This window comes from Pipra filicauda, unplaced genomic scaffold (genome assembly GCF_003945595.2).
Source record: "Pipra filicauda isolate LSUMZ 115617 unplaced genomic scaffold, ASM394559v2 scaffold352_size854550_pilon, whole genome shotgun sequence".
NCBI lineage: Eukaryota > Metazoa > Chordata > Aves > Passeriformes > Pipridae > Pipra > Pipra filicauda.
Window position 1 is genome coordinate 186772 of NW_024104479.1, and position 135755 is coordinate 322526.

The window sequence follows — 135755 nt, forward strand, 5'->3', positions numbered from 1 at the left end:
ACCCTGTTTCCCCCCACTCCTTCCGTTATCCCAGCAGCCGCCTGCCCGGTTTGCCATTCCGCCTTCACCCCAGCGCTTCCACAGGCTCCCCCACAAGCTCCGTGTCCTGGGTTAAACTGGGCTGCTGAGAAGGTACGTTTTAGGGAGAAAAATAAAACCAAGGAGTTCATTAAAAGAAAAAAAATGTTTTTTTTTCTTTGAGAAGAATTGGGCTTGTTGCTCAAATTATTGAATCCCTGATTTAACTGCACACTGCTGGAAGATGCAGGATGGTGGAGCAAGGGTAAGGATTGGGAGTGGAGAGAAGGGATGGGGTTTAGGGGAGCCGGGGTGTATGGAAAGACCCTGAAGTTGGAGGGGTGTCAGAAATGGGCGTCAGCAGGGCAACAGTTGTCACAGGCAGCCCAGTGCTCCCAGTTCCCCAGCTGAGTTCCCCCAGCTCCATCAGCCCAGCGCTTCCCAGTTCCCCAGCCCAGTTCCCCCAGCTCCATCTGGTCAGTGCTCCCAGTTCCCCAGCCCAGTTCCCCCAGTTCCATCAGCCAAGTGCTCCCAGTTCCCCAGCCCCAGTTCCCCCAGCCTGACTGCTGGCTCCCTTAAGCCCAGTTCCTTAGTCCACTTCTTCCAGCTCCAACAGCCCAGTTCCCCCAGTTCCCCAGCCCCACTCCCCAGCCCATCTCCCTGGCTCCTGCAGCCCAGTTACCCCATTCCCCCAGTCCATCCCCCCCATCCCGTCCATGCTGTGCTGGCTGGGATGTGGGTGCTCCTGCTGGCAGCTGGGAGGGGCTGCGGGGTGACAGCACCCACCTTCCCACTTCCCTGGGAACACCTCAGATTTCCACAGTGGAGCTGCCTGGAAGGACAGGGAGAGGAGGACGAGGGGAGAGAGTCCCCTTGCAGTAGCCACAGCACCCTGTCCTCTGCCCTGCCTGTCCCCAGCCTTGCCATCACCCACTGGGGTTGGCAGCAGGGTTTCCACTTCCAGTGGGACAGGATGCCAGATGCTCCCTTGGCTCCTTTCCCCAGGTGAAGGAGCAGTGGTGTGGCACGGTGAGCCCAGCGATGCCAGGTCTCTGTGTCCCCGTGGGTGCTGAGCATGGTGACACCTCTGTACCCCCCTTCTCCTCCGGTTACTGCATCCTGGGAAAGGCCTCACCCTGGGTAAAGGGCTCGGTGCCAACCACCTTCCTGCTGCCGGCACGGGCTTGGCTTTGCCAGTCTGGGCACGTGACACACTGCTTCGTCATCTTTTACACAGTTATTCATGGGAGCTGGGAGAGAATTCCTTGGTGTTCCCAAGCAGAGAGAAAGATATCCTGAGTCTGCAGCATTTTCAGAGCTGGATGGGAAGCCTGAGCTCTTCCAAAAATAACATCCTAGTCAGCACTGCCAATGGCAGCACGCCCACCTGCCACGGCACCGTGGGGATGCCACAGCAGGGCCCGGCACTGGCACAAAGGATGGACAGTGCTCATGGGCTGCATGGGACAGGGCACGGGACCACAGTGACAGCGTCACAGCAGAGCTGCCTGGAGAGGGGCTGCGGGTCTCTCTCCTGCACCCGTGTCCCCTTCTGCCCCACATGGAATCATGGCATCGTTTGGGTTGGTAAAGCCCTCTGAGAACATCGAGTCCAATCACTCCCCCAGCACTGCCAAGGCCACCACTACCCCACGTCCCCAAGGGCCACATGCCACGTTTGTTAAATCCCTCCAGGGACGGGGACTCCCTCACCGCCCTGGGCAGCTGTGCCAGGGCTGGACAACCCTTTCTGGGAAGAAATTTTCCCAAATACCCAACCTAAACCTTCCCTGGTGCACAGTACAGGTGTCCCTGTCCACATCTGTGTCCTCCAGCTGCTCCCGGTCGCCCCCTCCCCGGGCTGCCCTTCCACCCTGCTCCCGGTTCCCCCCTCCCGGTGCTCCCGGTCCCCCGCTGGCTGCCCCGGCCCGGTGCTCCCGGTCTCTTCCCCGACATTCCCGGTTTCCCCCCGGCTCCTCCTCCCTGGTTCTCCCGGTGTCCCTCCCACCATCCCCCCCGCCCCCGATCCCCCCGGCTCCTCCCTACTGGTGCTCCCGGTCCCCGCTCTGCTCCCCCAGGATCGCCGCCGGCTCCCCTCCCTGCCGGGTCCCCCCCCGGGCCCCCCGGGCCCCCTCCCGTCCCCCCGCCCCGGTGCCGCCCCGTCCCGCCCCTCCGGTCCCATCGCGCCCCGCGCACGGCGATGCCGCCGTAGGGGCGGGCGCCTCCCGCGGCACCGGCACCGGCACCGGCACCGGGGGCGTCCTCGGGCCATGTCGGGGCACGACAGCGGCATGTCGGGTCGCGACAGCGTGCAGATCCCCGACGACCGGGACTTCGGGGCGTTCCGGGCGCAGTGCGAGTCGGAGCGCGGCTGGAGCCTCACCTACAGCAAGGGCGGGGTGGCGGTCTGGGTGCAGCTGCTGGAGCCCGAGCGCGCCCTCCACAAGATCAAGGTGAGACCTCCCGCCCGGCACCCCCTGGGACACGGGGAGACACCCCCCCCCCCCGCCTCGGCACCCCCCGGGACCGCGGTACCCGGCGGCGCGGGGGGAGCGCGGGGACCCCGCGGGGCACCTGGAGGCAACGGGGACCCTGGGGTGATGCTGCACTTTGGACTTGGAAGGGGGCTAGTAGGGACCCCACAGCGAGCAGGGACCCCACAGCGACTGGAAACTCGGGGGTGAAGCACCACCCGGGGGACCCAAGGGGATAATGTACCCCCTCGAGTGATGCAGCACCCTGGGGCGAGCAGGGACTTGGCCGAGCTGGCCCCTGATGGCAAACAGGGACCTCAGGACAGGTGAGGTCCCAGGGGTAAGCTGGCACCCCGGGACAGGTAGAGACTTTGGGGGTGAGTGGGGACCCCAGAACAAGCACAGCCCCAGGGCTGAGCTGGCACTGTGGGATGAGCAGGCACAAGTAGGGACCTCTGGGAACAAGGAGGCTGCAGAGGGGTGACTGGGGACTCACACAGGGACAAACAGGGACCGTCAGGGTGTGGGACCATGGGTCCCGGGTGCTGCCTGTCCCCACTTTACCCATAGGAACCCACCCCCAGAGTTTGCTGCACCCCAGGGCTGGGCTGGGGGACTCCTTGGAGCCTGTGGCCACCAGCCCACTGTCACTGGCGTTGTCCCCATTGTCCATCCCCTCGCCCGGGGCTCCTGTGTCCCCCTATGTCCCCACTGTGTCCCCAGCAGGTCCCTTCCCCCTTGGTGCTGGTGTGCTGGCACAGGCTGGTCCGTGCTCATCCTGGCTCATCCCTCTGGCAAAGCAGGGACACCAGGAATCCAAGGGACAACTTGGGACAGGAGCAGTGTCCGAATGGTGTTGCCGGTGGCCACGGGCCACCATGTCATGCTCGAGCCTCTGGCTGGTGTCCTTGTCCCTTTGGCATCTCCGTGAGGCTGTCCTGGCGTGGTGGTTGGCACGGCCCTCCCCGCGGCGCCGAGCCCGGGTGGTGGTGGCGCTGGTGACGGTGGTGGTGCGGCCTGCTCAGACTGCTCATGCTGCTCACAGTGCTCAGACTGCTCACACTGCTCACACTGCTCAGACTGCTCACACTGCTCACACTGCTCACTCTGCTCACACTGCTCACACTGCTCACTCTGCTCACACTGCTCACACTGCTCACACTGCTCATGCTGCTCACACTGCTCACACTGCTCACGCTGCTCACACTGCTCACACTGCTCAGACTGCTCAGACAGACTGCTCACACTGCTCAGACTGCTCACTCTGCTCACACTGCTCACACTGCTCAGACTGCTCACATTGCTCACACTGCTCACTCTGCTCACTCTGCTCACACTGCTCACACTGCTCAGACTGCTCACATTGCTCACACTGCTCACACTGCTCAGACTGCTCACGCTGCTCACACTGCTCAGACTGCTCACATTGCTCACACTGCTCACACTGCTCAGACTGCTCACATTGCTCACACTGCTCACACTGCTCACACTGCTCACACTGCTCAGACTGCTCAGACTGCTCACGCTGCTCACACTGCTCAGACTGCTCACACTGCTCACACTGCTCACACTGCTCACACTGCTCACACTGCTCACGCTGCTCACGCTGCTCAGACTGCTCAGACTGCTCAGACTGCTCACGCTGCTCACGCTGCTCACACTGCTCACACTGCTCACACTGCTCACGCTGCTCACGCTGCTCACACTGCTCACTCTGCTCACACGGCGCTCTGCAGCAGCCAGGCGAGCACTCGGCGCCGGCGGTGGCGGCGGGATCTGTCCCTGGGGCACTGGCACTGGCACTGGCTGTGCCCGGTGCCGCCGCAGAGCCGCCGGGCTGCTTCCCCCGCAGCACATCGGAGGTGGTGGGGCTGCCGGTCCCTGCCGTGCCCTGATGGGAGTGGTGAGCCCCGAGGAGGGGGCTGGTCCCTGGAGTGTGGGACTCTCTGGTGCCGCTGCTGCCCTGCCCCACCCCCCCAGAGGTGGGGACCCGTGGTTGGTGGGACGTGGAGCGTCCATCGCCGTGGTGTCTGGGCATGGGCATGGCTCTGTAGGGTAGTGCATCCTGGCTCCCCACTGCTCCCCCCACCAAACCCCCCGTGTTCCCCAGCCCTGCTGCTTGCTCTTGGGGTTGCTGCATCCCAAAACATCTCCCAGTGGGATTGAGGTGACGCTCGGGTGTGTCCCCTGCCCATCCCACAATCCTGGTGTGCCACGTCGGCGCGGCAGGGACCCAGCCCACTCCAGGATGTCCTGGCACAGCTGTTCCTGCCATGGCACCAGGAGCTGTCCCTTGCCTGCAGGGGTCCCTGAGCCAGGTCCTGCCCCTTTCCACACCCTTCTGGCTGGATCCTGCTTGGAAAGATCCTGCTGGGTGTTCATGTGTTGATGCCATGTGTGTGCCACTGGGTATTGGGGACCTTGGGGGGGGTAACAGTCCTTTTCCCCACCCTGTGGCCCCCAGCAGCACCCGGACCCACCATCCTACCCAGGATGGGATGCTCCTGCTGGACTTTGATGGGATGGGCACATGTGGCATTGCTGACGTGGCATGGTGAGGTGCAGCCAAGGGGTTTGCCCCCCATGCTGGGGGTCTCTGCGTGGGTACTGGGGGTTCTCCACAGCCCCCCAGGAGCTGATTTCTCCCTGGATTCCTCCTGGATTTCTCCTGGATTGCTCCTGGATTCCTGCTGGATTCCTTACGGATTACTCGCCTAATTAAGTGGAACCTGAAGGTCTTGCCCTGCTTTGAGGCTGCAGCCCCCCCTGCCCCTCCTCCCTCTTCCATTAGGGATGCAAGTCCCGTCTAACCTGTTTCCTGGAGTCTGGGAACAAGTTGGTGCCACGGCTGATTCATCACCGGGACATTCAATGGCCTCAGGGCTGGGATTTGGTGGCCTTGAGACTGGCTACATGTTGCAGGACCCCAGCCAGGAGCCCCCATCCCACTCCTTGGGGATCTGAGTTCCCCCAGGGGAGATGGTGTCCCTATAAACCCTTGGGATGCAGTGGGAGGGTCTGGAGTGCTGGTGGAGCTGCCAGTGTGGCTGAGCCTGGGGACCCCCTTGGTGGCCGTAGCCCCCTCAGGCAGAGGGCTGGGTCTCCCCCTTGGATATTCTCCTGTTCCACAGTCTGATGCCCACTGGCTGTTGCCTCTGGCTGGCATAACCCCAGCCCTGGGGACTTCACTGCCCTTCCTCCTCCTCCTCCTCCCCCCCTCCTTCTCCCTTGCCCGTCAGTCAATATTGACTCAGGGCTGGGACGTGCGTGTGGCTCCGGGCGCTTCCCTTCCCGGGTGGCACTGTCCCCTCTCCTGCTGCGACCCCCCTGGCACCCTGGGACATGAGTCACCTGAGGCAGGTCCTGCTCTACCAGCTGGACTAGGCTCACTGCTCTGCACTGGGAATAACCGGGAGCAGTGCAGAGCCTGCTCCCACATCCACCTGGACACGGTACCGGGCTGGCCTGGGTGCACCTGGGAGCAGGGGCTCTCCAAACATGTCACCTGGGGGGCACTCCCCAAAACCACCCTGCAAGGGTGTCCCTGGCTGAGTTTTTGGGTCAGTGGAGGGGCTGGAGATGGGCTCTGTGGGGCAGGGTGGGTCTCTGGGATTGAGGATAAGCACTGTGGAGTTAGGGTTGAGTTCCATGGGGCAGGGATGGGTCTCTGGGGTTGAGGCCTGGGGACAGGCTCCATGTCCGTATCCCACTCAAGGGGCCACATGGGGATGTTCCCCATTGCTGGTTGTTGCTGTGCCCCTTCCCAGGTTGGTCAGCGAGTGCTAGGGTGGCAGCTCCACCCCTAAATCCTGAACCCCAGGGCCTGAGGGGCAGGAGGGGTTGGTGCCATCCCTGGGGATAACCAGGAGCCGGTGGCATCCCCAGGGACAGCCTCTGGCTGCTCTCCCTGCCCCATGCTCGGCTCCAGCGCCCTCGGCAGATGGCATCTCTGCTGCTCGCACCTTCTCCTTGTCTCCTCGCCTTCCCTGGATCTGGCTGCCATGGTTACAGAGCAGCTCCTGACCTCGGGTGGTGCTTCCCACTCTGCTCCCCCCACCTAGTATGACCCATGCTGCCCCACAGCACCAGGCACAGCCCCACACACGGGCTCCCCCTGGCTCCCCCCTGCAGGGATGCAGCTCTGGGAGGAGCCCAGTGAGGAAGGGGATGGGGGGCAGGTGGGAAGGTGGCCCTTCAGAAGGGACCCCCAGACCCAGGGCTCAGTGCCACGCTGCCTCGAGGTGCTGCTGGCCCTGTGTGCCTGGGCTATGGGGTGCCTCTGGGTGGCAAACTGGGCCAGACGGGGCAGAGCTGCTTGTTGGGGTCCAGGTCTTCTTGGAGGGGGGTTGCATTGGGTTTTTTTGGGAATTTAAGAGGAGACCCTGCCACCCCGGGGTCCCCACAGCCACCTTCCCACCCGGGGGTCCCCACAGCCGCCCTCCTGCCCAGGGGTCCCCATGGGCACCCTTTCCCCCCAGGGCCCCCCTGGGAGGTGTCTCACAGCCCCTGCCTTGCAGTGCAGGATGGAGTGCCGGGACGTGCCGGCGGAGACGCTCTACGACGTGCTGCACGACATCGAGTACCGCAAGAAATGGGACACCAACGTCATCGAGACCTTCGACATCGGCAGGCTGACGGCCAACTCTGACGTGGGCTACTACGCCTGTGAGGAGGGGCTGGGGGTCCCTGGGGAGGGCTGAGCCCCAGGGCTGCCACCACAGCACCCCTGGGTTTGGCACCCGGGGGATCTGTAGGGCCTGGCATGGCATGGATGAGCCCGGGTACCGGTCTGGGGGGATTTGGGGGGCAGGAGGGGACCCTGCACTAGGAGGGGGGTGTCTCACTTCTGGAGCCTGCGCTGTCCCCAGGGAGGTGTCCCAAGCCCCTGAAGAACCGGGACGTGGTCACGCTCCGCTCCTGGCTGCCCATGGGCTCCGACTACATCATCATGAACTACTCCGTCAAGCACCCCGTGAGTTTAGGGGGGCACCAGTGGTCCTGTGGGGCTGGGCTGGGGCTGGGGCTCACTCAGAGCTTGCGGGCGGGTGGGTTGGAGGGGGTTGGGGGCTGCTGTGGGGGGTCATGACAGCCCTGCCTGTGACTGGTGCCTGCTGTACCTCACCTGCCCTGCCACTGACTCGAGTGCCCCCGTTGTGCCCCACCACAGAAATACCCCCCCCGCAAGGACATGGTGCGAGCAGTCTCCATCCAGACGGGATACCTGATCGAGGGCACGGGCGCCAAGAGCTGCACCATCACCTACCTGGCACAGGTGGACCCCAAAGGTAAGGGGGGGATCCCCCTGTCTGTGCCCCAGGACTCAGTACCCCCCGGTCCTGCCCTCGTGTCCCTGGGGGGCATGTGTGCCTGGGGGGGCTCAGTGGGGTCTTGGGGAATCTCATGGGGAGCTCAGTGGGGGCTCAGGCTGGGCTCAGTGGGGGCTTAATAGAAGTTCAGTTTGGGCTCAGTGGGGGCTCAGTGTGAGCTTGGGGAGGCTTAATGGGGGTTCAGGGTGGGGCTCGGGGGGGCTCAGGGTGGGCTTGGAGGACCATCTCAGGTTGCAGTGGGAGCCAGACGCAGAGTGTGGAGCAATGCCAGGAGGAAGCGTTTTGGGCCTGTTTTTTTGAAATCTTTTATTCTGGGAGCTGAAGAGGTGCCCAAGATGCCAAAATTGCTGGTTTTGACCTCTGTGAGAGCAGAGAGCAGTTTGAGTTGGACCCTGTCCCCTGTCCCCTCTCCAGCTGTGTGTCCCCAGTGAGGGTGCCCGGGGGGTCCCGTATGTGCGAGGGTCCTGGCTCTCAGGCACCCGGGGGGTGCTGGGGGGTCCCACTCCCAGCCTTCCCTCTCCCTTCTCTCCAGGTTCTTTACCAAAGTGGGTGGTGAACAAATCCTCCCAGTTCCTGGCCCCCAAGGTGAGTTGGTTGCACTGGGGGGGGGTGGTGTCCAGTGTGGGGATAAGAGGTCCCTGTGCCCATCTCTCCCTTCCTCCCAGGCGATGAAGAAGATGTACAAGGCATGCCTCAAGTACCCCGAGTGGAAGCAGAAGCACGACCCCCACTTCAAGCCCTGGCTGTTCCCCGAGCAGAGCCGGCTCCCGGCCCTGGCGCTCTCCGAGCTCTCCCTGCAGCATGCGGATTCCCTGGAAAACATCGATGAGAGCTCCCTGGCCGAGAGCAAGGAGGACCGTGGCGAGGGCAGCGACGAGGACAGCCTGACCTGATCCCCCTGGAGGCTCCTGTCCTTGTCCCTCCACTGAGGACAGCCTGACCTGGCCCCCCGGGGCTCCTTTCCCCGTCCCCCCACTCCCAACACAGTCTGTGTCCCTGTCCCGCACGCCCGTGCACGTGCACCCCCACTCTGGGCTCGGGGGGACTCCCCACTGCTGGACCCCCGGCCGGGGATAGCGGGGACACACTGGGCCCCCCCAGGGTGGGAAGTTGGGGGTTGTCTGGTCACTTCAAAGCCCTCGAGGGACACCAGTGTTGTCCCCGTAGGTGGCAAAGCCAAAGTGCCCTTCAGCTTTTGGGGGGGGCAGAGGAAAATGGGGGCCCTGTGCCTGCTCCCCAGCCCTGGGGACCCTCCCACTGCACTTCCCCTTGGCCCCCCATCCCTGCTCCCTATCTCTTTTATGGCCCAACAGAACTGCCTTCATCCCATGGGACCCCCACCCCTAGCAGACCCCCAGGGGCAGGGGAATGGGGGGCTTTGGGATCTGCCTGCACCCCTGGGCACACAGAGGGGTTTGGGGGTGCTCCTGGCACTTCCTGGCATGCTGGGGAGGAGGGGCTTTGGGGTTTTGGGGCATCTCCAAGCATGTAGAGGGGGGCCCTCTAGGCTGCCGGCACCTCCAGCATGTTGGAGGGGACATTTGGGGTCTTACAGCACCTTCAGGAATGCGGGGGGATTGGGGAGCTCATGGCACCTCCAGATGTGCTGTGGGGAGTGCTCTGGGGGCTCCTGGGACCTCCGTGCATGTTGTGGGGCCCTGGGGGGCTCCCGGCACCTCCCTGCGTGTTGGGGGGTCTCGTGGGCTCTCAGCATCTTCAGGGTGGTTTGTTGGGGGCTTCGGGGTAAGCTGGCACCTCCAGGTGTGCTGGGTGTCTCTGGGGGCTCCCAGCATCTTCAGGCATGTTGGGAGGACTTGGGGGGGCTCCTGGCACCTCCAGATGTTCTGGGGGTCTGTGGAGGATCCTACTCCCCCCTCTTTCCAGGATGGGAACCCCAAGCTCGGTGCCTGAACTCTTCCTCCACTGGAATTCGAGGCCTTGACTGGGGGTTTGGGAGCTGGTCCTTGGCCATGCTCCTGGCCCCCCCTTTTTCCGGGGGTGCACAGGGAGGAGGGAGATTTTGTACCTTGTACTGGAGCTGATTATTTAGGAATAAAACAATTAAATCCGCCACGGGGGGAACTCGACCTCTGTCCTCTGGGAGCTGTCCCGGTCCCTGTAGTGGGCTCAGGCAGGGGGATCCCTGCTCATGGGGGATGCTGCTGGGACCCTTGGGGGTTGTGGGGACCCCTTGGGGGCTCTGGGTGGTGATGATGCCACCAGAGGGTGATGGAAAAACCCCTAAACCGAATTAGTGCCGGGCACTAATTAGGGATGAGGCTGCAGACCCCTGTAGTGGGTCATCCCACAGCCCCAGGTAAACCAGTAACAGCAGTTGCAAACTGGGGCATAATCTCCCCCCAAAAGCACCTCTGGGAGAGGAGACATGGGATGCTGAGCTTTGGGAGGCATTGGAGGTACATCCTGGCTTCTCCAGGGGGACAGAGGGGTCTGGGAGTCTGTGAGATGTTGCACCTCTGGGAGAGGAGACATGGGATGCTGAGCTTTGGGAGGCATTGGAGGTACATCCTGGCTTCTCCAGGGGGACAGAGGGGTCTGGGAGTCTGTGAGATGTTGGGGTGCCCAGAGCACCGGGGTGGTCAGAGGGCATGATCCATCCCGAGGGACAGGCTAGCACTCCTAGGGGTCTGGGAGCCTGGAAGGTGTTGGGGTGCCTGGATCCCTGGAAGCACAGGTCAGAGGGGATGATCCACCCCGGGAACACCCCAGGGAACTGTGGGCCCTGTGTGGAGCCCTGGGACCCCTGTGTCCTCCTGGGGTGCACCCGTAGGCAAAGCTACTGGTGCACCCCACTGCTTCCCCCTGGGTGTGCTGGGCGCCCCAACACCTCAGCAGACCCCAACCCCTCTCTGCACCCCGGTGGGGTCGTGCTGGGTGGTGGGTTCTGGGGTCTAGTGTGTGCCATTCCCTGTGCCTCTGTGTCTCTGTCACCCGTGGGGCCAGGGTGGGCACCGGGTTGGGCACTGGGGACTCGCTTCCCATTTCTCCTTGTAATTTCCACCTGCTGTGCCTCCTCCCCTGCTCCCCCCCCCCCCCTCCCCCCCGGCACCAATCCCAATTGAAAATAGCACCCAATTAAAAAGGGACCACCCCCCTGCCCAGCAGGGTGAGAATGGAGCCGAACTGGAGCCCGGACACAGCACGGCAGCTCCAGAGCCACGGGGACACGTGGGGGGGCAGGTGAGGGGGTAAAGTCCCTCCTGGGGGGGGGTTAGGTCTGCTGGCTCTGGGAGGTGCAGCTGCAGACCCAGAGCTGGGGGACCGGAGAGAGGAGATGGCTCCATAGGGAAGCAGAGGATGCTCTGGCACACGGCTGGTCCCGGGGGGTTCCAGCAGAGCCAGGGGCTCAGGTAGGATATGTGTGGGGTGACATGGATCTTGGGGCTGTGCTGGGGACTTCCTTGGGCTGCTGACATGGATGATCCCCCAAACTCTGCTGGGAAGGGCTGCGAGGCCTCAGCCCCTCCCGGATGAGCCTCGGGTGTTGGCACTGGCCCCTGGCATCTCAGTGTGACACCCCCTGAGCCAGGCGAGGCCATGGCACCCTCATCCTCTGCCAAAGGCTTTGGGACGGCATCCCACCAGGACGGCTCTGATGGTCGGGGAAGTGGGATAGGGAAGCAGGTGGATGTGATCTGGGAAGCAGGAAGGGAGAGGTGATGGTTCTGGGGAGCGGGATGAGAGAGGGGAGGTGTGGCGTGGATCTGAGGAGGGAGATGGGAGATCTGAGGGGGGATGCGATGGCTCGGGGGAGCAGGATGGGAGAGTGGGGGGATGCGATGGACTGGGGGAGTGGGAATTCTGTGAACAGGGACTATGCAGGCAGCGAGGCACTTTTTGGGATATCTCCCGCCGGCGCCCGGGCTGAACCCCCCAGGGCACCGTCCCCAATCGTGGGGCTGAGCCGTGGCCCCTCCTGCCTGCGGCCTCGCGTGGGCGAGGGGCCGAGGGGGGGCCTTTTCCCCCGGAGCAGGCAGCCAGCGTGTCCCGGTCCCCGAGCGCCGGGATGAAAGGACCATTGTCCGAGGCTGGGCGGCCGGGAGGGCTGGCCTTGGGCACCCCACGTCCCCCCCGTGTCATCAAACCCTCCCACTCTTCTTCTTACCCCCCGTCGCGACCTTGGGAATTGGGTGGGGAGGGACACCCCCCCCTCCCCCCGAACACACACGCACACACACAACCCATTTATTATTTTTTTTGGGAAAGTCCCAGCGGTTTTCCCCTCGAACCCTCTTTCCATGAGGCAGCCAAAGCTCCGTGCGGGAACAAGTCCGGGCTTGGCAGGGGGGGCCCTGGGTGCCCCCGCCCCGGGAAGCGCCCCGGCATCCTCCGGGAGCCGCCGCCGACACCGCGCAGAGGTACCGGGTGCTCCGGAGGGGCTGGGGGGGCAACCCCAGCTCGGGGGGGGGAACCCCACCTCCCCAGCCGTGCTTTCTCTCCTGGGGGGTTTGTGCTTCTCTCCACGTGCTGCTGTAGGTCCCGGGTAGACGGTGCTGGGCGGGGGGGGGGGGCACTGGGGGGACTGGGAGCTGCTGGGAGGTGGGGGGAGTGTGTGTTGTTCCCCTGCTCGGCTGCGACAGCGCTGTGCCCCCCCCCCCCAGCTGGGGCACTCGAGCCCCCAGCACGTCCCAGATCAACCCCAGTACAACGCAGATCAACCCCCGTATGCCCCAGCTCACAACACGACTACTCCTCAGCTCAATTCCAGTGTGCTCCAGCTGCCCCCCAGCAGACCCCAGTTCACCCCCAGCGACTCCAGCTCACGCCCAAGACACCCAGCTCGATCCCAGTGCATCTCAGCCTAACCCCAGTACACTCCAGTTTAACGCCAGTATTTTCCAGTTCCCCCTCAGCAGACCCCAGCTCCCCCAAGCAGACTCCAGCTCAACCCCAGTACATCTCAGTTTAACCCCAGTACTCTCCAGCTCCCTCCAGCACCCCGCAGCTCCTTCCCAAAATATCCCAGTTCACCCCCAGCACACCCCAGCTCAATCTCAGCACATCTCAACTTCAGCCCAGTTTAACCCCCGTCCCCCCAGTCCAGTTCCACTGTATCCCAGCTCCCCTAAGCAGAGCCCAGCTCAAGCCCGGTGTAACCCAGCTCAGTCCCAGTCTCCAGGGGGCCAGGCACTGCCGACAGCCCTCATTCCCTTGATGCCTGGCCGGGAGGAGGGATGTGTTTGGGGACACTGGGGACATGGTGGTGATGCCGATGCCAGGGGTGAAGCTGGGAAAGGGGACCCCGAGGGCCCGTCTGGCAGATTAGTTTTCCGTTGGAGACCTGGCACGTCCCAATTCCCGGCCAAACAGCGGCAGCAGCTGTGGCCGTGCCGGGGCCCCGGGACCCCCACCAGCCGTGCCCGTGCCACACTGACCGCCACCAGCGGTGCCCAGACACCAGGTGATGCTGCTGTGGGGCTTGCCTTGCCTTCCTCCTCCTCTTCCTCGCTCATTCCCAGTCTGTCTGGCGAGGCCTGGAATGTTACCAGTGCTGCGCAGCTGGAACGGGGACGGCGGCGGCTCCGTCCCGCGGTAACCTCGAGCTGGCTCCACGCGTCACCTTCGTGCTGCTGGGGCCACTGGGACGGGGTTTGGGGTGCCCAGGGGGTGCACCTGCATGGGGGGGGTCCCTCGGTCCCGGGGAGTCCAGCACGGCTGCAGGGGCAGCAATATTAATTTGAGGGTTCAGCCCAAAAAAACAGCTTTTGGAGGCACAGAGCTGAGTGCAGGGGTGGGTGGCTCTGCTGGGGTGCTGGGAAGAAGGTGCCAGGGAAAGCTCCTCTGAGAGCTGCCAGTGGTTTTCCAGGAGTGCTCCAGCAGCTACTGGGTATGAGCTGTTATGGGCCACAGCCAGGACACCAGGGATGGGGATGTTCAGAGCAATATTGAGGATGCATTTGCCGTCAGAACCTAGAAAATCCCACAACAAAGTGAGCCATTGGGATTCTGGGGGTGTCATGGGAGAGGCAGGGAGTGATGCTCCCCCATGCCAGCATGTTGTGGCTCCTGTGGCAGGACCCTGTGGCCGTGGGAGGATTGGTGCTTGGGGAGTTTTTGCAGATGGACCCCCCAAATCTACAAGGGATGGGGTGCTGGCTGTGTAGAAAGGCTTTTGCAAAGAGGGGGTGGGTGTGTGCGGTGGGGGGTCCCTGTCCCTCTGTCCCTGCTGCAGCATCTGTGTGACATGGCTTGGCTTGTCTGCAGTGCTCTGGTGCCCAGGGGTGGCCCTGGCACGGGGTGACCCTGCTGCTGGGAACAGGGCCTGAGCATGGGGTTGAGGTGCCCACTGCACCCTGAGGAGAATGAAGAGGAGGCAGGAGGACAGCAGGGCTGGAAAAGGGGCCCCCCATCCACATGAGACTTTCACTTCCCACTTATGGGAAGATGAAACAGGGACCTACACAGTGTCAGTGCTGGATGCTGGTGCCACAAAGGAGGGGTCGTGCACCCAAGGGTGACCTGTCAGGGCACCCTCCACCTTCAGCTGGGCTGTTGGCACGGGCCCCCACAACATCACCAGAGCCCGGGACACGGGGGCTGCTGGGGGAGGGCTGTGCACGTGGGGTTTGGCTTCCCAACCTAGTTTGCTTCCAGAAAGTGTGTCAGGAGCTGAGCGCATCCCAGCAGGGCTTGGTGGGCAGTGACAGCATTGCCAGATGGATTTGCCCCTTTTCTGGCCAGATTTGCCCATTTCTGGCTGGATTTGTGAGGCAGGCAGCAATGCTCTGGGAGGGAATGCTGGGAGCTCAGGTGTCCTTGTTCGTGTGTGCCACAGCCCAGGGCGTGTTTCACTTTTCCAGGTTTTACTTCCAGGGGAGAAGGGGAATGCAGGTGGGACCTCGGGGAAATGAGGAAACCCCAGTTTTCCTGCCCCCTTGTCCCTGACTCCTCACTCCCCTTCTCATCCCCCACCTTCCACCTCTTTGCACTCCCCCCCATCTCCAGGCACAGGCATCTCAGGGCGGTTCCCACGTCGGGGCGGACCCTGGTGCCCCTGGGCGCAGTTGGTGTGTGTGGGAGCACTCAGGCTGCTCCACATGAACCACCTGGAGATGGGAACACCTGACAGTGGGAGGAGGCTCTGAGAGAATCTCTTACACCCCTGGATTGTGGCTCTGCAAGCCTGAACTCGATCCCTGAACAGCTCCTTGGGAGGTTTGAGTGCAATTTGCATTTTTTGGGCTGAGAAGATCTTGAAAATTAAAAAGCTTCACCCTCCCAGGCGAAACTGTGGGCACTGCCACACAGATGGGCACCCACTGAGGTGGAGTGGGGAGGGGTTTGGGTGGGAGGGGGTCTGGGAGTGCTGAGTGCTGTCCCAGGACCCTTCTTCTGCTTTTGAGTGTTTGCTGCGTGCTGAGGATTGCGGCTGGGCAGTTTCAGGGTGAGGATGCAGTGCTTTCGATTCCCAGCCAAGCACGGCAGTGTCTGCGGTAGCGCCAGCGGGTCTGTGTCCTGGGTCCTCTGGGGACACCGGGGACAGCGGGTTCATCCACCAGATCCAGCAGGGACGTTGGGGACATTGGCCCCATCCTGGCTGGCCACGGTCCCTGGCTAAGGATCTCTCCTTAATTTTGGCAGAAGAGGGTAAAAGTCGCTGTAGTGTGAGGCTGGTTGCCCAATGCTGCTGGAGCGTGATGGCTGAGGAACCCCCTTCCCACTGGTGGCTGTCCCTGTTCCCACAGGTTCCTCCGCCACCCGGCTTTGTCCCCTTTGCCTACCGAGACACGGGTGGGTGACAGCTCAGTGCCCTCCCTGGGGATCCACAGGGGTCCTGGGGTGGTGGGGACACGGCAGCCACCATCCGCTTGTCTGTTCTGTCTGGTAGCCAGCGCTGCTGCCCGGGTAGCCCGATCCTTGGTGCCCGGTCCCTGCTGCGCTGCTGGGGAGCCCTCACTTGGCAGGGACCACCCTGCCCAGTTCTTCCTTCCTCTCCGGCCAAAGGCCCTGCCCCATCCTGCTGTCACCTGGGGCTGTAACGGCCCCGGGGTCCGGCCTCCCTGTCCCCGTGGTGGCTGTGGTCAGCAGTGGCTGTGGTTGGTGCATTGCTGGGCTGAGTCCCTGCAGTTCTGCAGGGGCCCAGGGTGGGTATTGCACCACGTCCCGGCTCAGAACCCGCTCGGCTTTCCGGAAAGTTCCCATCGCTGAGGTGGCGTTTGAGGAAGTCCTGGTGTGGGAAGAGACTCCTAAGCAAACCTCTGCTGCAGCAGCCAGACCACAGGCACAGCGGCCACCTCCTCCTGCCGAGCCCAGGGACCATGTGCGGGTAATTAGCTCTCCTTGGTTAACAAGCCCACGGGGCTGGGCAAGGGGAACGTGGGGTGCAGGCAGAGTTTGCCTTCACTGGAGGAGGAATTGCAATGGGAAGTAGATCCATCAAGAGGGTGCTGGGCGCCCGCCAGGCTCCTATGGTGGATTTTCCTGGCTCATGGCCACCATCCTGGGTGCCAGCGAAGGCACGGGCAGGGAAGAGCTGTGGACAAACCTGGTGCTCGGGTGCTGTTGCTGGAGCCGCTCGGTGCAGCTGTGCCAACGAATACTGATGGCCCTGGTCAAACTGCCTGATCCCCAGCGCCTGGGTAGAGGTAATGTGGATCACCTGGGCCTGCGCTCACCCCCGCGGTGCTCGTGGCTTCAGTGGAGCCAGGGGAGGAGCGCGCTCGCCTGCTGTACACAGCTCATTAGTCTGAGGAGCCTGGCCCTCGTTAGTGCCCCACCTGTGGGATGGGAAGCCACCACCTTGAGAGCAGCACAGCAGTGGGATGTGGTGGGCATGTCCCCCGCAGCATGGGGGGCTCCTGCCTGTGCTGGGATCCTTAGCTCTGCTGGGGCAAGAGGTGAATCCCAAGCCCTCCGAGCTGAGGGCATCTGAGGTGGGCTGGGGCGGCTGGCAGTGCCCCCGAAAAAGCAGCCAGCACCAAAGTTTGGGGGCAGAGGGGCTCAGCGAGCCCCTCAGTCCAGGGAGTGGAGACCAGCCTCAGGCACCCCCAGGTCCTTCAGCCCCAGCACTAGGAAAGTGAGGGCTCTGTGGGTTTGAGATGGGCCCCAGTGTTTTTTGGCATCCTGGTTCATTCCCTGGAGTGCTGGTTCCACAGTGCCAGGGTGGTGGCAGCTCTCACCGTCCCCTTGTCATGCCACTTGTCCAGCCTTTTAAGTCTCTTACAAAACAGCCCCTGTGGTTTTGCCTAATCCCAGGGAGGAATGTGGTGGGTCAGCACAGTTAGGATTTGGGCTCGGCAGGGGCCCTGGCCAGGGTGACTCCCTAATCCCCAGCAGCCGGCTGGGTTATGTCGTCTCCCTGGGTTGATTTTTCTTCTGGAATATCCTCGTCTCATTTAGGACAGAGATTAAATGATTAATGACTGGAGGAGGGAACCCAGTGAAGACCTGATGAATGATTTACTTGGTGAGGGCGAAGGGCGGGAGCGGGACGTCGAGCTGCCAGCCCAGCACACCGGGGACCCCGCGGGGCCCTTGCAGGAGCTTTGTCCCCATCCCTGGTGAGCAGCAAGGAGGGCCCTCGGCCACCATGGGTGGTGCTGAGACGGTGCTGGTGGTGAGCGCTGGTGCAGCCGCCCCTTCCTGATGGGTCTGTCCAAGCAGTGCGTGGATGTGCTGGCACCCGTGCCAACAGGTGACACTGGTCAGTGCGACTCCTGGGCTCTGGCCAGGAGGGCACATGTGTGGCAGTGCCATACTGCTGTCGCCGTGCTTCCCTCTGTTTCTGTGCTCCCCTGCTGTTTTGCCTCAGCAGGCAGCGCCCGGCTGGGGTTCAGCCTGCCCGTGCTGGTGTCGCTGGAATCTGGTGACAGCACAGTCACCCAGCACCATCACTCGCCCATTTTCAATAATAGATGAGGAGTTTTTAGGTGTGGAGGTGGGAGAGGGAATTTTATTCTGATTCAGGGATTTCCCCTGTTGGTGGGGATTGCTGGGAGCAGTGGGAAAGTCCTGGATGCCGCTGGTTTCTCTGGTGCTACCAGTGAGGAGCCCCACGGGTCAGCCAGCCCTGGGGTCCCTGTTGCTCCTTCCTTGGACACTTGGCCCTTGCACAGGACCTTTTGCAGCCTGAAGCAGAGCCAAACTGTGCCGGGAGGTGCCAGGGAAGTGGCACTGTGGCTGGATCCCAGTGGCACCGGGATGCCAGTGTCTGAAGGTGTGGGGGTCAGTGGCTGTGGGGACCCCACAGTGCCACAGGCTCGTCGGTGTCCGGTTAGTGTCGGGTCAAGGATGAGCTTGGCTCGGCTGCACCCTTTGCACCAAAACCACAAGTGCTGCCGGGGGCTGGGACCTGCCTGAGTCACAGAAAATGTGACTCTGACGGCAAATCAGACCGGCCTATTTATGGTTCAGGAAATCCTCAAGCTCCTTCTTAGCAGGTCTAAAAAAGCCTCCAGCCAACCCAAAATAAGACAGTGCCGGGGTCACCGGCAGCGCTGCATGTGCCAGCACGGCTGGAGTCTGCCTCCCTCCTGGAATGGGCACTGCCGGGGCTGTGATACTGGTGGGTGAGAAGGGCAGGGTATCCCACCCGCTGCTGGGTGGGATAACAGGGATTGGCCCCACTGGCAGCTACAGCATGGCATGAGGGCACTGCCAGCAGGGCAGAGACCAAGCAAGCCCCTGTCTGGCTGGGGGGGCTTCATGGCCAGTGTGGGACCTTCCCACACGCTGCTCTGTCCCCCAGCCCACATGTCACTCCCCAGGAGCATGCTGGGGCCCTGTGGTGCCATCACCTGTGAGGCTCAGTGGGGATGGCCTCTATATTTTGACACCTAAATGGGGACTGTCCAACATTCCCACAGCCCTGCAGCCCCACAGTTCAGGACTGGGTGATCCTTGGGGCATGGGGGAGTTGGAGACCCTAGGAAAACCAGGTGACTTCACTGGGAATGTTGATTTTGGGACCCCTGGCTTCAGCTGGAGCATGTTTTGGGACTGACCGTGACCCCATTGTCTCCATCCCCAGGTCCTGATGCCATCCTGAGCCTCGCCAGGCACGGGAGATGCACTGAGTGGCACAGGGTCTCTGTGGCCAGTCCCCTGCCATGGAGGAGGAGGGATCTCTGCCAGTGGCCGCCTGGCTGGCCGCCCTCCACCTTGACCAGTACGTGGAGAGCTTCCAGCAGAGCAACCTGTGGTCGGTGTGGGACTGCCGGGCGCTGACGGACGAGGGGCTCACCCGCCTCGGGGTGCTGCTGCCCGGCCACCGCCGCCGCATCCTCCTGGGGCTGCAGAAAGCCTTCGCCGAGGCTGCGCTGCCCGCCGGGACCCCCCCGACCCCCGCCGGGAAACCCGTCCCCATGAAACGCCACATCTTCCGCCTGAGCACGGCCACGGCGCCGGAGCAGCCGGAGCAGCCGGAGCAGCCGGAGCCCCGGGCCCTGCCCGTGCCCGGCGGGATGCCCGGTGGGACCCCACCACTGGAGCCAGAGCGGGCTGCGAGCTTCACCCAGCTGCCCCCACCCATCCCGCCCAGGGTGGGATGCCGCCCCCCCCTCAAATTCTCCCCATCGCTATCGGGGGGCAGCCCCGAACCCCCCCCCGTGCCCCGCAGCCACCTCCCTGCCCCGGAGGAGCCCTCACCGCCAGCCCTCGTGGAGAAGCCCGCTGCCGAAAGCAGGGCCAGACCCCCGCTGCCACCGCTGCCAGCCAAGAGACACCAACTGGAAGCCAAGGGCCAGTCCCTGAAGGGCCCCCCGCTGCCTGACCGCCCCCCCGTGCTGCCCCCCAGGGCCGTGTCCCAGAGGAGGTAAGAGGGTGGCAGGGGGGTGGGCCTGGGGGTGCCCCAAGGAGCGGGGTCCCTGTGGGGGGCTGCTGTGGTGTGGGTGGAACCCTCAGGTGGGAGCACATCATCGTGACGTGGGTGGCCTGGGGTACCCGTGCCCTCCCCACACCCCAGCACATCCCCCTGGGGGTACCCCTGCCCCAGACCCCACATTTCCTGGGGGTATCCGCATGGGGTGGGAGGGCTAAGATACTTATTTTGGCTGCAGCTGGATGTGGCCACCCTGATCACCCCAGTTACCCTGGTCACTCCAACCTGGCTTGGGCTGGGGTTCAGTGTCCCCCCCAACAATGCAGAGCCCCTGCCTTGCCCCTGCCTGCAGTGCAGGCAGTGCTGAGGCCTGAGCAACTCGTCACAGTGGTGGGTGCAAGGCAGTGAACTGCAGCACGAGGAAAGGTGGAGGGAGCAGGGGGCAGGCTGCTGCTGGCTGCTGTGGCAGGATGACATGGGAGCAGGCTGGAGTTTGGGGGCAGCAGCGCTTGCAGCCCCCCCCTTGATGTCCCACCTCCCCAGTGCACCCCTGAGTGCTGCGGGCCTGCAGGCAGGTGTGAAGTGGGGTCTGGGAGCGGAGTTTGGAGTGGGCAGAGGAGCCCCTGGGTGCCAGCACCTGCCTGGGGCAGGGTGGGGGACTGTTAGCGAGGCTGTGTGGCCCCCCTGGGAGCTCCCACCCAACCTCCCCAGGACCCCTGGACCCCTCAGCAGTCCAAGGCACGTGTTGCTGGAGCTGGGCTGTCCAGCTGGTCCCCAAGGGGAGGCAGAGCCTGCACCTGGGGGTGAGGTGGGGTTAGTCCTGAGTGATGATGCTGGATGGGACCCCCTGTGTAATCAGGGTGAGAATGGGGGGGCTGGTGGCTGGACTGCCCCTCCCAGCTTCCCGTCCCTGTGCCTCTGTGGGCTTTTTGGGATGAGGGAGATGGAGTTGACCCCCGTGCCTGTGCTTTGCCCCCTGCCTGGTGCTGATGCAGCAGGGAGCAGGCTGGGATGCTGAGCTGGGGAGAGGGCTCAGGCAGCTGATGTCAGGGGTCTGGCACCCCATGGGGTGGGCAGCACCCACCCCTGGGGCTCCATGGGCTCTGGATTAACAGCATCCATCCTGGCACGGAAGGGACTGGCCCCACCACTGCATTTCTGCACCAAGATGGTCCCCAAAATCCCCTGGAGCCACTCTCCATCCTACTCTGGCGAGGAGCCTGCCAGGGCATGGCGAGGCCAGTGGCTGCCAGTTTGATGCCAGCTGTGCCAATTTGGTGCTGGCTGTGCTAGGTCGGTGCTGGCCATGCCGGTTCGGTGCTGGCCATGCCATGGTTTTGGTGCTGGCCATGCCATGGTTTTGGTGCTGGCCATGCCGGTTTGGTGCTGGCCCTGCAGTGGGTTCAGTTCTTGCTATGATGGTTTGGTGCCAGCTGTGCCGTGGGCTTAGTGCCAGCCCTGGGGGGGTTTGGTGCCAGCCACGGCAGTGTTTTGGCACTGGCAGTGCCGTGGGCTCGTTCAGGCCGTGCCGTGGGCTCGGCGCCGGCCATGCTGCCGCTTCAGCCAGCTCAGGAAGTTTTGCTGCAGCGCAGGAAGTGCCGGGGTGACAAACTCCGCTTCCCACCGGCCTCCCCGAGCCCTGCCCGTGCTGCCGACCGGCCCTGCGGGGTCCCTGCCGCCTGCCCAGGTAGGGGGGTCACCGCTGGCACGGTGCCAGGCGTGCCGAGCGCGGGCAGGCGGCGGGGCCGGGCCCGAGGGGTCTGGGATGGGAGCCAGGGCTGCCGCTGCTCCCGGCTGCGAGTCTCGCTCTGCCGGCTCCAGTGGGTGTTTCCTGCCCTGGCCTGTGTGCCCACAGGCACTGTTGGCACCCCAGTCCCTGCTGGCCCAGAGCGGGCACAGCCCGCCCCGGCACAGCGCCCCAAAGGCTGTGCCTTAGAGTCCTGGGGCTGGCATTCCCCCCTGGAGCTGCCCCGGGGCATTTGGGACCCTTGGGAGCTACGTGCAGGACCGCGGGACTCGGGAGGGATGGGGCTGTGGCCTGGCCAGGTGCCAGTGGCTGAACAGCACCCCCAGGACAGAGGGGTGCTCCAGTGGCCTGGGGGCCTGGGGTCACCATGGGGGAGCCCTGTGGCCTGTGCCAGTGCAGGGCAGGGCGGCGGCTGTGGGGCCCTGGCACTCGCTGTGCCCTGATGCACATGTAACATACAGGTTACACGTATGTGCTGGTGCTTGGTAGTGGCAGAAGGGGATATGGATATGTATATGTGTACAGATGGGTGTATATGTGTACAGTTGTGTATATATGTATGATATCTATCTCATATATATGTGTGTGTGTGTATATATATGATATCTATCTCATATATATGTGTGTGTGTGTATATATATGATATCTATCTCATATATATGTGTGTGTGTGTATATATATATATGATATCTATTTCATATATATGTGTGTGTGTGTATATATATATATGATATCTATCTATTTCATATATATGTGTGTATATATATATATATATATATACACCTTGATGCTCTAGTGAATATACACAGGCAAATATCTATGCATCCATATATGCTTTATGTGTGTATTATATGTATATATTGAGGAGATCAAAACTAACCAGTTGAACCCCAAAATTCTTATCTCAAAGTCACTTTAATTGTACGACCAGCAATACGTTGGTTATAGGTGGGTTCTTGTTTTGGGAACATTTAAAAAATAAAGAGCTATTATCTCCTAAGAAATTCTTCCCTCTGAGGGTGGTGAGACACTGGCACAGGTTGCCCAGAGAGCCTGTGACTGTCCCATCCTTGGAAGAGTTCAAGTCCAGGCTGGACAGGGCTTGGAGCAACCTGCTCTAGTGGAAGGTACGTCTGCCCATGGCGTGAGACGAGCTTTAAGGTCCCTTCCAAACCAAACCATTCCACGATTCTGTGCCTCTTTGGCCAGTGGCAGTGCCTGGCCATGCCCGTGGCTGGAGGAGGTGCTGTGGTGCAGGACAGCCGGCAGGGACAAGGGGTGCATTCAGGAGGGTGTGGGTGTGAGTCACCCCGTGGCAGGCGTTGGGTCCTGGCCCTGCGTGCAGGGCAGCACGTGCTGGGAGCTCAGGGGACCCCCTCCCTGGGGTCCCCTGTGGTGATGGGTGCCCTGTGCTGGGGCCGAGGGAGCTCCACAGCCCCGGGGTGTCGCTGCTGGCCCCCACACCCTTCCCCTGCCCCCGTGGGGGGACCTGCCCCGGGTGCCTGTGGCTAGTGAGCACAGGGGGCGGGGGGCAGGAGGGACGGTGCTGGGCTGCCCGGGGACCAACTGCAGTGGGGATGCTTGCCCATGTCGGGGGTGATGCTTGCCCATGTAGGGCTGGTGCTTGCCCACATCAGGGTGATATTTGCCCATGTCTGGATGGTACTTGCCCGCATCAGGGTGATGCTCGCTGCATCCAGGCTGGTGCAGGGCTCTGGCTCCTTTGGACAGTGAGGCGGCTGCATGGGTCTGGCCCTGGTGGCCCTGTCTCTGGGCGGGGGTGAGTCCCCCACCATAATCCCCCGTGGAGGTGGGAGTGCCCACGGGGGAGGTACCTTGGAGCACGAGACCTGGGCATTTCTGGGGTGACGCCACCCCCCCAGCTCCCGTCGCTTCCGGCTGTGCTGCCGTGGTCCCCGGCACTTCCTCACAGCTGCTCACAGAACATGTTGTGGTTTCCTCCAGGCCACGTTCACCTCCAGGGTCTCACCGTCCTCCCAAATGCTGGGCCACCCCCGAGCACCCCTGTGCCAGGAGGTGATGGGAACATCCCAGCCCTGCTGGGTGCGGGATGTAGTGATGCCACCTCCCACGGGATGATGCCAGCAGCCGTGTTCAGCACCAGGAGCTCTCTCTCACCAGCTCTGCATTTGATGCCCCCCTCCCTGTGCCGGCAGTGGGGCTGTGAGCCCCTCAGTTTTGGCCACTGATGGCTCAGAGCTACAGACCCCGTGAGGGTCCCAGCAGCAGTGGGTGCTCATGTCTGCACCCCGATGGTGTGGTGAGGCTGTCAGTGGGAGGGCACCCCCTCTCCATGGTCAGGGAGTGGTCTGGGTGCAGAGCAGCTCCCTGAGCAGCTGGGGGATGTTGAACCCCGAGGGGGTTGTAGAAGGGCAGTGAATGATGTCCAAGGAGGTGATGACAGAAGACTCCTTCTTGGAGGGCTGGACAAGCTGGGCAGGGGTGGTGGCCTAGGCTGAGGTTTGGCTTTGAGGTGGTGTTGCCTGTGGGAGAGCAGTCCCCCTGCTGCCCTCCTTGGGGGAGAGGCCCAGATAGGGGACAGCAGATAAGGCACCGTTTGACACTTCTCTAATGGCAGATGTGGCGCTGGCCAGACCCTGCCTGGAGCAGGATGGACATCCTTTGGGCACGGCTGCATGGGGGGTCAGGGGGTGATGGGGCACCTACACTGCCCCACAGAGCCATGGGGGGACATGAAGCCCAGGGATGCTACAGCACCAGAGGATGACATGGAGAGAGGGCACACCAGTGGGGAGGCCGTTTTGGGGAACTGGGGTGTTATCTGTGCCTGGGCTCTGTGAGTGCCCATCCTGCGTGTCCCTGGGGTGGCAGGACTGGGCCTTGGCCAGAAACCCTCCTGAGGTGTCCCCAGCCAGGAGATGGAGGTTTTCCTGGCCTGGGGCTTGCTTCCCTGGTGGTCGTGAGGCTCATGCTGCAGCCTCCCAGCCCCAGAGCAGGGGCTGCACAGATGCAGACCCCAGCTGGGCTCTTGCCGGGCCCTCTGTGGCTTGTGCACTGCCACCTCCTTGTCCCTGGGTCCCCGCACTCCCGGGAGCCTCAGCAGCCACTGCCTGGCAGTGCTAGGAGCAATCCTGTTGGGCTCCCCTGCCCACGCTCCCCTGCCCACGCTCCCCTCCTTCCCTGCCAGCATTCCCTAATGTATGGATGGTTTGTGGCTGGTTCCCATGGAAATGCTGCTGAGAAATGAGGTCAGGCTGACCCAGGGACAGCCAGCACTCCCGTCCTCCTCTGCTTCCTGCTCCAGCTAGGGAGGTTTCCTTTCTGGCTCAACCCCAAGCCTGGGGAAAGCTCCTGTGCACCAGCCGTGGGGCTGGGAGGCACCAGGGTTCACCATCTCCAGTAACAGTGGGGTGCTGGTGGCTCACTGACTATGGAGAAGCTCCATTTCCAGGGGTTCTTGCTGCCCTAGCAGCCACCCCAGATCTCCAGCGTCCACCCCACTGTGAGGACCCTGGTGGCATGGAACATTCCCAGCACCCCCCATCCTGCTCAGGGGACCCTGTGGCCACCTGCAAACCAGCCAAGGAAGCGGCTCCGCCGTTGTTTAGACTGGAGGAGAGAAAACAATCTGCTCTGGGACGTGGCTTCAAGGCTGTGGGCGGCTTGGGGTGTCCCGGAGCCAGATAAGGATCCTGAGCTGCAGAGGAGACACAGGGAAGTGAGGTTGGATGCCAGGAAAATGGTTCCAGGATAGAAAAGCAGCGGTATAACCCCAACACAGGGGAGGCTTTGCCGTGGAGTCTCCTAGGAATTGGTTTGTGGGTTTGGGTCTGCTGGGGTTTGGTCCCTTTGGGGCTTCCTCTTGCACTCTGGGACCCCCCCGTTGATGGCTGCTGGGGTGTGGGGGTTTGGGAAGTGGGGCAGGGGCTGGCATAAGGCAGCACTTCCTCCTCTCTCCTGCAGCACCCCTGCCAAAGAGGAGGTCCCCATCCCTGACAGAACACCCAGTGTCCCCCTGTCCCCACTGTCCCCCCTGCCCCGCACGAAGCCGCCAGTCCTGCTGCCCCCGGAGCTGCCCCGCAAGGCCAGTGTCCCCTTCGTGCCCGAGTTCGGTGAGTACGGGGGGGGCCCTCCAGCCTTCCCCTGTCCCAGATCTTCCCTTGGGATATCTGGGTATCCATCTATCAGCGTTCAACCTGTGGGTGCTGTGCCTTCCTCCCCTACCAGTTTGTCCCTCTGTCCTTGCTGGGATCCTTCTCTCCTCTGTCCCCTTCCTTGCCTGCTGGGGGTGTTGGGGTGCAAGATCTGGGCTGAGGGTTTCAGGGGGTGCAAGATCTGGGCTGGGGCTTTGGGTGCAGCCTCTCTTAGGGGAGAGCGAATGTGGGTGCTGGAAGCCCCTGTGAGCATTCATGGAGGAAAAGTGAACCTGACAAGGGGGTGAAATGTGGGCCCCCTTGCATGTCCTTGGTTCTGGGGTCCCAGCACCATGCCTTTGCATCCCCCAGCCCCCTCCCTGGGGTGTCCCCGGAGCTCAGCCAGCTGCAGGGAGCGATGCTGACCCCCACGGAGGGTGCAACCCTGGTTGGACTCTAATTCAGCTGGAATAGCTGTGCTGCAAAGAAGAAGGGCTGAGCTCTGCGGGGCCCTGGGTGCCTGCTCAGGGCCAGCGGCCCTCCAAGAAGTGGCACTGGTTTAACTGAGAGCTGGGCTGTGTTTCAGAAGCTGGGAGAAGCCATGGACAGGAGCTTATCTGTTTGTCGTGGGGTTGCAGGGAGGAAAGTTGCTCCCACCCCGTGCCTGGCTGGGTTGGGGATGCAGAGTCTGCAGAGGGGGTCCCTGGTGCCAAGGCAAGCATCTACCTCCTGCAGCCTGGGAGCATCTTTGCCTGCTGCCAGTGCCCAAACAGCATCACCTGGGTTGCGATTTTGGGAGGAATCTGCTCCAGGTTCTCAATGGGATTTGGGAGTGAGTGTCTGCCAGGGTCAGGCTATCTGGGGCCACTTGTTCCCTGCGGGGTTACAGTCTTGGCCAGGAGTGCTGTTGCTGTGGGTGCTGGGTGAGGAGGAACCACCTCCTCGCTCCCATCCTCCTCTGGGATCTCGTTTCCGTGGGTGCACAAGCTCGTGAGCTGATAAGGAACAGGGGAGGAGGGAATCCACCTTGGAAAACAAGATGTGGGAGAAGCCCCTGGGACCCCTCAGCAGCAGGAGCTCCCCGTTAGAGACATGAGAGCCTGGACAAAGCCGTGGTGCTGGGGCTGGTGGCACCAAATTCCCCCCAGGCAAAGCCAGGAGGGTCGTGACAGTGCTGAGAGGTGCCACTAGTGGGACTTTGCCCTTTCCCAGCTCTTCCCCAAACTCCTCGATAAAAGCCTTGTTGTCACAGGAATGGTGTGGTTTGTTTGCCAAGGGTAAAGCAAGGGGGAAGCCAGCCCAGCCATGCCAGCAACCTCTCCACAGGCTCTGGGGTGGCAGGGGGGGAAGGGACCCCTTGCTCCACCCCAGCTGATTCCCAGCATCTTCCCTTTCCTTTGTCAGATGACTCGGACTACGAGGACTCAGCCTGGGAGGAGGAATTAGCCAGACCCGTGGGGGAGATGGCCAAGGTTGGTCCCACCATGGGGTGGGAGGTGGGCAGGAGCTAGTAACTGTCCCGAGGAGAGATGCTGGCCTTGGGATGCTCCAGAGATACTGGTTAGGGCTGGAGGAGCACGTCGGCAGTGCCTGGAGAGGGGGTTGTGCCTTGCTGAGCACCCACCGGGTCTCCCAAGGGTCCCCGGGGAGCACCCACTGGGTTTCCTGGGGGTGCTGGGACCCCAGGGTCACAGGGATCCTTGGGAAGCACCCACCAGGTCTTTCAGTGCTGCTGAAATGCCAGGGTCCCCAGGGAGCACCCACCAGGTCTCCCATGGGGGTTGGAACCCCAGAGTCACCAGGAAGCACCCACTGGGTCCTTCAGTGTCCCTCGGAGGTACCCACCTGCCTTTCAGCGGTGCTGGAACCCGAGGGTTCCTGGGGAGCACCCACCGGTGTCCCCAGGAATCACGCACTGGGTGCCCCGGGCTCTCCGCAGAGCACCCGCAGCCGTGCAGCGCCCCGGCACACTCCCGTGCCCAGGGTGCATGCTAGCGGACACCTCCGGCATTGCATCCTGAATTTAAGCCCTGGGTTGGGAGCTTCTGTCTGCCCCCCGCGCTCCCTGGGGCGGGAATGGGTGGATTTGAGGGATCCCAGCAGCTGCAGGTCCCCATGAGCGCCTGGAGCCCCCCACTTGCCTCTGCTTGGGAACGCTGTGGCCGAGGAGGGGGAGATGTCGGGTTTCTTGATAAGCGCCGACATTTTTAGCTGCTATAAATAACCACCCCGGTGTTCAGCTCCTCCCCTGACTGCGCTTCCCTCCCTCTGCAGGCCCCAGCGTGTCCCTTCCTGGGCACCCTGCCATTGTGGGCACCTGCCAGCCAGTGCTGGTGACACGGCATCGTGTCCCCTCTCCCTTAGTCCCCCTGCACCCTCACGGTGCAGCGAGGGCACCCAGGGGACCCCACGTGTCACCCCTGCCCATCCCTCATGGTGCAGGGGGGCACCGTGGGGACCCCGGGTGTCACCTGTGTGTGTCCCTGCAGGAGGATGCTGAGCCTGGGACGGGGCGACCGCGGTCCCTGCGCTTCAACAGCCTCTTCAGCGACGACGAGCTCGGCGAGGACCAGCCCGAGGTGTCCCCTGCAGAGTACGAGCTGGGCTGCCACGCTGCGGGCAGGGGCCGTGTGTGCGGGCAGGGGCCGTGTGTGCGGGCAGGGACACACGCACAGGGAATGTGCCTGCGTGCGTGTGGGTTCTGTGTGTGTGTGTGTGTGCCCTGCTGGGGACGTGTGTGCAGGGGCTGCACACGCGTGTGCACGGACGGGATGCGTGTGCACGCGTGTGCGCGTGGCTGGTGACACTGTGTGTGCGTGTGTGTGTGTTTAGGCAGGGGATGTGTGTGCACTGCCAGGGGGTGCTTGCGTGGGGGGTGTCTGTGAGCACAGGCACAGAGCACTTGTACATGGGAGTGCACAGGTCAGGGCCTCTCGCGTGTGCTCAGCTCCACATGTGCCCGTGCAGGACCCGTGTGGGGGAGCACACGTGTGTGCGTGTGAGCAGAGGGCAGCTCTGCACGTCGCTGGGTTGGGGCTGTGGTCCTGGGAGTGCCCCGTCCTCCCTGCCGGGGCTGGGACCCAGGCCTGGGCTGCTCCAGGAGCTGGGGGATGTGCCCGTGTCCCCGCTCACACAGAGCTGGCGCCTGCATTGCCTGTGCCTCGGGGAAGGGCACAGGGAGGCTGAGGCAGGCGGGGGGAGCCTCAGCCCCTCCCGGGACCCACCAGCTCTTAACCCCCTCCCCTGGCTCCTCGTGCCCAGTGGCAGCAGCAGCTGGAGTGACAGGGACCCCGGCCCGTGCCCGCCCGCACCCGACGCCTTCCCCGGCGGCAGCCCCGGCACGCTCGGTGACAGCATGGAGGGCACCGGTGCCACCGCCCCGCTGTCACCCACCATCAGAGCGGGGTGGCTGGACAAGAACCCACCACAGGGGTGAGTGATGTGCTGGGGGTCTCTGTGTGCCGTGGAGGGGTGATTGTCCCCCCCTTTTCCCGCCTGTAATTCCTGCTCACGGGGGCGTAATTTTGCTTTGGTGAAAATACATCACGAGGGGTTCCTTCTACTCCCTTCTAACCCATGATTTAGGTTAGAATGACCCAGTTTTGGTGAAAAAGCCTTTCTCAGAGCGGGTGCCACCAGTGGTTATACTGAGCTGGCTGAGGAGGAGGAGGAGGAAAGGCTGCAGCTTGAGCTCCCTCCTGGACCCCGTGTCATTGGGAAAAGAGCTGCCTTTGCTCTTGGGGAGCCCTGGAGTAGCGGTAACCCCAAAAGAAGCTGTCAGGGATGAGGTGAGGTGTCTGGGATGACCTGTGGGTTTGGGGATTGCTGCGTTTGCCACAGGAGGAGGCAGTGATGGCCCCCATCCCATGGGATGCCAGCCCCAAATCCCGGTGTGTGCAGCCCTGGCCCCTGAGGCTCATGGTGCAGAGCCATAGGGGTGCAGCAGAAAAACAGGGGGGGGTGTCTGTGTGCTCCAGGGCAAGCAAACCCAGGGGTCAGAGGGAGCCCAGCGAGCCCCCAGGGAGTCACAGGGAGCCCAGGGAGACCCAAGTAGTCCAGTGAGCCCAGTGAGCAGAACAAGCACAGCGTGCACAGGGAGCCTACTTGCCCCCATCTCAGCAGGGAACCCACTCAAAGAGCCCCTGCTCCATCTGGGAGGCAAAAATCAAGCAGGAGATGTGAAGGATATTTGGGGACTGCTTAATCTGGGCTGTGAGGAAGCCCCAAGGCAGCAGTTCCACTGAGGAGGAGGAAGCTCCCCTGTTTGCAGCAGAGCATCCGTGCTGCTGGGGAAGTGAGAGCAGCTGGAAGGTCCCTGGGAAGCTGCTCCGGCAGCTGCTTGGCAGGGACTCAGAGCCTGGGAAGGCAATGAAAGGAAAACCAGGAGCCCCAACCCTGCAGCACTGAACAGCAGTGTGAGGTGAGAGCAGGGTGGGGGTCTCTGCCCCCCGGGGACGGGGCTGAGCTGACAGGGAGCAGCGAGCCCACGGCAGAGCCGAGGGCCGCAGTGCCGGATGCTGGAGGTGGTTACATAAAGGCTGAGCGTGGGGTCACGTGTGGCCATGGCCAAACCCTTCCTGAGCAAACAAGCCCTTGAGCAACCACCGTGTCCCTGCCTGTGCACCGGCCCCCGGCCCCTCCGGGGGGGCTCCGGGGATGCAGTGCTGGCAGGGGCTGCATGGCAGGGCTTGCCAGAACTGTGTGAGAAAGGGCTTGGCTTTTCCTGCAGCCCTGGTGCTGCATGGAGGGGCTGAGGGGTGTCGTGCCTTTCCCCGTGCTGCCTGGCTGGTCTGTATGCTGGGCTGGGGCAGGCAAAGGGGTCCCTGGTGGGCTCTCCTCCAGCCCCGGGGGTCCTCCCTCTCTTCTGTATCCCCATCCTGTTAGAGACACCCGGCTTCTCCCTCTGCCCCTGGTGCCACTGTCCCCTTCTGGGACGTGTCCCTGGATTGAAGTCTGCCTGGCTGTTAGGTCCTGAGCAGTAAATAGGGATTTTGGGGAGCTTTTAGGGACAGCCCTTGTTCTCAGCTCCATGTTTTAATTGGTGCCTGGAGGAAAGCATGAAGCCTCCATTGCTGTCCCCAGCAGTGACACGAGGGCTGGGGACATGGCACAGGATGGAGGGCTGGGACATGGTGCAGTATGGAGGGCTGGGGACACGGCACAGGGTCAAGGGTGGGGGATACAGGGCAGAATGGAGGGCTGGGGACATTGAGAGCTGGGGATGCAGCGCAGGATGGAGGGCTGGGGATATGAGGCAGGATCAATGGTGAGGTGGCCCCAGGCTTTTGGCAACTGGGGCATGAACACAGAAGCAGAATCGTCCTGAGTTCAAGGGCATCCCCTCCAATGGGTCCCTCTGGTCCCCTCCCAGGTCCTACATCTACCAGAAGCGCTGGGTGAAGCTCGACGCTGACTACCTCCGCTATTTTGACAGTGAAAAGGTGGGTGGACAGATCTGGGGGTTCGGGGTGAGTAGGTGGTAGAGGAAATGCTCCAGCAAGACCACCTTCCTCTGGGCACCCCAGGTGGGAGGTGTGGCTGTGCCAAGGGGCAGCATCCCAGGGACCAGCCGTGGCTGGGGTGAGATGTGGGACACTCAGAGCCTCCTGGACAACCACCCCGTGTCCCCGAGGCCCAGAGATGAGCGGCGTGTCTCCCCACTCCCTGCCCCAGGACGCCTACTCCAAGCGGCTCATTCCCGTCTCCTCCATCTCCCGCGTCACCAGCGTCGGGGACCAGAAGTTCGAGGTCATCACCAACAACCGCAACTTCGTGTTCCGGGCCGAGAGTGATGGTGAGCACTGGGGGTCCCTGCTCCCTGGCTGCTCCCTGGCTGCTCCCTGGCTGCTCCCCCCCCCAGCCCATGGGATGAGTCCCGTTGGCTCGTGGCTCCGGGCTGATCCTGATGTGTCTCCCGTCTGGCCCCACAGCGGAGCGTAACGAGTGGATCCGGACCCTGCAGCAGATTGCAGAGGAGCGGAAGAGCAAAGCTCCGGAGAGGACATTGATGTCCTTGGCCACCGACGGTGCCCCTGAGCCAGCCGATAAGAGCGGCTTCCTGGAGCTGCGGGGCTTTAAGCACAAGCTCTTCGTGGTGGTGGCTGGGGACAAAGTGTTCCTCTACAAGAATGCAGAGGTGGGTGGCTGGGGGGACTGTGGCACTAAGAGGGACCCTGGTGCTGTTTCATGGGGGACCCCTTCCCTTTCTGCTCCCAGCCTGAGCAGAGCAGCAATGAACCGGGGCACCCGGGCCTGCCACCCCTCAAATGAGGACAGCACAGATCCCACAGCGTGGTGAGCTCTGAGCTGCAGCCCCTGCTTCCCACTGGCTCTGAGCCTTGGGGTCCCCCAGGAGCATCATACCCACAGTAGCTGCCCCCGAGTCTGCAGTGCCCCAAGGATGAGAACTGGGCAGGGAAGGGACATGGTTACCCCAGCTTCCAGGCACTGGATCCCATCATCCATTCCCTGCTCCAGAGGGGTCCCTGCTGCCCCCTCACCTGCCCTCACCCACCAGGACTATCGGCTGGGGATTGGCATCACCTACATTGAGATGAACGTGGGGAACGTTAAGGAGGTGGATCGCCGGGGCTTCGACCTCACCACGCCATACAGACTCTTCAGGTGAGCCCAGGGTGGGGAGGGCGTGCCGGGGGTGCTGCCCACCCCCAGCTGTGCTGTACCTCACCCCCATCCCCGCTGGCAGCTTCTCTGCTGACTCGGAGCAGGAGAAGGAGGAATGGGTGGAGGCCATGCAGCAGTCCATCGCCGAGGCACTCTCCAACTCCGAGGTGGCCGAGAGGATCTGGGCAGTGGAGTCCAACCGCTGCTGTGCTGACTGTGGCTCCCCCAAGCCTGAATGGGCCTCCATCAACCTCTGTGTTGTCATTTGCAAGAGATGTGCAGGTACCCGCATCCTGGGGGGCACAAATGGGGATCCCCGGGGACCCCTAGACCTCTCCCACCCCAAAATGAGTCCCTAACAGCTCGTCTTGGTGGCAGGGGAGCACCGGGGATTGGGCCCTGGCATTACTAAAGTTCGGAGTCTGAAGATGGACAGGAAGGTGTGGACTGAGGAGCTGATCAAGGTATTGGCACAGACCAGCCCCCAAAAGCCCTTTTGGGGGGACGACACCCTGTTCCCTTCCCATGGTGGAGCTGCTGGCTGCGGGCTGGAGGCTGGGGCAGGGACCCCCCCAGCAGCCTTTCATCCGTGTCCCTGTGGACCCCTGGCACCCACCCAAGAATTCCAGCGACGACAGGCAGCACCTGTGTGCCTACACCACAGCCAGACGGTGTCTGTGTGTCCGTGGGGACACGGCTGTGGAGCCGCTGGAGTGGCCGTGGGGAGATGGCTGTGGGATTGGCGTGGGGCCAAGGGCAGAGCAGTCCCCGGAGCCCTACGGCCGCCGGCGTGGAGGAATGTGTCGGTGCAGCCAGAGCCGGGAATGGGTGGGCGGGGAGAGCTGGGATTCGTTTCAAGACCTAACCTGGCAGCCATTTCTCGCCCGCAGAGCCTGTCTGGCTCCGTTCTTCCCATCCGTCCTGCTCAGATCCTTCATTCCTGCCTGGTGTCCCACCCGCGCAGCCCCCGCCTCCGGCACTGCCTGCTCCCCGAGCTCCCAAACGCTTCCAGCTGCTGCCTGCGGCTGCTCCCTTTCCCCTCCCCTCTCTGGGAACGCTGCCCGAAACCCCTCCAGCATCCCCAGGCTTCCCGCCCGCGCCGCCCCCCCTCGATCCCCGCATGCACCCGCCCCACCCCAAAGAGCTTAGGGATGCTGGCAGAGCCCCCCGTGTTGAGTGATGTGGGGCTCCCTGAGACAGGGCTAAGCCTCTTAATGGCACTGCTCAGTGTGGACAGTGGAATGGCCAGGGGCCACCAAACGCCCTTTAAATCTGGCCCCCTGGATGCTGAGCACCACCCCGCCTCCCACAGCTGGGCGCTGCTTTCCAGATGTCATTTCCCGGGGCAAGAAGGGGGGTCAGCGGCTGCGGGGGCTGTCGGATGCTGCATGCCTGCAGTGGGTGGGGGCTCCTGCACCCTGCCCACCCAGGCTCCCCATTCACCCTACACCACCTATAAGCTCTCCCCCCCCCCCCCCCCTCGTTCTTCCTGCGTCCCACTGTTCTCCTGGGCAGCACCCCCCTGCTTCCAGCAAAGCCACCCCCCGAGCTCCACCCCCAAACCCCCTCCAGCATGGTCACATCGGCGTCTTCTTGTCCTTGTCCCTGTAGCTCTTCCAGCAGTTTGGCAATGCGATGGCTAACGAGTTCTGGGCTGCAAATGTGCCCCCGAGCGAAGCCATCGGCCCCACCAGCGGCAGCCAGGAGAGGAGGCGCTTCCTCATCGCCAAGTACCGGGAGGGCAAGTACCGCCACTACCACCCGCTCTTCGGCAACCAGGAGGAGCTCGACAGGGTCAGTGGCCCCCGGGGCCGGGCACCTGCTTGGGGGTTCTGCCTGGGTCCTAAATGGTGCTGAGCTGGGGTGCTGGGGCTGTTTTGGGGAGTGGGGTCTGTGCCCAAGCAGACTGCCCACCATCCTTCCCTGCCTGTATCCCTGCCTGTATCCCCTAGCCCCCATTGCACACCCTAAGTCCTCACTGTGTATCCCAAGCCAAAGCCTGGGGTCTCCGGGAGGGACAAGCCAGCTGTGAGGACAGAGTGACACCTCTGCGATGGGGCACATGTCCAGCTGAAGCATGGAGCTTCATGTCCAGGCTGGAGAGCTTTGTCTGGTGTGGGATCCCCCTCCCACAGCCCAGACGGCCCCAGGGTTCGCCTCTCCCTGGCTTGGAATTGTTTTGGGGGTCCAGCCCTGGACTGGATGGGGCTCAAGGGGGCTGGTGCTGGTGGCACACACTGGTTGAGGCAACTTGAAAACCCTCCCCAGAGCACCTGACCGGCACCCCCAGCCTCCAGCCATGTGCCGGCTGCTGGCAGGGTGCCACGTCACCAGGGAATGCCATCCTGGCACTCGGGCCGCTGGCCTTCGCCTCCCGTTCCGCCGTGGCTTCGGCTCTGCCGCGGCTTTGTCGGTGTTTGCACAAGCGCTGGGGGCGCGCGGGGCACCCGGGCGGCTGCGGGAATTCGCATGTGGGCTTGTTTGTTTTCCTACTCCGGCCGTCCCGCCCCGCTGCTGCCGTATGACTTCACCCTGGCTCCTTAAGGGAGGGATTCGCTGCCTGCTCCAAACTTTTTCTTCCAGTTTGAGCCTCCTTTGTCCTGCCCAGGCGGCCGGGGGTCCGGCAGCTCACGGCGCTCACCTGGCTCCTTTCGCTGGGGGTCTCTTCCTTCTCCTCGGGAGCCTGTGGTCTCACCACCCTCCTCCTGGCGCTGCTGCAGGCTCTGTGCGTGGCCGTCACCACCAGCGACCTGAAGGAGACGCAGGCTCTGCTCTTCTGCGGGGCGTCGGTGACCTGTGACACCGGGGACTCCCAGTGCCCAACGCCCCTGGCCCTGGCTGAGAGGAGTGGGCAGCGGCTGCAGATGGAGTTCCTGCTCCACAACAAAACCTCAGGTAAGGGCCGGCCCCCCTGAAACCCCACCATGGGCTCAAACCCACCAACAACATTCCTGGAGTTGCTGCTGGGGCGTCCTGGGGGACACAGTCATGTGTTGAGCCGGTCCCAGCTCTGTGTCCTGCCCAGCAGCCCCCTGGCGGGGGGCTCTCCATCTGCTGGTGCTGCTGGGGCTCTGTACACCCTGGGAGAGGGAAGGGAAGCTTTGGGGAACCTCCTGTGCCCCTGGGGGGTCCATCCCAGCTGGGAGCTCAGGTCTTGGAGTCCTGCTGGGGATGCAGGCTGGTGCTGCGGACACCAGGAGGGACAGGAGGCAGGATTCCTTCACCGTCCCGGCACCATGCTGCAGGCATACCTGGCAGCCTCAGGGGACGTGCCAGATGGGCAGCCCCCACCTCTAGTATTGCCTCTGAGGTGGGAGGGCTGAACCTCAAACGCCCTCTCCCATTCTGCTGGTTGTTCCCCCACTCCCCCGCCCCCAAACCCCAGGTGGGCTGGTGACTCCCATGGAATCCGTGCCCTAGCGCGGGGGGAGCGTCTGGCCTTGGAAGGCTTGGGCAGGCGGGATGGAGGTATGGGGGGCAGCCAGTGCCCGCCGCAGCCGTCACCTCCCTCCCCGCCTCGGCGGCCAAGTCCGTCTGCGGAAGTTGGAATTTGCCCAGGATTGGGGCTGGCCCGGCTCTTCCCTGACATGTCAGCACTAAAGGGGTCTGGGAGAGCTGCGGGGCCTCCCAGCCGCCCCGGTGAGCCAGAGGAATCCAACGCTGGGCTCGTCCTGCTGGGGCCAGCAATCTCCGGAGGAGCAGCGCTGGGAGGGGGGAGTAGGGACCTGCCTCCTCCTGGGTTCCCCCTCTCTAGAGCTCCAGGCCCTCCATGCTCTGACCTGGGCATGCTTTAGGGGTGTCCCTGCACCTTATCTCTGCCTCATCCTGGAGAAAATGGGGGATGCCTCTTGCTGGCAGGCAAGGTGGGAAAACTGAGGTAGGGGGACGTGACTGTGGTCAGATGGGGAGGCAGTGGCAGAGCCCCAGCCTGTTATTTCAGCTGCAGGACAATGACGCTCTGCCCTGCTCCTCCCACAGAGCAGCAGGAACCTGGGACAGCCTAGGAGGGATCTCAGTGGTAGGGGAGCCTAGTCCCAACCTCTCCATATTGTCCCCATCCTGTCCCAGCTCAGTGCTTAGGGAGGGTGCAGGGGGGATGCAGAATGTGGGATGCAGGATGGTCTCCCAGTGGATAGGCCTGACCCTGCTGGCTCCCAGGCAGCCCTGGATTTGGGGACTGGTGCTGTTCCTTGTACCCCAGCTGTGGTGGGAGCTCGGGGTGCAGCCTGGGGGATGTGTCTTGTGCCAAGATGGGGGACACCCAGCTGCCTCAGGGGGCTGGGGAGGGGGCTGCTGCCCCCCATAACAGACTGGTCTCCCTGCTTGCAGAGCTGCCACGCCTGGAGATGGTGGGCAGTGAGGAGAAGCCCTACTCTGTGCCCCTGCCCTCCGTCACCCACAGTGGCTTCCTCTACAAGACCCCCTCCATGGCCAAGCCTGTCAGCGAGCGGAAGGGCCTGGAAGGTACGTGGGGGTCTGTGAGGCAGGGAGATGGGGATACAGGGGACTGGGGGACTTGAAGCCAGCCCTGAGAGGGGGAATCACACCCTCCCCTGCTTCCTCAGGCAATGAGAAGGCAGCGGGGAAGCGCAGTGCCACCTGGTTCGAGGGGGGTCGCGTCAGGTGGGCACCCAGCGGGTGCTGCTGGACCACTCAGGCTGGTTTGGTGGTTGTGTGGGCTGGGCAGAGCTCGGGGGGGGGGTGCCCAGCGCTCTCGTGTGCCGCGCAGAGTTCAGCCGGCGGTGGTGCACGCTGCAGGACGGGGTGCTCAGCTACTACGAGAACGACCGCAACGCCGTCCCCAACGGCGAGATCCGGGTGGAGGAGATCGTCTGCCTGGTGAACAACCCACCCCACGCCCATGGGTAAGGCCCTGCCCCCCTGGAGCACCCAACAGCCCCTCTGCTCCTGCAGAGCCCGCACCACTGGAGCCGCACCTACGGGGGGGTGGCACGAGGAGACCACAGTCCCCAGCCCCACCAGTGGCCCCTGAACCAAGTGGCTTTGCAAGATGACTGTGTATATCACTTGCAGCCCCCTTGGAGCCTCTTTGCAATCCATTTGTACAACTTTGCAACCTCTTCGTGGCTGCTTTGTAATCCCTTTGCAACCCCGTCCCAACTCCTTTGCATCCATCCCCTCTGTAACCCCTGTGCAGCCTCTGTGCCTGATGGCAGCACAGCTGGAGGGCCCGGGGCTGTGGTGGGGGATCCCACACCCCATCAGCCATCGGCTCCCACCCCTGGGACACACCTGTTGCTTCATCCCACCTGCATGGGCACCCAGGCTCCCCTTCTCCTCCCTCACAGGATCGAGAGCACGTTCGAGGTGTACACCGAGGCAGAGCGACTCTACCTCTTCGGGCTGGAGAGCTCTGATTCCGCTCGGGAATGGCTCAAGTCCATTGCCAAGGTGGGACAGGGAGGGCTGGGGCGGCCGTGGGTGCTGGTGGCAGCCGGGTGCGGTGGCACTGATAGATCCCTCTCCTCCCTGGCTCAGTCCTTTGTCCATCCCTGTGCTGAGGAGCTGCTGGCGCTGGACTTCGAGCGGCTGGGCCGGCTGCACTACAAGGGGGGTCTCACCCTGGAGCGCACCCAGGAGGGCTGGTTCGCCCTGGCTGGCTCCACGCTCCACGTCTGCTCCGAGGACGGCCAGCGGCAGGAGCCTCTCCAGCTGCGCAAGCTGCAGGAGCTCTGTGAGTGCCCCTGCCCTGCCAGCGGGACCCCCTGCCTGGGAGGGAGGGCGTGTCCCCCAAATCCTCCCCCGGGGTCCACTCAGCTTTTGGTGGGAGGCTGGTGGGTGCTGCTCCCGTGGAGCTCAGTGGCTCTTGGATGAGAGGGGATGCGGTCACTCTTCCTCCTCTCCATCCTCTTCCTCATCCCCATCCTCTTGTCTCCATCCTCTTCTTCCTTTCCATCCTCTTCCCCATCCCTGCTTGTCCCATTTGGACTGGAGCCGGACCTGTTGGCACAGCCCCTCCCCCAGCATGTGGGTCTAGGGGGGCTGGGTGCCCCATGTTCCCGTAGGTGATGGGCTCCTTCCCTTCCCTTCCAGCCATCCAGGGGGAACACGAGGTGCTGGTGCTGGTGGAGAGGCGGAGGTAAGAGGGGAGGGTAGGGGAAATGAGATGCCCCTCAGCAACATACTACACCCTGCCCAAGCCCCTGCCTGTTCTGGGGTGTCTTTACTCTCCCTGCCACGACTGGGGACCCACAAAATTGAGTTGGGACCACCTGCAGGCCCCCAGGGCCAGCCTTCCTGGGGGTTGTGGACACGCAGTGGGGTCTGGGGGCGCCCGGCCCCCTGCTGAGGCCAGTCGTGCCGGCAGGACGTTGTACATCCAAGGGGAGCGGAAGCTGGATTTCCTGGGCTGGGTCCATGCCATCCAGAAGGCCGCGGGCAGCTCGGGAGACACCTTGTCGGAGCAGCAGCTGACGGAGTCGGACGTGCCGCTGCTGGTGGATCGCTGCATCGACTACATCACACAGTGCGGTACGGCCAGCGCCGCGCTGCTGGGGGCAACCGGAGCGCTCGGTCACCCCCTCAGTGGGGCACGGCAGGCTGAGAACCCAGCGCTCGGGACACGTGCTCCCCTCCCTCCCTGAGCACCCGTGCCAGCTCTGTGGGAGGGCTCCACTTACACAGGGCTTTGGCTCCGGTCAGGAGCACCTGCGGGATGAGACGCTCCACGGCATCTGGTGGTGTTTGGTGGGGAGCTGGTGGGCTGGGACTGGAGCCTGTCCCTCGCAGAGGGGGTCTCATCCCCGCTGGCTCTGTTGCAGGGCTGACGTCCGAGGGCATCTACCGCAAAAGCGGGCAGAACTCCAAGACCACCAGCCTGCTGGAGGTGCTGCAGCGGGACGCGCGCCGCGTTCGCCTGAAGGAGGGCGAGCACCACGTGGATGACGTGGCCAACACCCTCAAACGCTTCTTCCGCGACCTCGGGGATGGGCTCTTCACCCGGCAGTGGGCCCCGGACTGGCTGTGGGCCACCGGTGAGCCCTGGGGGCTGCTGGGGGGTGGCAGGAGGAGTGGGATGGGCTGCCTGGTTCTGTGCAGCCCCTTTGTCCCTTCCGTGGGTTGGGGGAACACGTCTGGGCTCCACGTGTTCCCCTGTGCCAGGGTCTTGACTAGCAGGTGGGGAATGGAGTGTGACTGGTGCTCTGGCATGGCTGGGGCTGAACCAGGGCAGAGCCAGATCCCCTCGCCCTTCCCTTCTGGATCTGGTCATTGGACACTGGGGACTGATGCACCTAGCAGAAAAACTATGGCTAGGTTATGGCCCTGTGGAGCTGGGATGCTCCGGCTTCAGAGAGCTGGGATGCTCCAGCCCCATGGAGCTGAGATGCTTCAGCTCTGGGATGCTTCAGTCCTATGGAGCTGGGATGCTCTGGCCCCATGAATCTGTGGCAATCCAGCCCTGCAGAGCTGGGATGCTCCAGCCTTGTGGAGCTGGGATGCTCCAGCCCTGGTATACTCCAGCCCTGGAGAGCTGGGATGCTCTGGCCCCATGAATCTGGGATACTCCATCCCCATGGTAGGACAGGAGGGTTTGAGGTGGGGTGTGCAGGGGAGGATCTGAGTCTTAATCTCCCCTTTGTGCTTCTCCATGTTCATCCTCTTCCTCACGTCCTTCTGGCAGCGCTGGAGGATGAGGAGGCGAAGGTCAGCGAGTACAGGCAGCTCCTGGGTGCCCTCCCCCCAGTGAACCGGGCCACGCTCAAGGCTCTCATCAACCACCTCTTCCGGTATGGAGGGGCTGAGCCCAGGCTCCCCAAGCCCCTGTGGGGCATCAACCCACCCCCTGCGGGGTCCTGGGGGACTCTGGGGCATGGGAGAGCCCTCATCCCGTGGCTCACGTCCCTTGGGGTCAAGCTGTGCCCAGCGCCAAGCGTCATGTCCTGGCATGGGGGGCTGAAGGAGGGGGTCCCGGGGGGGCTCTGGGGCAGGAATCTTAACGGCGTTCTCCGCAGGGTCCAGTGCTTCTCTGGGGAGAACCAGATGAACACGCACAACCTGGCCATTGTCTTCGGGCCCACGCTCTTCCAGACGGATGGGAAGGACTACAAGGCAGGGCGTGTGGTGGAGGACCTCATCAACCACTATGTGAAGATCTTTAACGTAGGTTCACCCCTGGGTCAGACCAATGTGTGGACATTCCTGGGGGATGTGGAGGTGGAAGGAGGAGGAAGCTGGGTCTGCTCTGCCTGCAGACATCTCCCTGCTTTGGAGATGAGGGGACGGGGTGCCGTGTCTTTTCAAACCCTGGAAACCCCAAGCCTGGAGCCACGGTGGTTTGGTCAGCCCTGATGGCTCCTCTGGCAGGTGAATGACCAAGAGATGAAGAAGCAGCAGGACGAAATCATGGCCATCATGAAGATGCGAGAGGCGTCATCCAGCGGAATGCAGGTGGGTCCTGGACATGGGGACCTCTTCATCTGGGGCCCCCAGTGCCTACTGTAGCATCTCCTGGAGATGCCCCATGCAGGGGGTGTCCATGTTGGCTGGGGGGATTTCACCCATGCATGGGAAGCTGTAGCTTGAAGCATTTTCCTGTTGCCCTCCAGCAAGCTGGGGACTTCATCTGCACCGTCTACCTGGAGGAGAAGAAGACAGAGACAGAGCAACATGTCAAAGTGAGCCCTGGGATGGAGGGCACAGAGGGTGAAGAGGGGACAGGGACACCCTTGTTGTGTGCCCAAGCCTCTGTGGTGGCATGGGGACACACGCTGAGCTGGCACCTCTGCGGTGTGAGGATGGAAGGGCCCGGGGCACTGGCTGATGGAGACATGCCCCCTTCCCCCAGATCCCGGCCACGATGACAGCTGAGGAGCTGACCTTTGAGATCCTGGACCGGAGGAAAATTGTCATGAAGGAGAAGGACTACTGGAGCTGCTTCGAAGTGAATGAGAGGGAGGAGGCAGGTTGGTGCAGGGGTGTGAGGGTGGTGAGGAGGACAAGGGTGGAGATGGAGATGGGGATGGAGATGCAGATGGAGATGAGGATGGATATAGGGATGGGTATGAAAAAGCTCCTGTGGGGATCACTGCACAGAGCAATGCTGGGATGGACTGCAGGCACTCAGGGGAGGGCAGCTGCTCACTGCATCCAGCTGGCACGTGGCCAAGTGCTGCTGGTGGGCTGAGTTTGGGCCAGCACTTATCTGCATCCTTAGGGGTTCAAATGCCTCTGAAGCTTGATGGAGGGAGGTGTCTGGGCTCTTCAGCCACCAAAGGGAGCAGCCTCGGCTTGCCCATAGGCAGCAGCAAGTGAGAGCTCAGCTTGAGCAGGATGAGATTCTGGTCCTGCCTGCTGTTGCCCTGACCTCCTGCTGACAGTGCCTGGGAGTTGATCTCTTCTCCCAGCTAAGAAGTGATAAGAGGAAATGGCCTCAAGTTGTGCCAGGGGAGATTTAGGTTGGATATTAGGGAAAATTCCATTGCCAAAAGGGCTGCCAGCCCTGGCACAGGCTGCCCAGGGCAGTGGTGGAGTCACCATCCCTGGAGGGATTGAAAAGACACATAGATGTGGCACCTGGGGACATGGTTTAGTGGCAGGACCGTGGCAGACCCTCAGGCCACAGGTGTGACCCCCAGGATGGGAGCTGGCCCTGGGGGTACTGCCTGAGACCTGCCTGTCCCCTGCCTGACAGAACGGCCCTTGCATTACTCTGAGAAAGTCCTGCCCATCCTGCACTGCCTGGGGACAGAGAGTTACCTGGTGGTGAAGAAGCAGATGTCCATGGAGAACATGCTCATCTACCTCGGTGAGAGCCAGGGGCCACAGTCTGGGCAGGGGGAGGAGAGAGAGGATGGGGTGGGGATGGGCAGGGATGGGGGTACGGAGGGGAGGGGAGGGGATGGGGGAGTGGATGGGAATGGGGAAGGGGATGGGATAGGGTGGGACGGGATCCATGCAAGTGGAGTAGGCTCCAGCCCAGTTAGCACGTGGCTGGGAGCCCCCTGATACAGGGTCACCCATGGATGCTGTGCCCAGTGGGTGGGGGAGCTGGTCCTGCCTGCGCTGCCTGGGCTGGGCACAGAGGGGCAGTGCCGGGGCCCTGCAGCAGCCAGAGCTGCCACGGCGTGGGCAAGGGTCTGGCTGCAGCCTGCGCCCTTCCTGGGGGGCCTGACCCCCCCGGGGGGCCGGAGCCGCTCAGGCACGTGCCCCCAGCCAGCAGAGTGGGTGACTGCAAGCACGGCATGATGAAATTCCGGGAGGAGAGGAACCTGCTGGGGCTTGGGCTGAGCACCGGCTTCCACGACCGCTACTTCATCCTCAACCACTCCTGCCTGCGCCTCTACAAGGAAGTGAGGGTGAGCCCTGCCTGCTGCCTGCCCTGCCCCTGCCTTCCCTTCCCTTCCCCTCCCAGCCCTGCCACGCTGTGACTCTGTGCGGGGTGTCCCTGGGGACAGGAGACCCGTGTGGGCTGGCATCGCTCAGGCAGTGCAGGCAGCGGTGGGGCTGGCGTGGCATGGGCAGTGCAGGCAGTGACAGGCAGTGTGGGCAGTGCCAGGGCTGACCCCAGAAGCGCTCTTGCCAAACCCAGAGTTTCCCAGAGCAGATTCCAGAGCTCCTGGTCAGTGCCAGGACTGAGGGGGGCACACGGGCACCCCGGCTGGGCTGGGACAGCCACTCCCCACCCCCGGTTCCTGCTCCCCCTGATCTGACACTGCACCCTGGCACGTCGCTGCTCCATTGCCATGCCCTGCCCCTGGGCACAGAGGGGGCTGCAGGGAGGGGTCCCCCACCTCTGCTTTAACTCCTCCCCTCTGTTGAACAGAGCCTGAGGCAGCGGAGCCCCCCCTTGGAGAGCGTGAGTAGGGAGGGGAGTGGGGGGCTCAGCTGGGGTGCAGGGGCTCCCGTGCCCTCTGCCCTTACAAGCCTGCCCAGGGTTGATCCCAGATCCAGTCTGGGGTCAGTCCCAAATCCAATGCCTCAGCATGTGTGTGCCAGTCACCGAAGCTGTGCCCGGTGCTACCATCCCTCCCCGTTAGCTCCTGGAGTTCTCTGCTCCCTCCGGTTCGGGGGTCCCGCTGCCCTTCACTCCAGGCAGCCAGAGCTGGGTCTGGGAAGGGGCTGGAGAGGATGGGGATGGGCTGAGCTGCTTCCCCATCCCGCGGGCATTGGATCGGGCTCTTGTAAGCCAACGCTGCTTGCACGTGAACACGGATGGGGGATCCCCGGCAGGGTCTCCAGCAGGGTCTCTGGGGTCCCAGGGCATGGCAAGGCACAGCCAGCACTACCATGATGGTGGTGGGACATTTAGGAATGTGCTCCAGGCAGAGTGGGTCTGGGGTCACCACTGCCGTTGCAGTGGCCATGGTGCTGAGGAGGGCTCTGACGTGGGACCCCCACAGGAGATGTCTGGTGCCCTCGAGACCCTGTCACAATGTGCCGGTGCTGGTCCCAGCTCTGAAGGCAACTGGCACTGTCTCTGGGGGACTGTGCCCCAGGGACAGGCCTTCTGTGTCCCTTTCCTGCTACCTGTGGCCCTTGCCATGGGTGATGGAGACCTGCTCTGCTCCATCCTGGGCTTCACCCCCGTCCCTGTCACTCGTCACCCTGGGTTTTCCTCCCTGCCAGGGGGATGGACCCCATCCCAGCATCGGTGGGGACTGTGGTGGGTGGGGACAGGTTTGGCAGCCACCAACCCAGTGCTGGTTCCCTGTCCCCTCAGAGCCACAAGCCAGAGAAGGAGTGGCCTGTCCGAAACCTGAAGGTCTACCTGGGCGTTAAGAAGAAGCTTCGACCCCCGACATGGTGAGCAGCCTGTGGGGCTGGGGACAGAGCTGGGAACGGGCCTGGTGATGAGGACGGGATGGGAATGGGGATGAGGATAGGAGTGGAGATGGGGACGAGGACAAGGACAGGGACAGTTTTGCTGCTGGACCCGTCCCCTGCCGGCCAGGCCTCCTGCCACCAGGTGTCAGAGCAGCCCCGCAGGACGCGGCTGAGCCCGGTGCCACCAGCGAGGACTGCGCGCCCAGCCCTGTCCCCAGCCCCTGTCCCCTGCCCTGTTCCCGGTGCTGTCCCCTGCCTTGTCCTTGTCACTGGGGGGAAGTTGTGGGGCTGGGGTGTTGTGGGGCTGGAGGGAGTTTGCAGGACTGGGGTAGGGTGTGTGGGGCTGGAGGGGGTGGTTGCAGAGACAGGGAGTTTGCAGGGATGAGGGGTCAGGGATGGGAGGGTTGCAGGCACAGGGGGTCGCAGAGATGAGGGGTGACAGGGATGAAGGGGGTTTGTTGGGGTACTTGACCAGCAGAGGATGGCAGTGTGGGATGTTGGGGTTCATGTTTTTACTCCTCTCTTCCAGCTGGGGCTTTACAGTCTTCTATGAAAATGAGAAGCATGAGAAGCAGCAATGGTGAGGGAAGGCGACACAGGGACACTGAACTCATTCAAACATGCAGCAGCTCTCTGGAGCTGTGGCAGGGGGAGGTGGGGAATCACAGGGTCATGACATGGTTTGGATGGGAAGGGACTTTGAAGACCATCCAGTCCCACCCCCCTAACATGGGCAGGGACATCATATGTGTGGGCACAGCCTGGCTGAGCACCCACAGCCCCGCTCAGGTTCCCCCTGGGGCCCTTGTCTGTCCCCTTCAGTCCCCTGGGCTCTCATGCAGAGCAGTGGCTGAGGCCCCTGGAGCAGGCAGGGGCCCCTGGAGCAGTCAGAGGGGACACCCACTGCCTCCTCCATCTCCTCTGATGCTGACACTGTGTCCCCACAGGTACCTGTGCTGTGACACCCAGGCCGATCTGCGGGAGTGGTTTGCCACCTTTCTCCAGGTGCAGGTAGGGAGTGGACAGACCATCACTCCCTGCAAAAGCGGGACACCCCATGGGGGTCAGCCCTGGAGGGGCGCTTGGCCAGCAAGGAAACCCTTTGGGGTATCCAAGTATCCCTAAACACCAGTGTGCCAGGGTGAAAGGGAGGTCCTGGGGCGGCCGAGGCTCTGGCCCCCATGGCTGTCCCCTCTGTCTGCAGAACGGGGGGGCCCTGTGGCCCTCGGAGCGCCCCAGGACGCGGGCGGCGCGGCCGCAGCAGGACGCCAGGTTGGGTAACATCTCCCTCATCCCGCTGCGGGGCAATGAGAGCGAGATGAGGAACAGTGTGGCTGCTTTCGCTACTGACCCCCTAACCGTGAGTGACCTGGGGGCACCGGGGGGCCCTCCTCGTGGGGCTGCATCCCCCCTGCATCACATGCTGGGGGGCCCTGCTCCCCAAACCTGGGGGGATATCCCCGCTCCCATACCTGCTCCCGTTCCTTGTGTACCACATCACCTCCAGTCACCCCAGAAGGATCTGGGAGGTCTGGCTGATCCTTCGGGGGCCCATGGGGGGTCTCCTGGGTCCAGGGGTGTCCCAAACCATGTGATGCAAGAAGAGGGGATGCTGCCATGCTCCTGATTTTTCCTCTAACAGGGGTGGGATTTCTGTCCTGGTCACAAATCAGCTCCCGGTCCCGCTGTCTGTCTGTCCGTCTGCGCCAGCTGTCCTGCCCAGGGGCTGTCACGCGTTGGGTGTCCCCCCACCACACGGGTGCTGATGCTGGAGTCTTGCCCAGCCACGGGGCCGGCGGTAGGACAGCGATGATCCCACCGCCCCCGAGCCAATCCCTCGGGCCCTCGTTGCTGTTATAAACCTGGGACACGGCCATGCCAGCGGGATCCCATTGCTGGCATCGGTCGGGCATCACCCAGTGGGCACCCAAGGGTGCCCCAAGGACAGAAAGCAGCGTCCTTGCTGCCCTGGGACTTCCCCCAGGCTCAGGTTTATAACGGGGCAGCAGTGAAGCCCCCCCGGGCTTTGCTGTGGGCTGTGCTTCGCGGTGTGCGTGTGCTGGTGTGCTCTGGGACAGGGAACCAGCACACCGGGGCTCCCAGGGACAGTGGGAGAGTGTGCCCGGCCATGGAGCCGGCATGGGGAGGGGTACTGGCACCCCAGCGACCCTGGGGGACCATGATTTCCCTTGGTGGGGGTTTTCCCTGTGTCCCCCTGGGCACCACGCTGCCAGTGATGCCCAGACATGGAGGAGAGGAGGCTGAGGATGAAGGGTGACCTGTCTGCCCTCTGTTCCCAGCTCCTGCGGAACGTCTGAGCTGGAGAACTGACATGCCAGTGAGTGTCCTCCCCTGCCCACACCCCCTACCCAGACCTGGTGGCAGTGGGAGCCAATGGCCCTGCCTGTCCTATTGCCACCCCGGCTTGAGGACATGGCACAGCTCCCACAAGGTGGGAGAGGGATGGAAGTGGCTTCCCCCTCCCCTTCACGGACCCTTTGCTCTCCACTTGTGCCGCAGGTTCATGCCCAGGTGGGGCAGCCCTCGAGGTCCTGTGCCAGCCCCGCACCCCGGCCCCTGCTGGGGTCCTGCTGCCTCTGGAGCCTCCCGTGGCCTCTCACCTTCCACCGCGGTGACCCACGGGCAGCCAGGAGTGGAGATGGCAGTGAAGCCACCCACCCCCCGTGGAGCTGGGCTCAGGAGCCATGGCCAGGCAGCCCACGGGATGCCAGCCCCCTGACCCCGCTGCCTTTGGCCACCACTTCTTCTCCCAGCTCTGGGCAAAGAGGCAGAACCTGGCTGGGGGCTGCAGTTGGGGGTTTTTACTTTTCCTCCTCCATCCCCTATTTTTAATTCCTTCTCTCAAACGACAAGGCAGGTGGGAGCTGCCCTTATGGTGGGATGTGGGACCAGCCCTTCCCATGGGACGCAAAGCTGGCCATAGGCACCAGTGTCCTCATGCTCCCGTCACTCCTGGGGAAGGGTCCCCTCCGTGCTGGACAGGGCAGGGTGACAAAAGCCTCAGCATCCCCCCCAAACTGGGGAGGGGGTGCACCTGGCCTCTGTCTCCCATCCACCAGGGTGCAGGTGGCAGGAGCAGCCCCTGCTTCCTGCTGCTGCCTCTGGACAATATTAAAGGTCTTGAGAAACAGAGTGGAGGTGTCTGTGTCTGTCAGTGGGGTGGGGGCACCAGGAGCTGGTGACCCTGTGGGCGCAGAGGGACAGCCCTGGATGCATCCATTGGGTGCTTGCCAGAGGATGGGTGATGGGGCCCTGCAGCGTGAGGCACAATGGGCACTTCAAAGCCAGAGGCTGGAGCGGCTTCCTTGGATTGTGGCAGCCCTGGGAGTTCCTCCCCACAGCCCGTGGCTGGTGCCACGCACTGCCGCTGCCTGCCAGCGCCTGTCACCTTGGAACCTGCCGTGGAAACCTCTCGAGCTCCACCCGGGGATGTGGAGATACAGGTCCCCAGGGACGCAGAGATGTGGGGATGGATGGATGCAGGGGGCTGGGAGCTTCTCTCCCCGCTGAGTTGCCTGCGACAGCCCTGGGTGGGGGTGTCCCCCCGCCCCCTGCTCACGCTGAGCCCCCCCGGGGCTGTCGGTGAGTCACGCGTGGGAGTGGGAGGGTTGTCAATCACCCGCAGGCACTGCCAGGTGCAGGATTGGGGATTGTGGCAGTGGCTCTGGTGGCACCTGCAGTGCTGGGAGGGGTGGACGAGCCACCCAGAGCAACACAGAGGGGAGGCACCTGTGTCCCCACCGCCCCCGGAGACCAGCACCCCTCAAGCCTCACCCACACCAGTGGGTGGTTTGGGTTCCTCCTTGCTGCGCCAGGGTGAGGACCTGGGTGTTGGGGAGTGGGGAAGAGCTTCCACCAGCCCTGACTCCATGACCCCTCTCCCCTTCTGCTGTGCCAGGCAGTCCCGTGGGGCTCCTGATGCCCAGGGCTCTGCGGGCAGGGAGCGGGTGCCTGGCACCAAACCCCAGGGAAGTGCCATGAAACACGGTTAGTGCTCAGCTTTGTTCAGATACTAATCCATCAGTCTACCCATCCACCAGTCCATGCATTTATCCATCCATCCATCCATCTGTCCATCCATCAATCCGTCCCCTCATCCATCCAACCATCCGTCCATCCATCAATTCATTCCCTCATCCATCCAACCATCAGTCCATCCACTCATCCCTCCCTGCCTCTATCCCTCCCCCTATCCCACCATCCCCCTCAGCAGCCCTCCTGTCCCTCTGGCCCTGCGATTGTCCCTCTATCCTCCTCCTTCCCACTCTCTCACCCCCAGGACACCCAGCACTGCCCTGCTCAAGGAGCTGACCGAGCTCTTCCTGGCTCCCAACCAGCTGAGCTTCCATCCAGGCCTGGGTCTCCCTCCCTGCACACCCCACCAGATGGGGGGGCTGAGTGTGGGTGCAGCAGCAGGATGCTGGAAATCCCTCTGGATCCCACGAGCATGAGGTTTGGGGTTCCTTTCATTTCCATCCTGGTTTTTTGGGGGATGGATGGGCAGAGAGCTGCTGACAGCCCATTAGAGGGGATCCAGGATGCAGTGGTGATACTGGGGCACCCCTGCCCTGACACCCCCAGCCCAGCGCAGGCAGGGGGGGCCGGGGTGCTCTGCAGCCCCAGCAGCACTGCTGCACTGAGCTGGTGCAGTGCTGCCCTGCCGAGGGGTGAATCCAGCCGGGAGCCCGTCACTCCGGAGCGGGATGGATGGGGCCCCTCTCCAGCTCTCTCTATACATAGCAGTGAGGAGGCGAGCGCCATGTGACACCCCACACCGGGAGTGATTAATTGCAGAGGCATTTACAAACAACTTAATAAACCCCAGCACGGGGGGGAGGGGGTGTGGGGTGTGGGTGGGTGGGTGTTGGGCATGTGGGAGTGTTTTTTGTCCCCTTTGCAGCCACCGGCTGGGATCCCACTGGGACCTGGCTGGGACCCGCTGCCTCTTCCTGGGGTGCTGGAGCCCTTGGCACATGGCAGAGCCGGAATTGTCCTTGTCCTTGCCCACGGTCTGGTGGTGGTGGGAGCATCAATGACCTTGTGTGCCAGACACATGGATTTGGTGAATGCCAGCCTTGGGTCATGGTGATGGTGCTGCCATTCCTGGGGTGCTGCCATTCCTGAGTGCTGCCTTCCCTGGGTGTTGCCTCTTGTGGGGGGGAAACCCCTCATTCACCCTCCTCGTTTTGGGTAGTGCCAGGTAATGCCCAGACAGCCTGGTGTGATGCCACAGTCGTCCCATGGCACCAGTACGGGATGTCTCCACGGGTCTTCCCATGCATCTGCGCCTACGGCAGCTCAGCCCCCCACTCCACATCCTGCCGAGTGGCTTCTACCCCTGCACCCCCCTCCCCAGTAATGAACTCAGCAGACTCTCAGCTTCCAGGTTTAATAGAGAGCAGCCACGCTCCGGCAGACTTTAAACCAGTCATTATTCTATCAGCGACCCCATTAAACTGTCACTGGATTTTTCCAGCCTTTCTCCCGTTATTTTTTACTTTTCCTTTCCTCCTGCCTTTTCCCCATCTATGTGTGTGTCTGCCACCCCACTCGGGATGCTCCCAAGGGGTTCACCACCTTCCTCTGCTATCAGTTTATCCATACAGAAAATGGGCTCAGGCTGGGGAAAGATTTGGGGAAACCTGCTGCTCCCCAAACTGACATGGGGGACCACCCATCCACTTCCAGCCTGGCCAGAGCAATGGGAAGGGGCTCTGGTTGGTGAGGGTGGGAGAGCAGAGCCCCTGGGAGGGTTTTAAGAGCAGAAAGTGATGGGGCAGAGGAAAGGCCCGGCTGCTTGAAGTCTTTTATCCCTGGCAGTGCTCCCCCTGCTCTGCCTGCTCCCTCCTCCCTCCCTGGCAGCCGCCCACTCGCCACTCCAACTTAATAAGAAAAATAAAGGAAATTTAAATAACTAAACAAATGTCGGGCTGGTGGGGGGGAGGAAAGGGTGCAGAGGCGGGTTGTGCCCAGGAGGGTCCTGTGGGATGGGGGATCTGCCTCTCCCAGTTCCCATGGGATGCTGGCAGTGGGGGTGGTGAGTGTTTGGGGCTCGGTGTCTGGAGGGAATTGAGATGGTGTTTGGGGAAGGGTGGCTGCCCTTGGCTTGGCAGGGCCAGAGCTGGGCAAGGAGACATGACCAAAGCAAGGCGGTGATGGGCGGCAGAGGCGGGAGCCAGATCAGGATTTTCCTGGTCGGGGGGACCTCTTCAGTGGGCACAGGGACCAGTGGGCACAAGCAGCTGCCAACCCCCTGCCCAGCAGAGACCAGTGCTGTCACTGCATCCCAGAGCACTGGGGTCTGGCACCTGAGGAAGGATGCTCCGACTGGTGGCTCTTTTTCCACTTCTGTTGCATCACTGTCTCTGAGGGGGAGCTGGGTTTGTCTTTCTCCATTAAGCAGACCTTAATTTGCACTTATTTAAAAATAACGGAGCTTTCAATCTCTCTGTTAACATTGGAGCAGCGACGCTCCTGGGTTGTCAGCCCAGAGATATCCCTGCTGCATCCCTGTCTGGGGCTGGGCACGGAGCTCAGGGAGCGGGATAGGATCCCCAGGGAGGTGTGTGCAGATATATAGGATTGCTGACCTGGCACCACGCCGGCTGCTCTGTGTCCCCTGGGGGACAGCCCTGCTCCTCTCCACTCTCCAAGTCTGATTGGGATGGGGAGAAAGGGGGATGAGATTTCCAGGGATAGTGGGGATCCTGGGCTGTAGAAGGGTCAGAGAAGGGAACTGAAGCATCTCTGGAGCATCCTTGGAGCATTCTTCCCTGGGTGGAAGCCGCAGGCAAGCTGCAGACAGCCCCAGTCATTTCTCCAGGGAGAGAAGGCAGTGAAATCCCTGCAGAATCCATCTCCTGGAGCCCTGTGGGGAATGACCACAGCGCTCCAAGCAGGGACATGGATGTGCCAGGCGTCCTGCAGGCTGGGCACCCATCCCCAACCCAGCCCTACACCCAGATGCACCCGAGTTGGGGTGCAGCCTCAGAGGAGCAGGTGTGGCTCTGCCCATCCACTCGTGGAGGATGAATCTCAGGTGGCATCCGGCTGTGGGTCACCAGGACTCCAAAATCTTCATTTCCTCTTGTTCCACCCCTGGGAGGCTCCTGAGGAGCCCATGCTGGGCTGTGACTCCCGTGACACACACGTGTGCATGAGCCTGCCTGCACCGACACAGCGCGCCCGGGTCTGCAGCTCCACGCACAGCCACGCATCCAAACACACACACACGGGCACTCAGGTGCACTCACGTGTGTTCATCCCACCCAAATACGTGCCCAGGTGAGCAGCAGCTCCATGCACACGTGGCCCTGCACCCCCTGAACGATGCCACCCCGCTTGTGTGTGTGCTGCCACTGGAACAACAAGGAGCTTCGGCTCATTGACGACAAGGAAGGCTGCAGGTCCCAGTTTTGAGTGTTCACAGGGCTCAGGCCTCGAGTCGCAGGAAAAATAAGAAAATAAAGAAAAAAATAAGAAAAACAATGAAATAAGGGAAACCAATAAAACAAAGGGAAAAATAATAAAAACGTAAAGGTAAACCTAAAAAATGGCTGGGACTTTACGTATCAAAAAATACAGGGGAAAAAAAAAAAGCTCTTTGAGGAGAATCACTTCAAATTGGCTATTTATCGGCACAGCATCCTGCCGGGAGGTTTCCATGGCTACCTGGCAGCCAGCAGCCGGGGCGGCAGCGTGCCAGCCCCATGTGCCACACCGCGTGTCCCCGTGGTCCCCCCCTGGGGACGAACCTTTGTACCGCACCCGTGCCTGATGCTGCGGGTGTTAGGCGAACCCCAGCGCCCTCAGCCCCGCTGTGGGGGGCTGCCCCCAAAGGCCAGACCCCGAGGGTTGGTACCCACCTGGGGGGATGCCCGAGGGGCTGGAGGGTGGCAGTGGAGGCACGCTGGGAAGGGGGTGCCCTCGCAGAGCCCCCCCTGCGTGCTGGCACAGCTGTGATGGGATGAGCAGAGGGTGGGGTTATCCCAACCAACATCTCTGTCCTTCTGGGGAAGGACTGTATTGCTTTAGTGGGCATGGGTTCTTGGCCCACAGGACACGTGGCATATCCATGTCTCTGCTCCAAGGCCTGTGGTCACTAAACTGTGGGACTCCAGGAGATTGCTTCCACAGGGAATTCACCGCCTTATCCTGCTGGGAAGAAATATCTGAGAGCTTGTTTGCAGGTGAGAGAGCAGAGCTGACCCCACACCTGGGAGGGGGCGATGCTCCAAGTCACTTCTGCAGCCCAGAGGAGCACCGAGTCCCTCCCATCACCCCTGGAAATCCCATCCCTGCTTTACCCCACCCCAAAAAGCCCTGGAGCACGGTGGAGAGCAGGGCTGTCACCCAAGGGACGGATGCTGCCACCTGGGCAATGGCCCCACAGGGACGTTTCTGCAGACTTTGGTCTTGGGGATGTATCGGACTGGGGGAGGTGGGAAGCGTTTGAGGGGCAACGAGAACGGGGGTTGGAAGGAGAGGACAGAGGGTCCCCCCAGGCCCAGCACTGGCCATGAGCGCCCCATCCCCCTGGCTCGGCACCGGGCAAGGTCACCCGTGTGACGTCCTGGGCGCGGTGGAGCCGGCGGGTCCCTGTCCCCTCCCGCAGCCGGCTGACAGATGTGAGCAGGCAGGGGACGCCGGGAGAGGCCGGAGGGCAGGCTCGGTGACAGGCGCTGGACGGGGCTGCAGGAGCTGGCACCAGCCGCCCTCCTGCTGCCCTGTCAGTCCCGGGGGCTGCAGGGAGGGGGACCGGGGGGGCTGCTGAGACCAGCCTGCAGTGGTGTGATGGCTGATCCAGGTCTGTCACCCTTCCACCTCCCCTTCCCCATCCTTACACTTCCCATCCTTCCCTTTCTCTCCTACCATTTCCCCTTCCCCTTCTTTCCCCTTTCCTCTCCCCTTCCCCTTCTTTCCCTTTCACCATCCTTCCCTTTCCCCTTTTTTCCCTTTTCCTCTCTCTCAACCCCATTTCCAAACCCTGGGAAAGCTCTTGCCCCCTCAGGCTACCCAAGCTGTTTCCTGGGGTGTTGTTATGATACGGTTATTAAAATTATTAGATAGATGCCTCTGCCTGAATTAAGGTGCAAATGAGACCATGTGTCAAAGTCAAAATGTTAATTAACCATTTCAGTCTCTCATAGGTGTTCAGGAGCTCCATCCCAGAGCTAGATCCTGGCCCTGCCAGCATGGGCTGTCCCAGGGCCTTGACTGTGGGTGCAGAGCTCCAGCACCTTTCCAGCTAGCATCCAAACCAGGATGGCTCTGGCACAGGATGGGTGGGCACTGGTGACAGCGTCTCCCTGGCATGGGGAATGCAATGGGAAAGCTGCACCCTGACAACCCCCAAACAGCTCCCTGGGACACCCATCCCCACCCCAAAATACATGTGGGGGGGTTTCTCCCTGCTCTGCCCACACCACGGTCAAAGCTGTTGGACCTGTGGATGTGAGGAATAATTTTCCAGATCACTGTAAATTTCTTTCCTTTTTTTTTTTTTTTTTTTTTCTTTGAGAACAGCTTGTACCGACCTTGCAATAAAAACAAGGCTTCGGGTTCCTCTGTGTGTTTTTTTCTGTTCTTTATCTGTTCCCAGGATAAATGTCAATGAAAATGGAAAAGCTTTTCTCTGTTTCACCGTTTTCTTCCCTCCCTGAAAGAGTCCTCATATTTGAGAGGGAAAATGGTGGAAAAATCAGAGAGGGACACCCCCCCCCCTCGAAATTGCTGAAATTGAACTTTCTCATGGATATTTCTATGGGCGTGGCAGGACCGGGAGGGATTAAACAGATATGTAGATGTGGCCCTTGGGGACATGGTTTAGTGGTGGGCTCGGCAGTGCTGGGGGAACGGTTGGACTTGATGGTCTTGGAGGGCTTTTTCAACCTTAATTAATCTGCAGTTCCACGATTCAAAGCAGGAATCGGTGTGGCTCGGACCATCCCGGGAAGCTGGGCTGGGTGTCTCCAGAGGAAGGAAGGTATCTCCTTGCATGCACAGCATGGGAGCTCACAGCTCTGAGCGTGATGTAGAACCCATTTGCAGGGAAAGGATCCACAGAGCAAATTGCTTTGTATCAGCAAATACATCTCCATTAGCGCTGGAATTGGTATCCTGCACAATGTGCACTCGAGGACAAAGCCCGGCTATTCAGAGCTCACAGAATTCAATCCTGTGGCTGAGGAGTCTCAGCAGAAGGCAAAGCAAGGCTTGTTTCATATTCACGCCACAAATATCGGTACGAGGGCACAGAGCTGGAACGCTGCCTTCGGAACGCTGACAGCACCTCGCCTTCCTGGAAGTAAATAAAGACATGCAGCCTGTGTCAGTGCCCAGTGCAGGATCACCAGCAGCTCTAGCAAGGAGAAGCAAGAGAGATTTGTAGGAGACACTGTGTTGGACTCTCCCAGGACCCTCTCCTGCCAGCCAGGAGGTCAGGATAAGGCGTCCCCACCAGACGCACCAGGAGGAAGTTTCTTTGTGAATCTCACTGGCCACCTTTGAGCAGCAGGTCAGGCCAGGGAAGTCCATGCCCTATAGCAACCCAACTAGACAGGGGACATCGCAGGGAGGGGACGGGCCACCACAGGCAGCATCTCCACCACCAGGCACATTCCTCCTCCTCTCCGTGGGCTGGAAGGGCTACCCAGCAATGTCCACCCAGCGATGTCCACCCAGCGATGTCCACCCACCTGCCTGGGCACCCAGGCTGCATCCAGTGATGCCCACCCAGCAATGCCAGCCTGGGTGCTTCCAAGCAAGAACGAGCGGGGATTTCTCTGCCAGGCCCCAGTCAACGAAGAACCCTGGGCAGGAGATCTGCAGGTTCAAGCTGGGGGCTCACCCATGTGGTTGGGACCTGCTTGTGGGCAGGGACCCGCTCTCTGTCAGGGCCCTACCTGTGGCCAGTGCTGTCCAATATTACAGAATCACAGAATTCTGATTTGGAAAAGCCGAAACCATCAAGTTCAACCGTTCCCCCTGCACTGCCAAGCCCGCCACTAACCCTTGTCCCTGAGTACCACATCTCCACGCGTTTTAAATCCCCCCAGGGATGGTGACTGCAGCGCTTGACTGGGGAAGAAATTGTCCCTAATATCTAATCCAAACCTCCTCTGGCACAACTTGAGGCAGTTTCCTCTTATAGAAGAGGAAATATACTGCTTAATGCCGCTCAGTGCCTTTGGGAAAGCAACCTGCTGGTCGGGTGTTGCCTAGCGCTGCTCAGCGCCCCTGGGACAGGGACCTGTGGGACCGGCGCTGCTCGGTATCGCCGTGCGCTGCCGACGTCCCCGGGTAGCCAAGTAGACGAGGCTTGCGGTCCCGGCAGGGCCAGAGGCGCCGGGAGGGACGGCTGCGGCCGCGGGGAGCGCGGGGCGGGCAGGGCCGGTGCGGGTCCCCAGACAAAGGCGGGCCCCCCCCGGCGCGGAGCGGCGCTCGGGCGCGGCCGGGCGCGGGGCGCGGTGGGCGGCGGCGGGCGGCAGGTGCGGCCCCTTCGGCCCCTCCGCCGAGCGCTCGGCCCCCGCCCAGCCCCGCGGAGCCGCAGCAGCGCCGTCAATCAGCGGCGCCCCCCCCTCCGCCCTCCCCTCCCGCACGCCTCGGCGCGCTGCATCGGGCTCGGCGACAGCGCCGAGCTGAGCGCGGCGGGAGTCTCCGCTCCCAGCCGGCACCGACAGTCGGGCGCGGCGGCGGCGGGGCTGGCAGGGCTGCCGAAGCATGCGGAGCCATGGGCCAGGGCTGCGGACACTCCATCCTCTGCCGGAGCCAGCCGTACCAGGCGGCCGCGTCTGACCTGTGAGTCCCCTCCCGCCGGCACCGGGGATGGGGGGACCACGGCAGGAGGGAGGGATGCTCTGGGAGTGATGCTGGGCGAAGGAGGGAAGGAGACACCAGGGCGGCAGGAAAAAGTTCCTCCTGCCTGACAGCTGGCAGGGAGGAGGTGGCAGGGGAATGACAAGAGTCTGTGACCCCCCTTTCCCCCACCCTGTTCCCCACTTGCCACCTACGTTAGCCCAGGGCAGGTCATCGCTGGCGTCCCTGTGACAGAGGGCTGGTGTGAACAGAATCTCCCTGTTTCCCCATCTCCCTCACCCCACGGTCATTTCCTGCAGGGGTGGAAGGCTCCTGGCCCAGTGGTGGGCTGCAGGGGGGCCCTGGGTGACTTTGTGAAATGCAGGTCAGGCCTCTGAACTGTGATTTCGTTGGCTTCACGCAGGTCAAGAGAAGCCGCCCCTTGCACACCCACCCACGTACACAACAGGTCTGGGGGTCCCGGTGCCACAGAGCCTGTCTGCATCTGGCGAGGGGGGAATGGGGCTCCAGGGGTCACAGTGGTCTCGTTCTGCAGCAGAGACATCGGGGGCTTTCAATGAGAGCGTGGGGTGACCTTGCTGAGGGATGACAGTGCTCCCTGGAAGCGGGGAAGGGTGATGCTCTGAAGCGCCCACGTGGGAAGAGGGGCTGAGCTGGATAACGGGAATCTGGCGGTGCCTCAATTCCCGTGGCCCACGGGCTCGGCTGGGGCTGGCGGAGACCCCCGGCTCTGCCCGCGCATGTGCGGCGCTCACGAGGCTCCACAGCTGCCGGGGAGCAGGCTGGGCACGGGCCATTCACAGGACCTGGGTGCTCTGCCTCCTGGGTACCGGGAGATCTGGGGTGCTCCCGGTCGCTTCCCATCCTACCCCGGTGGGATCAGGCTCCACATTGCCAGAGGGCGAGCTGAACCGCGGGAAAGGGATACAGGTGTAGGGCAACGAGGAGGGAGGCTGCTCAGTGCTTGGATTCCTTTGTCTGACAGTGCCAGCTCCACATGCTTGGGCTCTGGCTGAACTGCCTGGCTCAGCAGCTCACGCAGGGAGCACCGGGACCACCGCTCCCTGGGGGCACCTTGCTGCACTGGGATGTGCCCAGGAGCAGCCCCAGGTCTCCGTGAGCAGGTGCTTTAGGTGATGACAGGAGTATTGGGGTGCAGGGAAGTTGTTGCCCAGTCCTGCCCCAGCCCAACACATTACCCTCCAGCATCACCGGTTTTTACACCTTCGTGAGGTCACCTTTGGATGAGAACTTTACCCCTCTCTGTAGAAAACACCCTCCAGCATCTCTGGGGTGTGGGGCTTGGACCCACCTTGTCAAGACCCCAAGAGCTGCCAATCCTCCTACGCTGCCACGGGTGCTGGGTCTGTCTCTGCAGGCAGCATCCTTCCCCCAGCTCTCCCGGCTCACTCCCTGGTGCTGTGTGTGCTTTGTTCCCTGCAGAGATCCTTCCCTGGTGCTGCCTGCACATGTGCACGTGTCCTTTTCTTTAAGCAAAACACACAAAGGTCTCAAAATGCCATGCAGCCCCCATGTTCCCTCCAGCTGGAATGCCTCTGCTGCTCTCTAAAGGCTTTTAAAAAAGGTAGATGATACAAAAACTTGGCGTAGCCGAGTTGGCTGTGCCCCTCAAGCTGCCCCGGGCAGGAGAGGTGGGAATGGTGAGCCCAGCTGCTTCCCCCTTTTACCCGGGATATAACCACATGTCCCTCACAGATATTTGTCCCTGTCCCTGCATACCCCGAGGGTTATACAGAAGTGGAAAAGCTTCCCAGGAGCTGTCAGAGGATGATGCCCTTGGCCCTGCAGCGCTGGCTGGAGGGGTGGCCGTGGTGAGCCCAGCGCTGCGGGGGGATGCTGCCGCCTCCCTGCTCCCGCTCCAGCCCCCTGGTGTTCGATGCTGGCCCGGGAATGCCGCGTGCGGCCGGGATCCAGCGGCGGCCCGGCTCTCCCACGTGCACGGTGCGCTTCATGCAGGGAGATGCAGGTGCAGCCAGTCAAGTGCCATTTTGCCTTATCCAGGTCACGTTTTAACCCATTTCCGCCTTTTCCCCCGGCGGGAAGCGGGTTCCCGGGTGGGCGGCCGCTGACCCGGTTAGCAGTGGGTGGGATGTCGGAGTGCCCGTAGCTGCTGCTGTCACAGCATCTGAGAGCAGCCGGGGCAGGGGGAGAAGCCGCCGAGCTCTGTGGATGGAAAACACGAAGGAGGAGACGCCGCTTTGAGCATCCCTGCGGGAAGGACCCGGCTCAGCGGAGCTTGGGAGAGGTCAGGGCTTCCTTCGGGCCGTGGGCAGGGCTGCCCGCCCCCTGCCCAGCCCTCCCTGCTGCTTGTCTGGCAGCTGCCTGGCAGGAGCAGCCGCACAAATATGTGAGCTGGGCAAGTGTCACCGTGCTCAGCGCTGGACCGGTGACAGGGTCAGTGCCAGGCACGTGACGGAGGAAGGACCGTGGCTGCAGCCACAGCTGGGATGAGGCTCCATCCTGCCCGAGGCACGGCCGGGAGCCCCTGGGCAGCGGCAGAGGGACCAACCTCGTGTCCTGCGAGGGGACAAAGATGGTTCTTATGCATCTTTGCAGGGGGGTGTTAGTCTGTGCTGGCTGTTCCAGGTCAGTGCCAGGGCCCGGATGGTGTGTGCCCACATCAATGCCAGAGCCTGGATGATGTGTCCCCATCAAGGCTCATGCAAGGGTGATGTGTAACGCTCCACCCCCATTTTACCTCCCTGATGCACCAAACTGGGAGCTGCTTTCTCTGGAGTCCCAGCCTGGAGGGTACCTGGGGGAGCAGCTGGAGGGGCTGATGGCATGAAGTGACATTTGTGATGCTGCTGATGTCCCTACCTGCCACTGCCCATGTGTCCTGGGAAGGGAAACTCTAGTCCCTCCACGTTGTGCATCCTCACACTCCTCCTGCTTGCCTCTCAGCGTGCAGCCCGGGGGCATCCATGGCCGTAGGACTAGGTGACCTTTAAAGGTCCCTTCCACCCCAAACCATTCCACAATTGTGGGGCTTGCTCCAGTGGCATTAGCCCTGCAGAACCCAGAGAGCAAGGCTGTCTGGGACACGGGGGCACAAGCTGGGCTCAGCCGCCTTTTGGAGCATCTGCAAAGGTGAGGGTGGGCTGTTGAGCCCCCTGGAGAACTCCCCAGACCCTCTGCTCTGTGGTTATTGCTGGTCCCTGGGCTGCATGTGTAAAGTGCCATGGAAAATACCGACTCCATCACCCCATCAGTGTGGCTGGGGTGGCTCCACTTGCCAGGGAAAGGGGTTCAGTGGGGTGAGGGCAACCTGACCCCCCATTGCTGGGTTCTCAGATGATCTTCTCCAGGTTTTCCAAAGCCTCAGGCTCTTCTTGCCCCTGTATCTGGGGTTCTTCAGTGTCACCCACTTGCCTGGGCACCCAGCCCTGGAGCTTGGAGGTGCCTGGTAAGGGAATGGAGGGGAAACTCCTGTCTGTGAGCATCCTGCATCCTGCACCTCACCATGGAAGATCCCCAAGGTGAGCCAGGAGCCTCCCCTCCATCACCCTGGGACATCCCCCTGAGCATCCTCAACTTCAGAACAGCCAGTGGTTTGGAAGTGTTGGGAATCAGGCCGGATTCTGGCTCTGTTAGTGAGGGATCTCACCAAGTGTGTCCTGGCCATCATCTCCAGCAGAGCCCTGCACATTCCCCACGAGCTGTGCTGCTCCGGGGGCTCCGGGAGGCTGATCATCCATCAGGGAGTGAATGCAGGATTCCCCAGGGCAAGGATGGATGCAGCAGCCCTTTCCGGGAATCCTTCCTTCCTCCTCCTCCCCTCTGACCCTGGTCCCTGCTTTGGCTTTTGTCTCCTTCCCAGCTTCCACGTGGCTCAGCAGGAGCTGTGTTGGGCTGTGGCCAGAAATGCCGGCAGGGCCCAGAGCTGCCTGGGACTTTCTGCCTGTCCAGCTTTCTCCTGTCCTCCTTAATGGATGGACCTGTCTGGAGGGGGGAGTGAGGGGGATGGAGGGTGCTGGGAGATGCTTTGCCTGCCACTGCTCCATCGGCACAGCAGCAGCAGCGGGGTCAGGGATGGAGAGGCTGCTGAGTGTGGGCAGCCTGGGGCTCGGATCACCTGGGTGATGATCCCAAGATTTGATATTTGGGGGGGGTTGGAGCCTGGACTGTGGGATGGACTGGATGGTTCAGGTTGGAAAGAATCTTAAAGCCCACCCAGTTCCAACTCCCCTGCCATGGGTAGGGACACCTTCCACCAGACCGGGTTGTTCCCTGTCCGATCTGGCCACGCAGGAAAGTGTAGGAAGGTGTTTGGGAACACCTTGTAGGAAGATGTCCCCAAGCCTTGTCACCCACATAGCACCCTGGAGGGATGGACCAGCACAGTGGTCTCTGGGACTTGCTGAATGCCATCTCAGGAATGTCCCTGAGGCTGATTATTTGGCAGCAGCAGCCCTTGGTCCTGCTCCTGTCCCAAATCCTGCTCTCAGCCCCAAATGCTGCTCCTGTCCCCAGATCCTGCTTCCCAGCCCCAAATGCTGCTTCTGGACCCAAATCCTTGTGCCCTGCCTGCAGCACCAGTGTATGGAGTCAGAGGGGAGGAATGACTTGGGAGCATCCTGGGTGGGTTCAAGCCTTCTGGGTCTTTGTCAGTTTGTGTTTTCTATGATCAATCAAAGAGAAAGAGGAGGAGGATTTGGAGGTCGGGTGGGGTGCATTTCCCACTGAAAATATTAACCCCTGATTTTTTGGCTGGGGCTGGGGAGGGGGTTAGGGCCCAGCCCGAGCGTTGCAGCCATTGAGGACAGCCTCACCACGTGTTTTGGCATTCCCAAAGCCCTCTGCTCTCCAGATGTGCTGGAGGTCTGATGCACCTGAGGATGGAAAAGCAGCCAATAGCTGCTGGGGCAGACCTGGCATGAAGTGCTGACTGAGCCAGAAACCTCCCCTGGCTCCCAGTCTCTTCCCAACCCCTTCCCAGCCCCTTCCCAGGCTGTTATTAACTTGCACGTTTCAGCTGGGTGACTCAGAAGACACCGAGGAGCTATTTATAAGGAGGATTTGAAAGGCAGAGACTGGTGGAGGGTTTTCTCCCCCCTTCTCTTCCCTTGAGCTGTTGCTGGCCAAATGTGGCTGTGCCCTGCTGGGCTGTGGAGTAGGGTCTGGAGAGGGATCTGTCTGTGTCCCCTGGGGTTCAGTGTCTGCTTGTTATGGGGTGAGGATGCTGATGCTCCTAGTGAAGCCTCCAGGCAAACCCCTCCTTGTTGATGGGCACCCCAAATCTCACCCCGTTGCAGCAGAGCCCTAATGCTTCTGCCTGCGAGGGCAGATAACAGGCAGGGCTGCTGGAATTTGAGAACAGAGGGAGCTGCAGCCTGGAACAGGAGCCCTGGCAGGTCTGATGGCCCCAGCCTGGCTCTGAGGCGTGGAGCCCTGCCAGGCGGTGGCATCGATCAGCCTGGTGAGGGTGTCACTGCTCGGTGGTGATGCTCCATCCCTCTGCTCCAGGATGTCCGTGCGGCTTCGCGGTGGTTTGAGGTTTATCCTCACACTGGAGCTGCCCCATGTCCCTTCTCCTGCAGCCAGGATGGCTCCACAGCCCTGTCCTCGAGCAGCTCCTTGCCAGAGCTCAGCTGGAAGGACACAAGTCCGTGGGTGCAGCTGTGTGCCTCCTTGCTTAGGGTTAGCATTAGGTGAGGATTCGATTTTGGGCTAGGGTTAGAGTTATGGTGGAGGTTGCTGTTACCTTTAGAGTTAGAGCTCGGGTTAAGGCTAAGTTTAGGGTTAGGTTTATAGTTAGGTCTCTGTTTAGGTTTAGGGGTAGGCTGGGTCTAAGTTTAAGGTTAGAGCAATGGCTAGGCCTTGGGTCAGGGTTGGGGTGAGGGCTGGACTAAACAAAGGGTGAGCCTCCCAGGACAAAGGCATGTGGCCCACCCTGTGCTCCCTTGGCACAGCACGCTCCATCCTCCCCATCAGCACAGCCTTGTGGCCTCCCCATCCATGGCTTTTCCCCTTTGGCCGTGCCAGAGCCTGGCTGGGACCTGCCGTGGGGTTTGGTTTTGTCTCCCACCCGTCCTGGCCTCCCCAGGGAGGGGACAGGTGCTGAGTCAGCAGCGCTGCTGGAGGGAAGCCCCAAAACTCGAGTGTTTTGCTGAAGCTCGGCCGAGGAGCGGTGGGGCCGGGTGGGGACCAGGGGGGTGTCGTTGAGGTGTGAGAAGTGTCCGTGAGCCCCAGGGTGTTGGTACCCCACGGCACTGCCCTGGGAGTGGTGTGGGAGCCGGGAATGGTGTGGGAGCCGGGAATGGTGTGGGAGCCGGGCTGTGTGGGTGGGCTGTGTGGGGAGGACACAGGGGCTCTGCGGAGGAGGGGGCTTGGCGCTGCTGGAGACCCCCCCGCCTCCCCCCGCTGCGCAGGCAGGGACAGGGACAGCAGGTCCGTGGGCTGCAGAGAAGTGCCGAGTCAGGCAGGGTGTGCGTTGCCATGCACGGAGCCGGGAGCGCGTCGGGAACGAGCTCCACGTGCCAGCCGAGCGTGTGGAGAGCCGGAGCGCAGCCAGGGGGGACCTCAGTCCCCTCCCTCCTGCGACCCCCAGATCTGCAGGCACGGCAGAGAGCCACAGTGCTCCCAGGAGGGACCACGGTGACGCCCTGGGAACCCCGTTCCCATCCTTACCTGTGCGGTTCAGTTGGATTCTGGCTCCTGAACCGGCCCTGTCGTGGGGATCCCAGCTCAGGGGAGGGGATGAGGCTGGGGACTCTTGCCAGGTGGCACCTGCTCTGTCCAGGCTCCGTGAGGCAGGGGAGCTGGAGCCAGCAGTTCAACCACAGGAAGGCCATTAATTAACGGAAAGCACAATCCAGGATTAAAAGCCTGACCTGCTCCGGCACTGGTCCCAGCACCAGTGGGATCTTGGCTGTGCCAGGGACCATCCCAGAAGGATACACCAGGGGAGGTTTGGATTGGATATTGGGGAAAATTCCTTCCCTGAAAGGGTCCAGCACAGGCTGCCCAGGGCAATCCCATCCCTGGAGGGATTTAACAGCCATGTGGATGTGGCACTTGGGGACATGGGTCAGTGGTGGCCTTGGCAGCGCTGGGGGGAATGGTTGGACTTGATGGTCTCAGTGAGCTTTTCCAACCCCAACAATTCTGTGCTTCTGTGATTCCACGTGGCATCTCTGTGGCCCATTCCAGGACTGAGCTGCATCTCTCAGCCAGCTCCATGTCTCCCCCAGTACCCACACCCGCCCCGGGGCTGTGCCCCCACTGCCACTCCCCTTCCCCAGCTGCCCCTTCCCCTCCTCTCAGGGAAAGCTGAGGCTTTGGAAATTAAAAACTCAGCTCAGCTCCAGGGAATGGGGTTGGAAGTCTCAGACAAAGCTGTTCTCACCCTGATGAGCCTCCAAGGCACGAGTGGCTTCGAGCTGTGTCCTCTCCTGTCCCTCTGCAGATGGTCCCTGCTCTCTGCACTCTGGCTCACAGGGATATTTGGATCATCTGGGAGGGGATCCCAGGCCACTGAGTGGCTCTTGCTCGTGCCATGTTCACAAATGGAGGATCCAGGGAGAAACCTGTGGTGGTGGTGCCTTGGAGAGGATTCCTGCTCCGAGGGGGCTGCTGTTCCAGAGACGGATGGGGCATGGAGAGCAGAGGCAGGATCCTGGGTACTGCTCCATTGCTGCTATTTTCAAGAGAAAAAAAGGCAGAAAAGGGGAAAACCAGCAAAGGGCAGATGATGAGCACGTGCTGAACCGCTACCACCAGAGGCCTTTTCCCCCCCTCTAGTTACCAACTAAACTGACTAATTTAAAGATGAGTTGGCAGCGTCTGTAGTACTGTGTCTATCCAAGGACAATTCCCCAAGGATTCAGGATAACTGTGTGTTGTCTCTCTTTCCTTGCCATTCTCCTACCTGGTTTGGCTCCCTCGGGGTGCTGGTGGCCTCTCTTGGAGGTCCCTGTGGTGTGGCACTGCTGCTCGTGTCACCAGCATTCCTGGTGACCCACCTTGGGGACAGCTTGGTGGGGAGTTCCCTCCTGCATCCAATGGGCTGGGTCCTGGAGTCATGGCATCCTGCAAAATCAGAATGGGGATTTGCAGGGCTGCCATGCAATGGGGACAGGGATTTGCAGCCTTGCAGCACTGCCAGGCTTTCCAGCCCCATCACCAGGGCCAGCTGCGTTCCTGTGGCTCCTGGCAGCCCCAGGAATTTGCAGGGATGCTGTGGAGTGGGGACGGAGATTTGCAGGGGTGCTGTGCAACAGGAATGGGATTTACAGAGATGCCACACAATGGGGATTTGCAGGGATGCTGTGCAATGGGGACAGGGATTTGCAAGGGTGCCACGCAATGGGGATGGGGATTTGCAGCCTTGCAGCATTGCCAGGCTTTCCAGCCCCGTCACCAGGGCCAGCTGCATTCCTGTGGCTCCTGGCAGCCCCCAGAACTGGTCTCCCAGCCTGGCCATGAGGCAGCTGCCTGCACGGGATCCGGTGCTCCAAGGCCAGGAGCACCTGGAGCAGCGTGTTTGATGAGCAAACAGGGCTCAGCCTCCTGCAGCCGGATCAGCAGCCTGCACGGGTTTGCTCAGCAAACAAATCCCACCTGGCAAAGCTCCGGTGCCGTGAGTCCCCTTCCCGCCGCGCTCCCGCAGCTGCCGTGTCACTGCCCAGCACCCCTCAGGACCTGCCCAGTGTTGTGCGGGTCTGGAATTACCCAGGGCTGATGATGGCTCCAAAATAAGCGTGGGAGCTTGGCAGCCATCCGTGCCTGTCCTGCCCACAGGTGCCAGGGTGGTGCTTAACCAGGAGCACCCACGCCGGGATCCGTCCTGTGGATGTGCAGGGTGAAATCCTTCGGCTCCAGAGAAGTCTTTTGGCTCTGGACTGGGTGATTGCAGGAAACAGGCAATTTTCTGTCACTGCTGGAGGCTGGGGAAGGTGGAAGCTGTGTCAGCAGGTGCTGGCCCCGGAGGTTGGCTGCTCTGTGATGGAGGAGAGGTGTCTGGGTGTTTGGGGACCTCAGAGCTCCCTATCCATGCCAGACCAGCACATCCCGCCATTGCTGCTTCCCTTGCTCCAGGCTCTCCCATGCTCCCCCTCTGCCCCAGCCCATCCTCCCTCTGGGGTCCTTGTCCCCCCATCACACACCGCCCACAACAAAGGCTTTATTGAGGTGGGGACAGACACCCCCTTCCCTCTTCCCTTTGCCTGGAGACTGGGGGATGTGATCCCAGCCTTTCTGTGGGTCGGTTGGCTGCTGCTGCAGCTGTCATCTTCCTCTGCCTCCCATTTATTTTCCCCTCCCAGATACACTCTCGAGCCCCAGAGCCAGGACTCCCCCCTTTGCCCAGGCACTGGTGCCCACCTCAAGGACCCTTTTTCCTCCTGTTCCGTCATCCCTGGTGTGCTGGAGGCGTATCCTGCCTTTTGCCTTGGCTGCCAGAGCAGCAGGGCTGTGGTGTGGCTGGGATGGGGCTGTGGGTACTGAGCATTCCTGCTCGCTGCCCACCACCCCTGCAGAGTGAGCAGGCCCTGGGGTCACCCCTGTCACCTTGTGGGGACACTGCCACAGAGCTCTCTGGTGCCAGGGCCAAGCCACCCTCCAGGCTTCCAGCTCCTCCAAAGTCACCAGAGTCACTTGTGCACTTATGGGCCACTAAGTGCTGTAATTACAGATATGCTTTAATTAACATAATTGCGTTTCTACACAAATAAAACATTTGGCACAGTTAATTCCAAGGCTGCAGCTCCAAACACAGGGCTTCCTGCCCCCCCGCAGTGGTGGCAGGGGGACTGGCAGAGAGTGGGGTTCTCACCTCCCTGCAGGAACATCGTCCCAGTCCCAGCCAGAGCCCGAGCCAGAGCCCCCATTTCTTCCTGGAGTCCCCTGCCCTGGTTTGGTGGGGACAACTGTGCTGTCAGACACAAGGATTGCTGGGACACAGTGCTGGGATTGCGGGGACACAGCCCAGGGTTTGATGGGGCTTGGTGGGACACAGCACTTGGTTTGTTGGGAAGTGGCCTGGAACTGCTGGACCACCGTACTGGGCTTCCTGGGATGCATCACTGTGATTGTTGGGATGCAGCACTGTGCTTGCTAGGCCATGCCACTGGACTTGCTGGGACACTGTACTGGGCTCAGTGGGAAACAGCACTGGGATTTCTGGGATGCAGCAAACCCAGTGGTTTGTTGGGACACGGGACTGGGCTTGCTGGGATGCAGCTCTGGGGTTGCTAAGACGTAGAGCAGGGCTTGCTGGGACACAGCACTGGGTTTGCTGGGACACAGCACTGGGCTTGCTGGGACACAGCACTGGGTTTGCTGGGACACAGCACTGGGTTTGCTGGGACACAGCACTGGGCTTGCTGGGACACAGCTGGAGCCCAGCCCTTGCAGCTGTGCCAGTGGGCGCTCGCCCCAGCCGGACAATGGGCACTGTGGATCCAGCCTCTCCATCCCATCCCAGAACCTCCCACCGAGCTGCCCCCAGGGTGCTCCTCCCTCCCAATATCCAGAGACCCTACCCCCCAAAGGCTCCCCAACCCCCCGTAGCAGCCCCCCAGTGCCCCCCAGGCTCTCGGGAGTCTTTGGATGGAGGCTGGAGCCGGCGGCAGCGTCCTGGCCCTTCGCCGGAAAGATGCCAGGAAGAATTGGGAAAATGGCCGGTGCTCATTTGCTAAATGCCCTTTTCATTTAAAAAACAGAAGAAAAGGGAAAAAAAATAATTCCATTTTTCTCCTGCTGAAAATGAAAGTGATTATGTAACGAGCAATAAATTACGGAGAGGAATGAGTCATTGGAGCAAATCCTGAGAAAGGCACACGGTATTTTTAGCTCCAACACCCCGTGCTGTACCCGGCATTAACCCTTGCAGAGCTTGGCCCCCTCCCCTTTCAACCTGCCCCCAGGGTGACCTCCCCCCTCAGTGGTGCCACATTTGGTTCTGTGAGGATTTTGTCCCTGTGACGTGTTCCCAAGGTAGGATGGAAATGATGGAAGCTGTGGGTCCCCCATCCCACAGCCCTCCTTTGGTGGGATGCTCATGGGTGGTCCAGGGGATACTGCTCACCCTAGATCCATGTTCCCATCTTGGGATGGGCCCCTGCTCCGCTTCCCCTCAGCTCGTTCCCACCGAGATAATTAATCCTGATCCCTTCCCAAGACCCTGGGCACCACTGTTGTTTCACAGCCAAAGAGCCTGAAGAATTAATTTGGAAATAAAAGCGAGGAACAAATTAATTGGAGGAGAACCAGCTAGGGAGCAAATGAGTGCTCCTGGCTTAATCCAGGTTAAATTGGGGAGTGATTGCTTCGTTAACAACAGAGATAATGAGGGAGGGTTGGAGCAGGCAGGTGCCAGGTGAGACAGTGGCAGAAAGCACCCAGATGCCACGGGATGCCTGTGGAGAGCTGTCCTGAATGGGGGAGAAAATCCTGGGGACACCGGTGAGAAGCAGGAAGAGGGATGTGGAAGGGAGGCTCAGAGCATCCTGGGATTGGGGCTCAGATTGTCCCAGGATCAGCACTCAGAGCATCCCTGGGGGCTCAGAGCGTCCCTGGGGTCAGGGCTGGGAACATCCCTTTCTTAAGTGATGTTATCATTCATGCCTGCTTTTGAGAATCCTGTGGGATCAGGTATCAGCATGGGGACAGGGACCCCATTCCTTGTGTACCAAAGTTCTCTGGAGCCTCAAAGCTGGTGGGAACCAGGCCGGTTTCTCTGTCCCTGCACAGAGCCCTGGGTGCTCATGGTGGCACCTCATTCCACTCTCTTCTGGAAGCAAAACCACCCCCAAAGGAGGGGCCAAGGAGAGTGGCAGGGACAAGCAGGAGCTGGTGACCCAGTCCCCGTGTCCTGCAGCTGGAGCTGGGTCAGCTCAGAGGGATGGAGGCAGCGCCAGCGGATGTCACCTCCTCATCTTTTATTTGATCCGGCAATAAATTCCTGTCCTCCGTATGCCTGGGCTGAGCTGGGATCCTCCTTAGTGCCACTGGGACACCTGGAATTGTGGCGTGGCTGGGGGCTGCTGTCCCCCAGTACCTGCTGTCCCCCAGGCACCCGCTGTCCCTCCTCCTGCTGCGTGCTCTCACTCCAGCATGTGCTGTCCCCAAAATCCGTGTGTCCCTCCAGACACATCCTGTCCCTCCAGGCAACTTCTATCCTTACAGGCATGTGCTGTCCCTTGTCGAACACGCTGTCCCTCTGCACACGTGCTGTCCTTTCAGGCACCTGCTGTCCCTCAAGACACGCTGTCCCCAGGTGTGTAGTGTCCTGCCAGGCACAGGATGTCCCCCAGATGCACGCTGTCCCCAAGGATGTCACCTGTCCCACTGGACTCGTGCTGTCCCCCTGGATGCAGGTTGTCCCTCTGGACACGTGCTGTCCTCCTGGATTCAGGCTGTTCCCATGGACACACGCTGTCCCTCTGGATGCATGCTGTCCCCATGGATACGTGCTGTCCCTCTAGACACACGCTGTCCCCGTGGATACGTTGTGTCCCTCTGGATTCAGTTTGTCCCCATGGACACATGCTAACCTCCTGGATGCAGGCAGTCTCCAGGATGTCCTGTGTCCCTCACCCCTGTGAGGGTGCAGTGGGGCTGTGCTCTGTCCCTGCACACACAGGACACTCTCTCAGGACAGGCTGTGTGTGACCCTGGGGATGAAGGCCCACAAGCCAGGCTGGAGATGCCAGTGGCCACCATGGCCAGAGCTTGTCTGTGGGGACCGGCCAAGCCAGCTGGGAAAGCAGCTGAGAAATGGGGGGAGAGGTGTGGAGACTGAGCCAAGAGCCATCTCAGCCTGGCAGGGAGCTGGCTGCCCTGGCGGGACCAGCAGGGCTCTGCCATCACACTCATCCCCCTAATTAGCCCCGTGGGGTGTGGGGGCTGCTGCTGGACCCCGGCCCCTGCCGTGTTCTGAACTGTCTCCATAGAGACCCTCCAAGGGCTTCATCACTTATTCATCAGCGGTATCACTCGATCAGCCCGGCCCTTCCTCATCCCTTCCTCATCCCTTTGTTATCCCTCTCCAAATCCAGTGATAGCCTGAGCCCTGGGCCTGCTGCCACCAGGTCTCTGCAGCTGGCACCTCTGGGGACTGTCCCCTCTGAGGGGCTGGTGCCAGGACACCCCCATCCCTGCCCAGCCTGAGATCGTTTCAGGCTCTGGCTCCTGTGGTGGATCAAGGGATCCACCTTGATCCTGGATCCCACCCTGCCGGGGTGTGGGTGTTTCTGGGGCTGTCTGTGGTGCACACACATGTGCACACACACACACACGTGCACACACACACACACACACACACACATGTGCACACACACACACACACACATGTGCACACACATACACACGTGCACACACACACACATGTGCACACACACACACACACACACATGTGCACACACACACACACGTGCACACACATACACACGTGCACACACACACGTGCACACCACACAACACACACACACCACACACACACATGTGCACACACACACACACACACACGTGCACACACACACACTGGCACACACACACACACACACACATGTGCACACACATACAGGTGCACACACACACACACGTGCACATGTGCACAGACACACACGTGCACACACACCACACATGTGCACATGCACGCATGCACACACAGACACTTGCACACAGACACACACACACACAGACACACACACACACATACATGTGCACACCTACTGACAGCTGCAGGCACAGCTCCTCCTTGCTCCTGTGCATTCTCAACTCTCCCGCTGCTCCCAGTAGATCCATGCCATGGACCTGCCTGGTCCCATGGAACCTCCCAGCACCTCCAGCCTTGCGGCTGGCATAGCCTGGATGAAGGATGCTGCAGCATTCCCTGCTCCATAGCCGCATTCCCTGCCCCGTGGCATTCCCTGCCCCACAGCCACACAGCATTCCCTGCTCCACAACACTCCCTACCCCACAGCCACACGGCATTCCCTGCCCCACAGCATTCCCTGCCCCACAGCCATACGGCATTCCCTGCCCCACAGCATTCCCTGCCTTGCCCGGACACCAGAGCCCTCTGGGGGGTGGCTGCATCCCAGGCTCTGGGTGGGATTTATCCATGGGGAAACCACCGAGCAGTAAATGGGATATCGATCGGGTGCCATTGTGAGGATTAGTGCCGAGCGGAAGAGCAGATGGATTGATTTCTGATGGGATTTAGGGCTGTCAGTGTAGTGTATCCCGGATTAGCAGCTCTGGAGGAGTAACACCCCACTTCATCCATGGATCCAGCAGCTCCACTGGTGGCTGTGTCCCTCAGGCTTGGCTGAGTCCCAGTGCCCTCCGTCCCACGGGCAGAGCCCGCAGCCCCAGACACCCCTGTGCCACCTGCACTGGCCACCACTGGAGGACAGGGATGCCCCGGAAGGTGGCACAGCCCTGTGCTTCCCCAGAGCCAGGCCCCGGCCCCGGGTCTGTCCTGGTGCCACGGTTTACCGGAGCATCGCTGATCCGACCTGACTCACAGCAGCCACGCTCCCCTCCCCTCCCAGTGCCCCCAGTGTACCCAGTGTCCCCACGGATGCTACTCTGGGAACAGATTGCTGCAGTTGCCCCTCCTGAGAGTGATCCCAAAGGGGGCTAGGGATGGGGAGAAATGGGATTTTGGGATTACACAGAGTGTGAAGGCCCATCTTGGTGCCTTAGCCCCCTCAAAATCCTTCCACTTTGGCAGTTTGACACCATTTAGTGCCAGCACCCCCCAGGGAAAAGCTGGAGTGTGTTTATTCCGGTGTCTCTGGTGTGGAATATTCCATTTCCACGGAATAAGTGTTAATATTTACTTGCCTGTGTGAACTTTGCTCACTCTGATGCCATCAGACACCCTCCAGCTGGGATGCGGGGTGGCTGCTCCCCAAGGGCCTGGGGAGAGGCAGGATGCACAGCGCTGATTGATCCAACCCGGCTTGGGAACAGGGAAAAACCACAGGGAGGATGGAAATGTGGGAAGCCCAACTGGGAAGCCCCCACTGCTGCCTCTCCCCACCACCCACGGTTTTCCCAGCAGCTCTGGGACGGGGTTCCGGGGCTGCGTGTGTCCATCTGAGTGCTGTGACGTTCCCATCCAAGGGATGCCATTCCTGGGGCACACAGAAGAGCCAGGGAGCAGCTCGTAATCACACCGGGTCATTGACAAGCCAGCTGGGAGATGAGCAACGATGCATGGATGCGATGGGGTGCTGCAGCACATGTCCCTGCCCCACTGTGTCCCTGCCCCACTGTGTCCCTGCTTCCCTGTGTCCCTGCTCCCCTGTGTCCCTGCTCCCCTGTCCCCAGACCCCTTTGTCTCTGCACCCCTGTGTCCCATCCCTTGCACCCCTGAGCAAGCAGTTGGGGACAGGGATGCAGGGACAGCCCTGCACTGTGTCCTTGTGCCCAGCAATAGCTCTGTGTCCCCCGGGCTGTGACCTGCTCTGTGGGTGACTGGTGACAGGGATGTGCCAGGCTTGGCACGGATCCTGCCAGCACCCAGTTCCTCGAGGTGTTTCCACTGCCAGCCCCGCAAGGAATCTGCAATTCCCACTGGGCATCTGCTTCATTCATGGAGCCCAGGACCCACATCTGTGCCGGCAGGACCTGTCCGGGCTGGGTGACACTTGGTCCCTGCAGCAGGGTGTCCCCAGAGCTGGGGACCCCACGCCTTGATCTTGGGGACACAGTGGTTCTGGTGCTGGCCTGGTCAGGGCCGTGGGCACGGTGAGACGCTGTCCTGGAGGGGCTCTGATTCGGGATGAGGAGCCCGTGATGCTGTGCCACGCCGGGAAGAGGTACCTGTCGCCCTGGGTCACCCCCGGGGATAGGAGGACCTCTGAGGCCGGGGGGGCTGCGGGAGGGTGCCCGGGATCAGCCCCCTGGAGTGGCCCCGGTGGCTCTGGCCACTAGATGGCCCCGCGGCTCCACCGGCCACCCTGACCCTCCTCCGGGACGGGACCCCCTGTCCCGGCATCCCTGGGGTCGGGCTGCAGGAAGTGGGGTGCGGGGAGTGGGATGCGGGGTGCAACATGCAGGGCGTCCCAAACCCTCCCCTGCTCGGCCCGCGCCTCGAGGTGGCATTTCCCTGCGAAATGGTGCGACGGGGGCTGAGCCCTGACGAGCCACCAGCGAATCCCCAGAGCACCTTGTCCCCGAAGAGCACCAGGGACACGGGAGTGCCTGGGGACACACACTCCCGAGATGAGGAAGAAGAGCGGGAGGCTTTCCTCCCCCTCTGCCCTGAGGAGGAGAATGAGGACGGATGGAGGTTGTCGCGCTGCCGGTGTCCCTCTCACCGCGTGGCATGTGGCCACCGTGTCACGGCCGAGCACCTCGATCCTCCATGTGGGTTCCTCGGGGCCGTTGGGGTGGGGGCAGAACCCCAAAATCCTTGTACTTGTCCCTGGGAGAGGGTGGGAGACGTGATGGGGGTGGTCGTTCCTCAGCGAAGGCGATGCGGTTACATGGGAGGGTGGGGGTGAACAGACCCTATGAAGGTCTCCAACATGGGCGTCCCTCCCTGTCCAAGCGAGGGGTGCTGGGTAGGACACCTCCGGTATCCCACGGGATGGGAGGCAGGGGAGCCCTTCTGTACTAAGCTCTGCATCAGAGTTACCCCAGGGCCGGGGATGGGGTGAGATTTCAGTGCCCCACCACGGAGGAGGAGGGGAAGACCCCCCAACTCAAATGTGAGGTGCAGCCCTTAAGTGTGTGTGGGTCACTTTATCTGGAGACTGCACGGGGGGTGGGGGGAGATTGGCAGGTGACCCCTGCCCAAGAAGGGGGCAGGGGGGTGGCCCGAGCCTCACGAGAGAAGGGTTTAACAAGGAGGACGAGTGTCCCCCCAGACGCCAGAGCCGTGGGGGCACAGCCGGTGCCTGCGCAATGGGAGAGCACTGCCAGCCCCACGGCCCGAGCAGGGCCACCCCAACTGGGCAGTGATGCCCTGACTCTCTCCCCACTTGGGGACCCTGGCACCACCCCGGGACCCCCGTCACCCTTCTCACACTGGGACTCTCACCCCTCTCCATGCCGGGGAGTGATGTCCCGACCCCCTCTCCACATCGGGACCCTCAACCCCATCCCACACACGCACTGGGACCCTCCCCCTCCCCACAGCGGGGAGTGATGCCCTGATTCCCTGTCCGCATCGGCACCACCACCTCGACCCCCGTCCCACACCGGGGACCCTCACCCCACGTTGGATAGTGACGCCCCGACCCCCTCCCGACCCCACGCCCCCCGCCCATCCCCGCCCCTCAGGACCCCGCGCAGCAGGTGCGGGCCGTGTCGTGTCGGGGCGTGTCGTGTCGGGGCGTGTCGCGGCGGGGCGTGTCGTGTCGGGGCGTGTCGCGGCGGGGCGTGTCGCGGCGGGGCGTGCCCGCAGCCCGCGGGCGGTGCGGGGGCGCGGGGCCGGGATGGTGCCGGGATGGTGCCGCGGCTCCTCACCGCGCTCCTTCGCTTTTTCAGCCGCGGGTTCCTGCAGGCGGGGGACGCCGCGCCCGGCCCCGAGGCGCTACAGGTAGGGACGGCGGGACCTCCACCGCGAGGGACCCCCGCACCTCTCTCCCACTCGGGACCCTTCTCTTTCCCACCGGGATCTCCATCCCCGAGCGCCTCCCCTCCCATTCGGGACACCCATCCCACCATCTCCCGTTCCACCCGGGACCCCCAACCCCCTTCCCCTCCCACCCGGGATTCCCGACCCTCCTTCCCTCCTATCCAGGACCCCCACTCGCCTCCCCTCCTACGCGGGACTCCCACCCCAACCACCTCCCCTCGCAACCACGACACGCGACCCACCTCCCCTCCCACCCAGGACCCCTGTCCCACCCGCCTCCCCTCCCACTCGGTCCCGGGGGTACGGGGGGTCCCGGTGTTCATGCTGGAGGGCGGGATTAGGAGCCGGGGCTCCCGGCCCGCCGTGCTCGGTGCTGCATGGGGCTGATGGGACTGGGGGTTGCGGGACCCCCACCCCTTTCTCGCGCCGGCGCGGGGGGGGAGGTGGGTTTCCCGAACACAACACACTTGCACCCGCTTATCTCCCCCTTTTCTGTGGGGGGCTGTGAGCCCCACCGGGAGAGCCCGACGGGGAAACTGAGGCACGGATGGGGCTCCCGGGATGGGGGGCGGCGGTGCTGTTTTGTGCCCCCCCCCCCGGGCTTGGGGACACGCTGCGCTCCACGCAGGAAGGAGGCGGCGTTGGGGGGGAGATGCAGATCCCGGCGGGATCCCGGGAGGAAATGGGCTGGACCGGGGGGGGGCCGGTCCCGGTCCCGGGGGGGCCCCCACGCCCTCCCGCAGCCGCGCCAGGAGCTGGGCCGCGCCATGGGGACTCTCCAGGACACCGTGAGCCACCCCGGGGAAGGGGGCACCCAGGCGGTCCCGGGGGGGTCGGTGGTCTCGGGGCTGGGGGTCCCTTGTGTGCTGGGGGTGTGGGGGTGTGATGTGCTTAGGAATGTCCGGGGGTCTCGTGTGTCTGGGGGCTTTGAGTCCCCCCTTCCCTGTGTCCCCTCGCTCTGCTGGCAGTGGGAGCCCCACGATCCCGGCTGTGTTCCACCCGGCGGCCAGCCCTCGGGGTGGGGGGTGCTGGGAAGGAGGCAACCCCTTCAGCACCCCCAGCAGGACCCTGCCCTGAGCCCCCCACCCTCCTTGAACCAGCTGCACGTTCTGGGGAGGTGGAGGCTGCGTCCCAGTACGTGGGTGGAAAAACACTTGGTCGTCGGTGCTCCCGCGCCTTTGAGCACACCCAAATTTGGGGAGGGGGTGGCTTGGGGGGGAGTTCTCTCCCTCTTGTGACCGTCTCTTCAGCTGGATGGATCCCTGACCTGTGTGCTGACGGTTTTGGGTGTAAGAGCCGTGGCCTTGGTCCCCTTGGGGGCACAGCTGCTTGGGGCAAATGGGGGGGCTCCGGGGGGCTCCAGGGGGCTGTGAGTTCAAGGCCGGAGAGAGGACCCATGCTGGGAAATGAAGGGAAGGAAACGCTCTCCGGGAAAGAGCTGAAAGCTGCTGACGGAGGGAAAGGAGCTGAGCGGGGCCGGTGTGTCCTGCGGGGGGGCACTGAGCCCCCGCGAATGGGCAGGTGAAGACTTGAGGGCACCAGAGCTGCCATGCAGTGTGGGGACGGGACGTGAGAGATGGGGATGGGTCCTGCCGACCTGCCCCCTCCAGCACATCCCAGCCCGAGGTGGGTGAGGGACAGCTCACGCCCCACAAAATACCTCAGGCACAGGATCCCCACGCCCGTTGGGGTCCTGGGTGTTGGCTGCATCTGGAATCTCCATTCCCGAGCCTTGCGGGGGCGTGGCATGTAGGGCTTGAGGGGTTACTACCCCCTAACACCAGCCCCCTCCTCCCGACCACCCTGCGGTGGGGCGAGGCTGAAGATGTCTGTTCCTCCTCTCCCTCCCTGCCTCCAGCCCCAATGCAATTACCCGCGGACTGAATCATGAATCAAACCCTAATTGATACGTGTTCGCAGCCGGGTGGAGCAGGAGGGGTTGGGGGCCCCCGCTGTTCCCAAGGGTCGGGGGGCAGGGGGAGGGCTGCGGGGGCTGCGCTGGGGCACCTTTGCCCACCCGGATCAGGGTGCCCCGGCCGGCACCGCGGGGCTGCTCCTGCCTCAGTCTCCCCCGCGTGGAACCGGCCGCGTTCGGGGGCCGGGACCCTCCGGGGGCCGTGAGGAGACGCGTGTGCGGGCGTTTGTCCCTGCGCTTCCTCCGGCGGACACAAACACATCAGCAGGGCAATAAAGGGGAGGAAAGGGCCGCGGCGGCTTCTTTCCGTGACGTGGGGCAGGGCTGGCTTCCTCCCCCACCCAGCAGGGCCGGGGGGGCACAGCGAGACCCTCAGACCGGGGTGGGTGGGTGTGCCCCAGTATTTCCCAGCCTGGTGGTCCCCTCGGGCCAAAGGTTTTTTTCCAAGGAGTGACAGCTCACGGGTGTGGAATCAGCCTGTGCCAGAATTGCAGTGCCCTGGTGCTGATTTTTGGGGGGTAGTGGGGTTTGGTATATAGGTCCCATGCTCTCATGCCCCATGGCATCACCCGGGAATAATGGGGATCTGGGGTGGGGGTGCCCCACTGCACCCTGAGCAGAGGGAGCTGGGATGGGGGTGTTCCTGCTGCACCTGAGCAGAGGGAGCTGGGATGGGGGTGTTCCTGCTGCACCCTGGGCAGAGGGAGCTGGGATGGGGGTGTTCCTGCTGCACCTGAGCAGAGGGAGCTGGGATGGGGGTGTTCCTGCTGCACCCTGGGCAGGGGGAGCTGGGATCAGTATGCTCCTGCTGCACCCCATCAAGATGGCATAGTGGCATCTCCCCCAGACTGTGACAGGCCCTGTGGGTGACCTTGGCTTTTTGGAGCCCAGCTGTGACATTTGGCAGGGAGGTGATAGGCTGGGATCCCCTGCAGGGCCGAGTCTGGGGGGGCCCCTCTAGGAGCCAAGTCCATAAATTTGGGGACTGGGCTGGGATCTTTGCAGCTGAATCTGATTGCATCCCTACCCTGGCTACCCCATGGATATGGGGGAGAGGATGGTGGGGACCTGCCCGAGGGGTGCATGTGGGGTGGGAAATGCCAGGGAGCAACGCTGGCTCCTGAGTGTCCCTTTTCCTGCTGCAGGAGAGGAGATCCTCTCCGGCTGCTTCCAGCCTGGCTTTGGCGGGTGCAGGATGCCTGGCAGCTTTGGGTGCCCTGGACATGGCTTTGGGACCCCCCATAGACGAGGAGGGCTGGAGGCCAAACCCCTGGCTGGGTTCTGACCCATTAAACACCAGCACTGTGATCCTTTCCCCATGTAACAGGCTTTGGGCTTCTCCTGGCCGTGCCTCAGTTTCCCCATCTGAGTAGTGAGACCCCCTGTGATTCCTAGACCCCTTCCTGGCAGCCAAGAGCTGGATCCCATCATCAAACCCTCACAGACATGGAAAATAAGAGCGGTCCCCGTACGGAGAGAGCGGAGCCCCAGGGGGAGGCAGCTCTGCCAGCCCCCCACGCCCTGCTCCAGAGTGCTGCCCCAAATCGAATTCCTCCCCAGCTGCAGATGGCTGGCAATTCAATTTTCCCAGATCCCATCAGAGGCTGATAAATGAGGTCCCTAATCACTGTGCAGATCCCATTAGTGCCAGCCGTGCCAGGAGGGGTTGCAGGGATGGATGTGGGAATGCCGCATTCCCCTTCCTGTCCCACTGCTCCCCGTTCCCCCTGCATGGGACCTGGGTGTCCCTGACCCCATGAGCCCCACTCTGGCTGCACCTCCAGAGCTTTGCCATGATGCTCCCAAGCAGAGCCAGGCCCGGAGAGCCCTGGCATGGCTAATCCACCAGGAAACATCTAGGAAAGTCCTGGAAACCTGGCTGGGAGGTGCTGGTGGCCAGTGGGGATGGGAAGGGGACCGTATGCCAGGGAAATCTTTCCAGGAATGCCATGTCCCAAGGATGCACATCTTGCCAGCTGCCTCCTAGCACTCCTGGCAGTGCCAGCACCCAAGGCTTGGTGCCAGCTGGGTGCTGGGATGTCTGTGTCCTTCGGGGCGAAGGCATCCTCATACCAGGGATGCTCCTAACCATGGAGCAGTTTTCCTGTGCCTGCCACAGGACACCCTCTGCTCGCCATGGCTTAGGGACAGGTGACACAGGGCTGAGTGGTGTCCCTGTCTCCCTCCACACCGTGGGACATGGGTTAGGGACAAGTGACGGTGAGACCCCCAGCGCTCGCCACCTCCCTTCTTAGAACAGTGAACTAATTAGGGACAAAGCAGTGACAGATCATTAGCCAGTGTTGGCTGTTCCAAGAAGGCCACGATGTTCTGGGGACGGAAATCCTTGAGGAGAGCGGCTGCAGTCCCTGTTTGTCCTGCCTGACAAAGGGACATCAACAGGAAGCAACCTTGACTCTGGCCCCATTCCCTCGACCACGGGGGGCTGGGCTGGGATGTGGGGGGATGGATTAGGAGCATCCCAAGGGTTCAGGGGGTGCCAGAGGTTGGGAAATTTGCTTGGATCAGTAAAAAGTCCCGCTCAGAACGTGCAGGGTCCATGGGGAGCAGTGTCTGCCTGGTTCTGGGCTGTGGAAATTCCACCTGCAAAGGGTCTGTGCAAGTACCCTGTGCAGCGTGAGCATGACAGGCCCTGGTGAGGCTGATGCATGGGTGAGGAGGAGGATGGGGTGAGGGATGCCCTGAGCTCTGGGGAGATGCTGGGCTCAGCATGGCTCATCCCACCTGGACCCAACTCCAGAGCCACCCCAAGAAGGTCTTGAACGGCTGTGACCCTCTGCAGGTGGGGACACCGAGGAGGCAGGGAACCTCCACAGACATGGAAACTGAGGCAGGCATGGGCATGCAGGGCCCCTTTTGTGCTTTTTTGGGATGGCTGATTCCATGGGTTTGCATCCTCCAGCCCTGGGAAGCCTCAGCATGGATTGCTGGTGCCAGGGTGGTTCTGTGCCAGGCTCCTGCACCCCAGCCCCTGCTCCCCATCCATTGCCAGGACCCCAGGCAAACGACCATGGGGAGACAAGAGATCCCAGAAGTGTTTCCTTCCCTTTTGCCCTCATTATCCCCCTGGAAAAGATGAGGTAATTAAGGAGCTACCGTGGGTTACAGGTTGTTGCTGCCTGATTAGATTAAAGCAATGTAATTTGGGACTGAGAACGGGGCTGGGAGGAGATGGATGGATGGCTTCCCGGTCGGAGTTGGGCAGAGCTGCCAACCCTCACCTCCATCCATCCCTCCATCCGCCTCTCCATGCTCTGCTGCCATGGACCTTGCCCCAAGGATGCTGCTGGAGGGTTATCAGGGATGCTGCTGCAGGGGGATCAGGGATACTGCCTCTGCTTCCCCACCACTACAGAGAGGATTCCCCAGGGAATCGTGGCTGTGGAGCTGAGGGAAGAGGCCTGAATCAATGTGGGGGACAGGGTGAGAGGCTTTTCAGCAGTGTCACCCAGCCCACGGCAGAGCTGGGGGTAGCAGGAATGCTGTTTCCTCAACCCTATGGAGAGGATTCCCAGGGAAACTGCGGCTGTGGGAGGGAGCAGGGAGGGGGACAGGGACAGGGTGACAGGGTGTTCGCAGTGTCACTCTGCCCACAGAAAAGCTGCAACCTGCTGCCTTCAGGAGCTGCTTCCCTGCTCTGTGCCTCAGTGCCCCGCTGGCACCGCGGGGTGAGAGGCCGGTGATGCTCCCGCCGGCCCTGCCTTGTTGTCAGCCCCGCGTTGCCAACACACGGCCAGGGCTCGGCTATATTTAACCGCCTGGGCCGGAGCACGGGGCCGAGCAGCCGGGGGGGGAGCAGCCCCCCGGGAGGGGAGTGGGGCTGGGGGGGGCTTAGCATCGCCGGAGGCGGGAGAGGAGGCTGAATCACGGCTCGGGGATATTTCGGGATATTTTTAACGCCGCCAGATTGCTCTGCAAATGCTTGGGCAGGGCGGCGCGGGCGCAGGCTGGGCGTTTGCTGGCAGCTGTGGCTCAGCCTGGGGGCCCGGGGGGATCAGCTGCTCCCCCTGGCGCTGTCACCCTGCGGCCGCGCGCTGGAGAGGTGACAAAGGCAGGGACATCCGTCCCCGTGCCTTGGAGACAGCCCCGGCTGCAACGGGCGGGGGCAAAAGGGGGTCCTGGACCAGCATCTTTCTCCTTGAACCGGAGGAGGGAGGGGAGAAAGTTTCCCCATCACTTTTCCTGGAAAGGTGAAAGCGAGCTGGGGCAGAGGAGAGGGTGTGGGTGTCCCTGCCTGCAGGGTTGGGGCAGGCAGGGAGCCCTTGGCCAGGGCCAGGGCCCCAGGGTGGGGAGCAGTGAGGGGCTGTGCCGGTGGAGGTAGGCTGCTTCCCAGGAATCTGAACAGGATTTTGCTTTTTGACTGTCAGATGTAACAAGATCTAGAGACTGGCAGCTAAAAATGCATCCTACGTGAAGAGCCCACAGTGGGAGGGAGCCCTGAGCCCCCAGCCCCAGCTTGGTGGGACTGCGATGGGGGGACCCCGGGGTCACCCTCCTCATACAGGGCTCTGCTCCATGGGGAATGCCCTGGGGAGCAGCTCCGCTGTCCTTGAAGCCTGCAAACCCCCTATGAGAGACATGGGGCTGGTGTGAGAGGGGCTGCAGGGGGGTCCTTTTCCCTGCCCCAGACCCCTCCTCACTGTATTCTGCACTCCCAAGCATCCCCATCCCTTTGCACCTTGAGCCTGGCACACCCACCGGGCAGCACACGCGTGGGATGTGGGTACTGGGATGCGCTGCCCACGGGCACAGATAGCTGTGCAGTCAGCATCTCGGATGCTCTAATCGGATTTGGGGTCCCCAACTGGGGGTGAAGTTGTCCAGACGGAGTGATGTCCAGCTCCATCCCAAGGGTGATCACTCAGGCAGGGGCTAATGCACTAATAATCCACTGCCAGAATTAATTGGGCTCATTTCCCTTGCGTTCCCCGGTAGAAGAAGTCCCACTGGAGGGGCAGGAGCTGAGCTCCGAGGGCTCGCAGTGAGATGGACGCCTCAAGCTCAAAGGGTCACCTCTGGCAGATCATTCACTTGGAATCTTTACAGCAAAGCTGGGCTGGAAGCTTGGCGGGGAGATGATTCACTTCCTCGAGGTTCCTTGGGGAGGGATGTGGCAGAAGCCTGCCATGGAAGCCTGGTCTGCTGCCAGCATCCTCCTGTGGAGCCAGCACCCATAGGTGCTCCAGCAGCGATGGCAGGATCCATCTGGGGCCCCCTCGGCCCAGCATCCCCTTGCAAGGCAGGGTGGGGGTCCTGCAGCCTGGCTCAGCATTCCCCCAGGAGCAGGATGCTCCCAGGCACTAGGCATTGCTGCCTGGCTCAGCTTCCCCGTGGCTAAAGAGGAGTCCTGTGGATGGCAGGTCCTGGATTTGAGCTCTGCCCGGTACAAGCTCTACTTGCCAAGTGGCCGAGTGTCCCCTCCTGGGAGAGATCCCAAATTCCAGGTACCCTCAAGGGGGCTGCACACCCCAGCGGGTGCCTCACTGCACTGGATCTGGCCTCTGCCTGCTCCTGGGGGCTCCTCCTCACCCTGGGGGTCTCCATTCATCCCCCAGGAGCAAGGCCAGGGGAAGGGGTGCAAGTCCAGGGACTGAGACCCTGTGAGGCCAGTGAGACCTCCCCAAACCCTTGGTGTCCTCCCCATGGCAGGTGTGAAATGAGCCTTTCCTGAGAGGAAGCCATCCAGGATGGGATTTTTCTATTCCGTAAACATCCAGAGGGGCTGAGGGTGTCAGGGGGGACAAACCAAGGTGCTGTGGCCAGTGTGGGGAGCAGGGCACAGACGTGGCTGTCCCTCCCGAAAAAAGGAGAGACAGCCTCCTTTTCACTGCTGCTGAATTCCCTCCACTGGGAGGGAAAAGCTGCTTTTCCATTCCAGCTGGGTCTGTGTAAGCCTGGAATGGGTGTCGGGAGGACTGTGCTGGAGTTTCCCACCACCTTATGGCTGGGGATGGGATGCTGCTGCCACTCTCCGTGGGGAAAAAATAGAGGGAAAATTAAAAAGGGCCATTTTCCATGGCAGGGAGAGCAGGCAGTGCTCCAGAGGCTGGGCTGTGGTGGGATTTGGCTTTGCTGGAGCCAGAGCAGGAGTCTGTGTTGGAGCAGAGACAGATCCTTACTCTGAGGAGATGAATGGTGTCATTAATCACCTACCAGCTCCAGCAGGAATACTGAGGCAGATACAGCTCTGGTGTTGCACCGCACCATGGGATGCTGGCCAAGGGCAGCTGGCAAAATTCCTGCTGGCATCACGGTCCCCAGGGTCACCCTGTCAGCTCAGGAGCTCAGCAGAGTGAGACCAGCATCCCTGCCCTCTCAGGCCAGAGCAAGGGTGACAACACTCCATGGGTGAGAGTCCACGGGGCCATGTGAGTGTGCCATGGGGACAAGGCAGGAACCTGGACAGGGACAAGGTGCTGCTCACCTGCTCTGCAGCAGCAGCAGCATCCTCAGCTCCTGGGGCTGTTGGTGATGCCATGCCACGTCCCCTGCCCCACACCCTGTCCTGGGATCTGTTCCCAAAGTCCTCTCCATGCAGTATTTTCCTCTGGAGTTGCTGGGTGTGCAGTGCTTGGGATGAGGGCATCGGGCTCTGATGAGGGCATCGGGCTCTGCTTCAGCAGCTGGGAATTGCAATCCCTCTGTGCCTCCTGTTTCGGTGAAGTTAATTAACCCGCCGTGCCCCCTTGGGAAGCATTACCATAGCTCTGCTCTCCACGGAAGCTGGGATGTGGAGCACGCACTGGGAACTGCCCTTGGGAGAGGGGTGCAGGTACAGAGCTGGATGAGCTGGATGAGCCTGGCTTGGTGGGTCCTGGTGACATTCCTGGTGACAGGCATGGGGTAGCCAATAGCTTCATCTCCGTGCTGGTGCTGGAGCATCCCATTGCACCAGGGATGCATCCAAATGCCCTGGCATCCGTGGAGTAGAGATGGATCTGGAGGAGCCTCACCCAGACTGGGGTGGTGCCTGGATGGGGCCCATGGCATGGAGTTCTGGGAGTGGGACATGGGGAACCCCATGGGAGAGGCTGTTTATGGCAACCCCCAGGACATGGCTGTGCTGTCTCCAGGCCCAGGCCGTGTCCCAGCAGAGCCTCCAGAGCGGGGCTGCAGCACCCCCAGGCCTGAGGGACAGGGTGTCACATGGGGTGAGGGTGTCGGGGCAAACCCCTGCTCTGGGCTGGGAGTGGGACGAGTGGGACAAATGGGATGAGTGGGGTAAGTAGGATGAGTGGAACAAGTGGAATGAGCAGGATGAGTGGTATGAGTGGGACGAGCCGTTGAGTGGGATGAGCGGGGCGAGCTGGATGCATGGGACAAGCAAGGTGAGTGGGATAAGGGGGATGAGTGGTTGAGTGGGATGAGCAGGATGAGTGGGACAAGCATTTGAGTTGGATGAGCCATTGAATGGGATGAGTAGGATGAACTAGATTAATATGGTGAGTTGGCTGAGTGGGACGATAGGGTGAGTGGGATGAGCCATTTATTGGCACCAGTGGAACAAGTGGAATGAGTGTGACGCCCTTCCCAGCCCACCCTCACTCCCCCTGCCTCCTCCTCTGCAAACTTCCCTGCCTGCCTGAGCCGCTCTCGCCTCATCTTGGGAGTATCTTTTTTTAGCTCCTGCAGCTTTCCCCTCACCACTCCAGAGAAGGACCCACATTCCCAGCCCTATTAAAGCCACCACCCACGTCCAGTTGCCACCTGTCTGTCCCCGTGCCAAGTGTGCCACCGGCACGTGACGCCCCAAGCAGACCCGGGGTCCTGCTCAGACTTTGCCCCATCTCCCCCCGCCCCCGGGGGGGCTGCTGTGGAGGATCCGGTGGGACAGAGGGACGGCGGGACGGCCACCTGGCCCAGGCCTGGCTGTATTCTACAGTGCATGTGTCTCCAGTGTGTGTAAGTGACTGGAGATGCGGCCCTGTTGGAATAACATCCAGCGCCGCTGTCTCCAGCCGGAAGCGCCCTCGCCTCCAGCCGCGCTCCCACGCGCCATCGGATCCCGCCCCGCAGCCGAGGGTGTCCCCAGGCTCAGGGCTGGGGTGGCATGGAGAGGGGCTGCTGTCCCGGGGGGGATCCCCGGGTGCAGGGTTGGGAACGGTCCTCGGGTCTGGTTGTCAGGGATGCAGCCTGGAGCTGCCTGGCAGAGCTGGGACTGAAGGAAGAGCAAATCCCAAAGCTGTTGTCTGGTGTCTGACTCGGAGCATCCACTATTCCCATCATCACGTCATCCTCATCCTGGTCTCCCAGACGAGGGCTGGAGGCAGGAGCAGAGCTGGGAGGGTTGTATCACGGAGGCCCCTGTGCCCCCAGCTTTTCCATGTGTCTGTCCCAACACCTCCATCCCTCCACGGGGTTGTTAATCCCCAGATGAGCTTTTATCCATCTTGTCCCGTTTCTCTTCCCAGTGGTGCTTTATGGCATGGCTAGCACCGAGGGCAGTGTGGCTCAGTGTCAAAGCCTCCCCCCCCTTTCTGGGATGTGTCCGTATCCCCCATCATGGACACTGACCACAACAGGAGGGCTCGGCCCCCCAGAAGGCTCCGGGCAGGCTGGAGGCAGCTGCGAGGGGTCTGAGGGCAGGCGGACCCGTGCCATGGTGGGGTGAGGGAGGGTGGGTACCGCACGCCCCTCCCTCTGGTGTGGGGCCCCGGTGACGCCCCGTTCTGCTGTGCCGTCCCTGCAGGATGCTCTGCTGAGCCTGGGCGCTGCGCTGGATGCCCCCGCCCTGCGGGATGCCCTCCGCCACGCCCTCGTCACCCTGCTGCCCGCCGTGGTACGTGGGGGCCTGGGGGGAGTGGGGGGCAGAGCGTCCTGGGAGTTGTGGGGTTGCTGAGACCCCCTGGGCTGGGGGGAGCCCTGGGAGGGGATGGAGGGTGGATTCGTTGCTTGATTTCTTTGGTTGATTCTGGGGTTGAGCCTGGGGTGGGGTCTCCCTGTCCCCATCCCTCTGCACAATTCTGCCCCTATATGGGCCAGGGTGCTGGGGGTGGCCCCGGTGCTCGTGATGGCCTGAGGGTGCTGGTGTCCCTGGGGGTGCTGGTGTCCCTGAGGGTGCTGGTGTCCCTGGGGGTGCTGGTGTCCCTGGGGGTGCTGATGGCCCTGATCCCGATGGCCCTGGTGCTGGTGAGCATTGTGCCAGAGCCATTCCACGGGGAGCCCCGGCCATGGCTGGGTGTGGATGGTGCACATGTGTGCAGGTGTGTGCACGCGTGTGCAGGTGTGTGCACATGTGTGCAGGTGTGTCCAGGTGTGTGCAGGTGTGTGCACATGTCCAGGTGTGTGCACGCATGTGCAGGTGTGTGCACACATGCATGACTCTGTGTGTGTGTTCAGGATGTATCCGTGTGTGTGTGTGCAAATGTGGGTGCGCACGTGTGTTTGCACACACGTGTGTGCTGCCCCCTGCCCCCAGGAGCACGTCTACATCTACCTGCTGGATGGGGACACGCGGCTGCTCTGCGACGACCCCCCCCACGAGCTGCCCCCCGACGGGAAGCTCAGGTGAGCTCGGCCACCCCCCGGCCTGGGCGTGGGCACACGGGCGTGGCCTGGCTGCTGTGCACCAACAGGCGTGTGCACAGGGGGCACGAGGTTTCCCACCCCTGGCCCCATCCCCGTCCTCATTCCGGTTCCATCCTCGTGCCCATCTCCTTTCCCTTCCCATCCTCATCCTCATCCTGGATGTGCACGTGTGTGCGCAGGGGCTGTGTGTGTGTGTGCAGGGACACACGTGTCCCTGCCTAGGAGGTTGCCCCTTTCCAGGGGTTTCTCTGCCCAGGTGCCCTTCCCAGGGGGTTCTCAAGGTGTCCCTGTCCCCGCAGGGATGCTGTGCGGAAGCAGAAGCGGCTGGAGTGCGGGGGGCTGCTCCCTGCCGAGCTCCCTGGCCGGCACCTGGGCCCCCTGGCAGCACCCCTGGCCCCTGGCACGCAAGGTGGGGGCTGCGAGGAAGGGGGGTCTCGGGGGACAGGTGGTGGGTAGGTGGAGGGGTGGGTGGAGGGCTGGAGGTGTGAGGAGGTGGATGGGTGGAAGGATGAATGGATGGATAAGTGGGTTGGTGGGTGGATGGAGGGTTGCAGGGGAGGATGGCTGGGTGGGTGGGTCATGACACATGGGGGCACAGTGAGGACATGCACCCCAAGAGCTGAGCTCCACCCAGGACTGACCCTGTCTCGCTCGCAGTGCTCATCATCCCGCTGGTGGACAAGAACAGTGGGACCGTGGTGTGTGTCATCCTGGTGAGTGTGGGGACACGGGCAGGACTCTGGAGGACAGAGCCAGGGCCCGGACATGGGGGCCCTCACATCACTCCCCCTCCAGGTGCACTGTGGCCAGCTGAGTGACTCGGATGAGCAGAACCTTCGTGCACTGGAGAGACATGTGAGTGACTCCCTCTGCACTGTGAGACCCGCTGCCTGGGGACCTGTGACCCCCCCAAGCCTTGCTGTTCCTTGTCCTTTCTGCCCCCCTTGCAGGCCCTGGTGGCATTCCGGCGCCTGCAAGCCCTGCAGAAGCTGCAGCCCTGGCCCCAGGTCAGCCTCTCCACCAGTTCCTCCCAGACGTCCCTGGCCAAGCCTGAGAAGGCGCCTGAGAGCAGCTACAGCGACCTGGACTGCAAGATCCTGCAGCTCTGTGGTGAGTGGGGGACTCCGGGAGGGGTGTCTGTGTGCAGGGTGGAACCGTGCCCGGCCCCTCCCGGCACTCTGACCCCTCCCACAGGTGAGCTCTATGACCTGGATGCCGCCTCGCTGCAGCTCAAAGTCATCAACTATGTGAGTAGTCCCCCCGCCGGCCCCGACCCCCCCCCTGCCCCGAGCCCCGGGACACACTAGGGAGCCCTGTTTTATTTCAAAACAGAAGAAAATTCCCCAAAGCAGAGACATGCCTCGAGCGTCAGCTGTGCAGTCACCAGCTGTGACCAGAGTGAACAGCCTCGTCACAACCATCCACAGTCTCCAGAGTTAACAGTGCCACCCTCACCCCAAAAACTGCTCTCTAGTACCCTGTACACAACCCCCAGTAGTGTCCAGTGAACAGCCTTGCCCTTGCCATCAGTGATTTCCAGAGTGACCCTGCCCAGGCACAGGGAAGAGGTTGTGGGGCGGGACACCTGGTTTCGCATGGCACGTGTGGGTGCCCTGGGCACAGGGAGGCAGAGGAGGGGCCAAATCCTGCCCTGGGAGTGCTCAGGACAGGCTGAGGTGCTGACCCCCTGCTATCCCTTCAGCTGAAGCAGGAGACCCAGTCACTGTGCTGCTGCCTCCTGCTCGTCTCCGAGGACAACCACCAGCTCTTCTGCCAGGTGGGTGCCACGAGGGTCTCCCAACCCTGACCCCCCAGCGGGTGCCAGGACACCCCCTGAGCACAGAGTCATCCTCAAGGGCACCTCTTTCCCCCCATCTCCTGCAGGTGGTGGGGGACCGTGTCCTCGAGGAGGAGATCAGCTTTTCGGTGAGCAGGGGGGGGTGAGGGGTGGGGAGTCTGGGGGGGTGGGCAGGAGGTACCACGGGCTCACTCATCCCCTCCCCCCACAGCTCACCTTCGGGCGCCTGGGGCAGGTGGTGGAGGACAAGAAGCCCATCACCTTGAAGGACATCAGCGAGGTGGGTACCAGCCGTGTCCCCCCTGCCCCTGGGGACACACAGGGGTCACTCCGGTGCCTCCCGGGGGCGGCCGGCGGTGCTGGTTCCACCCCCTCCTCACCTTTGCCCGCAGGAGGAGCACAAGCAGCTGAGCAGCATGCTGGGCTGCGAGGTCACCTCCATGCTCTGTGTCCCTGTCATCAGCCGGGCCACCTCCCAGGTGGTGGCACTGGCCTGCGCCTTCAACAAGCTGAGCGGGGAGAGGTGAGCAGTGGCTTGGCCGGGGCTCTGTGGGGCTGCACCCCCTTGCTTTGGGGGTGCTGGAGCATTGTCACCGTGGAGGAAGGGGGGTGGCCAGTGGGGACAGGGAACTGAGGTGTCCCCCCGCCAGCTACACGGACACGGACGAGCACAAGATCCAGCACTGCTTCTGCTACACCTCCACGGTGCTCACGAGCACCTTGGCCTTCCAGAAGGAGCAGAAGCTCAAGTGTGAGTGCCAGGTGAGCGCCCGTGGGGCCGTGTCACACACGTGTGTGTGTGTCCCACCTCGTGCCGGTCACTGATGGCATCCCCTCTGTCCCCCCAGGCTCTGCTGCAGGTGGCCAAGAACCTCTTCACCCACCTGGGTAGGTGCACGGGAGAGCCCCCATGGCAGGGGAGCACATGGGGGGTGGTGGCACTGGGGTCTGTCCCCAGCCAGGGAGGACCCTGTCCCCTTGCTGGGGGATGGTCACAGAAGGGTGACATGAGCTGGCACAGAGCCTGGCATACAGTGACGCTGCACAGCTGCACATGTGCATGTGGCATGACCATGGAGCTCTTAGGAACACGTGTGCACACGTGCTGCTGCAGAACACACGTATGTGCTGCACACACGTATGGGCACTGCTGCTCACACGTATGGGCACTGCTGCTCACACATATGGGCACTGCTGCTCACACGTATGGGCACTGCTGCTCACACACAGGTGCTGCTGCACACACGCACGTGCTGCTCACATGCCACACACGCAGAGCCCTGTCCATCCGTGCCCCCCAGCCTTCCTGCTGTGCCCCTGAGCTGAGCCCCCCCCTTCCATTGCCCGAGTGTGGGGTGGGGGGGCCGTGCTGCCCCGCTGGGGGTCCCTGACCCTGCCCTGCACCCCCCACAGATGACGTGTCCGTCCTGCTCCAGGAGATCATTACGGAGGCCCGGAACCTCAGCAACGCCGAGATGTGAGTGGGAGGGGGGCACACGCGTGGGGGGACACGGAGGGGACACGGGGCTCCCCTGCGCGTGCCAACGGCAGCGGCGCCCCTTGCAGATGCTCCGTGTTCCTGCTGGACCGGCTCAGCCACGAGCTGGTGGCCAAGGTGTTCGACGGCGGCGTGGTGGACGACGAGGTGAGCGCGGGGCCAGCGGGGTGGACTTGGGCGGTCCGGGGGTGTGTCCCGCCCCCCGAGCCTTGCTGGTGACGCCCTCCCCCTGCCCGCAGAGCTACGAGATCCGCATCCCGGCGGACCAGGGCATCGCCGGGCACGTGGCCACCACCGGCAAGATCCTGAACATCAAGGATGCCTACTCACACCCGCTCTTCTACCGCGGGGTGGACGACAGCACCGGCTTCCGCACCCGCAACATCCTCTGCTTCCCCATCAAGAACGAGAGCCAGGGTGAGGGGGCGAGGGGGACACACTGGCATGGGGGGCACACTGGTGTGGGGGGTACGGGTGCCTCCGTCAGCACGTGGTGGTCTGGTCACTCGTCACGTGGACGTGGCACTGTCCCCAGCACGCGGGCCTGACCCCCCCATTGCCCCCCCTCTGCTCCAGAGGTCATCGGGGTAGCGGAGCTGGTCAACAAGATCAACGGCCCTTGGTTCAGCAAGTTCGACGAGGACCTGGCCACCGCCTTCTCCATCTACTGCGGCATCAGCATCGCCCACGTGCGTGCCGGGGGGGCCCAGCCCGGGGGGTCACACACAGGGGGGGTCCCGGCTCTGCCACGGCACAGAGGGACGAGGGGACGTGTGTGTGGTCCCTGTTCTGTGGGGACAAGCGGTGGTGGGGGAGGGCAGACGTGGGGATAAGGATGTGCTGGGGTGCCAGGGTGGGCTGGGGGTGCTGGAGGGTGTCTGCCCACCCCCAGCGCTCCCGTACCCCGATCCCGCCCCGCAGTCCCTGCTGTACAAGAAGGTGAACGAGGCACAGTACCGAAGCCATCTGGCCAACGAGATGATGATGTACCACATGAAGGTGAGGTGGCATGAGGACAGGGACCAGGATGGGGACAGGGGTGGGACCCCTGCTCCCAGTGTGGTGCCCCCACCCTTCACCCCGAGGTGGTGGCACAGTGGGGTGGCATTGATATCCCAGGGCTCTCTGCTCTCACTGTGGCTCATGTGGCCCTTGGGTCACTCTGGGGACCTGGTCACAACATGGGCCACCGGCTATGGCTCCCGCAGGTGTCAGATGATGAGTACACCAAGCTGCTGAGTGAGGGCATCCAGCCCGTGTCCACCATCGACCCCAACTTCGCCAGCTTCACCTACACACCACGCTCCCTGCCCGAGGACGACACCTCCATGGTGAGGGCAGTGGGGACAGTCCTCAGCCGCCACTGTCCCCTGCTGTCCTCTGTCAGGTCACGTACATCGGCCCTGGGGGGCTGGGATGGGGGAATGTGGCTGCATCCTTGAGCATTTCCCTGCTGGGCAGGGGTGGCTTATGGTGGGCATTGTCACCCCCTGCCACCCACCCTGTCCCCTCTGCAGGCCATCCTGAGCATGCTGCAGGACATGAACTTCATCAACAACTACAAGATGGACCGTCAGACGCTCACCAGGTGGGTCCCAATCCTTCTCCACTGCCCACCTTCTCATCCCCATCCTCATCACCATCCACCTTCCCTGCACTTATCCCACTCCTTTCCCTGTTCCCTTCCCTGTCTCCATCCCCATCCACATTCCCATCGCTGTTCCTGTCCCTGTCCCAGTGCCTATCCACAACCACAACCACATCCACATCATGATCCACCTTCCCTGTCCCCATCCCTGTCCCTTTCCCCATTCCCAACCCGTCCCATCCTTATCCCCATCCCATTCTCCATCCCCAACCCCATGACTGCCCGGGGGACACCTGGCCAGGTGGAGGTCCCCAGGGGGTGAGATTGCCCCCTGCATGGGCCTGTTCCCCTGCCAGGTTCTGCCTGATGGTGAAGAAGGGGTACCGTGACCCGCCCTACCACAACTGGATGCACGCCTTCTCTGTCTCCCACTTCTGCTACCTGCTCTACAAGAACCTGGAGCTTGTCAACTATCTAGAGTAAGGCCAGGTGCCATCCCCGTCCTTGTCCCTCATCCCCTGGCCCAGCTGGGGTGCTCCCTGCCCTCCTGCCTCCCTCAGTTTCCCTCCTCCCCCTCCCCAGAGACATCGAGATCTTTGCCCTCTTCATCTCCTGCATGTGCCACGACCTGGACCACAGAGGCACCAATAACTCCTTCCAGGTGGCCTCGGTGAGCCGAGCCCAGCGCTGGGATGGGCAGGGGTGGGGGGCACGGGGACAGGGGCAGAGCTGGGGGGCCTCTTCGCCCCCATAGCTCCATCACTCCGGCTGCTCTGCCTTGCAGAAATCGGTCCTGGCCGCGCTCTACAGCTCTGAGGGTTCTGTCATGGAGGTAAGACCCCCCAGACCTCCCACTGCCTTGCTCTCTGGGGTTCTGGCTGCGTGCCAGCATCCCTGCCTGCTCCCTGCCTGCTCCCACCATCCTGGTTTCTCCCGCAGAGGCATCACTTTGCCCAAGCCATCGCCATCCTCAACAGCCAAGGCTGCAACATCTTTGACCACTTCTCCCGAAAGGTGAGCCCCCCACCTTGATGCCCCTCCCGGGCCACCCCCTGCCCGTGCTGAGCCCCTGTGTCCCCTCCAGACCCCCAGCTCCCCATCCCTGGATCCCTGGGGATGCGGGAGCTGGCGGGGGCACAGAGCTGGTCACGGCAGCTGCCTTGTCCACAGGACTACCAGCGCATGCTGGACCTGATGAGGGACATCATCTTGGCCACTGACCTGGCCCACCACCTGCGCATCTTCAAGGACCTCCAGAAAATGGCAGAAGGTGAAGCTCCTGGGACTGAGATTGGGACTGGGGGGGTGGTGAGAACTCATCCCTCCAAAGCTGGGAGGTGGCATGGGAGGTCCTGGCTGTCCCCAGAGTCCTCATATGTGGAGTGGTGGGGCTGTGGAGCTCCTTCCTGAGCCCCCCACTCCAACCCCTCCCCGCTCTCTGCCTGCAGTGGGGTATGACCCCAAGAACAAGCAGCACCGCAGCCTGCTGCTCTGCCTGCTCATGACCTCCTGCGACCTCTCTGACCAGACCAAGGGCTGGAAGACCACCAGGAAGATTGCAGTGAGTGCCACACCACGGGACTGCCCCCTGAACACCGCCCCACAACCCTCCCAGGTCACCTGCATGGCACCAGGGACCCACCTGCCCCTCCACGCGGGACCCTGGAGGGTGCAGCAGTCCCCCCATGCCAGGACTGTGTCCCTGCCTGATGCAGAGCTGTGGGGAAGGGTCTGGAGGGCAGGGGTTGGGGGGTCAGCCCGGGCTGCACCCCCCGCACTGACACGTTTCCCTTGCAGGAGCTGATCTACAAGGAGTTCTTCTCCCAGGGTGATCTGGTAGGTGCCACCTGGCAGGGCTGGGCTTGGCCAACGCCCTTGGCAAGCACCAGGGAGAATGGGATGTGGGGGTGGGTGGTGAGCAGAGAGGTCTTGCCCAGGAATGGGGTGGGGGAGTGCCACTGGCACTGTTGGCTAACATCTGACGGCTCCGTGCAGGAGAAAGCCATGGGAAACAGCCCGCTGGAGATGATGGACCGAGAGAAAGCCTACATCCCCGAGCTGCAGATCAGCTTCATGGAGCACATCGCCATGCCCATCTACAAGTGAGCCCCGGGGCTGGCACTGGGGGGGGGACCCCCTGCCACCCCCCACCCCTCTCAGGGTGGGATGGGGGTGCTGCACAGGGTGTCTTGCATAGGTTGGGGTTCCAAGCAGTAGGGATGGGGCTCCACCCAGCTAAGGAGGTGCAGCCCCGTGCTGATGGGGTGTACCCCCCACCCCCCAGGTTGCTGCAGGACCTGTTCCCCAAGGCAGCAGAGCTCTACGAGCGGGTGGCCAGCAACCGGGAGCAGTGGACCAAGGTCTCCCACAAATTCACCATCCGAGGCTTGCCCAGTAACAACTCCCTGGACTTTCTGGATGAGGACTATGACCCCCAGGCCCCGGACCCCCAGCTCAATGGCTGCCTGGACCCCGAGGTGGGGCAGCCCCCCGAGGCTGCGGCCGAGTGAGGGAGGTGATGGGGGGGCCACAGCCACGGCTGGGCCAGGAGCATCCCCAAGCCTCATCCCCCAAACCATGGGGGGGAGTTTTGGGGGGACATCAGTGACTCTGGACCATGACAGCAAGGGCTGTGTGCTGCCAGCACCCACTGCTGGCCCTTCCCCACCAGTGGGTGACTGTCTCCTCCCTCTGGGGCAGGTGTCCAGGTGTCCCCTCCACCCGGTGGGCCCAGGGACACTGCCTTGTTGGCTGGGAGCACCAGGGGACACTGTGGGGCTGGGGGATGGATGTGCTTTAAACTGCCTTAAGGCTGCAGGCCCTGTCCCCGTGGGGTGACGATGAGAACGAGTCCTCAGTGGAAGCAGCCCTGGAGGGGTCAGTGTCCCTGAAATGGGTGTGTGGGGGTCAGTGGGACAGAGGGGGATTGGCAGGATGGTGAGGGGCAGTGGGAAAGCCACGGTGTGGCTGCAGAGTGGAGGTGTGTGTTTCTGTGGATGTGGCCTGTGGAAGGAGGTTGGCTCCAGCTGGAGGAGGGAAGAGGCACCTGGAGCGGGATGGCCATGGGGATACTGTGCCTGCATGCCCTGCTGGGTCCCACCCTGGAGAACCTGCTCTGGCCTCTTCCCAGTAGCTGCTGAGCATCTGTTGGCTAACATTCCCCCCTCCCTGGGACCCCTGGATCTGCTCACCCATGGAAGGACTCGTATCCCTCGCCCAGCTCAGTCCCACGCAGCCACGTCCCCTGCAAGGGCTACACGTGTGCCAAGGCTGGGGGCCCTGCTTCTGCTTTGCACACACGGGGGGGGGGGGCTGTGCTCCGCAGGGGGTCCATCCGGTCCCATCCGTGTCCCTGCTGTGTCCCCACCGTGTCCCCGCTGCGTGGGTGTTCCTGTGGTGCCCACCCAGGAGCCTCTTCACCGCAAGCAGCTTCCCTGGTGCCCAGCGCGTCGGGAGCACCCCTGGCTCGCAGTGGCTTCACAGCTCCAGCCATACTGACCCGTGTGCACGGACCCCGCCGGCGCCCTGGGCTCCCTCTGCTCCTGCTTGGCCCCGTGCACGGATGCTGTTGGTCTCCCGTGGTCACTCTGGCCGTCCATGGACCCTGATAGTCTCCCACCACTCCCCTGTCATGCTGACAGCCGTGCATGCACCCCACCAACCTCCTGTGGTTCCTCTGGCCCTGCAGACCACCCTACCTGGACCCTCATGGTCTTTCGTGGTTCCTCCTCTCCTACAGACCACCGTGCGTGGACCTTGCTGACCCTCCTGTGGTCCCTCCGGTGCCACAGCTGAACCCCTATGGACCCCCTCAGCCCCAGGGGGTCCACCAGCCCCACAGGGTCCAACTGTGTGTGACCCAGGGCTCCCTCACCCCATCCAAAGCCACTTGAAACACCCACGAGCAGGGGAACCGTGGTGAGCAGCTTGCCCTGCCGGGGGTCAGCCAAAGGGGGTGTCGGGGATGAGGGTGGGAGCTGAGCCCTGAGGGACTGAGGTGCACTGAGCCCCCAGGCTGCATCACCCAGCTCGTGGGAGCTGCATGGGTTCACCACCAGAGCAGGGGCAGGTGACGGGAGCAGCATGGTGAAATTCTGGCACTGCTGGCATCAGTCCCACGGATGCTGGTCCCACCAGGCTCAAGAGTGGACGTGGGGCCATTTGCTGTGCCATCCTCACTCCTCTGCAGCACTCCATGGCACCATCCCAGTGGTGCACAGCAGGTCCCTCCAGGATTTGGGCGACACTGAGGCCGTTCCTCTCCTGGGCTCGTCTGTAAGCAATGCCTTCATTCCCGTGTTCTTGGGATCCCTGGAGCGTGTGTCTGCAGCAGCCACGGGAGAGCCCAGCGCTGAGCTGCCCCGCGCAGACGAAGTGACCTGAGTTCCTTTTGCCTTACCTACTCGGAGATGCCTTGAGCGAGACGCTTTGCCCGAGCCCTGGTGGGACCCACCTGGTGACCGCGTCTGGCTGCTGGCCCACGGCTTTGTCCCCAAGGCCCCCTCAAGCCCTTCTCCGTTCCCCACGCCACCCGGGGGGTCCCAGAAGGCAGCAAACCCCAAAGCTGCAGGAAGAGGACAGCGGCTCCATCTCTGGCGTGGTGCTGGCATGGCTGTGGCACTGACGTGCCAGGGGGTACAACTGCTCCCAGATGGGCCCCGCATCCCAGTGCCGACCCAGGGGTGCCTGGCGACGTGGGGGTCTCTCCATCCGATGGATGTGGGGGTGTCCTGCGCTTGGGTTCTGCATCCAGGGTACCACACCATGGGGGGTCATGCAGGGATGCCTGTTTCCCAGCTGTATCCCACTTTTCCAGCCCCCGCTGCTGGTGTGCGTAGGTGGTCGATGCTTTCCTGGCTCCCGCCCCTGTACATACCCCTCTGGATCCGGGGGAGTGCAGCCAGCCCAGCCCAGCTCACCCATGAGTGTGCCCGGGCGTGTGTGGGTGTGCAAACCTCCTCCAGCTTTTCCGTCCTTCCCTCTCGCAGCACTGGTTGTTCTGGGCTCCAGCGGAGCCTGAGGAGGAGACGGCTCTTCTCTTTCTTCCTCTCCTCCTCCCCTTTCTCCTTCTTTTTTCCTCCTCTTTCTCCTCTTCCTCCTCCTCCTCCTTCTCTTCCAACTTCTCCACCTCCTTCTCTTCCAACTTCTCCACCTCCTTCACCCCCTTCTCCTCCTACTTTATTATTATTTCTCTTTTCTGGTGGGTTTTGGTTTTCCTAAATAAATTTCATACATCGACCTCCCTGTGACGGGTTGGCGGGTGGCCTCGTTGGGAACTGAGGGGCTCCAGTTGAGACTTATGCACTCCAAAATTGCCCTCGGGGGGGCGACTCAAGCTTGGGCCATGTAGTTCTGACCCCTCCTCCCCAGGAAGCTCAAGCCCCTCCCTGGATGTTCCAGTCCTGTGGAATGCTCCAATGCCCCAGGATTCACTGATCCCCACCCTGGGTGCTCCAGCCCCCCAGCTGCTCTGGTTTCCCCACCCCCCCATGCCCTGTTCCCTCCTGGAATGTTCCAGAATCCCAGGATGCTCCAATCCACTGGGATGCTCTTTCCACCCCCATCTGCCAGCTGGGGACTCCCCATGCCTGGCCAGGAGCTGGGCCTGGGCAGGATCCAGCTTGGACTGGGACTGCAGTGGAGTCCCGGGCTGGGATGCAGGATGGGGCCTGTGCCGGGACCCCTCAGTGCCTGGGCTGGGACTGGGGCAGGATCCAGCCCTGGGCTGCTCCTCTGGCTCCAGTAGCCATCCCTGCACGGCAGGAGACACCCCAGTCTGCCCGTCATCCTCGTATCAGGGCTGTGGTTTTCATTCCCGCCATCCTGCTAAGGAGCAATTTATTATCCGGGATCAATGCGGCGCTTTCATCCCAGCCCAGTGTGACAGTTATCCTGGGCCGTGGAATCTGATGCTGGAGGAGAAGTCCCCGGAGGGTTTGGTGCTGGCACGCGCTGGCGCTGCCCAAGATGCCAAAACTGGAATGAAAAACTGCCCAAACTACCAAGTGCCCCCTCCACCCGCCCTGCTCCCAGCCGCGGTTCAAATCCCGGGATTAAATCCTTTAATCCTCCGAACTAGTCCCAGAACAGGGCCCGGGGCTCCCGGCCAGGAGCTGCCCCGCTCCAGCCTCTTGCCACTGATGGCTCCGTGACATCCCTTCGCCTTCCCGGACGCACGTGGGGTATCACGGCCCCCCTCCCGACCCTCACCCGCCTCGGGCCTGCCTTCGCTTCCTGGCTGTGTCACCACCCCGTCCCCCTTCCCGGGTGTCCCTAAGGTGGGGTGCACGTGTCCCCTGGGGGGTGCAGGTGTGCCCTGGACACCCCACCTGGGCGTCCCCAGGTGACGTCCCTCGGTCCCAGGGACGGGAGGGGGTTCTCCAGCGGGGGTCTGGATGTACCACCGGGATCACCCGGGGGCCGCTCCCCTTGGGCTGCTCTGCGGCAGGGGGCGGGCGGGAAGGGCAGGCAGCCAATGAGGAGGGAGGGGCGGGGCTGCCTGCGGGGAGGGCGGGGATCCCATTGGAGGAGGGGTGGAACGGGGGCGGGGCAGGGATATGCAAATGAGAGGGTGTGTGTGCACGTGTGTCTGTGTGTACACACGTGTGTGTGCACTTGGGGGGGTGGGTGTGAGTGTGTACACACGTGGGTGTATGCACGCGTGTGCACACGTGTGTACACGTGTGTCTGTGCACAGGTCTGTGTGTGCGTGCACGTGTGTGTGTGTGTGTGTGTGTGTGTGTGTGTGTGCACATGGGGGTGTGTACATGTGTATGTGCACATGGGGGGGGGTGTCCACCCGTGTGTGTGTTTACACATCTGTGCCTGTCTGTGCACACGTGTATTTGTGTGTGCTTTTCAGCACGGGTGTCTGCCCATGTGTGTGTCTGTGCACACACTGTCTCTGTTTACACGTCTCTCTGTATGTTCATATCTGTGTCTGTGTGTCTCCAGGCCCGTGTCTGTTCACACCAGTGTCCGTGTGTTCACACACTGTGCTCACACACATCTGTGTTCACACATGTCCCTGTGTGCGTTCACAGACACGTCTCTGCGTGTTCTCCCATGTTCACACGCTTGTCTTTGTTCACACACGTGTCTATGTCCAACTGCATCTGTGCACACGCATCTGTTCACAGCCATATCTGTGTGTATATGTGTGTCTGTGCCCCTGTGTGTGTGTGTACCTGCGTGTCTGTATGTCCCTGTGTCTGTCTGTGTCCCTGTGTCTGTCTGTGTATCCACGTGTGTGTGTGTCCCCCTGTGTGCGTGTCCCCCCCACGTGTATATCCCTGTGTCTGTGTGTCCGTGTGTGCGCGTGCCTGTGTGTCCTTGTCTCTGTCTGTGTCCGTGTCCCTGTGTCTGTCTGTGTGTCCATGTGTGTGTGTGTGTCTGTGTGTCCCCCCCTGCGTGTGTGTGTCCCTGTGTCTGTCTGTCTGTGTGTCTGTGTGTTTGTGTCTGTGTCCCCGTGTTTGTGTCTGTGTCTCTGCGTGTGTGTTTGTGTGTGTGTCTGTCCATGTGTGTGTCTGTGTGTCCGTGTGTATATTCCTGTGTGTGTTTGTGTCCCTGTGTGTGTCCGTGTGTGTGTGTCCGTGTGTCCCCGTGCCTGTGTGTCCATGTGTGTGTCTGTGTGTCCCTGCGTGTGTCCCTCTGTGTGTGTGTCCATGTGTGTGTCTGTGTGTCCGTGTGTATGTTCCTCTGTGTGTTTGTGTCCCTGTGTGTGTCCGTGTGTGTCTGTCCGTGTGTCCCCGTGCCTGTGTGTCCATGGGTGTGTCTGTGTGTCCATGTGTGTCCCTATGTGTCCATGGGTGTGTCTGTGTGTCCCTGTGTGTCCCTGTGTGTCCATGTGTGTGTGTGTGTGTCCCTCTGTGTGCGTGTCCGTGTGTCTGTGTGTCCCTGTGTCTGTGTGTCCCTGTGTCTCTGTGTCCCCGCGCAGCCCCCCCGCCGCCGCTCCCCGCCCTTTCCCCCCTCCCCGTCCGTGCCCCCCCGCCCGGGGCCGCCGCTCGGGGGCGGGCGGAGGCGGCGGCGGCGGCAGCGCCCGCACCGGAACCGGGACGGGCCGAGCCCTGCCGAGCGCCTCCGAGCGGCCCCGAGCGCCTCCGAGCGGCCCCGAGCCCTTCCGAACCGGCACGAGCGGTTCCGAGCGCCTCCGAACCGGCCCGAGCGCCGGCCTCCCGGCCCGAGCCGAGCGGTTCCGAGCGTTGCCGAGGCGGCCCGAGCGGTTCCGAGCGGGCCCGAGCAGGGCCGCACCGGGCCGCACCGGGCCCCGCGCCCGCCCCGCGCCGCTCCCGCCGCCGCCGCACAGCCAGTAATTTTCCAAGCCCGGCCGGCGCTGCCCGGCTGAGCCCGCAGGATCGGCGGGGCCATGGGAGACAAAGGCACCCGGTGAGTGAGCACCGGGACCGGCACGGAGCGGGACCTCCCGGGGGCGGCCCCGGGCGCGGCGGGGTGGGTGGGACGGGCGCTGCCCGCGGCCCCGCGGGGGCTGCCCCGGGTCCCCCCGCTGCCCGTGTGCGGTGCCCCCGGGGGGCCGCGGGGACCCGGCGATGGCAGGGGGTGTTCGGGGGTCCGGTCCCCGCCCCGCGGGGGTTCGGGGGGTGCTCGGGGGCGTCGCTGCTCCCTCCCCGTCAGATGCGGAGCCCGGAGGGATCGGGGGGGGCGGATTGGGGGGGGTCTCGCCCCGGTGACCCCCGGGGGACCCGGGTGCTGGTGTCACCCCCCTGCCTGTGGCACGTGCCAGCCCCGGAGCGCGGGGACACGACGTGCGACAGCTCCGTCCCACGGGAACGCTGCCGTGGGGATGCCGTGCTTTGGGGACCCCCCCGGGCTCCAGGGGCAGAGCGTGGCGGGGACCCGCCGGGCTGCCCGTCCCGGGAAGGGGCTGTCGGGATTTCGGGGACAGCCCCCTCCCCGGCTGGGTCTGGCTGTTGGCCCCGCTGTGGCCGAGGGGTCGATGCTCCCGTTCCTCACCCCAGTCCCTTTCTGTCCCCATGACCATTAATCGGGGAGGACCAGGGATTTCAGGGTGCTTCTGCTCACCCCTCAGCACCACTGCCCTCTCCTTGCTCACCCCCTGTGTCCCCCTGGGCAGCGGGTTTAGGGGGCTGTGGTGCCGCCGCTGCCCTCGCCGTGCCCACGGCAGGAGGGAAGGATGGGGGGGTCCGGCCCTGCCGGGGCAGAACCTTCCAGAAACACTGCAGCGTTTTGGGGTGGCAGGATGGGATTTGTGGGTTCCTGTTGAATCCCCCCAGCATTTTGGGGAGGGGCTGTCCCTGCTGGACGGGCTGCCTGCGTGTTGGTGCCCCAGGCATGGCCAATACCATCTGCTTCCCCCTGGCTCAGCATCCCGAATCCTTGAGAGCCAGCAGGTTGCACCCCCGGAGCGGGCAAGTAGTCCCCCAGATCAGGGGGCTGGAGCACCCCTTGGGTTCCCCCCACCCCTGGGTGCAATCCCTGGGATGAGCTGGCTCAGCCCACAGATGTTTTCGGGTGCCGGGGGAAGGTGCTGAGCGGCATTCCCATCGGCATTCCCATCGGCAGGCATGCCAGCAGGAGGGGCAGGAGCTGATCTTCTCCCTGCCTACGCAGCGCGTACAGAGGGAGCTGGGGAGGGGAAGAATTAGGCTGACAAATCCTCCTTCGTCTCCAGTTTGGATCTCCAACCCCAAATCCACTTGGATTGGTCGGGAGGTCGAGCTGCAGGAGCTGATTTGCCATCTGACACGCCAAAAGCCCATTTCTGCTGATTCCTTCTGTGCACCCCACTTTTCCTGGGAGCCACCAAGCCCTGCAGTGGGAAGAGCTGGAGGAAGCAGCTCCATGGAGGAAACAGCAGAGCTGGTGGCTGTTGGCACCACTGATCATCCTTCCTGGCTCTTCCCACCCAGCACCCAGCCAGGGCGGCCGCCACTGCCCCACGTGGGATGCCTGGATGCCGGGCTTCCTGGCTGGTGGCTCGAGGGTGGTTTCCTGGTGGCTGGGAAGCTCTGTGGTGGTCCTGGTGCAGCAGAGCCCACCTTGGTTGGCACCAGGCACCCCTCGCACCCTTCCTGGCACCCCATGGTCCCATCCAGCCCCTCTGCAGCATCCCAGTGTGCCAGGGCAGCCCAGTCCCTCTGCCATCCCATTCATTCCTCCAGATAAAGCCATAGGATCTGGGAGCAGGACAGGGATCTCCACTGGGAAGATAAGAAGCCCTGGAAAGTGGCCCAGGACAGGAGACTCCTGCTTCCTGGATGTTGTTTAGAGAGCAAACTCTGGTAATAACAGCAGGATCCAGACACATCCCGGATCCCACAGCCAAGGCGTTTCCTTGCCAAGGAAGTCGGTGGAGCTCCGACCTGGGTGGGGGATGCTGCTGCTGAGCCTGGCAGGGGATAGATGGATGGATGCAGCCGGGAGGGATGGATGCAGCGGGGATGCAGGATGCAGGACTGGGCCTGTGGGATGCTTTAGCTTTGGGATGGGCTGGCACGGTGCTCCGGGCTCATCGTGGCGTGGCTGGCATGGAGCCACCGGCCGCCACCGCGGGGTTGTGCCGGAGCGTGTGATGTGGTTGCTGGCGGCTCCTTATCCCTGGAGGTCCCTTCTAACGTGGCTCTGGCTAATTAGAGCCGCCTGCCAGCCTCGTTAGCGGGAGAGCCGGTGAAAACCCCGGGTCCTCCACCCTGGGTTCAAAGGCAATTGATGGTGTTGCCATCAGACCCTGCTCCAGTGCCCAGGGGAATCAAATCCTCATAAATCTTCCCAGCCGAGATCCAGTGGACCCCACTCAATTATTGGCCACCTAATAAAGCCATCGTTAGCCCTGGCCGGGTGCCTAACAAGCTCATTAAGGGATGGGATCCATGGCAGGGAGAGGGCAGGAGAGTGGAATCTGGCTGTGCGGCAGCGCGCCAGGGTCTCGGGGGGCACGGGGCCTGCCAGCCCGTGGCGTGGGGCCCCAAGTCCCTGATGGGCAGCGGCGGCCGCCACTTCCTGCCTCGTGTCTCCAGTGTTTCGACACCAGGAAGGGCTGGAGGGGGAGGGATGGCTTCACGCTTCCTCCTTCCCTCCCTCCGGATCCGGTAGCGGGCGAGGGTCACCCCCCTGGCAGCAAGAGGCCACCGTGTCCCCACATGCCCCTTTCCTTCTCTCACGGGTGCTTCTGGAGGCACCTGGCTGCTGGGATGTGAATCTGGGGAGATCCGAGCTCCTGCACCCATGGGGTGGGGCCAGGCAGGGCTGCTGCACCCACAGCGTGGGGCTCAGGCTCTGTGGGGCTCCTGCACCCATAATAGAGTGCTGTGTGGGCATCCCGTACCCCCAGTGTGTGGTCTTGAATTCTGTGAAGCTTCTGCATCCCCAGTGTGGGGCTGTTTGGGGCTCTTGTGCCCACGGTGTGGGGCTGTGCAGGCCTTGAGCTGTGTGTGGCTCCTGCACCCCAGTGTGGGGCTGTGTGTGGCTCCTGCACCCCAGTGTGGGGCTGTGTGTGGCTCCTGCACCCCAGTGTGGGGCTGTGTGTGGCTCCTGCACCCCAGTGTGGGGCTGTGCAGGTCTCAGGTTCCTGCCTGGCATGGGGCAGTGCCAGGCCGGGTGGTGAGGCTCAGCTTCCCGCAGCGCCCGCCATCGATCTGCTCTCACCAGATTCATTAGTGGCTCCATCGGTGTCCCGAGGGCTGGGAAGGAGCATTGCCCCGTCCCGGGGGGGCTGGAAGGCACACCCGCTGAGCCTCCAGCCTTGGACGCCTTTTCCGGGGCTTCCCGGCACAGCTCGGGTTGGGATCCAGCGTGCTGGATGCTCTCCGGGGTCTCCCCTGCGTCTGGGCTGCTGGGGAAGTGTGGGGTGACACGGGGGTGACAGGCTGGCAGGGGATGTTCCCCATCCTGCTTCTCTGTACCGTGTTTATGGCCCAGGAAAACCCCGCTGTGGGTTGCTCTGGCTCTCAGGAGGATGCATCCATCGCCCCTCCATCCCCGGCTCTGGAGGCTGGGTGCTCTGATCTCCCAAGGCCTTCAAACCCAATTGTGGGGTGCTCATGCCCTTCTGTGGCAAGTCGGGCTCTTTATCCCCCCAGTTTTTTAACTGGAGCAGCATTCCCATGAATTCCACCTTTCCTGTCACCGGTGCAGGGTCCCACCCTCACCGCAGTGCCCATAAACCCTCATGACAAACATCCCACTGTGGAAGTGCTGGGAAAAGTCAACCCCCGCCACTCTGCAAGGAAAAGCTGCCTGGGAAGGGCCGGTGGGATGTTCCTGACATTCCCAGTGGCTTGGCTCAGCCAGCAGGGTGTCCCAATGTTTTATGTGCCTGGCAGAGTGTTCCTGAGGCTCGTCTGGGGGTGAGGGAATAAGGGGCCTGGGGGACCCAAAACCACATGCTCACTTATCTGGGCTGGATCCTGCTTCCTGGGCAGAGCCAGGCCAGGCCACGCTGGGCTCCACAGCTCTCGAGGGGGTGGGATGTGGGGACGTGGGGATACAGGGACACACATGTGCAGGGATATGGGGATGCTGGGATGTGGGGATGTGGGGATACAGGGATGTGGGAACGCAGGGACACACATGTGCAGGGATATGGGGATGCTGGGATGTGGAGAGGCAGGGACGCAGGGAAGCAGGGACACAGGATTTCGGGAATATGGGGATGAGGGGCGTGCCCACACATCTCCTGGTGCATCCCAGCCCATTGCCAGGGTGATGGTCAGGTGGTCACCCCGGAGTGGCACCCTCTGGGCCAGCTGCGGGCAGTGGGATGGCCGTGGGCCCGTCACCCCGGAGCAGCCCCGGGCATTTTGGCAGAGCCGAGCAGCTGCCCTGGGAAATTGTTTTTTCCAGCCTGAACCACCACTGCTAATCTTCCCGGATGGTTTTAATGGAATTTAAAGGCGAGGAGGGATTATCCGAGGAGAACCCATTATGGGTGGCTTCGTGCCAGGGCAGGCTCTGAAATCCAGCAGCGCCAGGCAAGGGAGCCCTGCCTGCCCCTGCCCGCTCCCTGCCTGCAGCAGGCAGGCTGGGAATGCTCTGGCATTCCCGCCGGTGGCATGTTGGACCCACGTCCTTCTCCCGTGTCTCTGTGGGATCTTGCAGAGGGAATTTGGGGGGTATCTGGGGGCTGTTCCCATAGGATGGAGGATGAGGGTGCCCCCTCCAGCACTAACCCCCCTTTGCTGTTTTGCAGGGTGTTTAAGAAAGCCAGTCCCAACGGGAAGGTAAGGGGCACACGGCAGGGCAGCCATGGGGGCACAGGCATGGCTGGGAGTGGGGACAGGTCCCTGCACCCCAAAGCTGCCCTGCCGTGGCAGCGGGAAGGGAGACTGAGGCACAGTGGGATTTGGGGGGGGCTTGTCCCAGGTCGGGGTTGAGCAGATGGGTTTTGGGGTTCTGGGGTGCAGGCAACCCTGCTTGTGGGGTTTTGGGTCTGGCAGCAGGGGCTGACGGCACCAGCCTGGCAGCTGCCTGCCCTGTGCCTCAGCTTCCCCATCAGGAGAAAGGTGGGAAGGTGGCACCTGGGGGCTCATCTCTGTCCCACAGGGGGGGACAAGCCCTTAGGGTACCACCCAAGTGTCCCCAGACACAAAGTTTCTCCAGCTCTGGGGACAGCTGGAGGGGTTCCAGGCTTTGCCTGGGATGGAGGGGAGTTGGCTTTTGGGTGCCAAAGGGACAGGGTGACACATGGGGATCGTGGGGAACACGGACCTCAGTGGGTGGTTGACTACATGGGGGGACCCTGGGGGCTGCTCTAGACACCTCTGACCCCCTGTCCCCCCCACAGCTCACTGTCTACCTGGGGAAGAGGGATTTTGTGGATCACATCGACGTGGTGGACCCCGTGGGTATGTGGGGGCAGGAGGGGGGAGCTCAACTGGGGGAAGACACACATGCTGGGGTGGGCTGGGCCTGTCTGGGAGGAAGGATTTTGGGGAGCAGAAAACAGCTGGTTTGGGATAATATTCATGTTCCCCTGTGGCTTTGCACGTGCCCTGGGTGTGGTGGGTGCTGACTGTCCCCCTGCTGCCAGTGTGTCCCTCCCCAGCCCCAGCTGGCAGCTTGGAGGTGATGCCTCTCTGTGTAAAGGAGGGGCAAGTCCCCCCTTAACCCTGCTGGTGTCCCCCCAAACCTTGCCTATACATCCCCCCTAACCCTACCAGCGTGTCCCCTGACCCTGCCAGTGTGTGTGTCCCCTCCCAGCAGCGTCCCCTGACCCTGCCATCATGTCCCCTAACCCTGCCATGGTATTCCCTGGCCCTGCCAGTGTGTCCCCATGTCCCGGTGATGTGTCTCTGACCCGGCTGTTCCCTTGCAGACGGAGTGGTGCTCGTGGATCCCGAATACCTGAAGGAGAGAAAAGGTAACAGCTCCCCTCAGGATCGCTGGGGCCACAGAGGTCGTGCTGCCATAGGGGGTGGCTGGTGCCCTCACGTCATCCTACCCAGGCATTGGCATCTCTGGGCTCTTGGGTGACATCTCCCAGCCCCGTGTCCCCACGGAGGGTGCCCTGTCCTGTGGAGGATGGGAGTGCTGTGGTGGGCACCCCAAGGCACAGGTGGCTGCTGCATCCCCACGTCCCCACCACGGCACGTCCTCAGGCCACCACTGCTTCCCGGCGCCGGTGGGACCGGCACGAGCCCCCACGGATCTCCCTGCGGTGCCCCCCTGGCACATGGATCTCCCCAGGCACCCCCTGCCCTTGTCGCCCTGCCAGTGTTCGTGACGCTGACCTGCGCGTTCCGCTATGGCCGCGAGGACCTGGACGTGCTGGGGCTGACCTTCCGCAAGGACCTGTTCGTGGCCAACTCCCAGGCCTTCCCGCCCGTGCCCGAGGAGAAGAAGCCCCTGACGCGGCTGCAGGAGCGGCTCATCAAGAAGCTGGGCGAGCACGCCTACCCCTTCACCTTCGAGGTGGGGGCAGGGGCAGCACCCTGGGGCTGGAGGGGACCGTGACCCCTGCCCTGGGGGCATTTCCTGCCTTCCAGCAGCCCCCCAAAAGCTCCTCACCCCTCTTTCCCCTCCAGATCCCCCCCAACCTGCCTTGCTCCGTCACACTGCAGCCGGGCCCGGAGGACACGGGGAAGGTAAGGTCCCCCATGTTCCCGTGCCACGGGGCTGTGGTGGGTGGCTTCTGCTGGGGTCACCTCTTGGGGAGGTGCAAAGGAGTTTCCCTGCCTCCTTCTCCCCCCTTCCTGGTTTCCAGGCCTGTGGGGTGGACTACGAGGTCAAAGCGTTCTGTGCTGAGAACCTGGAGGAGAAGATCCACAAGAGGTGAGTGGAGAGGATCTGTCCAGCCCGGATGGGAGCGGCATCCCAGGGGTGCTGGCAGCAGGAAAGGGGCACCCTGCTTTGTTACCCACCTTGGGAGGGATGGGGCTGGGATGGAGGTGTCCTCCAGGATGCAGCTCTCCAGGGTAGCGCTGGGTAAGAGATGATCCTGGGGCTGGGATGGAGACACTGTGCAAGGAGCCCAGTGGTTGCTGTGGGCAGCCTGGCCTGGCCATGGGGCTGCCCCCTTGCAGCCCTGGTGGGCATCCATCTGAGGCCTCCCACAGCATCCTTTTGACACAGCAGACCAGAAGAAAAGAGGGATTTCACCCAAAATGGGCCAAGAAAGGGTGGTCTGCAAGCGCCTGGGTTCTCCTCTGGCTGTGTCCTGCAGGAACTCGGTGCGCCTGGTGATCCGGAAGGTCCAGTATGCGCCGGAGCGGCCCGGCCCCCAGCCCATGGCAGAGACCACCCGGCAGTTCCTCATGTCAGACAAACCGCTGCACCTCGAGGCCTCCCTGGATAAGGAGGTGGGCGAGGACTGCGGAGGGGACGCTGGTGGGGTGACCCTGGGGACCTCACCTTCCCCCTGCTCTGCTGCCCTGCAGATCTACTACCACGGAGAGCCCATCAGCGTCAACGTCCACGTCACCAACAACACCAACAAGACCGTGAAGAAGATCAAGATCTCAGGTGAGGAGCAGGGCCATTCCCCCTCCAGTGGTGTCCCTGTCCCCATCCCTGTCCCGACCCCCATCTCTGTGTCTCGCCCCAGTGCGCCAGTACGCTGACATCTGCCTCTTCAACACTGCCCAGTACAAGTGCCCGGTGGCTGTGGAGGACGCTGAGTGAGTGACGGCTCCTTGGGGACATGAGGGGCCCCGGAGACCTCAGGGGACCCTTGGGGGAGCCTTGGAGATCTCCTGTCCCAGTGCAGCCCCAGTGGGACATTGCACTCAGCAAGCAGGAACTGACGGGAGGAACAGGGAGATGGAGACCTTCCTTCTGGTGGCATCCTGGGGACATGACCCTCTGCATCCCCAGGAAGGAGATGTTCACCAGGCTGGGGCAGGGATGGAAATGTGTGGAGAAGTTAACCAAGCTGGGATGGAGGTGTCCAGGGTGGGGCTGTGGGGGCTGAGGGCAGCTCGGGCTCTGGCTGATGGTGGCTGTCATCTCCAGTGATATGGTGGCCCCGAGCTCGACCTTCTGCAAAGTCTACACCCTGACCCCCTTCCTCGCCAACAACCGGGAGAAGCGGGGGCTGGCGCTGGATGGGAAGCTCAAGCACGAGGACACCAACCTGGCCTCCAGCACGCTGTGAGCCCCTCCACCCCCCAGGGCTCCTGTCCCCCTGGCAGCACAGGGGCAGGACCCGGCCCTGGTGGGCATCCAGCCCCTGTTCCAGGGGTGATGCTTGGGGTGGAGGAGACCCCGTGGGGGGACCTTCAGGATGACAGGGGGCCGGTCCCCATCGCTGTTCCCTCACCGATGCCCACCTTCCCCTTCCTCCAGGTTAAGAGATGGAGCCAACAAGGAGATCCTGGGCATCATCGTCTCCTACAAGGTGAAGGTGAAGCTGGTGGTGTCACGAGGAGGGTGAGTGCCACACCTGCTCCCTTCCCTTGCTCTCCTTGGGGCTGGTCTGTGCTGCAGGTGGGGCCCATCACCCCTTAGAGCTCCCTTGGGACTCAGCAGCACACGGGGGGACACAAAAGGTGGGGGAGGCCGCGTGTCCTTGGGGGGATGGTGACTAATGTGTTGTCTCCTTTGACCCACGCCAGCCTGCTGGGAGACCTCGCCTCCAGGTAACGCCCCGCTCCCCTCAACACCCCACTGTCCCTGCTGCAGTCCCCCAGTGGCACCCCCAGCCCCTCAGGGGGCTGCCACCCTGGCCCCGTGCTTGTCCTTGGGGTGCCGCTGCGCTGGGGACACTGTCTCACCCAAAGCCAAAGCCTGGCAGAGGTGGGTCGGGGTGGTGGGGCTGGGGATGCTGGCAGTGTTTGGACCCTGCATCCCCCTCCCCAGACCAGAGAGAGAGGCAGTGGGTGCTGCTGGGGACTGTCACCAGAGCATGGAGGTGGCTCCTTGGGGCTGAGCATCTCTGGATGTGGGGAGGAGAGTCTCTGGAGCTTTCCAGGTCTCCATCCTCACGTTGCTCCCCGACCATGGGGTCCTGCAGAGACCACGGGGCCTGCTCGCCCTCCCAGGGGGACACTTTTCTGCCTGAGCCTTGTCCTACCCTGTCCCTGGAGCAGCTCGGGCTGTCCCACCCTGCCACCCCCGTGCCTGCTGAGCACTGGGAAACTCGGTGCACCTCCTGCCATTCCCATGGCACTGCCAGCCACAGCCTAAACCCAAGGGATTTGGATCCTTTAAGCTGCTAAAAGGCAGATTTCTGCCATGCTGCTCTCCCTCCTCGTGCCCCCTACATCCCGGGGGGGCTGTGCTGATCCCCCCTGGGGTCAAGCTCAGCCAAGAGGCACGAGAGCTGCCGAGCGGCTCTGTGGGGGATAACATGGGGTTTTAGCAGCTTTGTGGGCTCTGCAGCGGCTGAAATGGCGGGTGCTGTTCTGCCCTTGCCCCCCACCCCCAGATCTGTCCCACCCTGCCTGCAGAGTGCAGGCAGGCCCGTGCTTTACCCCGGCATCTCTTGCAGCGACGTGGCGGTGGAGCTGCCCTTCACGCTGATGCATCCCAAACCCCGGGAGGAGCCGGCACACCGGGACAGTGAGTGCCCTGGGGGACAGGGGCAGCGTCCCTGGGGGGCAGGTGGGGGCACAGGGGGCCACTGAGGGTGCGTGGAGGGCGATTTTTGGCTCCTGTTGAGCCTGTGGTGACCTGTTCACTGGGTCCCAGGGTTACAACCATAGGGGTGCCCCCATCACCCTGGTGCAGCCAAACCCTGGGGGGGGTTGCACCCACCCAGTGGGACAGTGGTGATGACCCTGGGGGGGGTGTGGGATGGCGGTGACCACCCCGTGACTGTGCCATCCCTCTGTTCAGTTCCAGAGAACGAAGCGCCCATAGATACAAATCTGATAGAGCTCGATACAAAGTAAGAGACTAAAATACCCCCGTGCCCCGAGTTCCCATGTTCCGTGTGGGAATACGGGATGTTGGCAGCGGTTGCATGGCACCCCCTAACGCGCTAACGCCCGCCGTGCCATGGCATCAGCACGTGTGACTAACCCCCCTGCACGTCACCTGTAATGCATGACACACGCCATCCCCCTCTCTCTTCTCTCCTCCCTCGCCCTTCCCTGCATGGCTTTCCAAAAAACAGGAGAAACCGCAGTAAGAGCCCGCCGGGGTTGTGTGTTGGGATGGGAGGGGATTGTCCCCATGGTGTCCCCTGGGATTGGTGGTGTGTTTGGGAGGTTCTGGGGTGCTTCACCCACCCAGCTCCTCCCTGCAGGGCTGTGGTCCCTCTGGAGTGGGGCAAACGCTGCCGATGGCCCTGGTGATGCTGCACCTGCTGCTCTGGGGCCCTGCATCCTTCCCTGGGGGGCTTGGGGGCTTTTTTTGTGTGCATTGCCCAACAATTAACAGAGCTTTGGGAACTACGGCTGTTTGCTGAAGGATGGGGGGGCTCAGGAGCCCCCTGGGCTGCTGGAACACCATGGGGGTGCAGGCTGAGCTGTGCAGGGCGGGAGGGGGGCTCCCTTGCACCCCACCTTCCCCTGTCACGCCCCGTCCCCGTGTCCCCGCCAGTGACGACGACATTGTGTTCGAGGACTTCGCCCGCCAGCGACTCAAAGGCATGAAGGACGACAAGGAGGACGAGGAGGAGCGGACAAACTCCCCGCAGCTCAACGACAGATAAGCGAGCTCCCCCCCGCTCGCCGCCCCGCCGCAGGGACACCCCTACATTAGGCTGCTTCTCTTTTCTATAATTAATTAATTAATTTTGTTTTCTACCTGTACCGGGAGCCTACGGATCGCCCGATGGCCACAGGACCTATAACCGTCCAGCTGTGCCGTGTTGTCACTCTTCATCCAGCTGCCAGAGCTGCTGTTTCCCGTGCAGGGCACGGCTGGGGGGTGCTGGAGGCAGGGGGGCTCGCTCTGACCCCGTCCCCGTCCAGCCCCCTGCCACTTCCCATCCCAGAGCCCTTTCCTATGAGCTGCCTCTTTTATGTGTTTTATATAAGCCCAGTCTCAACACCAGTTTGCTATGGGGAGGGAGGGTTGCAGCAGAACAGGGGGGGTGTCTTTTTTGGGCAGCCTTCTCATGGGAAAGGGCACCTGTGCACCTCAGTGTCCCCTCCTCTCCCCCACGGCCAGTCCCCCCTGTCCAGCCCTGCTGCATGTGATCCCTCCCTGGGATGCACGAGCCTGGCTTTGACTATGGCCCCTGCCCCAGCTGCTCCAAACCAAGCGGGTGGGCAGCACCCCCTGCTCTTCCCCCGAGCCCCCGAAGCGGCCGAGCCCAGGGGTCCTCCCAGCTGCACCCCTTTCCACAGCGGAGCTGCCAGGGCTGGGTCTCAAATGCCTCTTCACAGCCACGGCAGGGTCGTGGCGAAACAGCCTTGTCCCCAGCAGGGTGACACCAGGGATGCTTTGCTCCTCCTGAGCTGCAAAGCCCCCCTGGTTGATGTTTTCCTCTCCCTGCATGGGGTCCAGCACCCATTTGGGGTAGGGGAGAAGGGGAGCAGGGTGTTTGCCACCCTAATCAGTATTTCAACAGATTCTTGTGCCTCGCAGGTTGGTGGTGTCTGGACCTCCCCCCAAAGGGTCTCAGGTCTCCCACCACCCTCTGAGAGGCCATTCCCAGTATTTATTGTGCTGTTGCAATCAGCGTTGTCATCTGAGAGCATTCTGGGGGATAGCTCCATCCCCCCCTCCCAGTCTGTGGGGTGCTGAGCTGAGCCCCCACCCCCCACCCGTTATTTTTGGGTAAAGCTGAGGGGCAGCGTGGTACTTCTTTTTGTAAAGTGGTTCCTTTGTACTGATCATTGATACTGGCTGCTTTGGTTTCTTCACCCTGTCTGTGATGTTTCTGTGTTCTGTCGAATAAATTATTCTAGTTTATTAAACTCAGAAAAAAAAAAAAAAAGAAAAAATGATAAAATAGTCCCGGCCTGAACACTTCTGTTGGCTCAGGACAGGGGAGCTGGCACAGGCAGAAAGTCCCACAGTCATGGAATGGTTTGGGTTGAGAAGGACCTTAAAGCTCCCCTCACCACGCTGATGCTGTGGGGACAGAGAGGCCATCCTTAAGTTGGTCCATCTCGGGGTGTCCACGTTTTTGCTGGAGGCAGGAGCTGTCCCAGCCTTCCCCACCAAGGACAAACCTGGCTCCAGCAAAGCCAAGGTCTCCAGTCACACAGCTGGACTCTGACCCCACACGGGCTGCTGGGGGCTGGTGCATTCCTGGGAGCAAGGTCCCCACTGCCCACTGTGATTTGCAGGGTCACGTTTACAGGGAGGTCCCTCCGTGCGTAATCCCTTCCCACAGCAGCTCTGAGTACGTCATAGTTGGGACATCTCCAGTCTCCTGTTGAATCTGGTTCAAGCTGGACAAGAAGGCTTAAGTTATTTTGGGAGAAAAAAGGGAAGTTTAGATGGGAACAAACCGTGCTGTTGCTTAAGCCCCATTTCTTTTGAAAGCCAAGCAAATTCAGTTCCCTGTCCTCGCTGAGCTACCTGCATCACCATGGTGTGGGAGGGATCAGCTGCTCCACCACATCTGGCAAAAGAGGCAGTGAGGAAGCACCTCGGGTGCTGGGAAGGCTCCTGTGGTCTTCTCTCCTCCTCAGAGCCCACCTCCTCCATGGCCAGACCTTCACCCTGTGGGTGTTTTCCCCAGGAAGGAAGAGCCACAGCAGCCGAGCTCTGCACCTTCTGTTTGCCAAACCAACTGCTCCAGGGGTGCTTGAGGAAAACCCACCGAGCTCCAGGATCCCACTCTGGAAACTTCATGTCTGTGTACCCACAGGCTGCCTGGGGTTGCTGGGTTCTGGGGCTGCTGCAGGTCCCCATTGCGGGGCAGAAATGCCACCTCCTAAACTCAGGAGCCCAGAGGTCTTGCTGCAGGGGAAGGGCAGGCTCAGCTCTGCCACAGCAGGAAGGAACTGACTCAAGAGCAGATGGAGAGCCAGGAGGCCCTGGTCAGAACCCATTCCCCCCAGTCTGACTCTGGCTCAGCTGGACTGGTTTTGCTGTGGACCCTCAGGGGTGGAAAGGAGGCTCAGCTTCTCCAGGGCTCAAACAGGCTTTTCCCTTTGCTGCTGCTGGTGACACAGACCCATGGCTTCAGTAGGTGACAAAGCATCAACCCCCTGGCCTCGGGCAGGACACTCTGCCCCCGTTTCACATGCTGCCAGGGGAAGTTCTGGGAGTGGAGTGGAAGCACTGGCATGGCTTGTGCTGGGAGGAGGATGGAGCAGGCTCCAGCCTCAGGCACACAGCTGTTGCCATGGCACAGGTCAGTATAGCACATTCCCAGTGTAAGGTTTCCCCAGGTGCTCCTGAAGTACAGCCCTCAGCTGTACTTTCAGCCCCCCTTGTCCCAGCTGACACCACCCAGAGCAGCAGGGAGCCTTTTGCAGGCAGATGTTTTTCTCCCCAGGTAACACCTTGGTAACAGCGTGGGTGTTGCAGGAGTCATTGCCTGCTTCCTCAGCCCCGGAAATCACATCAGCTCCATCAAACCTAAACTTGCAGTTGGTGGGAAGAGAGCCAAAGGACACCAATGCCTGTCTTAGGCCAGGTGCTCTCAGGGTGCAGAGGGGGAGGGTAGAGCTTGGAGCAGGCTGGGGCTAGAAAGGTTGTTCCTGTTGCTCTGGCAGGCTGCAAGCAGGCTCTGTGGTCACACTGCAACTTCCTGAGTGGAGGCTGCTGCTTGTGATACATGCACGTGACAAATGCCAACACCCCTCGGGGAGTGCAGCCTCCCCTCGGTGCTCTGGGCCTGGAAAACAGCGGGGAAATATCCCACAGAACAGCCTGTTTCCTCAAACTCCTGGTTTTTTAATCAAATCCCAGAATGGTTTGAATTGGAAGGGATCTTAAAGCTCATCTTGTTCCACCCCCTGCCATGGGCAGGGACACCTTCCACTGTCCCAGGTTGCTCCAAGCCCCATCCAGCCTGGCCTTGGACACTTCCAGGGATGGAGCAGCCACAGCTTCTCTGGCCAACCTGTGCCAGGGCCTCCCCACCCTCCCAGGGAAGAATTTCTTCCTAATATCCCATCCAACCCCACTCACTGGCAGTTTGAAGCCATTCCCCCTTGTCCTGTCCCTCCAGGCCCTAGCCAGAACCACAAGCACAGCTCTCAGCTGGTACACAGGAGAACAAGTAGCACAACCAAAATTTTTACTATTAGTAAAATAGAACCTTTACAGTTGTTTCTGCTCACTGCAACAGTCTCCAAACGGTATCTGCAGGCAGACAGACACCCCACAGCCCACACAGCTAGAGCAGAGGCAGGAAACGTGCCCCACCTCACCACAGCACCGTCTACCCACACTTCCCTCAGGGCTGAACCCAGTCCCAGACGTGCAGGGAACCGTCGCTCGCTGCAGACAGCACAGTGCGGGGTTTCTGCGGGTGCCACGTGTGCACAGTGACCAGGGCAGGGTCCCCACTGCCGCCCAGCACGTGGCCTTTGTGAACAAAGATGGGCTCTGCTTCCCTGCCAGAGCCGTCCCAGCTCTGCGTGTCGTACACGTGCACAGTCCCATCAAAACCTTGGATAAAAAGGGAGTCAGAGAGCGCAGGGATTAACTGCTTTGCTCCGGTCTGGCTGGGCTCAGGCTCACCTCCCAGCAGGAACAAGGACAAACAGCCCAGACTGGGCTGTGAGAGCAGAGCAGCCATGCCTCTGAGGAGCACAGCTCAAGCAAACAGAGCCCGGGTCAGATCCCAAAAGCTTCTGGAGTGACCAGTGTGAATGTGCAAGGCTCTGGCCAGGAGGCAGCCCTGCTGCCCAGCTGGTGTTATCAATGCCATGCCCTGCAGCCAGGCTGTCGTGGGCACTGTCAGGGCAGTGCCTGTGGTGGGCCTGGGGACTTTGATCACCCGAGAAGGCAGCAGGCACCTCCCAGAACCCATCCAGGCCCCTTCTGGAGTTGCTGGGGAGAGGCAGCTGCAGAGCACGATCAGTTGGATATCTGCTGGCTCCAGGGGCAGCTCTGAACAGCCACCCCATCACTGGGGGGTTTTAGGTGTAGTGAACCGGGCCCTGACAAAAACACAAATCAAAGAAGCACCCAGAAAAGGAGATGTCTGCCCAAAGCACCTACCTGAAACGGCGAGGCAGCCTTGCAGAGCGGGAGCCCAGGACACGCACAGGAACTCGGCGCCCGAGCCGGGAGAGGGGACTCTGGCCGTGGCCGAGGCCAAGGGCTCGGAGGCTTTCCTGAGGTCCGTGAGGGTGAGGAGGCCCCTGCTCGAGAGGCGAGCCACGGGCTGGGCGCCCGTCCCCGAGCCCTGGGCGGCACAGGGGGTGCCCAGGCACCAGCGGTCCCCGGCGGGCACGGGCAGGGCCGTCAGGGCTCCCCGCGGCTGCCGCACGTCGGCCACGCAGAGCCGGCCCCGCACACAGCACAGCAGCGCCGTGCTGCCGTCCAGGAACGCCAGCCCCGCCAGCTCCTCACGGCACAGAGAGCCTGCAGGCAGAGCCGGGGCTCAGCGCTGCTGCAGGGCCAGGCTGCAGGGCCAGGCTGCAGGGTCAGGCTGCAGGGCCAGGCTGCAGGGCCAGGCTGCAGGGCCAGGCTGCAGGGCCAGGCTGCAGGGCCACGCTGCAGGGCCACGCTGCAGGGCCAGGCTGCAGGGCCACGCTGCAGGGTCAGGCTGCAGCCCTGCCCGGGGCAGCCAGCGGGGTGTACACTCAGCAGGCACAGCTCACAGCCCACAGTACCCCAGGGGAGCTGCTGGAGGTCAGAGCAGGCCAAGGGGATGCTCCAAGGGCTGGAGTCCCTCTGCTCTGGAGCCAGGCTGGGAGAGCTGGGGGGGTTCACCTGGAGAAGAGAAGGCTCCAGCGAGAGCTGAGAGCCCCTTCCACTGCCTAAAAGGGCTCCAGGAGAGCTGGAGAAGGACTTGGGACAAGGGATGGAGGGACAGGACACAGGGAATGGCTTCCCACTGCCAGAGGGCAGGGATAGATGGGATATTGGGAAGGAATTCCTGGCTGTGTGGGTGGTGAGGCCCTGGCACAGGTTGCCCAGAGAAGCTGAGGTTGCCCCACCCCTGCAAGTTGGACAGGGCTTGGAGCAACCTGTCCTAGTGGAAGGTGCCCTGCCCATGGAACCCTCTGGCACACACCTGAAAGCACCTGCTCAGTGGAACGTTTGCTACTCAAGCTTGCTTTGCCCAACCCTCCCAGCTCCAAACGATCAGACATTAGGCTTGCTTCGAATACCTGCTGTGTAGACATTTTTCCTCAGCTCCAGCTCTGTGATTTGGACGCTGTCCAGCGTTGAGCCATGAAGGACCCAGGGGGCTCTGGCCGAAATGGTGGCAATTTTCGCCCAGGGCTGCCCCGTGGCATTTTCTGTGGCTATGGTGCTCACAGATTTAATAACATCTGCCAGGAAGAGACAGAAACAGCTGTAGGACACATGGGGAGCCAAGCAACCCAGCAGATTAGGCTGTTTCACAACGACGCCTCACACCGCTAAAAGTGACCTACTAAACCAATAAGAAATCTTATCATGCCTGACCCCCTCTCCAGGATAAATTCCCTCTTTCCCACACATCCAGCATGGACTGACAATAAGCAGAACAAAATGCTTGGCAAGCTGTGAAGGGGGAGCTGGAGATGTTTGATGCAACGACTACACTGAGAAACCCCGTGAGCTCAGAAACACGTCCCCTTACCAGAGTCCTCTGCTGACACCTGCCAGACCTGGAGGGAGCTGTCGGGGGGGCCACTTGTCACCAGCAAGCTGAGGAAACAGGAAGGGTCTCACAAACCTCCTCAGGAGCAGAGAACAGTCTCACTTACCCCAAACAAGACAAACTGGTCTGCTCCTCCTGTGAGCAGGAGCTTTGCCTCTGCTTGGAGCAGAACAGGGGCTGGAAGGACCATAATCTTGTGCAGGGTGTTCCACACAGCCCAGGCAAACACAGCCCCAGGCAAAGGGCCTTTATGAGGATATTTTATGGGGATATGATGAGGAGTTAGGGGGGCTCAGCCTGGAGAAAAGGAGGCTCAGGGGGGACCTTCTGGCTCTGCAACCCCCTGACAGAAGGGGGGAGCCGGGGAGGGGTTGGGCTCTGCTCCCAGGGAACAAGGGACAGGATGAGAGGGAATGGCCTCAAGTTGTGTCAGGGGAGGTTCAGGTTGGATATTAGGGAAACTAATTAGGGAAACTGGGTATTCCCTACCCAGACTCAGGCTGCTCTCGGGGTTGGCAGCCCTGACCAGCTAGGTAGGGAAGCAGGTCTCAGTGGATAACTCCCCTTCCACCTCAGTACTCCCTGGAAGGACCTGGAGACCATACCTGGTGTCTGGCACAGGTTTCAGGCTGTACACCGGGCGCTTTGAAAATCCACCACACTCCACCTTGAAGTCTCTCTCTGGACACAGGCCCTAGAGGGCAGAGGCAAAGCCACTTCTTCACACACAGTGGTGCACAACTTGGGCTCGGTTACCACGAGAAAAGGCAGAGACACGAGACACACTCTCAGTCCCTGGCCATGCCCCTGTCAGAGCAACGGGGAGCAGTGAAGGCCACCAAGCCCTGGTCCCTGAGGACACCAGGAGGGTAGAGGGGTCTGGTGTCCCCTGGCTGCACACCCACCTGCGCCTCCTTCGCCTGCAGCGCCGGCGGTGGGATCAGCTGCAGGATCTCGTTCCCACCGGACTGTCCGTACCCGGCCACACAGACACCTTGGGGGTGGGCACGGCGGGTCAGGGACACAGCGGGGGCTGAGCCCTGCCCGGCCCTCCCTCCCTGAGGCACACCCGACCTACGGCCCAGCCCACGGACCCCCGGAGCTCCAGCCCCCCTCCCGGCCCGCACTCACGGCTCCCGCGGGCCCATTCGATGACGCGGGTGGGCGCCTGGAGCTCGAAGGTGTGCAGGTCGCGGTACCTGCAGGGAGAGGGCGGGTGTGAGGCCGGCGGGGCAGGGGGATGCCGGGGGGGTGCGGGGTCCCGGGGGGGTGCCGGGGGTGCCGGGGGATGTGCCGGGGGGGGGGGTGCGGGGTCCCGTGGGGGTGCGGGTGTGCGGGGGGATGCCGGGGGGGGGCGTGCGGGGTCCCGGGGGGGTGCCGGGGGTGCCGGGGGGGTGCGGGGTCCCGGGGGGATGCCAGAGGTGCCGGGGGGGTGCGGGGTCCCGGGGGGATGCCGGGGGGTGGTGCGGGATCCGGGGGGTCCCGGAGGTCCCTCACAGGCGCAGCGACTGCAGCAGCCACTCGTCCTCCGCCTCCATGGCAACGCCCCCGCCCGGCGCGCCCGGTGACGTCACGCGGCGGCGCGCAGCAATGACGTCAGCGGGGCGGTGCCGCCGCCGCCGCCATGACGGAGAAGGGCAGGAGTGGCGGTGCCCGGTGTGGCGGTGCCCGGTGTGGCGGTGCCCGGTGTGGCGGTGCCCGGTGTGGCGGTGCCCGGTGTGGCGGTGCCCGGTGTGGCGGTGCCCGGTGTGGCGGTGCCCTGGGGACCCGGCCTTGGACACCGCGGGATTGCATCCTCTGGGTACAGTCCTCCTGGAAGAAAACGGAACCCCAGTTAATATAAGTAACGTTTTGGAAAGGGAAAAAAAAAAAAAAAGGTTTCCTGCTCACTGTGGCTGTGCCGCTAAAGCGGCCCACGGATGATGCCCTCCAGTCTGTGTGTGCAATGGTCCGGAGTCCGCACTGACTTTGAAAAAATAAAAAAAAGAAAATATCCCAATAAATTTGGAGTTACTTATTTTGCTGTGCAGAAGGTTTCTTTTCGCCCGAAATGAAGGAAAAAGGAACAGGGGGAAAAAAAACCCCCAAAACAACAAAACTTGACCCAAGCCAGAAAGAAGGTGCTAGGTGCTAAAGAAGCAAATCGGTGAAATAAGTGATCAAACGTAGAATCATGGAAGGGCTCGGGCTGGAAGGGACCTCAAAGCTTATCTCATTCCACCCCTGCTGCCTTGGGCAGGGACACCTTCCACTGGAGGACGTGGCTCAAAGCCCCGTCCAGCCTCGTCCTGACAAAAAGGTTTAATAAAAATCTCAAGCTGCAAACCACATCATATAAATTATTATATATATATATATATGTGTAAAAGAGTGGCTTGTGCATATGAAAATGACTAAAACCTAGAAATGAGACGGAAATAATTCCCCTGCAGACAGCTGTATCAGAATCGGAAATGAGCTGTGCACTCTGTGTGTTCGGGAGCGGAGAAACACAAAAGGGGACAGCGAAAGGGAAAAATGAATTCTTGTATCAATTTACATGACAAATATGTGCTGATTAGTACATGGGCTGACTAAGCTGTTCCTTTTTTTTTTCCCCTACACAAGATGTCACTGGGACAAAAGACTTATCAGCATCTACACGTAAAAATTAGTAGAAGCAGGAGATGGAAATATTCTTCCTCCCTGCTTATCTCCCCAGAGCCGGTGTGTGAGCTGAGCAATTAACAATTAATGTGAGCGACAGCGCCCTCTGACACCAGGCAGCAAACCCAGCAGGTCCAGGCTGTGAGCTGATGGCACAGCCCCTCTGCTCTGGGACAGGCTGGCAGAGCTGGGGGGGTTCACCTGGAGAAGAGAAGGCTCCAGGGAGAGCTGAGAGCCCCTTGCAGGGCCTGAAGGGGCTCCAGGAGAGCTGGAGAGGGACTGGGGACAAGGGATGGAGGGACAGGCCAAGGGGGAATGGCTTCAAACTGCCAGGGGGCAGGGTTAGATGGGATATTGGGAAGGAATTCCTGGCTGTGTGGGTGGTGAGGCCCTGGCACAGGTTTCCCAGAGAAGCTGTGGCTGCTCCATCCCTGGAAGTGTCCAAGGCCAAATTGGAGCAACCTGGGCTAGTGGAAGGTGTCCCTGCCCATGGCAGGGGGTGGAACAAGATGAGCTTTAAGATCCCCTCAACCCATCCCCTCCTGTGACTGTGTGATTCTGTGAAGACAGGGAGAGCTGGCACCCCTGGCACCCACCCTGGGCACCAGCTTGTCCCCGTGTTATTCATGCAGGAACCAGTTTCCTGCTCGGGCTGAAAGACCCGAGCATGCCATTTATTGTGGTGTATCCAGTAATTCAGTGGAGCTTCCCGTGTCACTCAGTTTTGAGTACCTGGTGGTGGATGCACCAGCCCCTTGTAGGTGCATTCCCGCAGGAACAGCAGAGGATGGAAACTCTCGTGCTGCTTTGGAGGGCTCGGAGCGAGAGGGAGGTGAAGGGACAGGTCAATCCCAAACACCTGCCAGGAAGCATTTAGTAACAACAGTGTGTATTCCCAAGCAAGTGTTTTAAAGGGCTGATGTCAAAATTATCTTTGCACTGGCTGGACTCACATTTGAAGCAGCTGAACGGTTGAAGTGGGTGTTACAGCACCGAGGAACACGTCGGTCCCTGGTGGAGTGGCTGCAGTCAGGCACAGATCATTCCTCTTTTTCCCAGGGCAGTGGCCTGCACAGGCAGCCAGTGGAGCAGAACAGTGACTGTTGCCACATCATTAAAACTCACTGTGTTCAGGAGGTTTCTTACAGACATGAACAGATGTAGCATCACAGTTTGGTTGCAGGGATTAACTTTAAACTGAAAGGGATAAAATAATGTCTGGTGGGCACAGGGCAGAATCTGGAGACCAGGAACCTCCTGGAAGTGAACAAATGACTCTGGGTTTTCGCAATGCAGTGTAAGCTTTAAAGCTCCTGAGCATAGCTCAGTGACTGCAAAGTGGTGTTAATCAAACTAATCCAGAATTTCCGTCAAGTACAAGAACACGGAGCAATTATGCATTAGAGAAGGATTAGTGAAGGTAATGGGTAATCAGGGTGAGAGCAGAGCGATCCAGAGGCAGAGCACAGCCGTGGGTGGGGTTTTCTTGGCAGCAGGGGTGTTGCCTGGCACTGCCCATGCCCAGCCAGCTCACTGCTGCAGGCTCCTCCACGTGCTCTGACCATTTCTTCACCGTTACATCTGACACCACAAAAACTGCCTCAGAGGGAGAACTGAGACATGTTAGCATTCCCCTGGCAGAGTTCCCAGGTGCTTTGATGGTAGGAGAGAGGAGGAGGAATTGCTTGCTCTCTCTCAGAGAAACAACCCTGTAAATGCTTTGGCTTTTGCAGAACTATGCATGGCTAAAAAAAAATGCTATTGCTGCAGTCATCTTAAGCATGAGGACTCACCTCTCTTCTCTGTTGAACAAATACCACTTTATTATTATTATTGTTATAAATTATCCTCTCGCCCTGGTAGGTTCTCAGTAAACTCAGTGAAACTGTAGCAATTTATAAACCCGTGTTTCCGTCATGAGTGCTGATAAGTAATATTTTCATCTGAATGCTTCGTATTATTATCAGGAGGCAGCATCTCTGAATGTCACTCCTCATTTCACTCACCCAGTGCAATCACGGTGTGCTGGCAGAGCCCAGGCTGTCTCTATAAATAATCCACACTCCAAGGTACAAAAATAACACTTTGTCTCAGCTCTGTCGAAAGCAGGGGCAGCAATGACAAAAGTTCTCACAAGCTCTAAGAGCATTTGCAAATCAAAGCAAATAAACTATTTTTTCTAACCCACCTGTTTCTGAAAACAACTGTGTCAGTCACATCCAATACCAAACGATGTCAGAGCAAACTGATTTCCTTCAAAAACATGGAAACCGAGTTTCTCAACAGCAAAGAACCAGCAGAGGTGTGCATTTCCACATTGCTAAAGCATTTTTGTGTGTAATTTAGGCAAACTGGAGCAGGACAATTTAGATTTGCTCACCGTAAGGTGGGACTGGGGGGGCCTTCACTACCTGCAGATGTGGTGAAGTAACGAGGAGAAAAAGAAGCTGAGCCCACACAAGCCTGGAAAACTGGTGCTCAGAGCTTGCAGCTTCTTCTGCTTGATGAAATTCTCATCTATTTTTTGTTTCATGTAAAACTGAGACGAAGGTTTGGAGCAGAAAACACATTATGGGAATGCAATGCCTTGTACAAGGCAGCTGCCTGACCCTCTGGATATTAGGATAATGCTATTGCTGCAGATAACAAATAATATTAGTTGAAAATGGTTTCTAGCTCTTAGGCAAAATTATTGTATTGTCGGATGTGATGAGCGAGGGAAGTGGAGGGGGGTTTAGCGTCCCATCTTGGCAGTTATGTGATATTGTTCTGCATGCTGCTTGCAAGCCTCTCCACCCTCCCTGCTCCAACCTTGCTGTTGGACACAGGTGTCAGGAGCCAGCTGAGGCGTTGGCTTCCCCCCTGAGCAGCCAACAGCATTTCCAGCTGAAAGGGTCCAGCTCCTCAGGGTGAAGGAACAGGTCCCACTGTACAAGGGGAAAATGGCTTCTAAGCTGTGCAAGATCCTTTGGGTGGGTTTTCTTCTCTCATGTAGCCATGCTGGCAAAGAGGGGCTGCCCTCGGGCTGCTCCCCTCCCTGCAGACTCCTCTCCTGCTCAAGAGGTCCGAGGAAGGTCCCCTCCTCCTCGAGGCTGAGTCCCAAAGATCCTGCAAGAGGGGACACAAGTCCAAATCATGGTTAAACAATCTTATACATGTCAGGAGAGGAGCACTGGAAGCACTGGGTAGTGATAATCTCTGTTTCATGATGCTGCAGCCAACACAGGATTATTACACAGAGTTTTTATGGTTATCCTTTAAACAGGATGTTAAAACATAAAGATGTTGAAACATCAGAAAAATCCTGAGAATGGTTGAAAGTTTGGAAAGTGTGTGTTACAGCCAGAGCCTCTGGACACCCATTTGCTAGGGAGGAGTTGGATCATTGTATGTGAATGTACCTGGGCAGCAGGGATCCGGTGTCAGACAAAGAACAAAAAAACATCCTATGGTGGGAAATGAGTTACACCAAACTGGAAATAAGGCTTAAGTTTTTAGCAGCGAGAATAATACAAAAAGAACATGTTGCTGGTTGTTATGAACGGGTCTTCGCTGCTGAACACTTTGTTAGGGGGAGGATTTCAGTGACAACTGAAACCACCAGACTAGAAGCGGTGGGTCGCTGTGCTGCAGGGAGACTTTGGCTCTCCCAGACCCAAAGGCCACGGGGCAGAGATTTGCACTGGACTATTGGCCTGCTCTGGAGGGAAAAGGAGTTAAATAAGCTCTGAATGAACAATCCCACTTTCTGATGCTTGACAGCATTGACAATTCATGGTGGTTTATTGTGTGTTGCTTCCTACTGTCTTTCCTAGTGCAGGAGCCCGGGGCTCAGGCTGTTGGGTGGCAGAGGTGGTTGCACACAGACAGGGTTTCACCCAGCTGTCCACGCTCCATTTTTAATTACCTTTAACTTTTCCCACTCTTCTGCAGTCCTGTCAAGTGATTTTGCAGTTTTCTTACCCGGCAGCAACAGAGTCCAGGGTCACCTTTGTCATTTGTAGGGAAAGTAATTTCTGTCACCCCTGAAGGTCTTAAATGGAGGAATTAAAATAATGCATCCTCCGTGGTGGGGGAAAGTGTAAAGAAACACAGTACTGCTCTAGTTCAGCTTTATTTAGTGCATCCATGGCTTTATTTAGTATATTTTCAGGGTTTTTTAGCGCATTCAAAGTTTTATTTAATGCATCGGTGATTTAGTCACTGGAGGATAGAAACCAAACCAGAAAATCATAAATATTACAGCAAGTCTACTAAAAAAAAAAAAAAAGAATCATCAGAATAGGCTGGAAGACGTTAACAGGATATGCCCCAGTTCAGGGGAAGCAAACAGAACTCCAAAGGCAACAAATTTACCAGAGCACTGAAATAATAAATAACACGAGGCTACCACACTGCTGCAAATTTTACCCAAATAAATCTGAATTATTTTAGAAAGGGACTCAGATGAAAACACAGAATTTCTTTTGACTTCCAGGTCATTTCCTAGTACACGAAATACTAATGGTAATGATTTGCACTGTAATTTTTTGGGCTGATGGAGGTCATCATCATGTCTTTTACCACGGTGAGAAATGTTCCATGACGTTCAAAGACACTGTAATAAAAAAGTAGTAATAAAAAAGTGTATTAGTGAGTTCAGCTTAGATGGAGGGGGACACAACGTGTGGCAACCCTCATGGATCTTTATTTTATATAATGTAGCTCTACAGCTGCATTATTCACATAAACTTGGGATCCTTTTTTGGGTTTCTCCAGGAAGGGTAGGACAAAGTGTGCTGTACTTTTCCATTTATTTTACATTATGAGCATTTAAGGTTCCTGAGGTACAAAGATTTTCTTCCTTCTCAATAGAAAATACTTCCTTTGTTGCTCATAAAGATTTCATGCAGATTGGAAAGGACTGTTCTGCCCAAACCCTATGGAATATGCTTGTTTGCTGTGGAAAAATAGAGCAGCATTTTGGAAACTTCCAGCAACTTCTATTCAAGCCACAAAAGAGCTGCTGCCCTTTCATGGGCACAAATTTCCTGGGAATTTATCTATTTTCTCTAACATTGGGCAAATCAAAATTAAGAAAATGTTCAGCAGAAAAAACCCCCCAAAAGCACCCTTATTTTCGTTAGGTTTAGGCTAAAAAGAGAAGGAGAAATGATGCTTAATTAAGTTTTTATGCCTTTTCTCGGTTTCCTTATCCTGATTTAAAAGAGGGGGAATAAAGCTTGGAAATGTTTTGTGTAAGGCCACAAGCAGCTTAGAGTGATGGTTGATCTCATGCAATTTCCAAACTTTATTAAATCTCTGGTAATTTTCAGATTGTTTTACCTTTCACCCAGAAAATCATCTCCATAACCATATGGGAGAGATCCACTTAATATGACAAATAAATAGATTTTCTGCCACCCCGAGATTTAAATACAATTGATATTTTGTTTGCTCTCTACCTCTCATCTAATCTAACCTTCTCCATTTCTCATCCTTGTTGTTATTTGTTTCTAAACTGGCAGGCTTTGAGGATGTCATTTGTATTAAAAAATGCCAGGCTATTAAAAACCCAAGATAATTTATTGTACCAAAACAAAATTGCCAGCATGTAATCTCCTTAAAATTAGCATCGATTTGAACTTGTTTTCAGACACAGTGCATCAAACTCTCATCCCTTGGAGCCCGTTGACATGGATTACAGTCATATTTTTCCATCCTCGACCCCCATAGAAAAAAGTAAATCAAATTGAAGCACTTAATTAAGCCTGAAAAATATTTTCCTGTTAACAGAATAGTGGCAGCGATAACTCAGTTGTCCTTTGGAGCTGTAACAAGGTTTCCCCCTTCCTTAGTGTTATCCTTGGTGGGAAGTGTGTAACTCCTGCAATATATCAAGCTGCTGCTCTGGATCCCGGGCGAGCTGCTGCCCTGCTCCCAGGGGATGCTCCCGGGGAGGTTTTCCTGGATGTGGCACCTGGGGACAGGGGTTAGTGCTGGCCTTGGCAGCGCTGGGGGAACGGTTGGATTTGATGATCTCCGAGGGCTTTTCCAGCCCAAACGATTCCATGGGTTTTATGATCCTGTGGCTGCCGGAGCAATTTCCCACTCGAATTTCCGGTTGCATCCAAGTGCCCCTCACGGTGGAGTCCCTGGCTGCCCGTGTTAAAGATCCTCCCTGTAAACATTCGGGAGAAGCTGCATTTCCAAACATTTACATTTGTTCGGGAATACTAATTTCGTTTTGAAATACTGATTCTCACGCTCGGGTGGCAACGCCACTGAAAACAGTGCAAATTGGTCTCTCAGTGACTTGGAGATCTTTGGAGTTTTAGGAGTGTTTTTCAGAATAATTAACATCCAGGGACAGCACAATCAGAGCTTGCAGAGCTCGGGGCTGGAGTGTGCTGAAGCCTCAGGGAGCCCGAGCATCAGCTGGCCTGGGTCCTAGAGAGCATGAGTGGGAGCTTTAAAGACATTAAAGCCTTTCAACTGTATTTTATTTTGCAGCTCTGACATGATGAGGAGTTCCAGGGGACTTGTTCTGTGGAGAGATGTTACACTTTGGGCCGCTCTGCAGATGTGGGGCGTCAGCCTGGAGCCACGTTTTGTCCAACTGTAAATAAACTCCTGAGCACTGCTGTGCCCTGCGGGTGTCCCACAGTACAGCAAGGGTTTTCATTCTCCTAATTATGCCTTGCTGGGAAATACTTTCATTTTTCTCACAGATGCTAAAGAGAAAAGATTCAGTGAAGCATTAATTTATGTAAAAAAATTCTTACATTGATGCTATCTGAATTAACATTTGCTCTCTTTATTTCATTTTTCCTTAAAGGAAATTAATAACACGTCTGCACGCCTGTTTAAAACCATCCACAGAATCAGAGCATCACAAAATCATAAGATCACAGGATGGTTTGGGTTAGGAGGGACCATTAAAGGTCACCTATTCCCAGCCCCTGCAATGAGCAGGGACATCTTCCACTAGACCAGGTTGCTCAGAGCCCCATTCTCTCCTCCAGTAGATCCCTTTGCTGATTTTGGAGAGCATCCCCTGCTCCTGCCTTTGGGGTGGTTCACATACCAGCTCTGCGTTCCCCTCATCTTCCTCCCCTCCACCCTGCTCCCTGGGTGGGTGTGATCTGGGTGTGATCCCACACAGGAGCAAGCAAATGCTTTGGGAATAACGATCCCAGCTTGCCCCAGTTTCAAAGATTATTGACCACACCGCTGATTTTGAATTTCAAAAGATCTGGGTAGGAAAATGCCCGTTTCTCTCTAAGGAGATAAAAGGCTGGATGTCACTCCTCAGCTCCACAGTTTCACCGAGCGTGCACAATCAGTTCTCAACAAAACAGTGGAATAAGGGCAGATTAATAAATGGATAAGCTGTGAACATGCTGAGTGACACAGCTGGATCTAATCTGTATTTGGATGCCGTAAAAATGCATTTCCCTACAGCATGTGAGTTTTATATAAATCACTCCCAGAGCTCAAGCAGCAAAAAAAACAAGAACAGAGAGGGATGTGGGGTCAGGGGGACAATGGCCCCTTCCTTCCCTGTCCTCCCGGTGTTTTTCCTGCGCACCAGGCACGTGCCATCCTGTTCCAGAGGGCTGAGGGATTTGGGGATTCCCAGGAGCACGGGCAGTTTTGTGCTGTGCAGCCTCCGGGGGGGCTGTTCAGGTGAGCACCCCCAAATTTACAGGCAGGGCTGGGGGGTTTCTCGGGGGGTGGGTTGAGAGGTGAGTGGCAGTGACTTGTTTCACGGGACAGCTCCTCTGCAGAGCCCTGGCGTGGCAAACGGGGACACCGAGGCTGCAGGAAACCACGGGACCCCTTCAAGGTGCAGGGGGGCAACTCCAGCTCCTACAGATCTGTGAGCAGAGGGAACCCAGAACTGCTGTTTGGTTTTTCCTTTTGCTTAGCTAAAAAATCGGCGGTTAAAGTCATTATTTTTTAATTTCCTCAATTCGCCCAGAGATATGCACAGAAATAAAATTAAACCCCAGCCCCAGGACTCTCTGGAGACCTCCTGGGCTGCGGGATAAAGGATGTTGAAGTCTCCGGGCATCCCAGCCGCGGGAACTCCGCGGGCTCCCTGTTGGCACGGAGGAGTCTCCTCCTTCTGTGCTCTCACAGTGCCACCCCCTGGCACATCGGCGCTGCCAGGGACGGCACAGGCACACACGCACAGCTTGTGCCGCTGCCTCCCCACCCTCACAGGGAAGGATTTGTCCCCAGTGCCCCCCACCCAGGCGTTGGACACGTTTCTAGGAGGCGTGAAGGGCTGCGTGGCAAATCCCCCTGCTCTTTGCAGCTGAAAGGGGAAATGAGTGGAAACACGATGTTGAACCCTGGCTGACCTGAAAATAAACCCCAAAGGTGAGTGAATATATCTCCTCCAAGCTTTCACCTTTCCCTCTGTGCCCCTCTGCTCTCCCACGCTGGCATTGTGTAGGGGAAGGCACATCCACGCTGCGGAAGTTATTTTTATGCTGCCCTGTATTTGCTGTAAGAACTGGAAAACCATTTTGCTCTTGATTTTGTACAGCTCACCCAGTTTCATCAGAGTTTATTTATAGAGAGGAAAAGGACACACGAAGACCTTGCTGATCTCTCTAAGCTGGAACAAATATTCCACTGTACTCCTATTATTTTCATCCTGAAATATTTTATCTGAATCAAATTTTAACACAATCACAGGAAAGCCTTCCAGCATTAAAAAAGACCAGCTGCAGCCAGTGACAACAATTAACTACTGCTCGCTTCTGTGGCATCAGACTCAAGGTACAATTCAGATAAAAGCATTTTCTGACAGGTGTATCAGTGTGAACATGCAGATGTACGTCCATATTTGCATACATCTGTGCATAGATAAATGTCTGTGTGAGTGCACGGACTCAGCACCCACTCACCACGAGAGGGCAGGCAAAGAATACCAAAACCAGTTGTCCTTTGTGTCCCCTGTACGTGTCAATGAGCAAATCGTTCAGCGGCCAGGAAACATCACCCCTGATTTCTTTGATCGTCTCCAAGGACTCTCTCGCCACAGAACGGCAGAATGGTTCGGGTTGGGTGGGACCAGACCCACCCTCCGTGCAGGGAGCAGGGACACCTCCTACCTGACCGGGCTGCTCAGAATCACATCCAGCCTGGCCTGAGACAGTTCCCGGGATGGGGCAGCCACAGCCTCTCTGGGCAACCTGTGCCAGTGTTTTACCACTCTCATTTAAAAATTCTTCCTAATATCTAATCTAAATCAACCATCTTTTAGTCCAAAACCGTTACCCCTTGTTCTAGTGCAGCAGGTCCTGCTAAAAAGTTTTCATCCTGAATCTCAGCCCTCACAACAACCTCCTATGGCACAGTGCGATGGCTGTTGTTTGTTTCATTTGTTTTATTTGTTTTGTTTGCTTTGTTTGTTTGGAAATTCTCTGCATCTTTCAGGGATGAAACGGGCTGAGCTGGGAGCAATTCACTGTGGGGTAACCACGGGGAGCGTCACAAGTGAAAGGGGAGAAACTTCCTCCCTGCTGTGGCTGGAACCTCTTTGATGGATATGGCAGAGACAAACCTCCTGGACAGGATGGGTCAAGAGGTCTGTAAGGACCCTTGTGTAAAACACAGTGCCTTTGACCTGAGGAGGAAAAGGAGATACAATCTAACCCCAGGAGCTGCATCCCAATTTCTTAACAAAGATCTTCACATTTGTGTCCGAGGTGATGGTCTCCCTGAGGCTCTTGAGGGAGGAATTCTGTTCAGGGGGTGATGGATGTCAGACCCTCAAAGCAACAGCAGAATGGCAGAATCACTTATCACACGTGTAACACCTCCAGAGATACCATCCTCAAGTGGCTTCTCTCAAGGAAACCTGGGAAGTATTTTAAGGGATTGATGTGCCCAGCCTGGGCTGGAAAGCTGGGATGTACACCAGCAGGAGATACACTCACAACCAGCAAAAAAAAATCCCATTCTCTGTTTCCTGACTGCAAGAGGGACTCATTTCCCTTAACTCTGAATCCGTGCCTGAGTTAGTCACTCACCACTCCCTTCGTGCTCACCGGAGAAAGTCGGAGCTCCTTGTGGGTGACTCATCTGCTGGAGAACGAGATGAATCACAGGCAAGAAGGGCTTCCATTTCCCTCCACGGGCTGTGCAGGATATCAAAATCTCTGACAGATACCCACCTTGCAGGTGCCTGCATTTGGTCAGAGATACCTCCTCTTTTTCACCCGTGACATCATGCTGGGGTTACAAACGTCTACGAGAAGAAGGAGACCAGGACTTTACCCAGCTCTTCAAAGCTGCTGCCATCACTTCTCCTACCTGTCAGGAGGCTGGGGATACATATTTGAGCACAATTATCTGTGCTTCTGTGTTCCCTGTATTCCACCACTCCAGAGCACTGAACTTCCTAGTGCAAGTGTAGCCTGTGCACTGGTTCCAGAGGTTTTGCTGAGTTTTTCCCTCCCACCTCTGAAACCCAGCAGATGTTCAGCAGCAAATTAGATTTTCGGCATTTGGAAAAATCAGACACATAAGCAGGATTGTTTCCTTCAGGTTGTTGCCCTGTGCCTGCTGCCTCCCTCCACTGAAATAACTCCAATGTACCCCCTGCTCCATTATCTGGTCCAGAGGGGTTGTTGGATGGTGCAGGTCCCTTTCTGCTCCAGCAGTGTGTTCCACCTGGAGCACTGCACCACGACAGACTGTGCCAGCACAGCAAGGACCATGCTCAGGGCTTAAGTCAGGGTTTCAATCTTTTTCCTTCATGCAAAAAAAAAAAAAATCCAAAATACATCACTGGGGGTGGAAGTTACACTATTCCAGAAAAGCTGACACACTCTGCAGGAAGCAAAGACATTTTGGAAATAACTCAGAATCCACCTGTGAACTATTAAAAAAAAAAAAAAAAAAGATGACATAGTGATGGAACAAGGGGCTTGTTATGGGGAGGATCAAAGGGTTTAGGGAACATGACAAAATTAAAGCATTTCTAACTCATTTCTTCTCTCCCTAGGATTATTGCAAACTTATTTTCTTTTCGGTATTTGCCAAAAAAAATCAACATAGAAGGAGCAAAAGACAGGGTAGATCACACTCTGAACCAACTGTGGTGAAATCCTTTTCTGCAAGAGCTGAAAATTACCTGTGTCATGATCAGCTTCAAGGCCCTGTAGATATAATGTCAGTAATCCCTTCACTATAGCTTCCCTGCAGTAAGACAGCACTTAGCCAAAGGAAACACAGTAAAGAGGTGGAAAGAAGGGACAACAAAAAGGGAAAATTGATTATTTCAGCGGTGGTTGATAACTTAAACTCATTTTTGTAAGGTCTGAGTCAGTAGCAGGGACTGAAAACGCCAGGGGGAGAGACCAACTTTCCCCTTCATTCTCCCACCCAAAAGGAAACGAAAAGACAGAAGAAGAATGGATGACATTTCACACTTTAAATGGAGCAGGAGATTTAGAGAGAAACATGCTCTGTAACCCCATTAGCGCAGTCAACAGAGAAAATTGTTCTGCAGCTTGTTTGGCACCACCTGATTCATCAATCCTCCTGCTGCTGCAGTGGTAGAGCAGAGATAGGAGAAATATTTGCAGGAGAAACCACATCAGTCTCACCGGGTTTGCATTTCAAGATAAACTGGGTTTATCCATGGAGCGCAGTTTTCCTGCTGATAAAGCTTTGGGGTGTTCAAACCCGGGCTAGAAGATGTCCCTGGGGATGGCAGCGAGGGGCAGAACAAGCCCAGAAACACCTGGAAGCTCTGGGTTGGCTGCAGGCTGCCTCCAGCCTCCTGGGCTGGCAGGGCAAGGATGAGGCAGGAGGTCTCTGCCCTTATTCCTGCCTTCTCCAGGTGTTCCCCTGGCACCTCAAGGGCTCTGCGGGCAGTGGTGTGTGTCCGAGGCCCACAGGGGCTGGAAAATAAAATCAGGGGACCCTGGAGACAGTCTTGGCCCCCCACAATTCAAACACAAATTCCATTTGCCCCATTTCAACTCCCCCCAGACCGTGGGACTCTGCAGCTCCTGTGATATGAGTTTACTTGCCTGGGAGTTTTGCCCACGTGTTTTCCCTCTCCCTTTTCTCTTTCTGCCTCACTGCTGCACACCCCAGGACCCCCCACACCTGGGGCATAGTTTCTCCCCTCTCCCCCCTGATTTATTTGTGTTATTTTCTGTGGTCTCTCAGTCTGCAGAAGACCCTTATCACCACTGCCACCTCAGCTGTATCCTGCAGTGGTTCCTGCTTACTCCAGGAGTTTCCACAACATCTGCCACTCCGAGGGATGTACAACATCCCCCAAGCACCCCACGGATGTGGACCTTGCAGTGCCAGTGCCCTCATGGCCCGAGGTGAGGTGGACCTGAGGAAGGTCACGGTGGGTACCAGAGGGACTGAGCCAAGCCTGGTCCAGGGAGGTGCCAAGAGCAGCTCATCTCTGGAGTTCAACTAAAGACACAGCACCTGAGACCTGCAGGCACCATGTGAAGAGGCTGACGTGGGACAGGAATCACAGCTGACCTGGTGACCAGGACAACTGCCCTGTGCTCCTCAGCAGCAGCAGCAGCCCCAAGCCAAGCCAAAATCCTGGCGTTTGACGCATCATCACGTTCCCATCCCAGCCACAAACTTCCCTCAACAGCAGCAGGAACAGAAAAAGAGGGGCCAGAGCAAAGCTCTTGGACCTCTTGTTCCTCATCTATTTTTTTTTTTTAAAGAACGGGCTATAATCAGAGCTGGAGGAAATGGAGCATAAATATCAAACTTTGTTTAGTCTGGGGAAATATCATTTATAATTAGAGCTGGGCATCCTGTTGACATGATATAACCTATTTTAAGTGTGAGGTGAGCATACGGTCAACTTCTAATCTTTTGCAAGTGATTAAAAACTGCCAGTTCTTGTGTTCCTGACTCCTTTCTTCTGAATTCTCTTTCTTTCTTTTTATTTTTTTTAAGTGTGATTTCTAAAAAGCAGTGGGGCTAACGTCAGCTCGAGATAACGACGCTTATACTGGCAGGGATGTCTTGGAGCATCTCAGCAGCTGGGAATTTTGCTTTCTGCTCGTGCACCCCTGCTTGTCTCCACGCCAGTCCCACCAACCAAGCCTGTTCACCTCTGCCTTGGAAGAGTGGGAATCCCATGAGGCTTGGTGGGGGAGGAGATGGTCCAGGATTGACTCTGTGTGACCAACACTGACCTGTGGCCTTTTTTTTTTTTCTGAAGTGGGATTTGCCCGTTGCCACATCCTGCTGCCCTCGCACAGAGGAATGTAGGATCTGTGCACGGCAGGTACCAGCAGAAGGTATTGCAGAAACTGCTGCTTGTAAGCAGTTTTGGAGGCAAGATCCTACAAGCCTTCGGGGTGTGGTGCCCCTCTGGAGTCCTTGGGCTCTTTCCGGGGGTATGCACGGGTACCTCGGTGCTCTCAGATAACCTGGCTCCCCACACTGAGGGTGAGCTCTCCCATGGGCACCCTTCCCCACCAAACCAGCCTGTTCCCTCCAAGCTGGGTGTAGTTCCCGGGTTTCCTTCAGGGCCTGCATCAGGTTTGGCTGCCTCTGCTCCTCACAGCCCTCCTACACCCTGCAGGAGCAGCTTCGCTCAAGGCACGCTGAAAGAAAGGGACACCACGACCTCAGGGCTGTGGGGGCACCATCCGGGGCAGGTACCCGAGTGCTACACACCTGGACACAGCCAGCTTGCCCAGGGGAAGGGCCAGGTCTGTGCAGATCAGGCCAGGGATCGCTCCCTGGGAGAGATACCTTTAGTGGGAGAGATTACCCGGAGAAGCACCTGCACTCAGGTGTCACTGGGAATCAACCACAGGTTGACCCAAGTTTCTGCTGCCCAGGCTCCAGAGATGGAGTTCTAACAACAGCAGGATCTGTGGGAATAATTCCTTCTGCTTCCATGTGAATCTGAAATCTCTTGTCAGGAGACGTCCTGTTTGGTCTTTAACAAGTATGAATATGCAGCTGCACATGGACACAGGCAATAGCCAGTGCAGTGACAAAACCATTACTCTTTGCTTCTTTACCATTATGTGCATGTTACTGTTAAATCGATTATTCCTGTTACAATCTTGCAGCAGCAACACGAGAAACGTGTGTTTACTGCGCTATTTAACGAACCACATCTTTCACATCTGGAGGCGTTTTCATCTCGAATCTGCCACTGTGGTGCAGACCTGAAGTGACTCTGTCTCACAGGAGCTGGTGTCCTACAGAGAACAAACCTGTTGCAGAGGCTCAGGGGCTGCAGCCAGCATATGTTTATTAGCAGAATTCACAAAGCTGCTCGGCCCATGGCATAAGGGGACATAGCTTTTATCTCATTTTAATAAGCAGATGCTGGAAAGTGGGACAGAATTGATGCTGTCCAGGAGAAGGGAGCCAGAACCCCATTTTTTGGGGTGAAAAATCTTGGCAGATCCAAGTGCAAAGGGGGAAAAACAGGTGGTGCTGAAGGCAAACCTCTCCTCCAAGGGGAGGCCGCTCGGTGGAGATGCTCCTCGTGCACCCAGGGGAGAAGGTGGGAGGTTTTCTTTGAGCCCTGGTGCCTGTGGGAGCTCCCTGGTGGGGTGGCCCAGGGGTGAAGCCAAGACTCAGTTTGGTCCCGTGACATCCACTGAGGAGCTGACAAAACCCTGCCAGGAGTTTGTGCTGCCACAAACGAACCTGCAGAGCCGGAGGGCACGTGCCCAGGTGTGCCCAGGTGAGCCCAGGTGAGCTCAGGTGAGCCCAGGTGAGCTCAGGTGAGCCCAGGTGTGCTCAGGTGTGCCCAGGTGTCAGGGCACGGCTGAGCACACGGAGACAGCACAGACAGTGTGCCAGCCCCCCACTGATTTCCACAAAAGCACTGCTTCAGGAATGAAAGGGAGCTTCACACCCAAAGGAAAGAAAGCACAATCCATCCCCTTGCCCTTTTCAGAAGGCGTTGACGTCATTACCCACTCAAGCACTAAATTGAATTTATCCTTTCCCCAAGGGCGAGTTCTGCCGTGCCACTGCTGTGCCATGAGCCACACCTGAGGTGCTGGGACACCAAACACCATGTGTTTGCCCTGCTTGGGTGCTTCCCTCCCATATACCCTTTTCCTGTGCACCCCATCCTGTGGATGGACTCGGAATTTAGGGTTTGCAGCGGGCTCAGTGGCCCCGGTTCCCTCCAGCCCCTGGGACTCGGCAGGCTGACAGCTGTGGGACAGGCACGGCCAACTTCAGAGACAGGCACGTGTGCCCAGAGCCTGCAGAGGGGATTTTTTGTGGTGCTCGCAGACTGTTTCATGTGTCAATGCGAGAGGAGCGTAATTACCAGCTGAGAGACTGCAGGAAACAAGCCAAGGTTGAGTGAACGAAATGGAAAATAAAGAGGAGCGCGGGGGACACGCACACATCCAAACTCTTACGGAGGTTCGTGTTCACGTGCTCGGGGCAGCCTGGGAATATATAAGAGCTCATGACTGCGAAGGAATGAATTCAAGGACCGGTCTATGGGGAGCATTTTTTTTTTTCCCTGTGACTTCAAACTTCTCTGGGAGCTCGCAGAGTTTTTAGTCAGCTGGCATGCAACAGAGGTACGACTTCCCCAAGGAAACTCATCCTCGGCTCGCGCTGGAAAGGCTGCTGGGAGAGTCCGGGAGGCAGAAGGCTCCTCCTCCTCCACCTCCAGCCTCAGAGCAGGTACGTGGAGCCGCGTGCGAAGCCGGGAGCTGCGGGAAAGTTGAGCTTTCAGCTGCGGGAGAGGTGAGGGCTCTGCTGGCTTAGAGCTGCAGCCTTTGGAAATAACACAGATGAGGCAGGTACTGTATAAATAAAATGTACTGTGTTTGTGACTGGGCTGAGGAACTGGCTAAACACACTGTGGAGGTGGCTCTGTCCACACAGCTGTACCTTTAATCCATCAGGGACTTGCACTGCAGCGAGTTGGGTCCTTTACGTTAAGGAGGCAACCGAGTAGTTTATAAGGATGCAGTTGTCATACACTGGCTTTCTTATTCTCCTCCGTGTTTGCATAGAAGATGGGGAGAGGGTTGGTTTTTTTTTTTCTTTCTTCACAGGACTTCAGTCTATTTATGGTATTACTGCATTGTAGCGTTGTGAACCAGGAGTGCTGCAGAGATCAGCACTGAACACCGATTCGGTGCCACTCACCCGGCTCCCCGACACCGAACCCTGGCACAGCCCCGGGCAAACCACACCGGCCCCGGGCAAAAGAGGCAAAACGCTGCTTGGCTTGTCTGCTCTCCCTGTCGGTGCTGTCATTGAGCTCTCCCTGTCCCAGCACGGGGTGTGAGATGGCAGGGTGATTGTGCTGCTCCTCAGATCCCGACAGCTTGAATGTCACCTTGGGTGAACGGGGACTTACTGAGAGGGTTTTGCTGCATCTGGACTGTTTCCATGAGAATTGGTGTTTAGGCAATATTTGGAACTGGTGAAGTTTTAGAAAATCACGGTTTTATATATAAAAGTCACAGAAAATTTTCCAAGGCTGAGCCCTGTTGTGATTTTGGTAAAAGTACTTTTGATAAAAGACAAGTATGTTTCCCTTAAATAGAAGGAAAAGTTTGGGCTTGCACGACAGTGAAAATTTGGGCTTTTTTACTAAGATGTAATAATTTCAACTTTAAAACCAACTTATTACTCTAAAATGCTGACATCCTTTAGTTTCCAAGAACAAAATTTCACAATCAGTCATCTCTTTTTAAAGCAGATGGTTACATCTCAGTGACTGTATTAATGCCTGGCCCTTTACTAACACAGTGGATGGATTCAAGGGGGACCATCAGTACCATGGAAATCGAGTCTATCAGAAATAATTTTCATCACCTCATTTTGTCACCTTGGATCATATAAACCGAGTACACCTTTTCCCAAATACTGACCCTGCTGCCAATAAAAAAAAAAATTGCTGAATTAAAAGCCTATTTTACTCTCTTTTTGCTGCACTTAGATTCTAAACTGGTGAGAAAATACTCTGGTTTGGTTCCCCGGGAATTTTGTTCCCCAGGGAGAGTATTTCATGGTCACATAGTTTAATATGCAAATGCCAGTACATTTCACCTTTTGCTCATGTGAGAGTTTTTGTTTTCCATCTCCTGCTCTCCCTTTGCCCTGCCCCTCACTCACAAATTCTCCAGGCTGGTGGGTTTCATGCAACTCTTGTTCATTTACATTTTCTTTCCTGCAGAGAGTAGTAAAAAAATGGGTGAATAAAATAGGGAAACTGGCCAACCCTCAGTTAACTGGACATGTTAATTTTTGGTGGGGAGATGCTGTTGGCCGAACACCTGCTAGAGGTGCAGGTGGAGAGAGGACAGAAGGAGGAGGAAGGAAGGCAGCGGCTTCAGAAGACAGGAGAGGAGCCATGTTGGGGTCCAGGACATGTAGGAGTCCCTGTTTTGACCCGTGGAGTTGACCCCAGGAGGATGGGAGGCTGTGTGTGCCGTGAGACACCGAGCACAGCCCAGGGGGCACGAGCAGGAAGGAACCGGGAGATGCTGTGGAGTCTCAGGAGCTGGAGCTGTGCCTCCTTCCCAAAGGCTGTGGCCGAGGGTGGCACTGGCTGTTTATTTTTTAGTAGGGTTGATATGAATGTTGTCCCCAGCTCCTGGGTGGGATTGAATCACAGTGGAGCTATTCCAGCCAAAAGGGAGCGAGACTCGTCCCACTCCCGTCCTTCCAGTCCAGAGCCACTTCCTAAGGCAGGGACTTGTTCTGTGCCCTTCTCTGGAGAGTTTGGTTCACACACGGGACCCAGCCCGAGAGCAGTGCCTCAGAAAGCAGCAGGGCTGGGGATGGACAGGGTCCCAGAGGTCTGCAGGTTCAAGACACGTGATTGCCAAGACATTTCCTTGCTTCTCTGAAGCCCCGAGGAACCTGCAGCCGATTGCAGACCAGCTGGGCAGAGCCAGTGGCTGGGATTTGCTTTTCCTTCTTGCTCTGGGCCATGCTGGGAAGGGGGTTTGGAGGAGAGGAGAGGTGTGATGAGGTGCCCCAGGCCTCAGGGGACGTGGGGTGATGTTCCTTTGATGCAGGAAGTGACTCTGAGGAGACCACTGGAAAATCAGGAAGGGCCTGATTTCATGGAGCTGCAGGTGCAGAGCCTGTGGCATCGGTGGGATGGGACAGCCCTTGCTGTTTTGTGGGCAGAAGAGCTCGATTCTCCAATCTGCCTGATGGAGACGAGGCTGGCTGGGGCTCTGGGTAACCAAGCCCATACCCTGCTAATATTTCAGCACCACTCTAAGGTGGGAACTGCTGGGTAGCCCCAAGCACAAAAATGCTGAAAACGGGTAATCAGCCAAATGGTTCAGTGTCTTTGAAACCGTTTGCTGCCAGATCCCCTTCGGGAAAGGACAGGGATGGTAAGGACAGCACAGACCTCTCCCAGCACGGCTGGTGTCCTCT

General features: G+C 60.4%; 6 protein-coding genes and 1 long non-coding RNA gene across 15 annotated transcripts in view; 6 read left to right on the forward strand and 1 right to left on the reverse strand.

Moving 5' to 3' along the window:
• Positions 1 to 2148: 2148 nt before the first annotated feature.
• On the forward strand, positions 2149 to 9893 carry STARD10 (StAR related lipid transfer domain containing 10). The gene is made up of 6 exons (XM_027736840.2): positions 2149 to 2471; positions 7010 to 7157; positions 7361 to 7464; positions 7660 to 7777; positions 8352 to 8404; positions 8485 to 9893. Exons 1-6 carry the CDS (start codon positions 2289 to 2291, stop codon positions 8710 to 8712), a joined length of 834 nt encoding a protein of 277 aa, XP_027592641.1. The 5' UTR covers positions 2149 to 2288; the 3' UTR covers positions 8713 to 9893.
• Positions 9894 to 12023: 2130 nt separating this feature from the next.
• Positions 12024 to 47021, forward strand: ARAP1 (ArfGAP with RhoGAP domain, ankyrin repeat and PH domain 1). Of its 8 annotated transcripts, none has more exons than XM_039384409.1 (35): positions 12024 to 12198; positions 18810 to 19592; positions 25291 to 25439; positions 26865 to 26932; positions 27950 to 28053; positions 28722 to 28892; positions 30832 to 30901; positions 31134 to 31254; positions 31391 to 31596; positions 31978 to 32084; positions 32167 to 32366; positions 32463 to 32548; positions 33696 to 33878; positions 34805 to 34979; positions 36414 to 36548; positions 36814 to 36949; positions 37394 to 37496; positions 37584 to 37779; positions 38139 to 38184; positions 38413 to 38576; positions 38867 to 39079; positions 39727 to 39832; positions 40058 to 40205; positions 40410 to 40493; positions 40652 to 40720; positions 40891 to 41008; positions 41737 to 41850; positions 42258 to 42400; positions 42868 to 42900; positions 43765 to 43847; positions 44398 to 44448; positions 44816 to 44879; positions 45073 to 45140; positions 46169 to 46206; positions 46389 to 47021. In XM_039384409.1, the coding sequence occupies exons 2-34, from the start codon at positions 18889 to 18891 to the stop codon at positions 46197 to 46199; spliced, it is 4449 nt and encodes a 1482-aa protein (XP_039240343.1). In that variant the 5' UTR covers positions 12024 to 12198; positions 18810 to 18888; the 3' UTR covers positions 46200 to 46206; positions 46389 to 47021. The 8 variants fall into 8 exon arrangements, with proteins under 8 accessions (XP_039240343.1, XP_039240344.1, XP_039240339.1 ...); XM_039384405.1 differs by having other exon boundaries at positions 12025 to 12198; positions 45073 to 45228; XM_039384406.1 differs by lacking the exon at positions 12024 to 12198 and adding an exon at positions 12226 to 12312 and having other exon boundaries at positions 45073 to 45228.
• An 8599-nt stretch (positions 47022 to 55620) lies between these two features.
• On the forward strand, positions 55621 to 92127 carry PDE2A (phosphodiesterase 2A). The gene is made up of 31 exons (XM_027717832.2): positions 55621 to 55688; positions 73179 to 73230; positions 83895 to 83984; positions 84624 to 84712; positions 85033 to 85142; positions 85391 to 85446; positions 85529 to 85588; positions 85684 to 85843; positions 85928 to 85980; positions 86436 to 86510; positions 86618 to 86659; positions 86743 to 86811; positions 86924 to 87054; positions 87182 to 87293; positions 87380 to 87419; positions 87945 to 88008; positions 88098 to 88176; positions 88269 to 88446; positions 88606 to 88718; positions 88951 to 89028; positions 89238 to 89360; positions 89547 to 89617; positions 89974 to 90096; positions 90200 to 90287; positions 90402 to 90449; positions 90557 to 90631; positions 90788 to 90887; positions 91066 to 91178; positions 91415 to 91453; positions 91613 to 91719; positions 91902 to 92127. Exons 1-31 carry the CDS (start codon positions 55621 to 55623, stop codon positions 92125 to 92127), a joined length of 2832 nt encoding a protein of 943 aa, XP_027573633.1.
• Positions 92128 to 97653: 5526 nt separating this feature from the next.
• On the forward strand, positions 97654 to 109903 carry ARRB1 (arrestin beta 1). The gene is made up of 17 exons (XM_027717833.2): positions 97654 to 98002; positions 102783 to 102813; positions 103377 to 103437; positions 103908 to 103952; positions 104307 to 104503; positions 104617 to 104676; positions 104796 to 104863; positions 105255 to 105390; positions 105469 to 105553; positions 105636 to 105708; positions 106043 to 106180; positions 106376 to 106459; positions 106645 to 106668; positions 107520 to 107590; positions 107867 to 107918; positions 108575 to 108682; positions 108788 to 109903. Exons 1-17 carry the CDS (start codon positions 97983 to 97985, stop codon positions 108825 to 108827), a joined length of 1293 nt encoding a protein of 430 aa, XP_027573634.1. The 5' UTR covers positions 97654 to 97982; the 3' UTR covers positions 108828 to 109903.
• Positions 109904 to 112159: 2256 nt separating this feature from the next.
• WDR73 (WD repeat domain 73) lies at positions 112160 to 116280 on the reverse strand. Its single transcript, XM_027717834.2, has 8 exons — positions 116205 to 116280; positions 115839 to 115906; positions 115613 to 115701; positions 115313 to 115401; positions 114687 to 114754; positions 114229 to 114393; positions 113111 to 113476; positions 112160 to 112555 (listed from the first exon to the last, which is right to left on the reverse strand). Exons 1-8 carry the CDS (start codon positions 116243 to 116245, stop codon positions 112341 to 112343), a joined length of 1101 nt encoding a protein of 366 aa, XP_027573635.1. The 5' UTR covers positions 116246 to 116280; the 3' UTR covers positions 112160 to 112340.
• Positions 116281 to 125528: 9248 nt separating this feature from the next.
• Positions 125529 to 130256, forward strand: LOC120323836. The gene is made up of 2 exons (XR_005564717.1): positions 125529 to 125720; positions 129534 to 130256. It is a non-coding gene; the product is annotated as an uncharacterized LOC120323836 (long non-coding RNA).
• A 2711-nt stretch (positions 130257 to 132967) lies between these two features.
• LOC113986279 (transforming growth factor beta activator LRRC32) overlaps positions 132968 to 135755 on the forward strand; it is a 14201-nt gene continuing 11413 nt past the window's right edge. The window contains exon 1 of one of the 2 annotated variants that reach the window (XM_039384418.1): positions 132968 to 133028. The gene's annotated coding sequence lies outside the window, so the exon portion shown is untranslated. Of the gene's footprint in view, positions 133029 to 133095; positions 133148 to 135755 lie in introns of those variants that run through there. The other variant, XM_039384417.1, reaches the window with a different exon arrangement.

What these genes read in the sequence shown, in the direction of transcription:
- STARD10 (XM_027736840.2), top strand. Translation starts at nt 2,289, where the DNA reads ATGTCGGGGCACGACAGCGGCATGTCGGGTCGCGACAGCGTGCAGATC. An exon ending in GGCACAGGTGGACCCCAAAG is followed by an intron (nt 7,778 to 8,351) that starts GTAAGGGGGGGA and finishes CCTTCTCTCCAG; the next exon opens with GTTCTTTACCAAAGTGGGTG. An exon ending in CCCAGTTCCTGGCCCCCAAG is followed by an intron (nt 8,405 to 8,484) that starts GTGAGTTGGTTG and finishes CCTTCCTCCCAG; the next exon opens with GCGATGAAGAAGATGTACAA.
- ARAP1 (XM_039384405.1), top strand. Translation starts at nt 18,889, where the DNA reads ATGGAGGAGGAGGGATCTCTGCCAGTGGCCGCCTGGCTGGCCGCCCTC. An exon ending in CTCATCAACCACCTCTTCCG is followed by an intron (nt 39,833 to 40,057) that starts GTATGGAGGGGC and finishes CGTTCTCCGCAG; the next exon opens with GGTCCAGTGCTTCTCTGGGG. An exon ending in GAACATGCTCATCTACCTCG is followed by an intron (nt 41,851 to 42,257) that starts GTGAGAGCCAGG and finishes ACGTGCCCCCAG; the next exon opens with CCAGCAGAGTGGGTGACTGC.
- PDE2A (XM_027717832.2), top strand. Translation starts at nt 55,621, where the DNA reads ATGGGCCAGGGCTGCGGACACTCCATCCTCTGCCGGAGCCAGCCGTAC. An exon ending in CCCCCCGACGGGAAGCTCAG is followed by an intron (nt 84,713 to 85,032) that starts GTGAGCTCGGCC and finishes CTGTCCCCGCAG; the next exon opens with GGATGCTGTGCGGAAGCAGA. An exon ending in GACCGTCAGACGCTCACCAG is followed by an intron (nt 89,618 to 89,973) that starts GTGGGTCCCAAT and finishes TTCCCCTGCCAG; the next exon opens with GTTCTGCCTGATGGTGAAGA.
- ARRB1 (XM_027717833.2), top strand. Translation starts at nt 97,983, where the DNA reads ATGGGAGACAAAGGCACCCG. An exon ending in ATACCTGAAGGAGAGAAAAG is followed by an intron (nt 103,953 to 104,306) that starts GTAACAGCTCCC and finishes TCGCCCTGCCAG; the next exon opens with TGTTCGTGACGCTGACCTGC. An exon ending in AGGCCTCCCTGGATAAGGAG is followed by an intron (nt 105,391 to 105,468) that starts GTGGGCGAGGAC and finishes GCTGCCCTGCAG; the next exon opens with ATCTACTACCACGGAGAGCC.
- WDR73 (XM_027717834.2), bottom strand. Translation starts at nt 116,245, where the DNA reads ATGGAGGCGGAGGACGAGTGGCTGCTGCAGTCGCTGCGCCT. An exon ending in CTGCTGCAGTCGCTGCGCCT is followed by an intron (nt 115,907 to 116,204) that starts GTGAGGGACCTC and finishes CTCTCCCTGCAG; the next exon opens with GTACCGCGACCTGCACACCT. An exon ending in CGAATGGGCCCGCGGGAGCC is followed by an intron (nt 115,702 to 115,838) that starts GTGAGTGCGGGC and finishes CCCACCCCCAAG; the next exon opens with GTGTCTGTGTGGCCGGGTAC.